The sequence below is a fragment of the Aulonocara sp. 'chitande type north' Nkhata Bay genome, linkage group LG13 (assembly GCF_057382095.1).
Source record: "Aulonocara sp. 'chitande type north' Nkhata Bay isolate Kocher_YH1m ecotype deep benthic linkage group LG13, A_spYH_male_GT1.1, whole genome shotgun sequence".
NCBI classification, from domain to species: Eukaryota; Metazoa; Chordata; class Actinopteri; order Cichliformes; family Cichlidae; genus Aulonocara; species Aulonocara sp. 'chitande type north' Nkhata Bay.
Window position 1 is genome coordinate 17,365,291 of NC_141356.1, and position 144,179 is coordinate 17,509,469.

At 40.3% G+C, this 144,179-nt stretch overlaps 1 protein-coding gene and 3 long non-coding RNA genes across 5 annotated transcripts in view; 1 reads left to right on the plus strand and 3 right to left on the minus strand.

Moving 5' to 3' along the window:
- Positions 1 to 4,325: 4,325 nt before the first annotated feature.
- On the minus strand, positions 4,326 to 12,520 carry LOC147315915 (uncharacterized). The gene is made up of 3 exons (XR_015124409.1): positions 12,317 to 12,520; positions 10,460 to 10,753; positions 4,326 to 7,736 (listed from the first exon to the last, which is right to left on the minus strand). It is a non-coding gene; the product is annotated as an uncharacterized LOC147315915 (long non-coding RNA).
- Positions 12,521 to 12,639: 119 nt separating this feature from the next.
- On the plus strand, positions 12,640 to 90,330 carry meis1b (Meis homeobox 1 b). Of its 2 annotated transcripts, XM_086258916.1 has the most exons (13): positions 12,640 to 13,342; positions 15,068 to 15,288; positions 16,370 to 16,511; positions 16,826 to 16,876; positions 17,442 to 17,492; positions 18,636 to 18,779; positions 27,667 to 27,778; positions 48,089 to 48,234; positions 67,689 to 67,765; positions 81,881 to 81,939; positions 83,720 to 83,809; positions 84,450 to 84,547; positions 89,400 to 90,330. In XM_086258916.1, exons 1-12 carry the CDS (start codon positions 13,331 to 13,333, stop codon positions 84,506 to 84,508), a joined length of 1,164 nt encoding a protein of 387 aa, XP_086115042.1. In that variant the 5' UTR covers positions 12,640 to 13,330; the 3' UTR covers positions 84,509 to 84,547; positions 89,400 to 90,330. The 2 variants fall into 2 exon arrangements, 1 of the variants encoding a protein (XP_086115042.1); XR_015124408.1 differs by lacking the exon at positions 89,400 to 90,330 and having other exon boundaries at positions 81,881 to 83,809.
- Positions 90,331 to 118,449: 28,119 nt separating this feature from the next.
- On the minus strand, positions 118,450 to 119,962 carry LOC147315917 (uncharacterized). Its single transcript, XR_015124326.1, has 3 exons — positions 119,359 to 119,962; positions 118,836 to 118,905; positions 118,450 to 118,739 (listed from the first exon to the last, which is right to left on the minus strand). It is a non-coding gene; the product is annotated as an uncharacterized LOC147315917 (long non-coding RNA).
- Positions 119,963 to 120,104: 142 nt separating this feature from the next.
- LOC147315918 (uncharacterized) overlaps positions 120,105 to 144,179 on the minus strand; it is a 62,950-nt gene continuing 38,875 nt past the window's right edge. The window contains exons 2-3 of the long non-coding RNA XR_015124327.1: positions 135,835 to 135,987; positions 120,105 to 121,166 (exon numbers count right to left, since the gene is read on the minus strand). This is a non-coding gene — a long non-coding RNA (uncharacterized LOC147315918). The remainder of the gene's footprint in view (positions 121,167 to 135,834; positions 135,988 to 144,179) is intronic.

Here is a 144,179-nt window from a genome sequence, read left to right on the forward strand (position 1 = left end):
TCTTGGGCATAGTCAGCACTGAAATAAAGAGGAGAATGATGATGGCAGGGGGAGAGGCTCTGCTGGAATGTGTGGGAATGTGATGCCCCACCACCCCCCACCCCTCACACCCACCCGCAGTACACACACACACACACACACATACAGGTCTCTTCTCCACCAAGTAGTTCATCACAAACCATGTAAAGTATGGGTGGAAGTGTACTTTTTAGAGGTAAATGATTGATTTTGTGTTATGCGTGTGTGTGTGTGTGTGTGTGTGTGTGTGTGTGTGTGTGTGTGTGTGTGAGAGAGAGAGAGAGAGAGAGAGAGAGAGGCAGAGAGAGGTGGGGAGAGTGATTTTACTTAAACAACTATCTTTGTGAGAACTACTTTAAGTTTTAGAGCACTGTCGCACAGTTCCCATCTCTTTCTCACAGTCCATCAGAGGGCTGTTTGATGAAGAATACTTGGCCTTAGCATTAGTGTTGGGGTCAGCCACTTAAAGTTACAGTATTCTGTTACAGTATTATGTCCTCACAAATATATCTACACAAGCGTGCATGTGTACGTGCCCAAACATCTACATTTCTGTTAGTGTTTTGAACACGAGTGTGTACTTGTCCAAGCATGTCTGTGTTTGTGTGCCTTTAACATTTATGTGTGTACTTGTGCGCGTGTGTGTTGGCCTGTGGAGCTGAGGGGGCTGAACCCTCTGCCCTCAGATTAGCCCCTGGTTGATAGGATTAGGCTCTAATGACTGGGACTTGGAAGACAAAGGGAGTTTCTGCAAAGAGGCTTAGATATGGAAGAATTAACAGCAACCTTGCATTGCTCTTTCTTTCTCTTTAGCTTTTCTCCTGCCTTGTTCCCTCCTTCTCTCTTCTTCTGTCTTTATGACCTTTCTCATTGTCTCTTGCATAGTCTTTGTCTCTGGATGTCTTATAACACACTGATGCTTTCCATAACTGCTTTCAGACAAGTGCATCCACTCATGCACCTTTGTGCGTTTAGAATACACAAATGCTCACCATTGTTTCAAATTGCATAAACTTTCCCTTTAGACTGGGGACACTTTGTCTTTATATTTTAGCTTAAATGATTGTTTAGATGTCAGCAGATATCTGACCCTTTTGGGTTTATTGGTATTGTATCTATATAAACTTCAACGTATACATTAAAGGTTCGCATAAGTTTTACATTTTCAGACTTCACCATTCAAGCTCATGATGTGATATATCAGGCTATCATTATAACTTTCATTGTGATGCTAAATTCTTCAATTTCTATGTGTGACTTTTCTAAAAAACAATCTTCTGTATCTTCTAGTTTGAGATCTGAACATTTTATTTTCACAAATAATAATAATACAAACAGAAAATGACTCTGTTTTAAGTCCTCGGAGACAGAATTCTTCACATTTACTCCAGAAAAACGACCAAGAAATTGAGCTCTCACTGGGAAAATCAAACATCTTGAAACTCTTTGATACGATTCAGTGCCGTCAAATCACCGTCAATACCAAACAGTGCTACAGTGTCAATGGGTCTGGGTTTTTCTATAGTCAGCCTTATTAGTGCTAAATGGTCTGATGCGCCAAGACCCTGCTCAGGTTCTAATTGCCCCGGTCTCAGATGCTCTTTTAGAGGGAGCGCCAGCCGAAACGCAACACAACAACAGCAAAAGAGAGGGATTTAGGAGATTTTCTGCCAGCTTACGTAAGAAGAGAGGAGAGCAGCTTCTTTTGGTCGGAGCAGAGTTTATGTGAGCAAAGATAAACCCATTGGTGGATGAAACCATTAGAAGAGTATTGCTCAATAAGCCTTGGTATTTTAATTTGGAGCAGAGCGTGTGTTGTGTTTGAAAAAGTATTGTGTGGGATGCAGTGCAAGGCCATGCTAGCAGTGTCTGCGAAAAGGAAAAACAATGAGGGGAGAATGATGAAGAACCTCAGAATAAAGCAGGGCGGGGTGGATGTCAAGGTCTGTTTGGGAAGTCATGTATGGCGGTATGAGTGCGAAGGCTGAGTGTTGGTTTACTGAGCCCCAGCTGGGCTCTAATCCGACTGACTTTCATAAACCTGACTGGGCAGAGCAGCCACAAGCATTGGCATTAGCACGAAAGAATCACTGTGAGGCTGTGTACAAGCCAATCTTCTGTCATTACTAATCCTGTTACTCAGCTGTTTATTTAGTATCCTTAGTTTCTTGCCAAAGTCATCATCTCAACTTCATCAGTGAGAAAATAAAGAAAGCTCCATCTGAACACGTGGTAAAGTTTTATCAGGATATAAGTGACCTACTAGCATTTAAAAATAATGTGAAGATGATTAATTTTGCCATTTTAATTACTCTGCAGTAGCTTTTTCTTATCTCATTTAAAGTAAAACTGTCCCAAATATTCCTGGAAAGTAATAAAATGGACACAGTTAGTGAGTAATTAGCAGAGAGACTTGGCCTGATATGTTAATACGTCACAATGATTCTCAGTTCAAAGTCTGGATGTGGAGGTAGGATCAGCGAGGCAGCCTCGGCGCACATGTCAGAACTCCACCTCAAAGCCAAATCAACTGCATTTACAGTATAATAACAGTGACATCATGCAGTTTTCCTAACTATCCCCTGAGTTATGGTGAGTCCAATTTGCCCTAAAATGCTTGCATACGTATGTACACACAGTCACATATATGAAGTTGTGCGAGCGCATGCACACACACACACACACACACACACACACACACACACACACACACACACACACACACACTTACTTCTCTACTGCGCTGTACACCCACAGTCTGTTAGCTTTTATCTTGTGCTGGGCAGTAGATGAGGACCATATGCAGCCTCAGTGCAATTATAGTGTGGTGAATTGGTAGGACAACAAGAGGGCGTTTTAACGGAGCAGTAAATGCAGGTAAGGGCCTGTATTAAGCCAGATCAGGTTCCACTGATGTTGTCAGCTGGAGACAGGCTCTCAGACAGCCTGTGAGTGTGTTTGTAGGTGTGTCCAAGCGTATGTGTTTGCATGCAGGCATGTTTTATGTGCATGTTTTGATTGAAATGTAGGTAATATTATATCAGAGGAAACAGTTACCTGTGTTTCTTTGAGGAGCAGTTTTGGTTACCGGCAATGTGACTTTCTTCATAAGTATGTGACACACGCATATGTAATTTACCTGTCTAAATGGCTGAAGGAAATTGCATGTGATCCATAATGGTTATGGGGATATGACCCCACCAGGCTTTTTTTATTTTCTAGTGTCTGATAGGTGAAAGGTCAATCTCTAAATTGTTTGTCTGCAGCCCTATAATGCTGACTCCCAAGGGAGGCTCGGCTTAACCCACACCGATCCTAAATCACCATTGTATTTAGTTTTTTTCTAAAGTTGAGAAAAATAAAAGTATTACAGTAAAAAGTAAATAAAATCAATAATTAATATTAATGTTTGCTAATTAGGTTTGTGTAACAAATGTCCAGTGGTAGAGGTATTTCATGGAAAGCAGAGATACCACAGTGCAAGTAAAAGTTCTGTATTCAAAAATTGTTATCATTAAACATTAGGAATAAAAATCTAAATATACTGACAAATATTAATTGAAAATATTAATTGTGATGAATGCATAATTTCATAAAAAGGTAATCTAGTAAAATTTGCTTGTGTATTGAAGGATTATTGCTATTAAAAACTAACCTTAAATAGTAATTTGAAGTGCACTACTTTGATCAAATGTATTACCTACGACATAAACCCTTTGAAAGAATCCAAAGCTGCTTGATTAATGTAAAGAAAAATGTATAAAGTACAACAAAGGAGTAATTATGTCCAAATCTGCTTACTTTTTCATCACTGTAGACTACTTTTTTTGCCACGTCTTCCTGATACTTGAGCATGCTCATCTGATATTTAAAATGAGCTGCAATCAACTGCCAAGAGCATTTTGTCAATATTGTACGGAAGCAACAGATGTATGCACCATTACCTGCAAATGCTGTATCAGTCTATTGATTCTGGACTATTTAGGAGTTTAATCCACATTTATGTTCATACGTTGGTTATTTTTCAGAATTTGGTGAAAATAAAAGGAACACAATAGCCAGCTGCAGGGGAAGTTCTGGTGGTTTGGTGGTGAGGAGGGAATCCAGGCACAGTGTAATCATTGCTCACATGTCAATCCAGACTGATCAGTTCTGTCACTGCTTTTGGATGGAAACAGTTTTTTCTTCCCTGTGCGGAAAGCAGAAGCAGTCAGCCACAGCTGCCCTTTTCCTGTCTTTGTTGTTAAATGACAGAAATATTTAGAATCTGTTTTCCATTTTAGTTATGTTTATTTGAAAATGGGTCATCCGAAATGAAATTTCTTCTGCTGAATGAAAACTCGATCACAGCTTTTTTTTTGTTTTGTTTTTTTAGGCTCAAACTGATTTCAAAACATTTTAAAATGTAGGAGTTGTGGTATTTTAAAATTATGCATGTCAGAGAAAACAGACATAAATGTTCAGTGACTAAAACATGTATTCCCAGCCGTAACTTCAGAAGATTTTTTTATTTGAGTTTGCTGAGGAGAAACCACATTTGTTTTTTCATTTGTTTAACCAATGTATCCACATGGTACTCATGTACATTTCCATAGAAGTTATAAAACCAAGATGCTTTTTTCAGAGATTGACACTTAAACTACACTAAAATATGTCTGTACACAGCTATAGATATTTATCTTGTCTAATGTGTCTTCTTTTGTACCCATATGTGATCACTAATAGTAAATAAAAGTACAGGAAAAATGAGCTGCAGTGAGTGCAAATGAGTCTTTATATTAGCATATAAGTGTCAATGGACACTTGCAGATAAGTGTTTCAGTAGAAATCACTGTAACCCATTACATTCCTGGGAACAGTTTAACTGTCATAAAAAATAGTTTTAAAGAAAACCAAACATTGCACAGTAAAGATTAATGATTAATTCTCACCCGAGAGGTGATGCTATATGAGGCTTTTTAGAACGGAGGCTTCGTAATTCACAGGTTCTGTCTGCATTTAGAAACTCAAGGACAAAGCAAGAAAAGTGCGAGGGAAGACTAATTATTGGAGGCAGGTGTGGTATAATGTGTCATAAACAAATGAGGAAAAAGAGAGTGACGGAACAAAGGGTACAAAGATAGAAATGTCAAACATTAGCGTGTGCCAAGTCATCTGTTGTTGTCTTTTGATGGTTATGACACATGTGATAATTAACAAAAGCTTAGTGGAAGGCATTTACAACAAATCATGCTACCTTGATTCTTTGACAGTTTTCATGTGGGTTTAGAAAAACTTTTCCCAGAAAACAAGTTTGTCTCATTCTTTGAAAAACCTTGGTGGATTTTCTCTTTTTAAATTGCCTCCATTTACTATGAAGCCACAGTTAGTGCACAGTAGAGCAAGCTTTCACCATATCGCTGACATTTGTTGTTATGAGATGAATTTATGCTTTGAAAGCTTCTTTATTAGGATCCTTAGGGTCATACAGTATACAAAGGATCTTAGATGAGAGCTGACCGCTGACCTCCTCTTGAACTTCAGTAGAGATAACTTTGTTTAGAAGAGATGGCAGTAGGTTCACTAGAAACCGCTGCAGTCAATCAGTATGTTTAGTAATCTGATTCGCTGCTGCAGGGATGAACGAGTGCCCTGCTGCTGAACTGGAGTGCACACGTCTGACCTGTTATGCCAAATATTTGCTCTACATTTCATCTCAACATTTTCCTAACAAATGTGAAATTATTTTGAAGTCCAAGTCATAACGATCATTGGCATATTGACAATATGTCTTGTAAGCTAGTAAAGTAAAGTAAAGTAAAGTAAAGTAAACTGTGGGGTGGGCCCTCTTTTGGGGGCAAAGGGCCACTGCAGGGTGCTATTGATGACCTGGGGGAGTTATGGAGTAAAACACAGTTGAATGAATAGAACTTTTGTAAGGAAATTACAATGTATCTATATTTAACTAAAGTTAACAATTATGTTGCGTGGGGCATAAACTTTTTTCACTGTTGGAAAGGTGTTACGCCAGAACCTGAAGGCATCACAGTCTGATGAAATCCACACTTTTTTAAAAAACAAACTTGATATTTATATACAGCCTACTGTAAATTGATGTTGTATCTAGTTGTTGCATATGTCTCTCCATGTTTTATCTTAATTAAACTGTGATAAGGAAAACATCAAATGCTTTAAAATGTAAAGGATGACAAAATAAAATTCAAGATTTATTCATATTTATGTGATGTTGGTTTAAGTATTGTTCTGATTTCACATTTTTACATTATATATGAAAAGTTTTATATTGCCGTATTTTTTATTTTGCAATTGCAATAAAACAAAGTAAAGGGATCTCTCAGAATTAATTCTGAAACACTTTGCAAAACACTTTGTTAAGAAATTAATTGGTTTGCTATTAACTGGGTGGCCATGTCAAAGAGGTAAGTGGAAAGCTGCAGCTTTTATCACCTTCATTGACATACGATATGAGTACTTCACAGTGGTTTTGTGGTGAATGTTACAGCTGCATTTTGTAGTGACCATGTGTTTACTGCTGCCTGGGAGATGAAGAACAGCCACAAGCCAACACTGGCCGTGGTTAGGGTTTTTCTATTCTAGCAGCCACTGTGGCAAGAAACTGGCTATCATCTGGAGGAACGGCTGTACAAGAAAAGATTTTTAAAAAGTACAATTTGGCTGCAAAGCCTGAGAAAAACATCTGTATATTTGCTGTAATCCTGTTCAATACTGAACCCTATTTAGATTAAATTGATTACCCAACTGTTTCCTTTACCGTACACTGCATTTTATGCTATGGACACAATACTGTTTTATACAATTTAAAACAAAATATGTCAAGGGGACTGGAATTTCCCTTGATATGTGTATTATATGAATTAAATATCTCATAAAATGTACAAAAACAAACATGACTTCTAAAATTTCTGAAACGGTCCCTTTTAACCGATTTCCATATAAGAGTAAACTAGCTAGCAATCAACTTTAAAGATATCAAGCTCAGACTGAAGACTATATTTTGATTTTAAAAACACTTTATAGCTTCCTTATAGCTGATGTTGTCTGTTTCTCTACTGGGGTTTCCTGGTTTATTACCACTAGGCTATGCTGTGCTCCCAGGCCTCTCTCTGCTCCGGCCTAAACTCACACCCATCCAGAAAAAGATGAGTCTTCACACCTCTTCTGCAGCCTTGCCTCACTCCTCCCTTCCTATCACTCTGTTTTCCCCCCTCCTGGTTTTATAGCTTAGCTCCAACACCCAGCTTTTTCCACTCGCCCTCTTCTCATCGTCATCCTTCATTTCTCTGCTTTGCCGCTCTCCTTTCTTCTCACTTTCCCTCCCTCCCTCTCTTTCTCCCTCTCTTAGGTGCTGATCAATTCACAGTCTCCCTGGGAGGTGTGAGAAAAGCCCCCGCTCATCCTCACCCATCCACCCGCAGCCACCCTTACCCCTCCAACCCTGAATGGATCACCTTTCAGATCATTCATCCCTGGATTTTTTTTTTTTTTTTTTTTTTTGGGTTACAGGGAGTGGGGAGTTCAAGTGATGATGATGATGCCGATGATACTCTTTTCCTCCTGTTCTTCAGTTTCTCCTGTCCTCCTTTTTCACTTCATCATGTCTCTTCCTCTCTCTGCAAAAGTGTCTGCGACACCATTAGCACACCTGAAATAATAGTGCCGGTGACAAATGCTGCTGGAAGGGCTGGTTGAGAGAGACGCTGAGAGGGAAAGACAGAAAGAGGGAGAGAGTTAAGGAGGTGTGTCTGTGTGTGATAGAGCGGTGAGCTCTCTATCTGCCTGTGGTGTTAATTCAGATTCTGCAGCCCTTCAGAGTAAAAGTGGAGCTGCTGACCTGGTGACCAATGGCACAATGTGAAAATTGACGGGCAGCATTACAGGAACCTGTTCTCTCTGTGTTTGCGCACTTGAACGCACATGTTTAGAGGTTTATATGCCATATGTAACAGTGCATCTATTTTCACACACTTCTCACTGTATAGGAAAACAGCTGTTTATCACATTATGTATCCATAAGTGTTATGCAGTTTGAGTGTGAGATCCAAGGTGCTGTTGTGTCAGTTCTTGATCAGTCATTTGCAGTTGTTTATCATTAATCCACATGCTAATATTAATTATGCATTGCCATCAACGCAATTCATAGAGAAAGCAGTAGCAGTTCCCTTAGTGTTGAAATTTGATGAAGCTTTGAATATCTTTCTACATTTTGAAAATTAGAATCTTACACCTAGTAACATCTTGATGTAGACGGTTTATTAAAAAACACAGCTGAGTGATTTCTGCACAACATTTTATCTAAGGTTTGAATACTGAAAGTGTTGATTTGTTATGTTTAAGACTTTATTTGAAAAGTGTTTCTCTTAAAATGTTACCTGTGACACTTTGACAATAAATGAGCAGATCTGGTTCATGTAATATCAACATTTCTAATCCACCTTAAAATAAAACAACCACTCTATAATCAGTGACAACGCACCAAAATCCTTCTCACACCGTTATATATTTTATTAACATATTAAGTTATTCACATAAATAATGACAAGAAATATGACAAGTCACTTCTTTATAGAGTCAAACAATTTTATTCTGCCTTTAGTCCAACGTTTGGACCATAAAATGCTCACAGTGCAACAGAAGAACGCGTGAAATTTAATAGAGCCTTTACGCTGCGCGACTTTAGTATGTTATTTGAATGATCTGGTCAGGAATCTTCCCGTCCTTCTGCATCACATGTAATTTCCAACAACTCCGGTAGAAGGCGCAAATGATTAAGCATTAATGTGTGTGAGAGGCGAGAGCAGCTGAGATTAACATTTGGGCCAAAGCGCAGGATCCAGCAGGAGTGAATACTCCCTGAGCTGATTTCATGAAATTAATATTGCGAATCGTTTAAATACTGTGATCATACCAAAGTCAAGCTTATATCATTACCTAAGCCAAAGTATTTACCAAGATGTTTGGGCACCTTAATTATACTGCAAACATATTAGTGTCACTCTAGAAAGAAAAGCACCAAGCTTTCACATAAATCACAGCCCAAACACGCTTACAATGATTAAAACGAACTGTAGACCATATAAAAACAAATGCTGCACTTTCATATATGATCAGTATTTTATAAACGATGCTGGATAATGTGTGTATAATAAATTAGCCTTTTTATAATGAGTCATACCTGCATGTTACATCATATTATTTCTTGTTGCACTAACGTTTTAATCAGATATAAGCAAAATAAATGATTTACTTGTATAAAAAAATGAGTGCCCTTTTCTGACTGAATAGTTTCTAACTGGAGCTCACAGAACCTAATTGCGCCCTAATGTATCCTGTTGGGTTTTCTGACAGGCGTTAATAAACTAGTAGTTGCATAAAATTAGATAAACTGTGAAAACTTTGCAGCAGGTCTGTCTGTGTTCTGAAGCAGTGACACAAAGCAGAGAGGCTCAATGGCCTTTTTGCAGATCCCAACATGTTTAGGCGCAAAGCTGCGGAGCTGCAAAAAGTTTGACCTCAGTTTGACTCCGCAGGCTGCCAGTTGCTCCTTGTTTTTTCAAACAGCTACAGACAAGCAGTGATACAAGGGATCACCAAGAGCCAAGCCATGATTCATATCTCTGACCTGGAGGGGTTTCGTTTGTTATTTATTAGGCTACGATTCAAATTAGTCATTTTTCTCTCTTTACATATTTACATAAAAAGCGAAAAATAATCGCGATTAACTTGACATAGTTTGGAATAAACACTTTGGATACTCCTTCTCTGCATTTTGAGTTTTAACCGAATTAAGTATAGCGTGTGTTTGTAGTGCATAAGGTGTGCAGTTTCTCTTTGTGTTCACTCTGCACGAGTCAAGACGCAGAGGCCGTCTAACAACGCTTTCATTTGTTTCCGCAGTCAAACATGCTGTCAATTTGCATTCAGTGGTTTGAAAGTAATACCTGCTGATTTTATTGAAACGACTCAAAGCATTATCGTCATCGCAAAGCGGATTAAACAGAAGTGACGGTATTTGCCCCCCTGCTCTCTTTCAGGATACCAAAATGCGCTGACCCTAACGAAGGAACAGCTCCGAGAGAGAAAGTGGAGCTCCAGTTTGCTTTTATGGATGCTAATTGACGTAGCTTAATTGCTTTATAATGCTATAGTTTTTTTTAAGTGAACAAGTGCTAATGTGACCCCCTTTCATGTTGATTTAACCTTACTTCTTCCCAATGACTCGCGAAAATTCCGTGTAGGTGAGCTGCATTATAATCTTTTGTATTCCAATAAATATAAATTTAGCTGAAAGCTGATTTTAACCGCAACATCCTCTTTAATTAGTAATAACTGAACGTGAATATTCATGTGGCATTCTTACAACTAATTATTTGCTTTGCCGTAAAATGAAGAAGAAAATGCGAAAATGAGAACTTCTACTCACCATTAAATAAATAAATCAGCAAAGTGGACGAAAACAAGTCAGCACAGTTTATTATTTGATCCCGTGTTCTGTGCGTAAAAGTCCGTGCCTTCTGGCTTCCCTGTGTCCGTGCCTCGAAGCCTCAGCGGCCAGACTGCGGGAGCCTTTGATAGTCATTTCATGCCTGTAAAACTGTCCCATCGGATCCTAACGCTCGGGTTTTACCACAGGAATCACCGCTGAATGTGTGAAGCCGCATTATCGTATTATGACACCGTTTCTGGCATCGGGGCAGATGATCGATGACTGGACGCACTGCACGGGGAAAAAAGAAGAGGGGTGAAAAAACTTAAAGCAGGCTGTCACAGACCAGCAACACCTTAACGCCTCATGAGCATAATCAGGAGATAAAATGGATCTTTTAGACACTCTCCATTCACGTGTGATGGGCTGAAAAATAAATGAAAAAGTTGTGTCGGTCATCGTCATGTGACAAAGAGTGACAAAATCTGCAAATATCCTTTTGTAACTTCAGGGGGAAAAAACTAATAGCTTATCTCTTAAAACTAATCATGTCCACCTTAATCCGTTTTTATTATATTTCTTCATATGCCACGGAATATCTCATTAATATTTATGTAGAAATAGGTAATCAAAGTTCATTTTTAATTAAAAAATATCAGCTAAATTAAATAAGATTTGTAGTTCTTCTCCTCCCGGTGAGGAATCATATATAATAAGATAAAATAGAGAATTCAAACAATTTGGTTAATTTATACCCAGACATTATTCAGTGGTATCATTACTTTTCTGAAATTCCTCAAGAATCCAAGTTCCCTTTCATATATTAAAGCTCATAAATATTTGACCAAACTTTTATAATCTCTGTACGGCAAATCGTGAAACTCAAGTGAACGCTTCATTATAAAAAAGACAAAAGTTAAATTAATAAGGATTCCGAGAGGAGAGACGTTATCATATCTTAGGAGTAGTTCTGTTTGGTTAGGGAAAGTTAAGTGAAAGTGTAAGTGCGTTTAGAGGGACGTAATTAAGTTGGAGATGTGAAAATTTGTGTGTGTTTGGTAGGGGGGTAAATGGAAAGGTAGAGAGGAAAGGGGGTGTCTTGGTCAGATATTTTGAGTTTTGGCTAAATTGCGCACTGTATAAGCTGACAGAAGCGTAAAGTGTGTGTTATGTATCCGCGGCCGACTTTTTGTTTTGCACCTCCTCGCCAATGTGGCCTAAAACCGATCAATCAGCTCGGGATCGATCATGTGGGGAGCCAATAGGGGGCTCCCATCTCTTTGCCTCCCTGCCATTGGACAGCCCGGGCTGACTGGAGCGACCCATTCGGCACTACTGTGGGGGAGAAAAGTGGATAACGTTTACTGTTATTTAGACATAAAAGATGCTTTGACGACGACTTTAATGTTTTATATACTTATTTCAGTATCCCCTTTTCTCATGACGACTCTCATCAACATCCGGAGTAATTAAGCTGCTTTCGTTTGAAAAGCAACCAACTTTTAAAATAAGTATAAATGTTCCAAATGACGTGTTTAAAGTTGCTTTGTTGTTCTTTCTATTTAGACTGGACAATTTCTCCAAGGTTTTTATATGTTGTTTGCTTCTAGTCTTTCAGTTATAAAATCAAACACGGGAAGCAAATCGACTGCACAGAAGTCGAGCTGCAAGGCCGAAAACCTGCAAAACTGGATGTTTGGCTGCAGTGGATTTCATGCATAAAGAATGATGACAGCCTCTCAGAGGCTTCGGTTGACTGCAACATTACTGGAATGAGCTCGACTTATTTTATTCTACAGCTCATTTTCTTTCATTATAAAAATATTATTAACTTACAGGCTCTTAATAACGTACCTGAGAACAGCTCACTTCAGAGTAGAAAGTTGGTTCAGTAACTCGTTTACAAACTATAAGAAGAGAAGTGGGTGCTGGACGTGTCAGTCCCGAATTCACGTGTTTTCCAGACTGCAGAATAAAGTCAGTTTGTGAGGATGAGACATGAAGTCGAAGTCATAGATGAATATTCTGTGTTTAGTGTTGTTCCAGCTCGCAGTGCGGCTGGCTGGCTGGGCTCACAGGGTCCTCCCACCCCCCCTCCTCTCCGCACGACTTGCTGCAGCCCGGTGCGTTGTGTAAGAGACTCGACCTGTTATGGCCACCACTACTTCCGGGTTTCGGCAGTCTGGTCCAGATCCTCCGCTCCTCCTCAGCTCAACACACACATCCATTGTACACAAACGGGCAGGCGGCTCACGCATACACACGCACTCACACACATGCAGACGCATACACGCGCACAGCATCGATCGTGGCTCCTTTAAGAAAGCCTAAGCCAGAATTATCACCCCACCTCCTCTTGATCTCCTCTAGACGCTTTTGCATAAGAAAATCAAGCCGGGAGCCGAGAGTGATCAAAGAAAACGAGGGGAGAGCTGCTTCATTTTTTAACTGTGATTGTGACCATTAACATTTAGGTGGTGCCGATCCCGTGGAGACGCACGTCGGACCATCATTCATCCGGTACTTTTGACAAGCCCTCGCGTTTTGACTGACAGGCGGAGTGGCAAAAAGCCATGAGAGTCGCCAGTTTTGTTTGAGGGGCTTTTTTATTTTCATCCTGGTTTTGGAAAAGGAGCCCGGTGCTGCTGCCCCGAGGATAGCCGAGGACCTATTTGCCGCGCCTGGGCTAAACTTGCACAGAAAGCGGGAGCTGGCTTCATCGTTCCGTGGAAAAAAAGAAAAGGCAAACGGGATTTTGGCTGAAACATCTTCTCATTTATTTGGATTTTCTTTCTTTATTTCGTCTCCACCCTGGCCGCAGAGGGGATTTACCTAAAGTGAAAGGACGATCAGGGAGTGAGGAGGGTTATGGCGCAACGGGTACGTAGGGCAATCCCCCCTAAAAAGTTTCTCCAAGTCTGCTGCGCTTGAATGCTATGCTGCGTTGTAACGTGGCTTAATGACACACATACCCACACGGACACACATTCGCGGCGAAAGTTTCTGTCGTCTTTCTGACACACGGAGGGACGGTTTCATGTTTGGCGTGTTTTTGGCCCGGTATTACGCACGGTCGCTCTCGTTTGTCCCACAAACCGGCCCAGTGAGAGACACTGGGAGCATGATCATATCTCACATTGGCTGTGTTTTTTAGATTAGTTATGACAGGCCAGTTACTGGAAGCAAAATGGGGGAGGGCATGGAGGCAAAACAAATCTCTACTTTTCTCTGTTGACTGCTCCATCAAGCTTACTTATCGAGTATTTACGATCAAAATAAAAATTCCGTCGGTTGTTCGTCAATCGACGGCACGTCGTAGAATGTGTTTAAATATGCAAAAAATAAGCCTCGAGCAAGTAAGGCACTTTTTCCCTAATAACGAGGTGATGACAAACGCTCTGATTCGCACAATCCAGGGACTTCTTTTCTTTAGAGCAGCAGCTGAATCTTCACACGGATAATAAACAGCGTAAAAGCGGGGATGTTAGGGACACTGGACACATTTAGCTGCAGAATTTGGCACTGGGGCTACACCACGCTGGGGTTTGCACCTCTTTGCCTTTAGGCTCGACATGCTCAGCCTTAAGTGATAATGCATTTTACTCTTCCACCGGCACTTGTTTGTCACGTCTAAAAGAACGTCATTAATATTTCAAGCATATTTTCTTGTATATGAAAAAGCAAACCTCAAATAAGTTGCTTAATTTGACCTTTCTCAGACCAGAAGCAACATTTCTGAGTAGTTACAAACCAAAACGTAAAGGCTGGGTGGTAAATTCACTCAAAAGCGACGCATGAAAAAAGTTTGAATATTCACCTTCGGTTAACAACATGAAAAACAGCACGCGACTTGTGTTGTTTAGTTTTGTTTGCACTAATCATAGCGTGCTTGATAAGTAAGAACATGCTGCACAGTTACGAGCCTTTAAAATGAGAAACGCCGCAATTAACAACTTTAAGACTTTTGTTGTTGTACACTGTGACAACACAGGACTCCGGGTTTATGGTGTTAAAGCCCAACAACCGCCTGGTTAATGGCGATAATAATAACCGAGCCGTGTTGCTACAGTTTTTGTACTCCCAGTAATTTCGAACATATTGAATAATTCATATGTGTTTTTCCTCCGGGCTTCAAGGGTCACTGGGAATGAGACGAGAACAAAAACTAGCTTGCACTTCAGAATTATCAGTGCAGTTTTCTTACTGGAGACAACTCAGTTTTAGACTCAAGTCTTTAAAACTTTCTCTGATTATAAAATCAAAAACACAGACGTGAATTTGTCTCTCTTTTGCTTTACATTTGTTTGTTTTTCTCCCCTCCTCAATTTTTAAGAACATTTATTTTTAAAAGGGCAGCTAAGCGTATGTGTACCTGAAAATTTTGGATTTTTTTTAAAAACACGTTCTTAATTTTGTAAAATTAATTAAATTATTTCTTCAGTTTGACCGAACTTTTTCTTAGAAGAAAAAACAACAACACTACAAGTGTTACTTCGCCTGCTACTCACTTTTACACTTCGCTGTTTTTACACTAAAGTTTTAATCAGTCTAATATAGTCTTGTACGTCTATATTCACTGTTGACCCGGGTGTTTGTTGTGTGCAGTACGAAGACTTGCCCCACTACGGGATGGACGGTGTGGGCATCCCGACCACCATGTACGGAGACCCGCACGGCGCCCGGTCCATGCAGGCGGTTCACCTCAACCACGGTCCCCAGATGCACACTCACCAGTACCCGCACACCGCCCACACCAACACCATGCCTCCTAGTATGGGCTCCTCCGTTAACGACGCTCTCAAGAGAGATAAAGACGCTATATACGGGTAGGTGCACGCCTTCGTTCCGTGGGGAAACTCACTCTGTCGGGCAGGCGTGTATCCAGGCCTGGAGGGGCCAGCTGGGGTGGGCAAGTGGGTGCAAAATCAGCCTCGTACAAAAGAAAACACAGGCTCGATGCCAGGGACAGCAATCTGTCCCGGTGAAGAGTTTAAGACACACTGGAACCCAAACTGATGCAGAGGCGCTGGGGAGGAGAGAGGCTAAGCGGGCTTCTCCTGCTCTTTTATTTTTTGGCATAATTTGGAGTGTTGTACTTTTCAGTCCAGTCATGTCTGTTGCGTGTTTCTATTGGGTGAAAGATATAGCAATATCTTTTGTACTTGGAAGACTCGCCAATCTCCCGTTGTTCCAATTATTTTTTGACTTGAATATTTCTGAAACAAGCTCACCTATACGCAGAGCCTTTTCCACCCCCAAGTTTTCCCGCTTATATTCCATTTAAAGCTCTGCCGTTTATTATAAGTAAAAAAAGTGCAAATAAAAATAGATTCTGCTTTTTAACATTTTGAATTAATTGTATTAATTTGCAAAGCTTCAGCAAATAAAAAAAAACTGTTCAAAGAAAATCATTTATTAATTTACGTGAGTTTATTAAAATCTAAGAAGAGCGTTTTCAGGCCAGTTGCAGTTTTACCACCTTTTGCCACAGTGGCACAACTTCAGGTAGCGCGTTCACCTCCGCATTACCAGGCTGCACATATTTATTCTAAGGACTTGAGCAATAAATAATAAATGTGTGCACATTTAACCGTCGAGTTTTTTTTCTTTCTTTTTCTTTGCCAAACAAACACACGCCTGTGATGCAAACGGAGACCTGTGCAAGAAATTGTTTGACAGACTCTAAAGCTTTTATGCTATTAGACGCGCCTAGATTTAATCACAAAAGTCTGTCCGCTGTTTGAAGCCTTTCTCCGAGCCTCTGCATAATATAATAGCATGGGCTGCAGCAGCAGTCCCCATGGGTGAGTTGTTGAAGAGTACCATGGCTGGCTAAATCTAGCCTGGAGTAGTCTTGACCCCGGCGCTGTTCTCTCTGGTGACATTTGCTATTGTGTGTGTTCCCAGGCACCCCCTGTTCCCCTTGCTTGCACTGATTTTTGAGAAATGTGAATTAGCGACTTGCACCCCCAGAGAGCCCGGGGTGGCGGGAGGAGACGTTTGTTCATCGGAATCTTTCAATGAAGACATAGCAGTGTTTGCAAAACAGGTCAGGAAACTTTGACTCTTCTTAATCTGCATGCTCGAGCAGCGTGAGCTCTCACCTGACAGTCCGAAATGTGCAATTCTGGCTTTTGTGCTTACACTTAATTCTGCACTGAAATGAATTAAAGAGACATCTACCATTCAAATTAACGCGATTTTTACAATGTTCTAATTTCATATTGTGCACTGTCTTTGCGAAGAAGTAACTAGTGTTCCGTTTAATGCGTGTATGTGAATTTAATATTACATTATATGTTAAAAATATCAGTGTGACGTTTTCTATTCATATATTTTATAAAGAAATGTTTTGGGTTTTAGATTCGGGCAGAAAAACCTTTATTTTCATCGAATCCAGAATTGGATAATCTGGTAAGCTCTATATTTTATTATTGCACAAATGACATTTTCTGCATTTTCGTACTGCATTTTTGAATATGCCAGCTGTTGTTTGGATGTGGCGGGCTTTTCATCTGTGTCAGGCAGCCACGTGGTGCTGAAAAGTTAAAGCAGGATTGCAGCTGATATCCCTTTTTTTGGGCTGTTTGATATCATGATGGCCCCCGGTTGTATCTGCAGATGAAGGGCTGCTGTCAGACAGCTGTCACACACCTTTGAACCCTGCCTGGAAACTTATTCTATTCAGTCTTTCCACTTTGTTCAGTTTGATACTTTAAATGTAATGTTAGAGTAACGCTTCCCCTCGACTAGTTGGTGACTAATAGATCTCTGACTCTGAGGCTTATTGCAGCTTCAGTCTGTACTGTACGCCTGCTCTCCATATTGCAATAACATCCAAGTTTAATATCAGTTCCACATAAAATCCATTCACATGAATATTTTCCTCATCTACAGTTACTTGTATTGAGAAAAACGCGTCTGTTTAATATCAAGAGATGTGAACAGCTCATTTTTTATTGTTATTTTAATTTTTCAGATGATTCAAGCCATTCAAGTTTTACGATTTCATCTTCTGGAGCTGGAGAAGGTAATATTCTCTCGCCATTTCTGTCCACTGTGCCACTTCAGACCTATGGGCTGTATTTGCATAAATGTATTTTTGCTAGTCGGTTATAATTAGCGTCAAAATCAATCATGGGGCCATTTCTCTTCCGCGTTTAATCACGACGCAAGCTGTTACAACTGGAACAGATATCTCTGTGCCCAGTCTCTCCCATGTTTTAATGAAGTTTAATGCTGGCAGAAATTGCGTGCAAGGTGAAACATATAGGCGAATTTTGCGGGTTTAAAAAAATGATTCTTTGTGGAGGGCAAAAGGCCCCAGGCAACCATCTGTGGATAGAGGCAGTAGTGGGTGTAAAACTCTGATTTGTCTTCGTTTCAGATGGACTGCGATAGCCTCTAAAGCCAACTTTAGCCTAAACGTTGACATTCTCAAACATAATCAAAACTGTTAAAAAGTTTTCGTTTTTAAACTTCTCTCCGTGCATGCACTTCTTTCCCTACAGATCTTGCTTCTCTACGGAAAGCTATATATTCTGTACATATAAACTCAGTAGCCTAAATAAAGTTTGAAGTAGCATTTTTTGCGCATGCGTTTATCCTTTTTCTGTTTGTTTCTCAAGCAGTCGGATGCGTCACATTGGCAGTGATAATATAATAAGTTGATGAAATTAAACAGTTTACCTTAAATGTCAGTCAAGCGGGTCACCCTCCTCTAATGGCCACAACCCAGGGCACTGATGATGAATTTAACACGGGTGTTGAGTGCGTTGTAGCCTCAGAGCCCTCTTGTCACTGTCAATTTTCGACGATATCTCTATTTTGAGAGGAGAAAAAAAATGAAGTTGACTATTCCATGCAGGACAGTCCACTGCCACAAAAGGCGCGGGAACCTTACCCTGAATCCAAAGTGATCTTTCAGTTTTTACAGACGAAAGAAAATTAACAATAAGTTAATATAAACCCGTAAACATAAGTTTAAAAGAAAGTTTATATATACGTCTATAACGTTTAAATACAGATTCACAAATGTAATTTTTAGCTGTGTCAAAATGCACAAAAAGTCTTCGGGGCACTTTTGCGCTTCGAATCGGTGTCGTGGTTGCGCATGGCACTGTCGTGTAGTTTGGGTGAGTGTGTAACACCTCTGCCTTCTTTCTCCCTTTAGGTGCACGAGCTGTGTGATAATTTCTGTCACCGGTACATCAGCTGCTTGAAAGGCAAGATGCCCATCGACTTGGTCATAGACGACAGGGAGGGCGGTTCCAAATCAGACAGCGAGGAAATCACGAGATCGGTGGCCCTTGATCAGGTACATCTCTCCATCTGCGCGTGTGTGTGTGCGTGTGTGTGCGCACGCGCGCGTTCTCCCTGCTGGCCATTTAGCTATTCTGGGTCACTACTGTGCTGCGCTGCTATTTGCATATGATTAAAGACGGTTTCCATTCCATCCTTCGGAATGAAAAAAGAAAAGAAAAATCGGAATAATGTTGCTATTATTGGCCCATTAAGACTTGAACCCGGAACCGACCTGGGAAGATTAGCTTGAAAAAGCATCGCCATAAACTTGACCTGTTCCATGTCGATTTTAATTTAGTTCCTCTCTCCATTTCTCCCGCTCTTCTCTCTTTCTCTTTTTGAACCTAAAGCCTTATCAGCTCCTCTCTGTTTTGCAGCCCAGAAGAGAGCAGCAGCAGCATGGGCTGCACACTGTGGTTTAGATGCCTTGGTTTCTCCACTGTAGCTAGAGTTCACGGTTCATTTCGCGTCTTGTCAGTATTTTTCCTTAGACATGAGTGCACACTGCTTATCGAGACCCCTCCTCTCCCCCTCTTTTGTTTCGCTCAGAGCGCACAGATTCAGCGCCAATAAGACCGTTTATTTTCGAAAGCTATAGAAGCAGGGGGCATTAAAGGTAGATTAAGAAGTGTTTCCTTTTGTGCAGATATCAGAGATAACCACAGCCTTCATTATGTGCTTCACTGACTGTTTGCACTCCGGGGACATTGTAGTGTGCGCACAGGCATGACCCTAATGGTCCTTACACTGCCGTTAAATAATGATAACAGCAACCGATCATTATAACTATGCAAATCTGGACTTGCGGCCATTAATAGCTCACGCCCTGTATGCAGGAAAGCGGGCTGCATGCACGTTTCGCTAAGTTATACCAGAGTTTTAAGAAATTACTTCGGAGTGTGGCGGCAATAACCTATAGACAGCGCGGGGGAGGGGGAATCAAGTGTCCAAATTAAAGGGATTAGTTGGATAGTCCGACATAAAAAGTAATGAAGCGATTAGGCTAAATAATTTAAATCCGCGGACTTCCATATGGTTGAGTGGCTGGTCTCAGAAGAGAGAGACAGCCAGCGGCTTTTATGTTCTGTGCTGAATTGGAGGACTGGGAGCCGATTGGGGCCCAACTGGGAAGAGCCTCACTCTGCTGCGCATGCACTACTCCATCCCTGGCCCTTATGTCTGATTATGGAAATGAGAAAGATCACCCAGAAGATAATACTTCATTTAATCCAGGAACAGAATTAAATAACACAGACACCACTTGTGCTTTTAAGTGTCTCTTTAAACAGCCTGTTGTATTCTCTCAGGGATTCAGTTGTCAAATTTTTTATAGATAGGTCAGAACATGGAATGAAGCCTTATGGTATATAGATATTGAAATAGTGTGTTAAAACCCTTGGGATTCTAGGTATATGAAGAAAATGATGTTGTGCTTGCGGCACTGATGCAGATCTTTAATTGACTGTAAGATGAAGACGTGGCCTATTTTAATATAATGACGGTTGCCTACATATAGCCAATTCAGGCCAAAACCATACAAGCTTATGTTTACACTGAAAGAATCGTAAAAAATGACCTACAGGCACAGTTTGTATTAAAACACAGAGCAAACTTTTTTGACAGATTTGTAATACTGAGGGATGGGCTGATGTTCTGGTAGGATGGCCTAATGTGGAGACTGTCCACAAGAGCAGTCTGTGTGTAAATGAGCATATCCAAACAGGCAGAGGGTGCATGCCTCTCACCGCTGAATACTTACATTGTCAATCCAATGGCACTGCACTTCATGACTTACTTGTGGCAGAATATATATTTTTTTAAATTTTTTATGGGCTATTTTTGTGTGGCATCTTATCTGCAGTTGTTAGGTGGTGACATCCTTAACGGATTTGCATTGTGTGTGCATTATCTCTTTCCATATGTATTTTTAATATATGCCCTCGGGCATAAAGTTGAAGTGGACTGGAAAAAAATGCTGAGAATTTGCACAAAAGAACAATGTTAACAAGATGGAGAAAGCAGGCTCATTTATTCATAAACCAATTTATTCCAGTGAGGCGACTGTAGCAGAGGAAAAAAATGTCAGAGGAAAAAACTACTTTGAATTTATTAAACTCAACAATTCAACAACGCTGACTTTCTTGCTGCATTATGTACCCTTGCGTCATAACAGTGATTTTTCTGAATATTCTTTACATGTCTTTACATTTTTTTTTCCTTTTTTTGTTTTCCTGCCTATGTGAGGAAATATGAAAGGACACCGAGCGCCTCTTTCAAAAGAAAGCAGAGCATAGCTGAGAGGTGAAAAAGTCAGAGGCTCTGCACTGGCTTGTGAATGCAGCCCAGCCAGTTTGGGCATACCCTCCTATGTTTGTGTGTGTCTTTCGGTGTGGGTGTGTGTGCGCAGGCACACGCTCTGTGCGTGTATATATATATGTGTGTATTTGTGCGTGTGCTGCTGTGTGCGCACGCGTGTGTGTGTGTTCAGACTGGCTTGATAAATGCAGCACCCCCCTCAGGTGCTATGTGAGTGGAGTGACTGGTTAGCACCAGTTGGACTTTCTTAACTCTTTCCTTGCTGGTCTCTGGAGAGCTTTCCACCACATTCACGTTGATTTCCTCCCTTTGAGCTGAATGTTTTTGCCCCATTAGATCTACTTTGAGCTAATCAGTATGCAGACATAAAAAACACAAGAAGTTAATTTCGTGCAGGCCTTTAATGTGATCGCGAATATTGCCGCGTCTGTCTCAATCTTCTTCTTGCTGTGAAAATATGGCAAGAGTTACTCTGCTGATTGTGTCCCTATTTGCCTGGCACACACATTCACCTCAGTCTAAAGAAGTGGGGAGGTATTTCTGCGCTGCTGTACGTCATTTACACATTTGCCTTTAATTGCACAGAGCGTATGGGGAGGGGTGTAGCAATTTGCTAATGAACTCTGAGGGCCCAGGCTTTCTGCTGTAGAGGACAACAGTACTAATAGTGATGAGGACTCACTACAAATCTCAAGAGCTCCTCTACTTGATTGAGCTATGCAGGCTGAAGTGGGACTGGAAATAATTGAAATTTCCTTTTAAAAATATTTACTGCCTGACTTTTTCTTTGATTATGAATGCTGAGTCTTTTCCTGAGAAGTTGAAATAATGTGAAAATAAGGTGAAATTGGCTGCAATCTGAAATAACATCTACAGTATACATTAGGGATCCGTTGCTGTTGTGCTTCTAACCTGCACAATCTTTTCTAAACAAACCCGGCTTGTTTGAGCTTTGTGTTGTGGTCACTGTGTAAGAATTTGCTCCTGATAGCACTATCGCGGTATCTTTTTCCCAACAATTGGCACTGTTATGCCATACAAGTACGGGTTTCCAGGTCAGTGAGACCCAGCAGTGTTGGTTTAGGTAACTCTGGCGGTCAAAGAGTGACCCCTGCTCCCTCCCCACTCCTAGCTCAATGGAAACCATGACTGCCAGGGTCAGCCACTATTTTCCTAATCAGTACACCGCTATCGCTAATCTATCCGCTTCTCGTTGAAGTATGGATCGAGTTTCACCCGACTTAACAGGCGCACACACTCGCTCTGTTTTTTTCATCCCCCTCTCTCTCCTACAGTGGCACACTGCTGTTCTTAATACAAACTTTTGAATCATTGTAGTGATTGTTGGTAATAGCAGCTTTTGTAGTTGAATAGAAGAGAGGTTTGACCCCCACTCACCCCTTCTCTCCTCTACTCCCCCTTTGCCTAAACTCCCCCTTTTCTTCCATTCGGTAGTGAATGCAGGGCGGCTGTTGGGGATTCAACAAGTGATACAAAGAGGTGACCACGTGACTTGTGTGTTTCTTAGCCTCTTTATAATTGTGGTGGAATAGCAAGTAGGGGTGATTATGATTGAGCAACTCAAGACTGAAGTAACTTCAAAGAACTAGAATGTCAGGAGCCTCTCTCATGCCTTCATAATTTTTTTCACACATCTAAAGTGCATATGTTTTTTTTTTGGTGTTATGGCCTTTTTTTGTTAAAGTTGATTTATGAGTTGTTTTTAAAACTAGTGCTTAGTGCGGCCTCACTGTGTCACAGACACACTATGATAGTCAGAATTTCCCAGTTACAAATAAAGTTTTTGGTTTGTGTCTGCTGTTACTTATGATGGGCGGCCATGTCTGTCCCTGAGGCCTGCTGTGGTTTCTTTGGCTAAGTAAACAATAACCTGGCTTAACACATGTGTACTTAGCTAATGGAAAGTTCCTCTCCCCCTTAACCCCCTGCAAGCCTCTGACAATGGCCACCATCACAAACAACCCGTCTCCAAGGAATCCACCGAGAACATCCCAGCGCAGTGGCTCCAAGTCAGGCTAGGCTAACGAAGAAACCACAGCAAAACGTGTCGTTAACTAATAATGCCCACCTTTCCATTGCTTTGTTTGGGGTTCGATGGCGTGGAGAGGGGAAAGCACTTGAGCTAATGTTTTTGTTTGGATTTCAGCTCATAGAGGGTAACCAAGGAGTCTATAGTAAGAGCTGCAGTAGAAGAGGCCACAGAGGAAGGGAAATCAGTTTGTCAGTTTCCACGAGTGTCATCTAAATGGACTTTGAAAGCTCTGGTAATTATCTTAAACATGTAATTATCTTTGGTTGTCTCTATGAGGTTAACCCACCGGTTTTAAAAAGCCGTTTGAAGAGTACCTGACGGCTATTGAGTGTAGCATACTTTACTTACTCAAGAGACCAAATCCAGTTTTCTCCCTCACCCCCTTTAGCAATTATAAGGTTATTTCTTCTTTCTTTGTCTATTGTGAAGAGTTAGGGAGGAAGGGGGAGTGTTGAACAGAATGGGAGGGAGTGAGGGGTCTTTTCTCTCTACACCCCCCCCTTTTTTTTTTCCACACGCATACCATTATCAGCCCCTCTTTTCATTTTGGAAGCAGTAATATTGCAACAAGGGGAGGAGAGGGGTGGAGAGAGCACAGAAAACCGAAGTAGTCGGGCAAGCACTTGCCTGGCAGGTTATCAGAGAGGCAGGTCCTGCTTTATCTAGTTACAGTGAAAAGCAAAGTAAACAAGAGTTTACAATAGCTGGCCTTTCAGCCCCTTTCACTTACAGCTTTCCCACCAGCATTCAGCTGAGTGGCAGAATGTGTCTGGAGTTATTGCATGCCATCTTGCTGCTGCAACACATGGCATTCTCGCCGGTTTCAACTTGAGAAAGCAGTGCTGTTGCAAAGGTCAAAAATGGTGTTAAAGAAAACTACCACAGAGAGTAGATGCACCAAAGAATTCTGGGGGATGGAGTAGCTCAACTGTCATCTTTGATTCAGATGTACCACCAGTGAAGAGTGTATGTGTGGGGGGTTATTTGGATATTTATGTCTGTGCCTGTAAGTATGCACATGTGATTATTTCCGCACGCTCACTGGCACAGAGTGAAAAGTAAATATCCATATCATCACAAAAGATATTTCAGAGTGAAGAAAGGGAGAAGCGTAGGTGGGGGGGCAAAGCACAACAACCTTAACCGTTTTCTTTATTATTGCAAATGAATTGGCAAGGCAACATTTCTTGCATGAGTGCTTGTATGATATGGGGCCTGGCACAGCCAGAAAGGGAAGCCCCTCTTGCATCTAAGACGCGGCACAATGAGAATGCATTGGATTGGAATGCCTCACCGATCATAGTGGAATCAGAATTTCCAGCAAGGAAAATCTTTTCATGGCGAATTAGGGTGGTGTAGGGAAGAAAAATGGTAATGAAAAAAAAGGTATGCATGGCTCAAAAACAGGGTTCCCACAGCTTGGCGGCACCGATTTAAGAACTTTACCTAAAGATAGGCAGAATAGAATGTGGAAAATTGAATTTACTAAACAATTAAGCATTGAATTAATGTGCATCCTGCACAGGAGACGGTGGGTAAAGGGAAGAGTTAAAGAGAGGGGAACGGAGAGGTAGTGAGAGACTATGGCGGCTCATTAAGGGACAGAATAAATCAAGCGTGCTGCTATGTGTGCAGAAGGACAAGTTTCTCCTTCTTTCCACTACCTCAAGCTTTCTATTTGTGCATCTATTCATCTTGAAAATTTACATACCCCATATTTTGAAGGTGAAGATCTTTATTGTGTGCCGTAGTCTTGCTGGCACAGGGTGTGTATTGTTTTGTTTCCGTGTCTTGCGGTCAAGGTGTGTGCTTTTGTTAAATAGAGGCTGTGGGTATGGCAGCGATGTGATGTGTTTGTATAAGGTAAATGAAAAGCGTGTTTGTGAGTGTGTGTGTGTGTGTGTGTGTGTGTGTGTGCACACAAACCAAGTGATCAAAAAAAATTTACTTGTGACTGGGTGTGTGTGCAAATGCACTGCATGACCTGTGCGCACTGCTACGAGTGTTTGTTGGTTGTGTGTTTTCAGCCGTGTGTGCAATAATTGTGTGTTAGATCAGTGCTAAGCCCTTTCCATCCAAGCGCGGCCTGCGATTATAAATAAACTCCTCATCCCCGCGGAGATGCCACCAGGTCCTGTCTCAGCCCCGCCCCGTTTCCCGTGGGGCCTCAGTGGCCACCTCCCAGCAGGCAAAGCGCTCTTTTGTTCAATTACAGCTAATGCAGTAGTTTGCCATTTCCGCCTCCACTTTCTAATTATATTTTCAAATGGAATTTGTTATAGAATTAACAAAAAAAGAACATGGGGGGGAAATATCCTTTTTGCAAGCTGAGGCTCTTGGGTTTTTAATACTTGCTGTTCGACATCCCTGGGGTACTGTACTATTCTTTTTCATTGCGCTCTGAATAAACAAGTTCTGCTCATATTTTAAATGCTTCACTTTTGAAAAAAAATGGCAAAAGCCGGAGTTAAGTTTTTTCTCGCTGAGCATGTGGTCTGGATTACCTCACTTCTGATGTTCTCTGGAGTTAACACTGGTCATGCACGGGTGTTTCATTTTTCAATGTTCTACGGTCGGCAAAAAAGAATTTGTAAGAGGTGGAGAAGGGATCTTTTTGGTATCTTATCCCTGTTAAAATCAGCGTTTATCTAACCAGTCGCCATCCTAGTCATGCCTTTGTGCAGTGACTCCCCTCTTTATTGCAAAGCCTCAAAGCCTAATTTGGAAAACAACAATTATATTGTCCATGTAAGCACTGGAATATAATTTCATAGCCGAGGAACATCAAAAGAGCTCTAACAGACCCCAAATGTGTTGAATTTGCTGACTTTTCTTTTCTTTTCTGTTATTCTATTCCTTCTATATTTTGTTTAAAACAAACCTGAGTCATGAATTAGTGTCTGCCTTTTTATAATGCTAAACTCAACTTGAAACCCTCTTGCTGCGGCAGAGCCAATTGTAGTGTCCCAATTGAAACCAGTTGTTCCCCAGTGTGCTCCTCTCGTCTCCTTCCTTGCTTCCTCCGTGTGGGTTTCTATCAGTCATTTCGTCGCAAAGCCCTAAAAGCGTGATGCAAACACCACATTGCCCCTTGATATCTCCTTCATTTGATTTCACCGAGCAAAGATAGGCTCATGCAGGCGGTAGAGGAGGCTCGATAAGTGTTTGTTTGCGTGTGTTTTGTTTGTTGCGTTGTTTTTTTGTGATAGCAAACTGTGTGTGATAACACATTAGATTCCATTTCCTTCTATTCTGAAGTCTCTTTCTCTCCTGTCCTCAGCGCTAATGTTGCTTTTCAGAGGCACTCAGAGATAAGAAGTAACATCTGGTTTAGTTTCAATAGTATGCAGCAGCTTTGTATGGGGCAGGGTGAGATTTCTGTGTTTTCTTTGCAGGCTGTATGCAGAGTGTATGTCTGTTTGTAAGCATCGGACCTGTATATATGGGAGAAAACTTGACTCCTCTATTTTTTGTCTGCCTGCATCTGTGGACAATATTGTGTGTGTGTGTGTGTGTGTGTGTGTGTGTGTGTGTGTGTGTGTGTGTGTGTGTGTGTGTGTGTGTGTGTGTGACTTCGGTTTTTACTTCTTTCTGGGCCATTAGCTCTCTACCATCCAGTGTGCAGCTGACATTCATCTGGCCTAAGACACACGCACAAATAACTATATATAAATAAAACCCTGTCTCCTGAGTCTCTCTGTCTAGTCAGCTGCTTGTGTTTTGATGACACAAACTAGTAAGAGTAAAATGAATCTTAGTCTGCTGTCAGTCAAGTTTATCTATTTAAAAAAAAAAACTTATAGAAAAAGGAATGCGTTTTTATACTTTTCGTTGCTTAGACTTTTTCATTTCTTTAAAATCAGCCTTAGTTTGGTTTGTCATGCAATACTTTTGTTTCTATTTTTTTTTTTTTTTGCTCAACTGTGGGAAACTTTAGCTTATTTGATTATGTCCCAGTCTTGGCTCTGCTGCCTCAGATGAAGTTTAATTCAACATTAGTGGGACTGGTCATCCATTTTTCCCCCCTTTCCCTTTTGGACAAAAGGGAGGAATTATACTTATGTAGCAATACTTTGAGTTATTTACCTCGCGCTCTCTCTCTCCCTCTTTCTCCACTCTGCTCGGATGACATCACTCCCTGGCGCTTGCTGAAGCCTATCTTAAGTTGTAGCTGTTTTGTATTTTCATCTGCTAGTGGTTTGAGCCAAATGGAGGCAGCCGCAGATTGCATGCCTCAGAAAGCTGGGAACTAATACAACATGTTCACTTTCTATTTGTCTGAGCTTTTCTCTTTATCAAGCCCCAATAATCCTTATTCCATAAGACTGTTGCAGGGCCTCACACACACTGGATGACTGGGCTGAGAGTTGGCAGAGATTGATTTCATTTGAGTTTGACTGGCTCTCTTGAATGTAATGGACATTACATCTAGACCAGAGCTTTCAAAAGATGATAATGAAATTTTAAATCAGTGAAAGTTGAGTATTCGATTAGCTGATTAACCTTTCGATTTTGTCTCTCCTTTTCTCAGACGTCCTGGAACAGAGATCACGATGACACGGCGTCCACGCGCTCTGGAGGCACGCCGGGACCATCCAGCGGGGGACACACATCGCACAGTGGTGACAACAGCAGCGAACAAGGTAAGAGATCATGTGACAGAGGACAGGGGCACCGTTTATGTGTTGACCAAGATGCAGAGTATATTATACGACATCCGTCAGAGAAAACTTTATTATGTGTGAGGACGAAGTGAGAGAGGCTGATTCAGAGTATTTGGAAAGGGGATTGGTTTTTGCAACAGAACTCACAGAGGGGTCAGAGGTCACGGTCAAGTATGTGAAAGCTCCTCTGGGATCTAGTAGGGACTTTTCATTTTGCATAGGAACACATAAACAGTGTAGACATATTTTGGTAGATAGTCTTTACCTGAGTGCAGCAACTTTTTTGTTTTTGCTTTACGCTCCTCTCTTTGGGAATTCATGCACTTGAAAGTGTTTAGAGAGTGTAAAATCCCCCACATTAATAACTTGTTAAAATAACTTATGCTGTGAAGCTTGAGACCTTTATTAGAGGTTACTTATATTTACAACAGTCTTTGGATTCATGCCGCTTCTATTCTGAACTAATCTGGAAGAATATTGCATGTAAAACATCATAATTTAATCCTATTTTTTTATTGTTATTGTGCATACACTTCCAATACATACTCTCCCTTCCACTGGACAAATCTGCCAGAGTTGGATATCTACATGCAATCAGAAAATATGTGTGTGCCTCTGAGTGTGTTAAAGAGGCTGTGAGAGAGAGGCAGCAGTGGGAAAATGGTGGCGGTGGGAAGGCGCTGCAAACAAACTGTAGTCAAAAAAGCAACTTCATATATTATTGAAGGCGATGTCAAGGCGAGCAGTTTGCAGGGTTGCCAGTGCCAGGAGGCAGAGCCTGGGTGGGAGCAGAGAGCGCCGCCATGCCTTCCACTCCAACGAGCAGCCATTTATATAGTCAACACACACACACACACACACACATACTCTGTCTCTCTTTGTCTCAGTCTGTCTCACACTTGGTCTTGTTGTCTCTCCTTTTTTTATTTTTTTTTAATTCGGGCACATTTTCTGTCTTGTATATGTATGCGCTTGACTCTCCCTCTTCAGTAATGCTCAGGACTGAGAGGTCAGACACGAGTTGAGACAAAATTGAAATAATATGGAGGAGGAGACCAAATTGATACAATAAGAGTGAAATTACAGTAAAACGGGGGAAGACAAAGAGATATTGTGGAAATGTGTGTGCACTCCTCTGCCTGTGATGAGTAATGGTCTGGGGCAACCAGGCAAGATCTGATTGGTCGCTCTAATGAGTGTGCTCTGTGCAGAGTTTGGGCTCCTGCTTCTGTGACCTTTGCCCTCTATTGACCAAACTGACACTTCATTTTTCACATCTTTCCAATTATAGACCCGCTCCTTATGTCTGCCCACCTTCTCCGACTCTCTCGCATCACCCTCTATCTCTTCATATCTGTTTCCCCAACTCCTTTTCCAGGCTGTTGCAGATTTTTGTTTGTTATTAAAGTAATTACAGAGTATAATGCAGGGTGTGTTGTGTGTGTGAGAATGTGTATGTGCTTCAGCAAAATGAATGATGTGCTTTGATTCGTCCAAGTGTTGCACAATGGCAGCTAAACATCATGCATGTATATGTGTATGAGGCCGTCAAACATGATTGCTAGCATTTTATTTATTCTATTTAACCAGGAGGTGCAATAAGACACATCAAACTGTATAAAACTCCATCAAGGTTTGGTGGAGAGGCTCTTGGAAAAAGTGGAGGCTGTTACAGCATGTGATTCTAGTTTTAGCCCATTGGCATTTCAAGAATGGAAACTTCTTTCCTCAGAAAAAACCTCCAGAGGTTGATGGTGCAAAGTGCTATTATGATATATAGTTTTTAAAGCAGAGTGATGTCACACATCCATGTGAATAAATACATATAAAATTGCACAATAGCTAAGTATGACTGTGCCAGCCTTTTTAATGTGTTTAGTTGTTGTTGTTTTTTTCCTTGTTACAACTTGTCAGTCTTGTTTTTGCTTGTTTGAAGTGAAAGCACTCCTATATGTCCTTTCAGGAATACTTATAATCAATTGTTTGAGATTCGAGGCACAATCAAGTTCTACTGTTTAGTTGGAGAACTCGTAGGGAGGATAACATGTCTGCATTCATTTGGACATGTTGTGCATTTTTACTTAATTTGTATTTTTTATCCAGGTAACGTTTAACCAGCTCTAATAATGTCTTTTCAAAGCTGACAACTCTCCTGCTATGTGCCCGTATATGTAAGTCCACATGTATGTAGCACACACACAGTGGTGAGCATTAGAATGCAGTGACAACAGTAAATACTGGAGGACATCTTGGACCAGTTTCAGGTTTATATGGGTTAAGAGCTATCAGTGCCACGTCATATTGGCTCTGGCAAATTCTGTGTTGGTAATCCCAGTAAGCTGGTTATTTATCTGTTTGGCACTTTACTCACCCTCTCTCCCCAACAGCTTCACCCCCCCCCCCCCCCTCTCTCTTTCATCTCAACATCCTCCCTCTCTTCTCCAGTTTTCCCTTGTCTCCCACCTACTCTCCTGTCTCTCTTTCATTTTACTGTCAGTCGGTTTCTCTCTCCCTCCTTGTGTATCCTTATGTTTTTCTCTCTCTCCTCCCTCTTTTTTTCTTCCTTGCCTCCCACTCGCTCTAAAACACCACCTACCTTTGTTTATCCTTCTTCTTTCCCGTTCTCTCACCCCTCTTTGTTCCTTTGGCGCTCTAATTCTTCCCCATCATTCCCTCTTACATTTTTCACAGCTCTGTTTTCCCTCTGTGTTGTACATTTTGCAATGCTTTTTGCTTATCTTTTCTTCTGTTGCTATTTCTTTCTCCGTGAATAATACAATTTTTCAGATTTTTACACTCATTTATTCAATCTGCCCCATTTCTCAATTTTCACTTTATTTCCACTTCCTTTTGCACCTTTCTTTAACCTTTTTTCTTCCTTTTCTCTTTGATCACTTCTTTGTTTCTCTGTTATTTCTGATCCCTTTCCTTTACCTTTTCCTCCTTTCTACCTTTTACAGATTGCTTTCTCACTGACCTTTCTCTCTCATGTCTCTTTCTTCCCCACTGCCTGTAGAGCTGCACAGCTAATGGCCATCTTTCTCTTCTTTGCTCATTCCCTCCATTTTCATTTCATCTATCCTTCAACTCACCTCCTTTACTCCATTTCTTTCAAGTACATCAGTCCATGTCCTCACACTTTCTATACCTCCTTTAGCACTCAATCTTTGTATAATTCCTTGTATCTGGTCTTCTTATCGTCTACCCCACGTTCATCTCTTCTTAATCCTCCTCCTATAGTGGAGCAAAAGAGCGATGCTGTCTGTTTGAGAGCCTTTAACTAGTGAACTCTCCTCTCTCTCTTTTTTTCTGAGGCTATTCCTGTGACAAACACATGCTTCACTCTTTCCTCTTTTCTTAAGGGTTCACTGGCCACTGGTATAAAAATTTCTCTCTATCCGGAAGTGTAATCGTTCCCAGATTCAACAGTGTAAGACTCATGAGAAGGGATTTGCATTATATAAAGTTGGTGTTCACCATGTGAATCTTGTTGAATTCATTTGTGGGAAAAATATTTTTCACAAAGCAAATTAAATGATAATTATATAATGTACTTTTAATAATAAGCTAGTTAATAATAACTCTTAAACCAGCAGATGTTTTGCAGTGCTCTCAGTGCCACAGTGACAATGTGAAAAAAACAACCCTTTTTTATTTTTGCGTGTGGTGACAATGCTCACATGCTGCGTTCTTAGTTATGGTGTTTGTGCTTTGACCACAATGCCGATGGTATTTTTTAGCACTAAATTCCATTGGCAGTTTAAAAAAAAAATGGAGGGAGGATCACATTTGCTTCACATATGTCATTAAAATCAGTCCTGGGTGTCTCCTTTCTCCCTAAAGAGCAGACAAAGAAGAAAGCCTCTTATTTTTCTCCTCCCTTTCTCTGGGATGTCTTTGTAAACATCCAGCAAGCATCGACAAGTAGAGTCGGAGAGCGACCCTGTAGTTAATTAGTCCCGCTCTATTAGCCCAGCTGTTTGCTCGCTAGTTCCTACCAACAGGCTCCTTTGTTTAATACCCAGAAGCCCTCTGGAGAAGCTTTTCTGCAGCCTTGGATCTTGCTTTTCTGTGAAAAGTATAATGCTCGAAGGGCAGAGGAAAACCTAGCAGATCATATATGCCTGCGATGGAGGGGTGTCCCTCATGGACATGAGCGGGCCTTCTCATTTTCTCCCAGTATAAAATACTCCTCTTTGCCTGTGTGAATTTGTGAGGACACCCCTTGGCTTCTCTGAGGGTCTGGCGTGCAAAGGAAACAGAATAACATTCAGGCACTGAATTGGGCAGCTGCAGCGATGTGGTATGTGAGTTCAGCAGAGGAGCGGAGCAAAGTGTTTGCTCTGTTTTTGAAAGCTACAGGGTTTCCTTCTCTGCTTGTCAGAAACATCCAGGGAGTGAGGCGATGACTGGTGATATTAGATATGTATCACCAATTACCCAGACCGTTTGTAAAGAGTACAGTGTGCCGCGCCAAGACAAATAGCTCCCTGTAAGGCTATGTGTTGGTGTCTGCATGCATTTTATGTGTCTGAGTAGTAGTCTGAGATTTAGGGATGTTGTGTGATGCCTAGCTCTTTTTTTTTTTTTTTTAATTGGCTTGTATATTTGGAATAATTTAATTTATGCTCATATTATTCTGTGTAACCAACCGAAAGTCTGTAAAACCAAGTCTAAAATGTTTTCATAGTCCAATAAACCAGTTCATCTATTTTGCACACGCTGATGTTTAAACTAATGTTTCTAGTTTTCACTTTAAAATTCCTGTATGCTTATTGTACATTATGATTAGATAGATGTCATCTTTGTGAAGACTGCGAGTACTGACGAAGGCAACATTTGCCCAGTCCCAGCTGGGATTAGCCTGGTGAAGGATGTGGCATTTGGCCTACCACTTCTTGAGGATGTGGCTCTAAAAACATTTGGATAGTCAACTTCGCTGGTTTGATATGTATTTGAATGAATAGATCATCCTTGCATTCGCTGTTAATCACTGCGTATAACCTCCAGTGGCCGCAAATTCCCATTGATCAATGTGGAATATTCCTGTTGTTGTGATCCATTCATTTATCCATTTATTCACTCTCCAATCTCTGTGCCCTCCAACAAGGTCAGGCCACACAGGAGCTGCTGCTTTCTGTTGTCTCATTGGGCAGTCTTCAGTCCTGGGGTGGGCAAACAGGGACATAGACAGAGGTGCCAGGCAATCAGCAGCCTGCTCTCCTCGTCCAATCATTCAGCTTCACGTGGTGCCCTCAGAGTCACTGATTAATTGGTCCGATTGTCCAGTAGACTGGAAGAGAGAACTCTGTGTGTCTGTGTGAAATAATCCCCTCCCCGACTTTCTTTTTTCTTCCAGGAGTTCATAAATGCACTTTGCTTTTCAATTTTTTGTTGCAATAATGAGCTAAAGACTAATAACTGAGGGAATCAGATGCACTTTAATAAATAAGTCCTGGAAGGCAGTTACAGTGTATTTACAACACAGGCCCACAGTGATTTTATTCATTCATGCAAAATTTGTAGATTATTCATAACAATATTAAAGAACTTATAGACATACCTTAAAAAAAACTGTATTTCATTTTGTGAATGCATATATTGTCTAGACATTGTCTAGACGTTATCGAGGAAGATCCTAGGTCCGGTAATTGTCTTACTGGTGTCCAGCTTTACCGGTAATCTGTTTAAATGTGAGGCTCTGTGGGTAGATAAAAGGTTTGTGGCTCCCTTGATTAGACTGTAGTCCGTATTACTGGAGGTGTGTAAGTACAGTAGCTGGCAGACATAAACAGGATTCAGTCTTTGATATCTTCAGAGCGTGAACACAGGGAAAAGAGGAGAAGATGAAAGTGGAAGAAAAAGACAGCGAGGAACAGAAACGAAGCAAAACGAGAGAGTGCGATGAGGAGGAAGGGAGAGATTCTCAGGGTGAATGCTGGGAAACCATCTCGATGCTTTGTTGTGTGAAAAAGAGGGGCAGAACAGTTACCCCTGATTAGTGTGTTAAATGATGCAGAGTGCTGTTTGGGAGTCTATTGAGGAAAATATGCCACTGCTAGCAAATAAAATCTTCAGTCAGTCCAGAGGTGAAAAAGTTTTGGCCGTGCCACCTTAAGCTTGTCCCATAGGAGGTTAAAGGAAAGTGTGCAAGCATGTGCTAACGCGTCAAAAAGAGTTTCATATCTACAGGGTCACATGAGCTTAAAGTTTCTGTTTAATAAAATTAATGCATGGAAGACTTATATAAAGGGTAATTGCATCACAGAACACCTTGGGGAAACATCCTTCAACAACTGAGTGTTGCTGGTCGCTATGTTTATTCAGTCTAAACTGGATTACTGCATTATAAACATTATTATCTGTGGTTACCTGGGAAAAGAGATGTTTGGCCTCTTGGTGTTCAATCACAACCTTCCTCTCTCGGATTCACAGAGATCTTTACAGCCTCGCTATATCTCAGTGGCTGATGCGTCGGCCAACATGTTAGGACTCGCCTTGCAGAAAATGATAGCCCTTGATGGCTTTTTATTGCCTCATAGGCAATAAGAAAACTCAGAGTGGCCGGAGTTTTCCCCCCCTCAAAAAGAGGAAATTGTGTCAGGTTCCCACAGTGAGAGGCCAGTTTGCTTTTAGGATTAGGGCTGGTGTCACACAGCCGCTGAGTTTGTGAGGAAGCAAGGGTCTGAGGTATAGGTAAACAAAGTCGTCTCCTCCCCTCTGCATCGTTTCACACGTGAAATGATCGTCTACTTTGTCAGTCAGCTTCGCTATCTTTGTTTTATTGGCACAAATGTGTCTCGTGTGTAATAAAGTAATTGTTATAAAACCTTTTCTGATAAGATGTCAGAACCTTTTTGACTCCTTGACTCTGGGAATTGTGTGCTGTGTGTTTCTGAGTGTTGGTTTCATATTTGTACATACTGATTTTTTTTCTACCACTGCTTCTGTCTTATTTAATGGAGACTTAACTTAAAGAAACAGAAGAGAAGAAATATTTCTCTTTGTCTGAATCTCAGCCTGTCTGTTGGTTACATATGACCATGTTTGCATGACCAAAGAAATGCAAAGTCTAGAGACCATCACAATATGTCTTTCACAATTTACATGAAATACATATTCATAAGTGCATAAGTGCACTTGCATGCACACCAACTAGCTTCTCTTTCCCTTCACTCCATTGGCTGTTATGTGCCTTCACTCAGTCTTTGTGCTAGTTCAGGATGTGGTCTGCTTAAGTCTTTAAAATGACATGAGACAAAAAGTGCTCACTTAATGCGTTGCTTTTATTTATTTTAAAGTTGCCTGTGTTGCATTTTATCTCTCTCATTTCACAGACAAATGCACTTAGGTCAGATCATGTAGTTTGCTGTCGTTTCAAGAGAGAAAAGGGTTCTACTTCATTTGTTCCACAGAGGGAGTGCAAGCAGGAGGGAAATGTATCTTTAGCTCCCATGTTATAATTGTGGCACACTAATGATGTAGACACATTCTCACTGTCTGTTTACAGGAAAGGCTCTTCTTTAATTTGTGACTGGCGTGAATGCCAAATGCTTATATCTAATTACTGGTATTTGCTAAAAGATACTATTTACTCACCCCTCTTTGCCTTGTATGTGTCTCTTGTGTGTCAGGGTGGGGAGATTATGATAAGAAAAGTTAAATATATAAAAGAGGAAGACTGGAATATTTTTTCTGTGGGTAGGAAATTAAATTCATATAAGAGAGAGATTTTTCACACATGCCTCAAGTTTTCAGACTTAAATCGTTTTGAATCAGCACCCATAAATTCAAGATTTTGTTTGAAAAGTGTCAATTGAGAACTCCTTTTGGGTTTATTTTTTGCAAAGCACCATAATTTGCACAATTGTAGTATCACTGTTCCTTAAAGATGCCACTTTGGTTAAATTGATATCTTTCTTTCTTTTCTCTCGCTATCTGTCTATATATAGAAAATGTGTGTATATATCCCCTTTCATGTTTGATTTGCAAACCTAAACTGGTGGAAATGTGGCAATGCACTTGTCATGCAAATGAATGGGGAAAAAGTTAAAGCACGCTCATGCACGTGTGTCTGTGTGTTTCTGTGCATGTGTAGGGGAAACTAGTGAATCTAAATGGTGACAAAATAAATTTCTTTACGTTGTGCATTCCTTACAGTTTTCTGTTTTCAGTTCAGATCAAAATTGCATTAAATCATACAGAGACCCACAAACACAGCAGATTCAGGACCAAACGCACACCAACAAGCTCTTAGGAGCAAGAGCATGCCTCGGTTCTTAATCGTGGTTCACAGAGAGTCTGACAGTAAAATCACAGCAACTCATCGCTTATGTGTCACAACACATTATATCTGGCCCAGAAAACGACCTTAAACTCTCTCTGCTTCAGTCTTCCTCTCCCTGCTAACTCTTTCTCCCTCCTCTTCCTACTCCTCCCACACCTCCTCTTCACTTGAAAAAGAGCTGAGCTCAGGGCCCAGGAGGCCTCTGATCAGATAGATGTTAACTTTTCAGGGAAAACCCTGATAGCAGACTGGAAGACCACAGAATTTAGTCATCTCTGCCAGTAGACGCCAGGAGTCAATGGCCAACTGAGTTTTTGTGAGCATTTTATTTTTGTAAGCATTGGAGGAAAAGCTACAAGTAACATCTCCTTTTTATTTGTTTTGTTTTTTTTGTATGTCAGAGACGTAGTTTGAGCATTCACTTGGGCAGAATTATAGAATGGGAGTGAAGGAAAAAAGCAAGGAGAGGCAACGCAAAGCAAAAGGTTATCAACACTTTGTTCAAAGGAGAATCATTGTTTAACTCCTTGGCACACACAAAAACACAGTAATGGGCAACACTCACATGAACAGAGCACATTATTTATTTAAGCTTTTGATAAAGAGATTAGCCCCATCATCCCATGCTCTTAAGCTAGCCAAGGGGTCCATGTTCAGGAAATCCTGGCTTTCCTGACACACAGGCTTACGGGGGAATCTTGATCAAGTAACGTTTATATGATAACAATGCATTTCATGTGGGTATGTTTAGTATGATTTAGTCTTTGAATTTGGAGTGATTAGTCGAAATAGTATTAGGAGCTAAAAGGGAGTGGTGAAAGACAGGGCAGAGAGAGGGAACAGGAGGTTGGCTAGAGAGCGAAAAAGAAGGCAGAGGATGCGAAGTACTTGTGCCAACTGAGCATTTTGTTTTCCTTTATTATTAGCCCCATCACAGTGGTTAGAGTCCAGCTTAAAGCTACAAACAGTGAAGTGCTAATTTTAGCCTCCAAAGAGGATAAGGATAACTAGCTTGCTGCCAGTATGCCATATGTTCCCCTGCCGAATACATTGTGTCAGGAATATTTTCACCCCACACCCGCACACCATTTCCCTAAAACACATTTCTAAACAAACACAAGTGCATATTCGATGTTTCAGCATTCATGAAGTTTGGAGCTTCGCTTTTAAAAGACTTAACAAACGATCAAAACACTTTAACATAAACAAGTTGTTTTAATTACAGTTGATATCTTTGTAAGACTAGAAATATATGACAAACTGTAATATTCACAAGGGAAACGGTTATTTTGGCATCAGTCAGCTTTCTCCCCCCCCCCCCCCCCCATTAGCATAGCTTCCTGCTGCAAGGTAACATGTGGCCTCCACTGTAATCTTCTGCAACTTGGCTTGTATACTCACTTGCCAATATGAGGCCTGTAGAAGAATAAAAATGAGCCTCTCTCCTTCAACACACATGCATATGTTCACATGTAAATGCAACTCTCTATTATTCCCTCGCTCTCTGCCTCAAATTGAAATAATTCAATTTATGGACAGTTCCAGACCTCCCTGGCTAAGACCATTATGCATGAAGCTCACCCCCCCCCCCCCCCCCCCCCCTTTCTAACAAAAGAAGGGGAGAATTTACCAGCCGGCTCTCCCAACAACACCCACACAAAGCCAATTTCATGCCAGGGAAACACCAGTGAAGCGCCATTTGTGGTCACAACCTGCTTCCCTGTGGAGGTTCTTTATTATTAGATATAGGTCGATGCTACCTTAATTTCTGTTGAGGCTCATTTTGTAACCTTCATATGACACATGCAATGCTTCTATCAAACCTGTATCCACACAAACATTCACTCATTTGGAAGTGGAAAAGTGACTAAAATCACCATATTGTATGGTCACAGATTTGATTACTGTGTCTTTTTGCCACAGTATTTCCTGCTGTAGTTATATTGAACACCTACAATTTAAATTATTTGTTCAACTTTTGGCGATAATTGTGTTTAAGAGCATAAAGGTGTGAAATGCCATGGCTGAGGTGGCACGCTGTGAGTCCAGGTAATCTGGCATGTGGGAAGCTGGAAGTATAGAACGAGAGAGCTAGGCCAAAGCTTGACCCAAGGCTGACCTAGACCAAACATGCTGCCCCCAGAGACCTCCTCCCCTTGGTCCCTTTGACATGTATACCTGCTGTAGGGATTTGAGTGAGAGATAAAGACCTCAGCAAGCTTTTCTAAGAGTTTAGAGACAGAAGGAGGAAAGAGAAGGCTAGATAACAAATAGTTGTAGAGCAGCACAAGAGCAGCAGGGTGGGCTGAAGGGAAACTCGGGGGTTTACTTAGTGTGTTTGCAAAGCAACACAAAGCATCCCACTTGTGGTACACACACTTGTGAACACATACATTTAGACGTAACCCAATCGTCCCTTCCTACTCCAAACTGGTGAAACTCAAAGAGATGAGCAGGAGTTGGGGCAAAGATTCTTAGTAGTGATAACCTTTAGAGCAAAAGCATGAATGGTGGTGTTAAACACACAAACTGCCAATATATTGTACACATTAGCTCCCAAGGGCTCTCCCAGGTCTTTGTTCCTCTGAGATACTCTTAAGCAACAAAGAGGTCATACTTTTACAGGAAGTCACCCCCAGAGAGAGCTGCCTCTTTCAGGAAATGACTTGGTGGGACTGTGCGGCGAGAGTGCCAGCATCCACGGGGGGCATATCACTCCTGTCCACATGGGCCCATGCTCCACAGGAAGTAGGCTGCTGTAAACCCACTCACTTCCTCTTCCTCTGTCCCTGTCCCAGAAGTCTTATCAGGGCTGTGTATGGGTCGCCTGATAGGACTACAAATCCCCCACATCCCCATAGCACCACATCCTTTCCCTATCAAGGACATGACAAGAAGTAGGAAGTGAGGATGTAACATTCCTTTATAGAAAGAATCTGCAATGCATTTTTTTAAAATTTATTATTATTATTTTTTATGTAGGAGTGATTAAGAGGGCATCCTATCATTAAAAAAAGTCATACACTCAATCTCTCCTACTCCTTTTGCCCTGTTTACTCATAAAAAATAAGCTAAAATCCTAAATAGATCCTAAATAATTTAAATAGAGTAGGTTGTAGCTCGGATAATAAGTTATCCTGTTTTCAAAACCACCCCTTCAGTAACCTGAGCTTGTGGGCGAAGAGCATATTATACTCCCTCATAATACTGAAACCGTCTGTTATTCCAAAAAAAAAAAAAAAACCCTCCCTGGAAGCTAATGCGCTATTATTAGCACTTACCACCGCAGGGTTAGCGTGCCTGTATTATCTAACTACATGCAGTTTGGCTGGTGCTGATAGGTTAGCATGAGTGGGAAAATCCATGTGTATTAAAAGCGTTTATCAGAGGCTGTGTCATTCAGATAGTTACCATGTGGAAAAATGCAGACGCAAACAAGTGCTAAACACGGAAGTCTGAATAAATAAACTGAGAAGCTTCAGTTTGGTTAGTTGAACTGTACCCTGATCATAAAGACAAGATTAAAGACAGAACACGCTAGTTGTTGGTGCTGAAATTATATATTTCCAGACTGATGGCTTGAAGTTAAACAAGTTAGCCCTGCAGTAAGATATAATTTTGCAAAATGTAGCTTTTTTTATAAAATATAATTTGAAAGGATGTATTTTCTGGAAAGTCATGTTGGCTAAAAATTACACCTTGATACTACAGCTTAGTAAAGAAATCTTGAAAGAAAGATGCAGTTACTGTCACTTTGAGTTTATTGAAAGGATATTTTGATGGTTTAATAGCAGACTTTAGTGAGTACAGGTTTTCTCCTGCAGAATATATATACATTTACTGAGTTTAAGTCCACAACAAAGTCCAATGGGATGTTTTTCCTTGAGATTAGCTAAAGGTTCCTTCTCTTTGTCCCGCACATACATTGAAGGACTTTTGAACGCCCTTCAGCACATCAGCTGACTTTTGGAAAGGACTGCCGTGCCATTGTGCTGTTAAGTGCTCTTCGCTTTTGTTATAGTCCTTGTCCTCTCTACAATCCCTTCCCCCCTTCCCCTCCTCTCTCATAGTCCATTTGACTCTCCCCTTTTCTCTCTAGCTGTTCACTGTGAGCTGAGTTTGACTGAAGCTCGGTGAGTCGAAGGTGTCAAAAGCCACGTGAGAGGCAGTGAAACAATTGGAAGTGAGTGTTAAGAGTGAGAAAGAAGAAAAAGAGGCAAAATTTCAGGAATGTTACCCTTTTGTGTGTTTGTGTGTGGGTTTTTGAGGACTTCTCTTCCCCGACTTGAATGCGGACCCCCCTTACAAGTGCCCCCATTTGAACCGAGTCTGGCCTTCTATCTCTAGGTTAGGGGGGAAAAAAGAGAAAACTTCAGCACAAAGGCAAGAAGGGAAAAATCAATAGTTACACAGCAAAAGTGCTCGACATGAAAGGGTGAATTCATCGCCCTACACTTTCATTTTAGCTTGTACCGTCTGTCTCTTTCTCACTCATTCTTTCTTCCTCAACTGATCTGGAAGTGGGAATAAAAAGCAGTCGGTGTGTGCGTAGACGTGTGTTCCTGTGCGTGGAGGCATACTGCAGTTTAATGTCGTGTCGCTGCCCTGTGCTTGAGGCAGTTTCCAGCGTGTCGGGCAGCCTGTGGTGATGACCCTGTACGGGAAAATGGCACAGAGAGAGCAGTCACATTTACACTGACATTTTTGCCATCACCTATGGCTATGTCAACAGGCCTGATCCCTCCTTCCCCCCCAATAGCCAACAGTGGGTGGGTCTCAGCTATAACACAGAAGCACAGGAACACTTTCACAGAGAGTATGACCATTAACAAAGGTCTAATATTCAGTATATTAGAAAAGGTTTATCATTTGGCCTATAAAACGCCATAAAACTGCGAGAAATACCCAACACAGTTGCCTAATTTGAAATAAACATTGTTTTTGTGCACCGACCAAACCTTGTCTTTCTGTCTAACTTTACATTTTCAATTCCATCAGTAGACATGCTAACATGAAACACGTGAGAAGGCGAGCATGAATGGAAACTTACATTCCGTATGATTACCAATAATGCAACACTCCAGTAAAAAGCCACATGAACCTCCACAGACTTGAGGTTTAAACAGTTTTAATTAACTGATTACTCTGATAACTGCTCTGTGCTGCTTTATTCGTTGTTGTTAAACACATTCCCTGTCTCTGACTTACTGATACCCTCCTCATTGGATCACCGCAGTCGAAATAATTGCAGCAAACTTGGCTCGGAATCTCACAACAATAAGTCTTTAGTGTGTTTTAATTACAAATCACCCTTGTGAATGAATCACTAGTTACTGTCATTATTGAATCTGTCAGTGCTGATCCACAAAACTGTCATCATTCAAAGTAACTGGCTTTGTAATTGCAAAGCACTCATTATTTACTGTAATTACTTCAATGGAAATGTCTTTAATTGCAGGAAGCAATTACTTAGCCCACTCCCTTTTATTTACCTGGAAAGCCTGATTTTTTTTTTATAGTTTGTAATAATGGCAACTTTTTTTGTCTGCCTAATCTAATAAGGCCTTATATTAAGCTGGTGAATGTTCTGTACAGATTAATACATGCTTCAGAGTGCTATGATCGAGATTCAATTACTGGACTTTAAAGCAAAGACCCCAAAACAGTAGTCTCTCTGGCAAAAGCAGAAGGGAAGTCTAGACTAGCCATATTGTTTTGTCGACAGCGCATGTCATTATCCGCAGAATAGTCATGGGGATTTCTCTCCGTCTCTCCTCCTCCTCGGGAATAAAAGGGAGGCGAAGCAGCATTGGTCACAGAGAGTGTTTTGTACTGAAGTGTGTGTGTGTGTGTGTTAGTTTAGAATACTTCAGTGGTCATTATTGGAAAGATGCCTCATGATAGATCATAGGAAATGGGTGCATGTGAGTATGTTCAAGTATGTGTGCGGTAAAGGGAGAGATGCTTTTGAAAATGTGCCCCTAATTGCGTCGCGAGGAATTCCTGCATGTTCAGAATATCTGGAGGTGGGAGGGGCCCTTCAGAGCCATGCAAAGGGAACCCCCCACTGCCTGCAAGCCCCCCTGTACTCCCCCTTCCTCACGTCTAGAGCTTATGAATGGCCTGAATACAATAAACGCTGCTTTTTTTCTTTTTCTCCCTCCCTCTTGCAAGCCCTTTTTTACCCCTCTGAGGATTTCTGGGAATGTAACGTATGTGTATTTGTGTGAGTGTCTTGTGTGTGAGTGCTAGAGAGAAAACGAGTGAGGGCACTATTGTGAATGTACATCAAGAGTGTCTGCACTTTGTGTGTGTGTGTTTCATGTTTGGAGTTTGTGTATGTATGTATGAATTTCTCATCTGCCAGTACGAAATGTGTGGATCCCATGTGGAACAGGATATCAGGTCCCTGAGGCCTGGGCCTTGCCTGGGTAACCAACCCAGGGTCATGTGAGCTTTCTGGGGTGTGAAACTCTAGGACTGGTCTATGAGAGATCAGCTTCAGGTCATTCACACTTTCAGCAAAAGACACTCTCTCCTGCAAGCAATAGCCCTTAGACTAAATGCAGTGTCATAAACTCAAAAACCTGTCTCCACTCCTTTTCTTCTCAGTCCATCCACAGCCTATAAAACCTAGCAAAAACATCACACAGTATGTTCCAAAAACGTTTCGCCATCTGTGAATCATTCCTCGCACAGGATCCCACTCATGACATCTGGCACAAAGCTAATATTCATAACCCTTCTCATCTCAACGGTGCTTCTACGAAGAAAAAATAAATTATTAGAAAGCTAAATGTCATAATTATCTTGCAATGCGCTAGAAGCGACACGTCTGACAGTACTGCTATTCGCAGATGAATGACTGGTGAGTCTGTGGCTGTTAATTTGCCAGGCAGCAGAAAAGTGGCTGACACCTCTGAATGGCACGTGTGCCCGTGCACAGGGGGCAGCTAGTACCAGTGTCTGTCCTATGCTGAGAGATGGTTTATAATCAGATCATAACAGATTAGCCTAGATACTGTTTGATAATGTCACGGTATGCCTTGAGACAGATGTAGAGGAGCGATAAAGACACAAAAGAGGGAAGTAAAGAAACTGAGAAGTGGAAGCTTAATTTCTACCCAGAATTTGAAGCGGTACACTTTTGATTTGCATAGGAAGACAAAAAAAGCAAAAAATGAAGGAAAAATAACAACGCCTCAGTCTTGCATCGAGCAAATACTGTGCAGATATCCCCCATCCAAACTCCACAGTCCAGCAGACAGAGAGAAAGAAGGGTAATGAAGTAGGAGGGGAGGGCATGCAATAATGAAACACAGAGTGGCAGAAAGACTTAAATAAAAACCATCGAAGCTGAATAAAACAGACTTTAAGTCAGTTTAGCTAGCGCTAACAAAGCTAGTGAAAATGCACAAAGAAAGCTAACCTAATTTTTACGTCATTATCTGTTTGCTTGCAGTGTGTGTGTGAGTCTGTGCATGCTCGTGTGCAAGTGTGTATTTGTGTATACAGCGTGTGAGGGGACTGATAAAATATTCCTTCCCTCGGTTGGCCCCGGGGCATTTCAACTGCCCCTGGCTCCTTCCAGTCAGTGGCCTGCTCCTAATTGCCACACACACACACACACACACACACACACACACACACACCAGGAAACGCACATGAATAAAGAAAGGCAAAGATAGACACACACATACAGACAAATGCACATCCATGCATGCAAACATTCTTAACACACAAACATGCACCCCCACTGTCCTGCATTGATTCACCCTTCTCCATCTTCCCAGCACCCCCACCTCACCAATAGTTACAAAGATGTTGTCATGGCCGATCAGTAGGCCCTGAGTTGTGCCTGTGGGGAGACTGGAGCTTGCTAGCCTAGCATCCACATGCTGTATGCATGCAGCGCAGGGTTAGAGCCTGCTGATGCTCTTAATAAGGCTCACAGCCCATGTATGTAGAATGACTGGCTTGTTCATTGGTTGAGTGGTTAGCTAGTTGCATGGCTAGAATTCTAAATAACTGATTGACAGACTGACAAAGCACACGACAAGCAGGGCTGCTTTATGACTGACTGTTATACTTGCTCACTGGCTTTATAGGCTGACTAGTTGACTGGATAGTTTAGTGGGTGACTGAAAAGCGGTGTGAACAACCATCTGACTGACCACCAAAAGGGCTATTGGCTAAGTGGTGGACGGATTATGATGTCACTGTGGCCACTTCTATACTAATGAAGATGAATTTGAAATCAGTGCTTGCATAGCCCATGTTTTCTGCCCATTCAAGCATACCAGTGATCCATACTGACACCACAAAAGACTACAGAAATGTTTGCATTTGGTCTATTGAGTATGCCCAAGATGCTTGAGTCATCTGCTTTGAGGGCGACATGCACCAGTGTGTAACCACATGTCATAACAAACAGACCCGTGTTTTTGTTAGCCTCCACACCAGCCACATCTCGACATGTATCGGGATATGGCAATGCAATACCATATTTCCCAGCAAGAAAAATGGCAGTTTTATAGTATTCACTTCTCGCATCTGTGTGGTATGTTCAGCTTGGGCTACAAACATCAGTTGACGAGCATCAAATGATACACTGTACTCTGCTGATGTTTGTTTCACTGTAAGCCAAATTTTTATCTATTTTAAATCACACATCTCTTTATAGTGAAATGGATGGTACAGAATGTCTCTGGAGGACCTTTTTCTGAAAATTTCACCTCAAAGACCCAATAAACGAAAAATATAGATCTGCATTATGAAAGCTGACAATTCTGTCTGTGTATTATTATCATTATTATTATTTTCCAGCTGATTAACTCCAGTGCACCACTGCATCTTTTCCCTTTCTTACCAATTATTTTCTCGCTCTGTACTGCTCCAGTCAGTGGCTTGAGTTTGGTCTTCCACTTTTTCATTCTCTCTTTCTCTCTCACTTCATTTCCCCTAACACTGTCTCCTTCTATTTTCTTATGGTCCTTCACTATCTCTCCCTCACTGTCTCTCCCTGTTTTTGCCTCTCTTTCTCCGACGGGCTCTGGTAACACAGTTGACATTTCCCCAACATGGCTGCCAGACACAGCTTCAGCACCTTTCCAGTTTCACCCTTCCTTTCTCCCTTTTTCTCTCTTCCCACCTCCCACTCTTTCCTCACTTGCTGGGGTTAAAGAAAAGCAGAAATTAGCCCCAGACCATGTAGAGGTGATTGGTATCAAATTGCACTGAAAATGGAAATGCCAATAAAATTGACAGCCCTTCTCCAGCTCTCTTTCCTTTCCCCCTTCTAGGTAAAAATAAGCGTGTATAGGTCAGACTCAGAGGTATAAGCAACGAGAGATAAGGGGGGGAGGATTAATATTGGTAAGTGTTAAGGTTTCCCTGGCTTAGGGTGATGGGTGACAAAAAAATTGCAGCAAGAACACACAGAGAATCATGCAGTTTTTCTGAGCATACACTCTTTTAGTACTTTTGTACTTCATTTGCTCCCCTTTTTGTATCCTCCCTTGTTTTCCCTGTTCTCTATGCTTCTCATGATTCTCACCTCTTCCCTGAGATTCCATGCACACCAACTCTTTCCCACTTGCTCACCTGCATGAATACTCACTCGCTCACCCACACTGAGCTGGTACTCTGGCCGTTTGCTTCTGTTTTCCCAACTCGCATGGGACAAGCCCCTGGGTTTGTTATTGTAGGCTTTGCTGAACATGAGCCGGTCTTTACAACGGATTGAAAGCATTTGCTTCCAATGAAAATCTGGTCTTAGATTACAGGGCCACGGCTCGGCTCACCCCTCTTTTCCACCAGGCAGAGAGATGTAGACAGAAGGGTGGGTGTATTTTAGTCCTGAAACAGTAGGAAGAAAAAAACTCACTTGTTAAGCTCCGGCTGCATTTGTCCCAGACTAATGATGTAACCAAAGCCCACATTTTAAAAAAAACAAAACAAAGCATTTTTTAAGGACAGAGAGGAAGAGAAGCTACGTTTAATGGCGCTTGCGTGGTTAATCTGTTAATCAATTAATGGATTGGCCATAAGTGATTAATTGGGTAAAGATTATTTAGTTCTGGTTTGATGTGTGTTTGTTTTACATCATTGTAAATTAAATATATATGGATTTTGTGCTGTGGAAACACACAAATGTAATATTATTTAAGCTCTGGAACATTTGTGAGCATTTTTACTAATTCTTTCTTTATAGCAGATTTTCATCCTTTTATCCTGTCCATAACATCATCCAGTGACTAGTAGCTCAACCATTACATTTTGGTGATGTGACAGTACAGTTCAACCAGCTGGTTTACCTGCCTCACAATGGCAGGTGTTTGCATCACTGTCAGGCCATCTATAATAAGCTGTCTCTTGTTTTATCCCTTCTTCACCCTCGATAGCATCCCCTCCACTTTCACATGAGGTTCATTAAAAACCCTTCAATATGTGTGCATATGTATCTCCTTCTGCTAGAACAGAGCGAGTGAGAGCTAGCTGAGAGCGTTGTTTCGTATGGATCGTTGAGGCTCTCTCTCTCTCCTAATGGTGTATATAATTCAGGTGCCCTCCAGGCATGCTTTCAGGAATTCTTTTGCCTGAGGTAATGGGGAGCAAAGGCCTGGGTTTTAGGCCCTTGATTATTCCATTGATGTGGCAGGCTGGAAAAAAGTCATCTCCAACCGGATTAGCGCCAACATGCCTATTAATTATCGATGAATCGGGGCTTAGGGTTTAGCTAGGTGCTGGGTGTCGCCCTCTGCAAGTTAGTGGAACGCAGGCCCATTTCATTGCAGTTATCTATCCCTGCCACAGTGAATAGACCTAGAAGCTTTAGAAGTGCTTTGTGTGTAATCAATAAATAACTGGATCCAATTGTGTGCACTGCTTTAGTGGGGTTTTAGGGTTTTTTGTTTTGCTTTTTTCTCACATTTTTATTTCCCCTCACTTCCAGTCGAGAGAGGCGATACAGGACAAAAGTCAGTTATTTGCCTCTGAAATGTTTAGCAGTGAAGGTGCCACTTGTTTACCTCGCCTCATGTTTCTTTTATGATTATCATCTTCGTTGAGGGTGGCTCACATTTTTGAATAATGATAATAACAATTAGGCTTTTCACAGCCACGGATGGGAAGAGGCCCTTTCTCTCCACTGGAGCTGTATAGAAAACGTACCATAATTGGATGGTTTTGAATATGTGCTGCGTGTGTGTGAGTGTGAGTATGGGTTCATGTTGTTGAGTCTGAATGCAGAGAAAAGGCCCGTGGAGCGCCTTCCTTTCTCTCTTTCTCTCAGTGCTCAAATACGCTGAGCTTTCTCAGTGTTCCCCTTAGGTGAGGTTAACTGGCCTTAATAGAGTCTTATCGAAGCCCTACAGGTTGCTGTAAGCAGCCATGACGCCATTGTTATGAAAAGCAGTTAGCTTTGTTAGCTCTGTATGTGCCTCTGACTTCCTTTTTTCTACCTATTTTCCTTTTATTTTCTGCCTTCCCCCTCCTTGCAACCTTGCCTTTTGTAGTGCCGTGTTACTCTTTCCACCTCAGGTAAAATGGCAGAATGCGCTGGGGCAACGCTTCAATAACTATTTTCCCCTCAGGATAATAAAGACTAAATCTCTCTGTCATTTTCAATTCTGCGTGGGCTTGGATGGGAGAGTGGGGAAATGCGACCTTACAAGTCCTTTGTGCTCCCCTTCTCCCTGTCTTTCTCCCAGGAAGATGCAAGCGCTTGCTCTGTTTTCAAGTGACGGGGGGAGCAAAATGAAAGGGAGGGTTATTTATAAATGTATTAAAAATGAATGCATTTATGAGGTGCTGTTTTCCAGCCATTCTCTTCTTGCCATTGTTGTGTCTCTATATCCATCCTTCTGTGCATACAAAGCCCTCCAGAATTCCCTCGAAATCGTATTTATTCCCTTTGAACACAGAGGCGCAGCAAATGCAGGAAGTAAACAAACTGTGTGTCTGATCTCCACTGTCTCTTCCTGTTTCTTGTCATGTGACAGGTGATGGTCTGGACAACAGTGTGGCTTCGCCGAGCACAGGGGATGACGATGACCCGGATAAAGAAAAGAAACACAACAAGAAGAGAGGGATTTTCCCTAAGGTGGCCACCAACATCATGAGAGCATGGCTCTTCCAGCACCTAACGGTGAGTTGAGCCAAACACTATTCGTTCACTCTCAGTTTCATATCACGAGTGCACACTCAACTTCATTTTACAGCCACGGGCTGTCTGTACTGTTATACTTGCACATAAACACACAGATACGCTCTGTCTTTCTGCACTACTCAAAAGAACACACTGAGCCACTCTTTCTCTCTCTCTCTCACACACTCACACACACACACACCACAGCCCCTCTTCTTCATAGTGTATCCTTGTTCGTACGGTGCACACTTCAAAGACGGAGGCCTGTGTAATCTGCTGGCGATCTCTGCAGCCTGCGTTCTCACTTCTCATCTGCTGAAACTGAATAAGGTTGAAGCCAAGGAGAGATGCCCCTGGCCATAACTGCAGATACATAGATGAACCTTATTAAAAACAAATCTGTCATTATTTAACAGATGCCGGGGATGCTGCAAAGGCCTGTGGTTTGGCTCCATTTTTCCTCAATTATAGCAGAGAATACAAATGCCGTTAACACCATCTGACTGCATCACAGATACTTTGTGGGGAAAAATGTATTTAGGCAATGGAGGGTGCCAATGTGACTGCTGGGATGGAACCAACAGTGAGCTGAATGCTCCCTTGGCCAACACAATTTTGATTCCGTTCAAGCCGAATCATTCGACTTATTAAAGATGTCTAGTTAAAGAACAGTGTACGATAGTTTACATGGTCTGTCATGAAATGAAATTCTTCAGTGTTTTATTTATTTATTTATTTTTTTTACCCCATAAAGAGTCACTTATGCCCTGCTTGAGCTTCAGTGTTGGTACAGCTTACTAACTCAGAGTGATTATAGTCTCCTTAGTCCCTATGAGTGCATATTACACAGCTAGTATCTGCAATAATCATTGCCAAGAATGAGAAGCTTTGCTGTTTTTATTATAGTTTTAAATGGTATTTTTTTAAAAAGATCTGATATGTTTTCAGTCAACAAATAGTTAATACATTTTCCTTAACGTTGGTTTGAGACCTCACCTCTCACATCTGTTTTTGTATTGATTCAGATAAAGTATGAACAGGGCACAATATGGCCACCCGGAATTAATATTAAGATAGTCCTACACTGTACCGCTAACCTTTTAAAAATATAAAAAATACAGTAAGTGAAACTGCTTTTTTGTGTGACAGATGAAGTCTTTCGTTACATTTTTCATTTCAGCATACACAGCTACGCTAGGGAAAAACCTTGCGTCACACAAATTCTGCCTATGTCAGGAGTTTGTGGAGAACTTGATACGCTCTGGCTTTGTGGGTGTTGGTTTGAATTGCACAACAGTGATGATGTTAACGAAAGCAATTTGGTTGTTGGATGATGGCTATTGCATGGGCTCAACTTTTTATTTATTTGTAGCTTGTCTTTGATGTCGATGGTATTCATCGCTCAGTGCATTTGTTGGTTTTCAACAGTTACCGGAAAATCAGAGGAACTTTTTTACCGTGTCCAATTGTCTGCAGGTATGTAGGCAACATTGTGTGTGCGTACACAGACTCTATATACTCTCAAGACTTTTTTCCTTTGTACTCCCTGCTTCCCATCTGACTATCACCATCTTTCATATACCACCAGTTCTCCATCACCCTGCAAACACACATCATACACACATACTCCAACTCCCTGACCTCAACCCATACACTCCCAAAACCTTCGGGGCCACAGAGGAAAGGTGTTTGAAACATACACACATCCTGTCTGTGGAAATACAGTTCAACACACAAATGCCTAGTGAAAACACACACCCGGCAACACACCTCCTGTGTCATATTATACTGTGAGCACGACTTATGGGAAGCTCCTACTCTGTTAGATCTCAAACAGTGAGAAGGATATAAGTGAGTGCCATGGGAGCAAAGGAAAGGAGAAGAAGGTGAGGAGGTGAAGACAGGGATAAGGAGGATTCATCAGTCTTTTTCTTTTCCAGAACAAAATGGAAAGAAGAGCAAAAACATGCAGGCATACAATGGGACATGTGGCCATTTTACCTTATTACACAAAAGAAGCTCCTTCAGTTCAGCCTGAAACTGAAGTAAACTGAAAGGTTGATGGAAAAATCACTTCCAATTTGTTTATTCTCTTCAATGAAGCCAAACAGAAATGAAACCCAGGCAGAGAGGAGCCAACATTTTCTTTGTTTATGGGAAATGTGGTCTTAATTTTGGGAAACACTGGCATTAACAATACCGCTGGTGTCAGATAAATGCTTGCTGTGGTTTCATCTGCTTACTCTTCAGTGTCACCATTAATTTATTCACCATATGTCAATGTTTACGAATGCTACACATAGCACCTATAATGCAAAAACATTTACAGTTTTTCTCACACTGGTAGTATGCTTCCCTGCCTCTGCTGATAGCAATATAAGCATGGATAGCTGATCCACATTTCATCACGGCTTGACTCTTTGTTTCAAAGAAAGAGGATGAAAGATGTGCCTGACCCCCTCAGAGATGAACACATAGACATATACACAATATATGAAGGGCTGCTGTAGCGCTACACAGTCTTTAAAAAGCCAATCAGGGCTTGCTTTTCTTAAGAATAATACATCTAAAAGTATTTGACACAGGTGCAGACAGACCACAAAACAGAATATGGTGAATTAAGAATGAATTATAGTAGAAGACACCCAACCTTAGTGTTTTGTAATCCCTTCTGTTATTCGCCCTCACACTTAGACCCTTGGGAGTTCTCATTGTACTGAAGCGGAAAGGAAGGTGGGTGGCGCAGTGAGGCTGTGAGTACACCAGCAGGGTAGCTGGTAGGTGGCATTGATACAGCTGTTCTTACAGGGTTTTTTTGAAGACTTTTATGCATGTCTGCTTCCTTATCCATCAAGGATGCTAATTTCTTATGTCTTGTTCCATGTGGAAAGGGTAACATTTGGAAAACTTCTAATTCCCAAGTTTGCTGGTGTTGTTAGATGGGTCTAAGCCACAGTGTTTTGGGTATATGCATGGTGACAAGAGGTATGTACAGTGTGAGGTGTAGAGTAAGGGATAGAGAGTGGGCATTGAATTTGTGATGATGACAACAGTTGCAGCTCACCGAGTTCTCTCCAACACACCCAATGAGCTCATATGTTGTTGACGATGCTTGTGAGACAAGTTCATCGGAAGAATTTGGCTGTGCTGACTTGGAGCGACTACAAAACATTAGCGTTTACCGCCTGTCACCAATGACCAAAGTCGCTGCCAGCTTGACATGCAGCTGTAAACTTGGTAGGGAACCAAAATAAAGGAGAGGGGAGGGATTTTCCACTTGTGTCCTCATCTCATTTTGATGTTTGTTTGCATTTGACATCCTTAATTAAACATATGTTGCGGCTACTAGCTCTCTGTTGGTTTTACTGACTAAACTAAACGGGATATTTGTAAGCGTAACCTGCTTTCTCTCTTTCTAGATGTGTTTGACATCAATAAGGATGTGTTTAAAGATGTAGATATAACTCTGAAGTGTGCTAATGACTTTTCCCTGGAAATAACTATAAACTGTGTTTAAGAAAATAATTGCAGAATCAATTCTAAACTCATAACCGGCTGAGCTGCCTGATTGCTTTATGTAAGAGACAAATCTTGAAATAAAGAAAAAGCTTCTCTCCAATCTCTCTTTCTTCCAACCCTCCCATTGTGTGGTTGGAATACACCCACATCCCGCCCGTACCCTCCCCTCCACACAAATGGTATTTTCTTGTTTAATTTAACAAGAAATGAGTAGTAAATGAAAGCTCAAGCCTCAAATCCCCAACGCGCCCTGTGCTCTGCTCTCCACTCCCTTATGAAAAGGCAATTTGTGAAATTATGTGATAGAGTAATTAGATGGAATTCACCCCCGCCTCCCCACTATACACACTACCCATATTCCCATTTAGACTGCTGCTGTGCTAAACTGAAGTAGGTGTGTGTGTGTGTGTGTGTGTGTGTGTGTGTGTGTGTGTGTGTGTGTGTGTGTGTGTGTGTGTGTGTGTGTGTGTGTGTAAAAAGAAAGGGCAGAGGGTTTTGGTATTTTTAGTGTTCATATTGGTATATTCACAGAGTGGGACACACACTCTCACACACATTATCGCTAACGCCCTCTCATTCTGGCTCTCCTCCCCTCCTATTTGTACACAGATGCAGTGTAACGAGGGGCAGCCATGATCGCAGCTCATAAAAGCTCAATGAGCTGCCTTTCTCCCCCTCCTCCTTTCTCCTCTTAAAATGTGTAAAATGCAGAGAGAGAGCGCGTATAAAAAAATCCAACTTGAAGGCATAATCCGCCGTTAATACAATTAGAGTCCAATTTAACCACTTGCGTACGCAGATGTAGCTTAGCTTGGGGAGCGCTGCCCCCCCACCTCCTTGGAAATGCTTTTTTACCCTCAACACAGCAGCATGCAGTGGGGGTTTGAGCAGAAACAGGTGTGAAAAGCGATATAATTCATTTCTGTGCTGGCAGAGGAGGCCAGGAGCCTTGCTGTCGTGGGCCCTGGGTGGTGGAGTAATCTAGACTGGGTGTGCAGAATGGGAGGCGAGTGAGAGGAGTGGATGGATACATGGATGGCTAGCTACACTACTCATTAGAAGCAAGATAATTTCCTCCTCGTCTCAATCGCAACTCCTCGTTCGGGTTGCGATTGAACCAAACAACAGGGCAGAGTTGTGCATAACCAACATTTAGAATTAATATTTAAATTCACAGCGCTCTGTAAACTAAACACTTTGCAGTTCCTGAACTTCTCACCTAAGAGAACACAAACCAGATACTCAAAGCCTCATCTAAACAACAGAAGGCAAGGGAGGGAAAAGCGTTTGAGGTCAGAGTTCGCCCTTGCCTCAGATGCCATTATTCTTCGTCTGTTTATTGCTGGAGCCTGAATATGTCAGCACCCTGGTCACCCGCTGCAGCCCTGACCCACCGCAGCAGCCCATTGCTGGGATGGTATTTTTTTCCTTCTAGTTCAGTCATACTTCATACTTTTTATACCGTTATAGTGATAAGAAAATGCAGAATAGCAAGAAATACAGTATGACGAAGGTACACCTTTGAATTAAATTCAGGAAACCGACACTGACATGGACTTTTTCATATTTATGGTTATGGGGGTCTCATGATTATCATTACACTTGTTTGTCTTAGTTATATCTTGCACAACTTAAGCTTCTCATGAAAAATAATTTCAATTAACCATTGAAGCCACCAAGACGCCTTGTTAATGGTTTTGAAAAGACATCAGGAAGCAAGCTAAAAAGGAAGACATCAGCTGACTTTTTATGTGTTTTCATTCATTTATTCATAAACTACAACAAAGGCATGATGTCCATCTTGATACTATAAAGTAATATAGTGGCCTATGTGGCCTGGTGTCTCCGATTAGGTCTTAATTCAATCTTAGCGGCAGTCAGAATCTTAGGCGCCACTGCATTGGGATTTCAAAGAGGTCCTAAGAGACGACAGACAGATGGACAGATCTGCCAAAGGCCTGGCGTGACACTGTGACGAGACAGGGTAGCAGAGGAAAACAAGAGAACAAGTTAGGCTTATTCTCAGCGGTTTTATTCAGTTTCAGATACTCTATCTCTGGGAATGGAATTGGCTTTGGGCTGTGTGTTTGTGTGTGCATTTGTCTGCGAGGACCTATGTTTGTGTAAATGTGGGTGTGTGATTGCGCTGGTGTGTGTTTGTACGAGGGCATTTGGAAGCAATGACTTGTCCGTACCAATCCAAGAGTGGTTGGTGTCAAAGAGGGAGGCAGCTGAGTCAACCTGCCTACCCCCACTACACATTCACACACACATGCACACACATACTGTGCCCCAACCCCCACATTACCCCACACCTTGTAATGAAAACATCATCAATTATCCCTCTTGACAGGCCCCAGGGACCAAAGGCAGACAGCTCTCTTTTGGGGCTTCTCTTTGTGGACTGACCCTTACAGACAAATAGATTTGTTGCACACAACACTTACACTTTGCGACCATTTCAGGAAGGACACGTCAGAATTTTAGATGTTTATTTATTTATCTGTTTATCTGTTTTATTAGAAGGTGATAGGCTAATGATATGACCCATCTTTGCCAAGTAGATAGTGGGTTTTGGGAGCTGGAAATAGCGAGACCAGTCCATCTGGTGGAGGTGCAGGGGGGCAGGAGGTGGGCAGGGGGGCAGGAGGTGTGAGTATGTGTGTTATGTGGGAGGCTAGGGAGGGTGTTGTGTGGGAGCGAGGTGGGGGTAGTGGTATGGCTAGGGCAAAGGAAAGGCATCAGTCCTGACATGGACTCCTGAAAGGCCATCTGTGTCATGATTGATGGATGGATGAGCAGATGAACAGATGGATACAGTATCTATCAAAAAGACTGACACATGGTTCATCTTGGCAGCTTGAAACATATATATACTAAAATATCATCCATTTCCACATGAATTTTACCATCACTAATAGCAATAATCCTATGCTGGGATGCATTCTTTGAAGGTTCAGAAAATCAGATCTCCACATAGGTTCAATCTTGGCAGCATATCTTTCATTCTTTACATTTGAGTGGGTCAGGTTTTCTCACATATAATGTCATAAACCTGTTACAAATCAAAATACAGTTTGCATTTATATCACAGAAGCGTGACCCTTTTGCTGAGAAGTGATATAGGAATATAGGAAAGAATCCAGTTAGACAATCCTTCTTTTTAAAAATTGTCATCTAAGGATATTCACATTATTCCCATACTCTAAGCAGGCTGAAGAATTTTTTTGGAAATACTTATATGAACTAGGACCTGCCTTGGGTCAAAGTCCATTTACATTTCTGACAATACTTTAGGTGTACCTTTCCTCCCATTTTCTCCCAACTGCTTCTTGTATCGTTTTACTCCTCTATTTAAAAGCCCTCAAGGGCAGTTAACTTTTAATTCATGTCACCTTTGATCTTTTCTAAAATGTCTGCCATAGATCTAGACCAAAACCACGCTTATGTGTGTGCGTGTGTTGATCTGGCTTCAGTCAAGGGGCGGGTCAGTGTGTTTCCTTGAGAACGTGAGAACTTTACAGACCCTCAAGGTCGGTCAGTAGCAGTGAAGGAGATCACGAGCCTCAGAGCCCCAGCGTGGCTGCAGGACTAAATGCACACACATGCACGCAAACACGCACAGAATCATCTGCTTAAACTGTTCCAGCTTCTTTTTTAGTTTAGCATTAGATTAGATTTTTTTGGAGGGGAAATTCAAAAATGTTTATAAGTTGCAATTAAAGCTTTTTATCCTATATATAGAAACTCATTCTCACTGAACAACATATCAGTGGGTGTTTTTCAGTGTATTAAAATGCAATATTTATGTCAATGACATTAACCCTTTAAGACCTACCATAGAACCAAGTTCGCCAGAGCTTATATTATATTTTTACATGCTGTGGAGCCATTTTTGGGAGCATTTCAAGTTGCTATACATCAATACAACCATTATAGCCCAAACTTTAATAATATGTCTGCATTAGGTGCATAGTAATTACATAAATTGCAAAAAAGTGCAATAAACTACAAAAAAATTGAAAATCGTTTTTGTTTTTTTAACATATATTTCTAGTTAGAGAAATTTAAGAGGCTTATCCCTCAAAACTGTAAATACAAAAAAGTTACACAAACTAGTTTCCCACCACAGGAAATTTATTTTGAGTGTCTTCATAGTTTTATTTTTGAAATACACCAATTTTTATATACTGCAGGAAAAACGAAAATAAATATTATAGTGCAAATTTGCAAAATAACAGCATCCATCCATCCATCCATTTTCATCCGCTTTGTCCGGGGCCGGGTCGCGGGGGCAGCAAAATAACAGCATATGCATCAAAATAAACTATTTTCAGCAGTGCAATATGAGTCTTAAGCATCCCAGAAACGACACAGAAAGTCATAAAGTCAAACATAACTTTTTAAAACACATAACAAGTAAAACACAAGCTCATAAGGCCCCGATCGTAAAAAACTACATTTCCGCAAAATTACGTCACTTCCGGTTTCGGGCAGGTCATGTGGTCATGTGATAGTTCGCGCTGATGGACGTAGGAAGTGTTACAAACAGCTGATGGATCGGCGAAGCGTGTTTCTGGAATATCATGTTTTTGTTGCTGCAAGTGATTTTTATGCAGTTTTTGCAAAGCTATATGTGGAAGGAAACTGTGACCTAGGACAAGCTGATGGCATAAGATGTAAGTACAACTCCTCCAGTTTCATATGCAAAAAAAAATTATTGCGCTAGCTTACTTGGTTGCAGAGCTACCGGGATTTAAAAATAGTTACGCAAAACAGAGCGTGCCCGCTCCGATCGGCTGTAAAGGGTTAAATATCAAGTTTAATTGAATATTTAATTTGAGCCTTTATACATCATTACTGTTATTACTATCTACCATCTGTTCTTTTCTTTTGGCTAAACCTTCTGCTTTTTTTTTCTCCTCCCTCCAACTCTCATATAATTTCATAGTTGGGAAACTATGAAACAGTTCAGTGTGTGGTTTCATTGTTGCATGTCACGATGATTGATGGCTTCATACTGAACCTGTGCTTCACGCTAGTTCTTTTTTTCATTATCACCTGCATGTGAAGAGTGTTTGTGTGTGTGCTGGGTGGATACAGGCCCAGTAACTCAGATATGTGAAACCATTCTTGGTTTGGTACCCACTAATCAGTTTACAGTGATCTGTAAATCCAGAGAAGAGGTTCGCTCTCAGCTCTAAGTCGCACACAGACACACTCAAGTTGCACACTCTTTTACATAGGACCACATCCATGACGTCAGTAGCTGGGTAGGGTGTGGAGTTCCCCACCATCACTGTGGTATTTATTGGAGAGTGAGTGGCAAGTTGACATATGGAAGAGTCAGGGAAAAATATTGTCATAAATCTGTGGTTAACTTGATGAAATGCTTCTATCCATTGCTTTGCAAGAGATTAGCAAAGCTATCCTCTCATGCACTCTCTAAGCAAATGCATAACCTCCGAGTGGCTTTTTTGTTTAAAACTCCTCAAATGAGACTTTTGGCAGAAAAATGTTCACCGCCCTTCAAGTAACTGAGTTTAGCATAGGCTCTGTGTAGCATGATTTTGTCTAGCCAGTGATATATTAACTCTGCTAAGTGTGAAATCACATTAGCGCTAGCTGTTAGCCATTATCCATTAGGCTGTGTTTGGTGATCCAGAGGATTGTGGGATATTTTCTGGCTGGAGTCAGCAGCTCAATACCTTTTACTTACAGCAACTGCTGCAGCTTGCCCTAGATACATTTGGTGTGGATGTGCGTGTGTGTGTGCGCGCGCACGCCTGTGTGTGATTGCATATGCAGTTGTGCAATTATTTGTATCTGTCAGCCTCATGTCTCTTTTGTAAATGCCGAGTGAATGTGTGCATGCCTTTGTGTCTCATTCCATGCGTGTGCTCGATAGACGTTGTGGCTTTGCCATTGTGGTAATCAGTTTGCGCGTTGGCTGAACTAATTTATCAATTCAGTTCCTCCCACTTGTATTCTCTCCCATGCGTGAACCCTCTCTCTTTCCCCCACACTCTGTGTCCCTTTCTGACAAAACACTTCTTTCTGAAAAACCATAAGGGTTTCCTATCTTTTATGCATGCCTTCTGCCTCCCTGACTTCTCCCTCCTTCTCCTCCTTTCTTCACTCCCTTTTTACTTCCTTTTTTTTCTATAATGTACAGCTGTGTTTCCTTACATTTTAATGGTCTTGAACCCCGATGTCATGGAAATATTGGTGCTCTTGTGCTGTTTCAAAGGGGAAATGGCACAAGAGCACAGGGGAGAGAACCATGATTTATAGATGAGATCTGGTGATATCCTAATCACTTGTCTCATAATCCTGTGATAAAGGTTTTTTTTTTTTCATATTTTTACATTGGGGAGAAAAATAACCCCTGTCAGGATTATGATCCATTAGCGGCAGGTGGCATGGATAGTATGGCTATAGGTTGGTAGTGTACTATTGACCAGCTGATCCAGGGTGCCTCAATCAGGTGTGTGTTGTACGCTCATCTGTGACGCACACACCCACACAAACAAGCATGCATGTGTACGTTTATGTGTATTTGTGTGTCCATTGGAGTGAGGGAAATCATAGCTAGTGAACCAGGTGGTGAATGCAGACAGGCAATAACTCATGGTAGAGGAGTCGAGCAGAGCTGAGGGCTGGCAGAGAAGATGTGTTGGGAAAACCTATACCAATGCACATACCCTGTCATTTTTCTCACTTTTCCACTGACTTGTCTTTCTTTTACGTCTTCTCCAAACATATTTGTAACACAGAGTAAGATCCTCATGTATTTCTGTACTCTTGTCTTTAAAGTCATCCTTTTATTTATAGGCAGCATATTTCACACTATATTTGCCGGCTTTCTTCTCTAATTGCTCATTTCACTCTTTCCGAGGCTGTCTATATTGTTAGCAGAACGTGGACAGGACTGAGGATGCTGCTCACTTGTTTGTTACGACAGATTAAGTCATTGATTTGCAAAAGCGGTGCACTGATGGTGAAGGCCCTCTGCTGCTGAAGATGTGGAGGTAGAGAGAGATGAATGAAGCAGAAGGAGGAAATTGGGGAGGGGGGAGGAGGCATTTCACAAAGGAGAAAGAGAAGACAGAAAAGATGGGAGCTAATTGTAAAGGGAAAAGTTAAATGAAGGTGGGAGAAAAGAAGGTAGAAACAGAGGCAGCCCCAGATAGTTAAGGAAAAAGCTAAATATAGAACAGAGGGATGGAGGGGGCGGTGACGGGTGAAAAGGATAGGAAACTAGAGGGACTCGGAGAGGAAGGAGAGAGGGGTGTAGGTGCACTCTGAATGACAGAGATGTCAGAGGGAGAAAGAGGAGGTGAATGTGAAAGCTTCATCTTATAATAACAGTGGCTGTAACCTTCCTCTATCTGCTACCTGCTTTAAAGAGCATAAGGGAGCAATTGTGAAATACCTTTACCTAGTTTCAGTATTCCCCCCAATCCAGGTTCTTTTCACCCCCCTAGGGGCCAGTGGTGAGTTTCTAATTAAAACGTTGGGGGCAAAAGGGTAATTATGATAATAACATAATAATATCGCCGGGGTTATTAGAATGTGCCGTGGTCCCCAAATTGCTTCCTCTGAGAGATCAGATTTCAGTTGCATTACGTAAAGTCAAATTTCCTTGAAAGTCAGGTGAAATGAAATGTATTCCCCCATGGTCGAAGTGCAATCTGAGAATCTGATTCCCTCTTGTATGTCATGGACATGAGTCTAAAAAAAGCTTTACAGTTTCTCACCACAATGACATGTCTCTGTTCTCCTCTTACCTTCATCCTTAGTCTATACTTCACTACTGGAACTTTAACATTATGCACTCCATACTGTATATAAATGCCACTTGTTTTGCACATATTCAACTCTGTATATTTTATATATTTTATTATTATTATTATTATTATTATTATTATTATTTTTTTTTTATTTTTTTTTATTTTTTTTTTACTATTTAATTTGTAAAAATGTGTATACACACACACACACACACACACACACACACACACACACACACACACACACGTAGGAAAATATTTAGTATACACATCCAGAAATGCATACACTATTATATATTGTACATATATTTATTAATTTCAGGTTGGCCATTCTTGTATTTTGCTCGTTTGTGTTGTTGTGTTTGCACATCTCTGTTGCTTGTGGGGCTCGCACACAAGAATTTCACTCGCATGTGCTGTGCCAGTGTGCCTGCACATGTGATGGTGACAATAAAAAGTGATTTGATTTGAGTGATTTGATATACTGAGGGTTTATGTGTTTAGAAAGTCTACGTTTTAGTGCAGTAGTTTTTGTTTTCTTTCTTTGAACTCACCAGTAATAGCTCATAGTTTCTTACAGCCCTGTGTAAAAACTTCCATGTATTGTAGTTGCGTATAACAAGAGAACATTTGTTTGCAAGCTTAGAGATCAGTGCTAGAATGGTAGCTCCGAGCACTGTAGCTTGGAGCTAGCATGTTTGTGCTCCAAGGGGCATCCCACTGGTTTCTCTCAGCTTTCTATGGTACCTTACTAGGATGATGCTTTTTTGGATCCCTGTTACTCCCTATTTACACACCCCCTCATTCCCAGGCAGCCCTGAGGCAGCCCACCTCCAGCTGTGGCTGCCGTTCTCTGCACTGCTTGGTGCAAGTGCCGATTGCTTTGGAGTGCCTCCCCTCGCTCAAATAGGCGGTAATTACGGGCTTAAAGAGGTTTAGTGGTCCAGCAAACTACATAATCACCCCTTGAATTAGCCTCAGCTCATCAGCCTCAGTCCAACGAGCAGTGCTTACCACTAGCATTAGCTAGCATGCTGCACTCCCTTCTCTTTATTGCACAGAGGGAAGCACAGCAGCAGGTGTTGTGCAACATCCGGCCCCCTTAATAAATTTAGCCTTCCCTGTGCTGGAATAGGGAGGACTAATGAAGCACGCCTTCATAGTGAAAACAACCAGAAAGTGTACACACACACACACACACACACACACACACACACACACACACACACACACACACACACACACACACACACACACGATTCTTTCCATCAGCACCAACAGACCTCACCCTTTATATTATACGTATATATGGCACTTTCTAAAGACTTGTCATGTACCTACATGCTATAAGCTTAAGTCTACACATACATTAGAGACACACCCTACTGTACACAGCACACAGTTGTTGTAGGTTTTTAACATCCAGTTATATTGCAACACAGTGGCTGCTGTCCTGCATTGTGCCCTGAGAGTGATGGATGATTCTAATCATCAATTATCATTCTGTGGAAGCTGGCAATGCTGTACATTGTCTAATCCACTTTGTACCGGAGCTTTAATGACATACTTTTCACCCTTTGCATCACCAGCTAACTAGATTTATCTCATTCCCATAGGCAAGAGCGCTGTGAGATTTCCCTAAATCAACAAAAGCTGTTTTTTGAGAGGGCAATGCTCATTAATGAATAAAAAACCCAAGAACATCTGCTTTTCCACATTTCTTTTTCATCCCGAAAAGAGATGGAGAGATTTGATGACAAAAACAGTTTGAAAGGGGGTTTCTTTGCAATTTATGGTGCATATATCGAGACCCCCCCCCCCCCCCCCCCCCAAAAAAAAAAAAACAGAAAAAAAGGTTTATGAATTATTCATACAAGCTTTGAGCTAGTTTACTGAAGACCAGTATGATAAAAAAGGCTGTTCCTGCTTTTTTTGGGTAGCGCTAAGAAGGGGACATTTAATTTTGCACAGGCTTTTCAGACAGAAGAGACTCTGCATCTCTCATCTCGTAGTTGGTTCATTTTGAGTTTCTCAAAAGATCTGTTTTTGCACTGTTTAGTTATTTTGCGTCGGAGCAGCCTGAATCAGAGGAAATTAGGTTAGGGGTGCTTTGTTTTTCTTCTGTTGTTGTTTTGTTCACTCTCACTCCCTTTTCTTTTTTTCTTTAATCCCCCCTTTCTCCCAGAGCCAGCTTTGTTGCTGGGTCCCTGCTCCCTAATGAAGTCAAAGGGATGTCAGTCGATGCCACCTACACAGAAAGGAATTTGAAATGGCGTAGCTCTCACAGCACAGCATGAACACACACACACACACACACACACACACACACACACACACACACACACACACACACACACACACACACACACACACACACACAAACAGTGTAGATGAAACTTTGACTCTATGAGCAAAAAAAAAATTATAAAATAAAATAAAACTGAGAAATTGGAAGCTTGCTGTATGAGATAGAACAGGCTTACAGTTTGGAACGCTTGTTTTAAAGTCTGCTCGTGCGCAGGGTTCAGGGTATTTGTTGTTAGCATAACAATGTGCTCGGCTCTCCAAATATTTAAGGTAATCTCATGCTCGTCTGTCAGGAGCAAGGCCACACTTCCAGTAAACCCTATGTTTTAGAGTGTGCATGTGTGCATACATGTTTGTGGAAGACAGTTTGGTTTGATACAGTGATGCCCTTCTAGCCAAAAAGGCCTCCGGATTAGCCGTCAGGCATTCCTGATAGGCAGCTCGGTTTCCACAGAGATTTGACCTGGGAACAGTGAGGGGAAGAGATCTGGCCAAGTCAAGGCTGTTTACTTTTTACCTTAAGTGGTACATGCAAGTCGGTTACCGTCCATTATTTTGTTGGTGTTTAACCTGCTTGGTTTCAGGTCAGGAGAGTTATGCTACTTTCACAAGCCTGCTTACAAATATTTCCAAGGGTATCTTGTTGGTTACAGTGGTACACTAGGGGAAAGTGTTGCATATTACCAATTTGTTTACTGTTATCATTGCATTTTCTAACATCTTTGTGCCTTGTGGCCTTCTGCAACCATCTGGTGTTAAAATAAGCTAACTGAAAATACCACTGACCCATGTCTGTTATCCACAGATTGTGCAGTGTCATGGCCTCTTTTTTGAGGGGACGTCACATGGCTGTGACAACATATGATTTTCCTCTCTCCTCTTCCTCTCTCCATCCTGTTTCATGGTTGCAGTTTTATAAAGCTAATGTGGCGTGTCAAGCCTTTTTAATGGGAAGCGCAGAGGCTTGGGAAGTGTAGCTTTAAATAGAAATATATGCAATGATAACACCCTAATGCAAATGGCTAAAGAAGAAACACAGAGAAGTGTGGCTACAGTGAAACTGGTTATAAAAGTGTAATCACACATGTTTAGTAAAGATGCTGATTTTAAGCTATATATAGAAAATGGAAACAATTGTAGACAAATTTCCATCAAAAGTAAAACAAGGAAAGAAAATGTTTTTATACAGAAGAGGAAAAGGCAGCGAGACAGAGATAATAACAAAGAATTGTTTTTGTTGAGGAGGCAAGATAAAGAGAGAAGAACAACAGCACGATAAAGACATTTTTAAAATGTTCCACCTTTCATGGTCATATAGTGCTTCCCCAGCAAAAGAGACTACTTTTTCCTTTTGCCCATTTATTACTACCAACACATTCAGGTGAGACTTGCACGGCACAAAACAAGAATTGGGGAGCTGTGACCTTTTAGGAATTCTGTTCTTTTTTTTTGTGTCAAAGTTTATCAGAATTTTTACTCCAGCAGATGAGATCAAGAGACACTTTGTGCTGTAAAGGTCAAAAGTTCAGTCATCATGAAGGGAACTAGGGAATGACACCAAGCAAATGCTTGTTCCCATATACTAAGCTACCATAACTTAATGTTTCTTATAACTAAATAAACATGCGGGACATGAAATCAGACTTTTACCAGGGTAGCTAGTGTGAAGCTTAGGTCGGGTAACTTTAAAAATGTTAGTCTTTAACAGAACAACTTTTCATCCCTTTCATAATATCTTAAGTAATTTATTATGGCTACTTTAAGTCACTTTTAGATCCGTGGAGTTTTTCTATTCGAGTCCTCACGAAATTAAAATTTTACTTCAGTGGTATGTGTTCAGAGCCTTATTACCAGCTCAAACTGATGATACTTTATTTCAAGTGTTTTTTTAAAAATTATTTAATATATTTTTACAAATCTGGAAAAAGTAATATAATTCCTATTTTGTTGTATGTTTAATTGTTAACTGTAGCAGTTCACTTTTTTTTTCTACCGTCATGCCTAGAATAGTTTTCTCTTGGGTTATGGTTGGAACGGGGGAGTAAAAAGGGGGCCTACAGAATATTCATGCTCTTATCTCTTTTTTAAACCCTGGGGCTCCAGATATCCATTTCCATGTCTCCTCTCCTGCCTCCCCCTTCCCTCTTCCTCTTTCTTTCTTCTATCTAACCCGCTCTTGTTCTTGTCTGAGGAGGTCAGAGAGGAAGACGGTCAGACAGGGAGGGGATGTTACTGATGCTCTGTTACTCACCCCCACACACAGATCTGCACGCAAAGATACATACACACACCATATTCAGACCATGCACAGCTAAACTTACTTGTAAACCATGCAAGCTCAGTGGCTCAAATAAGAACAAGGAAACATATTCAATTCTGTGCACATATTAACTTGCAGGGCAAAGCAAAGTAAAATCTTTGACTCTATCGGACAAACAAAATGTACAACGGAAATGTACACCCATACTCTTACATACTCAGATTGATAAGACATGAAGAAGAGAAGGAAGCAAAAACGCACACCCCTCCTGGCACCCACATGCTCAGAGCCCAGTGGAGAGCAGGGTGGAAATTCTCATGAAAGGAGCTGTATATTTGGAGAAGACATATCATTAAGATAGGCGGAGGAAAGAGGGAAGGGAGGGAAGGATGCGCAGAAACTTTCCATCTGCTCTTTTAAAGAACATGTTATTGCTTTTCTCACTAAAGGCCTCTCTCTCTCTTTCTCTCTCTCTCTCAACCCGCTGAACCTGAGCCAAAGGCCGTTAAGACACCAGAATCGCTCACAGACAATATTAAAACTGGCCGACTTGTTGCTCAGCAAGAAACTAAATCACAGTGTTTTGACAGATAGGAGCTAATTTGGAGGTTTAGGGAAAAAAGGAGGAGAAAAACAGTTTTAATGTTCTGGCTTCATGGCTATCTCTTCCTCTAAACTCTTAAATTAAGTGAGGACTTTTTTGTATGTGAAAACTTGTAAAGGAGTTTGCTTATGTAAAGTAGAAGTCTCAGTGCTCACATACTGAAGTTCTAGTGATTGTCCTGGAAGTTGTGTTATCAGCATAATATGCGTTTAACTGTAAACAATAAAAATACTCTTTTTTTTTTTTCTTTTTTTTTAATTGACACTGAATAAATGAATAAATTACGTTATTTCTGACTGATTTCTTTTAACCATTTCTTTATATATTTAATTTAATTATTGTATAAAAATTAAAAGAACCTCAACCTTATACTTATGTTTATTCTTAAGTAAATGTACTTATTACATTCTACCACTAGCAGGATTTGTGTCAAATGAAATGCTGTAAGAACATTTTTCTTCCAGTACTGTAGGCTGAGACCGAGATAGTCACACACACTGTCTGTTTGTGTATTTTATTTATGCATCTGTCTGTGTAAGTGCGTATCTGTGCTGGTAAGCTAGAAGGAAGGGAAACATTGAAACAGGGTGTATTTGTGCTGTATTGTGGCCTCTGGCATGGCTGCATCCCCCTGATATCACGAGGCAGACACTCCACAGATCTGTGACAAGCAGAATAGACACATTGATCTTTTCATGTTCAATCATCTTTTTTGTTGCAAAGAGAGACATGTTTTTCACATGATTAGCTGAGATTAAAATGTCAGAAGTGTATGTGTAGATATGATATATAAAGCAATGCATCAGGGCATCGGATGACACAAGCCGTAAGAATAATGTTTTCTCACTTTCACCCACAGAGGAAGGCAAGTGCTGCCTCAGATTTTCTGCAGTTATTTTCCTTTGGTTTTTATCTGATTGGGCAAAAATTTGAAGTCAACTTGCACGCACACTGAAACAGCACTGTGTGTATATGTGTGTGCATATGTATGGGCAGTTCACATGCATATATGCACACTAACACACACACGTACAGGCGAACAAAAATGGTTGTAAAAAAAAGAACTGGACACAAATTTGGCCAGAGGCGACAAGCAATTATAACTTTGTGCATGAAATTAGCCTCCTTGTGTTCCCATTCCCTGCAACCAATCACATGGACAAGGGAAGACTGGGAAAAAATCTGTCTCCCCTCGCTGTGCTGGGTGGTTCCAGCATTAAACACAATCCTGTTCATTATGCACTGAAAAAGCTTTAATGAAAAAATGAAAAAGCTGGCGCCGCACTAATTTTGCACATCTGATTGACTAACAAGGAGACATACCCTTGATAGATGTACTGCAAATATCATACAGCAGCCATATGTGTGGTGCCTGTTTTTGAACACAATAACTTGGGATTTTTATCGAAGCACATGTTAGCGCTGCGAGTAACTCTAAGCTCGACTCGGCCTATTTTTAAGAGAGCAAATTAACCTAAAAATATTTGAATTTGTTCTTTAAAGTCAGTAGCATAAGATTTTCTAAGTTTTTAGACAGTCATTGTTAAATACTACTACTTAATCATTGAAAAGCAGTGCTCTAAAATAGTGCTGACTGGATCATTAAGCCAGATTATCCTTATGCTGTTTAGTTTTTGATGTATCCCTTCTGTAAATGTATACACAGCTTTTGGATTATAGATAGTCCTCCAGTTTGTGCTAGCCTTTCAACAATCTATTCTCTCCATCGCTCCCTTTCCCCTCCCTCCTCTTCTCCTCTGTTACGGCCTGCCTATGCCGTACTGCACAGTCCATGTCTTGTCTGAGTCATGAACAGCACATTGTACTCCATGAACAAGGCTCCGTGCAACTGTGATACCCCCTACTCCAATATAAATCAACACACTCCCCAAGTTCGCATTTATCCCATTTATTCATTCTATATATTTAAACAGGTGGCTCAAATTTAACTGTTCTCAGCTGGCTTCTTGATAGGAGGGGTCACAGTCACTGGTTTATATTTAAACATTGACTTTAGAAGTCACTTCGGGCTTTTCGTGTCCATGATGCATTCGTTAGTCTTCAGATGAATAAAAAATCATTCAGATTCCAATTTGGATCCTCGAATAAGGAGGAAGGATCTTTTATCTTTTACCTGTTAATATTATTGTTGCACAAATGAGTGAAAAAGGGATGTCTTCTAAAATCAAGGTGATGCAGTTTGATTAAAACATATTAAGAGTTACGAAAAATGAAAGTTTATTGGGTGTATGCGTATAACTTCTTCGCCCTCCACCCGATATAAGACTCGACACAGCATTGAATGATATGTTTTGGTGGCATTCTTTAATTTTGGGGATAGGGATCATATTGTGCAGTTAAGCCATAGAAATAATTGCAACAAAAAGACAAACTTAACAGAGTCATGTTATTGTACACACTGTAATAAGGATAAAAGAAACCAGCAGCAATAAAGACGCGAGTTTTACATCCTCTTGTCTCTATTCCATCGGCTTAATGTTACATATTCCCCACTCTCTGATTACATATGCAGCGGGGTGAAAGGGGGGCCATTGACGCGAATATATTTGTGTAAGAGGCTGCCTAATTACTAGAGCTGGTTCTCCACTTCACTTAACTTTCTAATTGGCTTGCCTTTTTGGCTGCCATTAATTACAAGATTTCATATTCCATTAATGATCGGAGGGGGTGGCACATTAATGTGCACACACTCAGATGTACTTACAGTATACATAGACATACACACAGGCACATACTGACACCTATGCACCAATGAGCATGAGCACACATCTCATTTTCTAGGTCTCATTACAGCGCATGGTTTTGTATGTGCGACTGTGTATGTGCAACCTGTGCCCTGCAACATCTCTTTCCCTGCTAAAAGACACATCAAAGCCCTTTTAAAAACACAAGAAGCTTCATTAAACAATTTGTGGTCAGCCTTTTCTCAAAGTGTCTCTGTCTCCTGCAGCATCCCTACCCATCGGAAGAACAGAAGAAACAGCTGGCGCAGGACACAGGACTCACGATCCTACAAGTGAACAACTGGTAAGTCATTTCAGAGTTTACATGCAGTCGATTTCAGGAGTTTGACCCCCCAGGCTATCCCAGTTCTTGATGATTAGAATTAATGCCTCCACTCCACCTCTATTTTCATCACGCACACGCACACACCATTTACTGAATCATCCTCACCTAGATCAATCCATCTAAAGAGATATGGCCTGGAGTGATTTTCCAAACCAACAGCCTAACTCGGCCCAAACATGAGAATCCATGTTAATTAAGAATCAAACTACTATCTGAAAACATCCAATAAAATCATCCAAGATGCACAACTTATAAAAGAATGATTACTGCTCTGAGACTAATTATAGGGTTTTACTTTGGTTGTCTTATTTTGGGGTTTGCGGCTTTTTGTAGGCTTACCTTTAACTGTGATTAGCATTTGTTTTAAACACTTGGAGAACATCATTTAACATTCATCTGCTCTTTGTAAATTTTTAAAACATACATTTATTCAGTTTATACACTCTGTTATCCTGAATTTTCCTCTTTTTTTCTTTTGCAAATTATCCTGAAGTCTGTAGTACTGCATATTATTTGAAAAGTAAAATATGAACAGGAAACACTGTATATTCTGATTTGGATTAAAAAAAATCCTCTAAGAAGCTTAGTTACCTTTGTCTTAACAACTCAGTTCAGTCCAATACAAATGTATCTGTGTAGCTCCAAATCCCAACAATGGTCACCTTAAGGTGCTTTATATACTAAGGTATGGATCCAACAATATTAGACAGAAAATACCAGAGACCAGACAAACTCTCTTTTAACATGAAGGTGAGGAGTAAAAGAAAAGGGGGAAAAGAGTCCAAAGAGACAAAGATAAAGCACAAACTATGGAAGAGAGTAGATAAAGGTTAATGATCCAATAGTGGCATATAAATGCATCAAGAGTGAAAATAAGGGAGTGGAGAAGATGGGAAGTCCCCAGCAGCCCAAACCCGCATCAGCATACTAAGGCATGGGCAGGGTCACCTGCTCCAGCCCTGTGATTAAAAAGGGAAAATTTTAAGGCCTGTCTTCTGAATTTAAACTGGGAGCTGATTCTATGGGAGAACAGCGTGATAGCCAAAGGAACTGCATCCAATTACTTTTGCAAACTCTGGGAACCAAAAGCCTGCAGTCAGAGTACAAAGTGAACGAAAGTCAGTCAGAGAACAAAATGACCATATATTATTGTTATTATTTAGTACTTATTTTTTAACAAGGCATTTGAAGATGTCCTTGTTAGCAAGGAGCCTAGCATATTAGCGGACAGGCTGATTGCTAACTAGCCTCTGCAAATTACTGCTCTGTAAGTGCCAACTGGCCTGTTAATTGGGCATGGACTGAGCCATAAAATAAGGTTGCTAAGTATCCATTTTAACCTTAGGTAATACTGTAAAAGGTAAAAGGAGGCCCTGTGTCCTTTTGCGGCTAGTCTTATCAGAGAGATGGCTATCAGCACATGCTTAGTGTTATTAGCCATGTCTAATTAAAGGGGCTCAAGTCTGGGTAACCAAGGCAGGGCCCTTGCAGAGGGTTTTTGATCTAAGCAGCCCTTAAAATAATCCTTGAAAGTATCAGTGAGTTTGCTTGGTAGGAGCATGAAAGTGGAGACTGCAGAAAAAGCAAAGAGGAGGAGTGAGAGTTGAAGAGGCAGACAGTGAAAAATAGATGAAGAGAAGGAGAAAGGGAGAAGGGAAGAAAAGGAGATGAGACATGATAACTCCCCATTACCAGTGGCCTAATGATGTTAACATTATTCCCAGCCATTGTTTAATCTGAGACCTCAGAGACAGACAGACGTTAGATTAGGGTATGATGTATCAGTCTTTGGAGAATTCATTTTATACCAGGCCAAAAACAATACACACACATACTGGTGAAAAAAGGTCTCCGGACCAGGGGGAATCCTAGAGGTTATCAGATCACGTGACCCCTCTGAAATCCATGGGGATCAATCCTTACAGCTGAGATAAAGCCAAACTCTGTCTGCACACACACCTGTGTCTGTGTGTGAGTCACAGACAGTCACATGAACAGTAGCTTGGTCACTTAATACTGACTGTGTGTTCTCAATCTGTTTGTTATATTTATTGGTAGGGGAATAGCAACACACCCCGAAGGTGTGTATGCATGTGTATTTGTGCAATACCAACACACACTGTGTAAATCGTAGGAGGTTAATCTTGGTTTGTAGAAGATGTGTGTGTCTGTGTGTGTGTTTAAAAGAGAGGGACCGGGGGTGGTTAATCTAAGGGGTATTAGCTGTTAAACCCTCCATGCTGGGATCCCGCTGCCCCCTCACATTTTGTTGTATACGTGCGTGTGTATGTGTGTACACGCTTGTCCACAGGCATATTTCCATGCATGGTTCGGTTGTTTGAGCAAGCGAGCAGTACAGTGTGGCATGGAAGGGCGATCAAGGAAAACAATAAAGTGAAAACATGGAGTGACAAAGAGATAAAGACAAAGAAACTGACCAAAAAAAGAGAGAAGAGAAAAGGAGGATAAGCAGAAATGGAAGAGGGGGAAAAAGATGATAGAAACAAACGAAAGAAAGACAATGACAGAGTAATAGAGAGCGAGGGGTTACGTTAGGGGAACTGCCATTTCACAGTCATGTTGTTGTGCTGGTTGGGAAGCCCCGTCATTGGGTGTCTCCATAGCAACCCCCAGTGATGTTACCTCCTGACCTACTGATTTAGTGAAGTCAATTTTCCTAGATGTGATTCTGTTTGTCAGTGCTTTGGAAAACCGTACTCACAGACATATATACAAATGAGTACACAAACGCGCTTCACATCTCGTGTGTTCGCTTGCAAAATGGGTGCAAAAGAAGACTTCCGAAAGTATAAAACACCTAGTGGGAGTGTGTTTCACAGTCACATGCAGGCCATGGGCAATGAATTCATGTTAAACAGCTCAGGATGTACCGGGGTCATCCATGATCCGTGCTTATTGTCCCAACAGGGGATGACTTAACAACTGACAAAGAAAAACTCTTGTCAGAACATTAAGAACACACACTCTTCCTTTCTTCCCCTGCATCAACATAGACACATACAATCTCTTTATTGTACTGTACAATGTGTGTTACCTCACATATATTGCATAATCGCACACTGCAATATAACCATATACTCTCCCTCTGTCTCCCGCACCATAGATGTGTTAACACACATGTTGGTGTGCATTATTGATGAGTGAGCACGCGGTAGGGCTCAGCAGATTAAATAAAAATGCTAAAGGCCGGCAAGGGGCGCAGATCACTCATGAATTATTGGCAGAAATACGCTGCACCAGGGAATCTCAATTTGAATGGCAAAAGTGTGCGTGTGTGTGTGTGGCAATACATGTTCACATTTACAAAGCAGAATCATATACAGAGAATTTAAGAATATTCTATAGCAAACGGAAATTTCTCACGCCCTCTGGCATAAACGAGTAACAGAATGATGTACATTAAAACATAAGTGCAAAGTCTCCCATAGACTTTATAGAGCAGTATAGTATGTCACAAAGAGTACTCACCCATGTGAATGCTTATGACGTTAAAAGTTCATTAACAAACCTGTACTGTAAATTCTAAAGAATAAATCAACCACAAAGAAAGTATTTTTTTTTATAGTTTTTAGTAGTTTATAGTATGCATTATGTTGTGTTGTTTAAAAAAACAAAGTAAATTTAATCTGTTTTTTGTTCCTGTATTATTTTAGTCTTCTAATAATTTTGGGCTACAAAAAGTTTTTGCTTTTTATCTCATCTTATTTCACTGAGCTGTAAAACTGACACACAAACTGCTGCCACCTCACAGGCCTGGTGTTGCATGACAAAAGCAAACAGTGTGACAGAAAAGATACAATCTGTGTGCAAAATCAAACAAATCTTGCAGGCTTTTATTTGCATTGCAATTATGATACTGAAAAAAAATTCAAAAGGATCTCCAAAAGGAGAAGTTCTTTTGTTCCTTCGAGTGCATGTACTTTAGGAACACAAGCGCATATGTTCCACTAAGTGAGAGCTGGATTACACTGTCCAAACTGTTTGGTTATGTTTTTCAGAGGCATGTCAACAAAACAAAAGCAATCCTGGGATGGAGCAATAGGGGGAAAGAATTCTCATGTCTCAAGGAGACGAATTCATAACTGACCTCTCCTCAGCATGCGATATAAAAATAGCTGTATCAGTTGATTGGTAAAGAAAGAAGTCGAGGAATAATTCGATTTAGATCTGCCGATAGACCCGTGTTTATATCTGTCGGCAACCATAGTATGGACATGTTCTTTCACAATACAACCTTTTACCTGCTCGAACAATTACATCATTCTGGACTGAGCCAGGAGCTAAAAGCTCCATGCGTAACATATAAAATGTCTTTTTTTTTCTCTCTCTCTCAATCTCTCTACTCTCTGTTTCTCTGGATACAGTCAGTATCTCTGTGCTAAGTTCTCCTAACGCTCCAGTGATGTAAAAATCGATGGCGAGGTCATCAGGTTTCCCTTGTTGGCTGCCCCTCCCCTTCCTGCCTGCAATTTAATAATACCCCTTTAAAGGCAGTGTTTAAGCCCCGCCGAGCAATTGTTTTGTCAATAAGACCTCCTTTTACGAACGTCTTAAAAGCATGCACAGAGTGAGAGTGAGGGAGAGAGAATGAGAAAGAGAGGTAGTATTTAAAAGGGCAGAGTGGACGGACGTTCGGGCTACTTAGGAAAGGGGGGCATGGCACATACATATGCTGCTTATCGGGTTTCTGAAAGCACAGGCAGGGGGAACATAGAGGAAGAGGTGAAAGAAGGGAAGGGGAGCAAGTAAGGGAGGACAGATAAGTGGAGCAAGGTGAGAGGAAAAACATGCAAAGAAGAATGACAAGAAGCACTTGCTGTTTATAATTTTTACCTAATAAATTGGTTAATTCAACTTAGGTTGAAGCTCTAATTTTGTTTTTGGTTTGTTTTCGAGTTACAGTAATGTTGCTCTGGAACTGAGATGTGGTTAGACCACAAAAAACGTTATTGGAAGAACAAGAATGTCAGGTTAGGTGGTGTGAAGGCCTCTGAAGCATATGAAGGAAAATCTAGGTTTAAATCTTACCTCCTCTATTTGCCATGCATATTTCCTGCTCAATATGGCATTCATATTGTGTGTCCAGTCTGTTTTGTCACTACTTAAAGTAGTTAAAAATGTCATTAATGCATCTGGCAAACGTTGTCATCAAATACACAAATACATACACAAACACACACGAAAGGACTCACTTTGAAGGAAATGTTTTAATATCTGGAAGAGTTGATTACTAAAAAAGATCCACCTATTGCAAGAATAATAAACTGTGTTAAACAGTTGAAATAATGAGAGCAGATGACAACATGTTTCAGTGTTCTGCAAGCTGACAGGCTAAAGAGAGAGATGCTAGAACTTGTTCACAGAAAGTCTTCTGAGGTGTGTGTTTGTGTGTTTTGGAATTAGCAGGCCAAGTTTCAGTCTATGCCCCGAAGCTCGTTTCGTACACTGCAGCTGTGTCAAGTTGCTTCAGCCTGAAACTCCTTGACATTACAGGAACCCCCCCCCCCCCAAAAGACACACACGCACTTGCACACTTTTCACTAGATGTGACCTCAGCCTAAGTTTTCAACACTGAGGAAAAATGTGAAAATAATTTCAAGAACAATATTTTCTTCCCTTGGTTTGAAGTCTGTTGCTAACAATAGTTCCATACAGGAAACTTTAGCCTGTGCAGACACAACCCTGTCTTTACTGTATTATGTCAACAAAAGTGTGTGCAGACACACGCGCGTGTGTGTGTCTGCACACTCAAATAGGTGTCCATGTGCAATGACTGACTACAAATAACACCATTTCTCCTCACCCCTACTGCCCTCTTTCTTCCCCTCACTTTCTCTATTTCTCTTACATCACAGCACGCTGCCCTAGGCCAAACCTGCATTTCCCTTCATTCGCCCCTCTCCCTTTCTTTTTTTTACTCTCTTCCTCTTTTTATCCCCACTCCTCTCTCTTGCTTTTTAAACCTCCTTTTGTTGTAGAGGAGGGGGTAGTCCAAAACATGAAAGGCGGCGCAATGTGAATGCCCGGGATCTGTGTTGAAGCACACATGGTCGCTGTCGTACTCGCCACCATTAGTCAGTTGTTGTTGTTCTCACGCTAATGTTTTCTCATGTTGATCAAACACTACTGTGAAGTGAACCAGCAGGACGGCGATCAAGTGCTGCGTGCCAAAGTTAAATATCGAGGAAAATAGGACAGCTTCTCCCACAATTAACAGACAGAGGACTGACAGTGATTTTATGCAATTAAAATATGTGACGGTTCCATGTAGGGGATTTGTTGACAAAGCATAAAATGAGAATGTTTCTGCCGGCACTGACACACGTGGCAGTTGCCAGCCAGTGTTGGTGAGATGAACTGGATCGGACACCCGTGTTTAATGATTATTACAGTAGTGGTAAAATGTTCTAGCAACTGGATTTTTTTTTAAATTAAATCCTGAAATTGTATATGCATTTACTAAAGTAGGTAAGCTGACATTAAAAAGGTAAATTGAAATGTCAATATGTAAATTTTTAAAATGCATTAGAAGCTGTCATGTCAAAATATTGCTCCTTTTCTTTACTTTCACTCCTTCTTTTGTATTTGCTGACTGTAGATGTCTGCTGCTTCTGCTAGTTTCTGGGCACTCAGAGGGATCCCCATAGCGATAGCCGCTGTGAGCCAGCGGGTGGAAGTGACACGCGCAGAGACAGGATATGACACGGGCAGTATGGGGGGATTTAGGTCAACCACTGTGTGTTTGCAACAGTCCCCACTGCAAGCCCTGTCAGCAATACTGTCTCTGTGTGACACGGTGGTCATCTCTCTCTGACTGAGATTTTTGTGTGTTTGTGTACACGGGGAAGAAAAACACACACTGTATTTGTTTTTTTTTTAAAGCAAATACATATGCAACCTTGCCCATGAAACCTTCATAAACACAGAAAAGTGGAGTGCTGCTAACAGAGAGTTGCACATTCACAAAGAGCAACACGCAGAGACACACACACACACACACACACACACACACACACACACACACACACACACACACACACACACACACACACACACATTTCGATCTAAGCCCAAAGGCTAAAGGACACATGCTCTGTCCACTGGTGTTTGCGGAGTGGGCAGTGTGCAGGACAGCCATGTTGTTTCTGGGTAAAGCCAGGCTTCAAGCCATACCCTCTCTTTGGCATTGATGGATGACTGGCTCACTGAGTCCAAGACTGTCTGAATGTGTGTGAAGGGAAGCAGGAACAGAGATAAAGAGAGGGACTGGGGTCACGTGTGACAGCTGCAGACTCCCTTTTAATTTCTTTTCTCTGTCTTTGTCTTGTTTTTTTGTCTTCTGGTATTGTGAGCACTTTTTTTCTTTATCCTGTTTCTCCCACCCTCTGTTTAGATTTTGCTTTTTGGCAAGTCCTATATAGAAGTCGACAGGAATTGCAAAGCCAGCAAAGTCAGAGCCAGTGAGTTCATGTATGTTTTTCAAGTGGCCAACATTTCCTCCATATACGTCTGAGAGGCACCTGGTTGTCATGGACACACACACACATAACACACTAAACACACACAGCGCTCCTCTCCAGTTTGTGTGTGAATGGTTACCCGTCCTGTTGCTCCACTCTGTAAAACCAGCTTTAGTGCTAGATTCATGGCTCTCTTAATGGACACTGGGCTCTTGGGGAGGAGAGCAACAGGGAGTGTGTGTATGTGTGCGTGTATCCTTACATGCTTGTATTTTATGTGTGTGCCGTAATGGGGATTAAGTGACCCCGTGGTTGTTCTCAGTCTAAAGCTCCTTTTAAATTTCACACTGTTTTCTTAAGTTTTCCTCCATATGTGGCGCTGGATCCTGCTAATCCACCTCGTGTTATTAGGGGCTATATTTGCAGACCTGCATTTACTTAATGTGTATGTTTTTCAGTGGGTGTGTCTGTAAATAGCTGTGCATGCATTTGGAGACTGGCTCCTGGTAAATACTTATGTTAAGCTAAATTGAAATACAGGCTTCATAATTAATAACAAGAAAGCTACAGACAAACAATCTGATCACATTACTCCTGCATGACCTTACTTCAACCCTACTTGTAGGCTGTTTTCTATATTGTTTTTATATCTCCATGTTCATCGTAGTGTCACAGCTAACCCCAAGGTTAACACATCTTCTCTACAGACCCAGTGCGTAGGGCCTTTAGAGACAGTGTAATATAATCATTACACTGTCTCTAAAGAAGAAAACATTGGCCCCCACAACAAGCAACGCAGGTCTCGAAACTCAAAAAACACCTTTTGCTTTCCAAATGTAAGGAACATTAGAAAGCTAATATTAGCTATTTGTTTGCAAACTGCTGTAGTTAGGTGGTTGCAATGTTTTAGCTTTTCAGAGTTCTCTGAATGATGCACAATCCACTACAATACCAGACGCATGCTGTTTTAGCTTAACTTAAAGAAATAGAGTAGCCTAATAGTGACCTATGGATATTTGAATAATCAGTGACAAAATGCTTGCTGCACATGTAGCATACTGAGTGACAGCATCCCAGAGTTTTGCCCCTCTGCTTGGCTCACATTGTCTTAGCAGCATTATTCAGTTTGGACACCTGTGCATTTTTGTTTGTGGGTCTCTCATCTTGTTAGTAGTTCATGCCACCACACGGAGGTGCTTTGACTGTGTTTTCTGAAGGGTCTGCATTAACATTTCTGCTCGCCAGCAGTGATGTGCCTCTGTTGTTTTCCTCTTCAGTTTGGACATTTAAATGAAATACACATGTCATCATCTGGCTGCAGGTTGTCATAGGTATATTTTGCTGGTTGATCTGTCTGAGCAGCATTAGGAAAAATGGTGCAAATAAGACAACGGTGCTTTGAACTGGCAAGTGGGCACATGCAGGGCAAGTATTGCTATGCATTAACTGTTTGTACTCATGTGAGTGTTTGTACTTGCTGAAAGCTGCGTAGACAATTAAGACAAATCCAGTCATTTTGCACAATATAAGGCTTACACATAGATAGTTGCAGTAGCCTTTTTTCCTTTTGGCACAGTCTAGAGCTTAGCTCAAAACCATACTTCCCAAGATAAACTGCACCAGTCCTGGTTCCCTGCAAGTGGTCTCAGATGCAGCTGAGATGACTGCAAGACTGATGGGATAAGAGAGAAAACAACATGATGATCCTAAATGCATCACTGCTTTGTGAATATGTCTCTATTCCTACAAGGAAACATTATTTTAAGGCATCACAAGTACAAAAATAATATAATTGTAATTATTAAATAGTTTTGGGTTTTTTTACCTTTTTTTTTCTGCAAATTTTTAATAAGACAATTTTTCTCAATGAACTTTAATATTTACCCAAACTTAACCTGTGCCACTACTCTGGGGATTAATGAAATTCACCCTTCATTAAGTACCGTCTGTGCTTATTTAGGGGCATTAGTCCATAAAAAAGTCATGTAAACACAACAAATAAAGCTGAGTCATATTTGAATTAGTCTTGTTTAAAACTGTTCCCATGCTGTAACTGTTTGTGTTGCAACTAGGCATTTTGCAAGCAGCTCCGATAGTTTATTTAAACTAATCTGAAGCATCTAATCCAAGCATCTGACCCGAAAACGACACAGAGGAGGAGAGAAAGAGAAGGCGGGATGGAGATAGAGTATGGGGAAATGAGAAGGAGGTGATTTATGAGTTAAGTCATCAACCGAGGAGAACAAAAGGAAAAACTCATAACTGCAATTCCATTTCACACCCACATGCAGTATACTCACACACATACACACATACAGTGCAGGTACAAGCACGGGAATGCCCTGCCACCCCCGGCTGTGCATAAGAGAATATGTGAGCTGTATAATAAAATAACTAATTACTTAAGAAGATGGTGATGTTCTGGGACATAGGACGGGATAATAAAGTTCTGCAGAAATAAATGTGTGGCTTGGCTTAGGCTGGGATAACTGTTACTGAATTTATGTGTGTGAAAATGTGCAATTATTATTTTGGATAATATTAAGCAAGAGTAATGTGTTAAAGTCACTTTTTTAAAAACAGCAAGTTTTGAGTAAACAAATAAAGAGTTAAAAAAGAGAGATTATTTTTTTACATTACATGGGTGAATGAGAGAGAGAAAGAGCGCGCGGGCACACCATCAGTGTGTATCTGAAGGATATATGGGCCATGCGTTAATTGTGGTGGAGCAGGAGACAATCAATGGTATCCATGCAGTGACAGCCTGATGATAAGCTACATGATTCTACCCGTCAAAGCTTGCTTTCTTTTACTGCGTCTAAATCACATTGATTGGCAGCTAAGAGGAATGTGTGGTTGCAGAGTTATTTTAAGTGGCTGTCAGATTTGAATATGCATGTAAACCTCTGTCGGCGTGCGCAGAAATACACCGCTGGATCCTGATGAATGTATGTGATGCTGAAATATCCAGCGGTGTAAAAATATGAGATGTGTGCAGGCCGCGTGTGCAAAATTCTCTCAGATTACTAATGTAATAGTATGTAAGTGAGTGTTGAGAACGCGGGGTGGATGTGTGCGCTGTATGTGCGTATTTGTGTGTTTCTGTGCGTCTCATATTACTAATATAATATCGGTAGTTGGCTCAGGAGATATGCATGTGTGAGTATGTGTGCCACAGATATTGAGAACTCCACATGAATTTAAATCAATGAGCTTGTGGAGTAACCTTTTGTATATCCAATCTGCATCTTTCCACTGCTCGTTATTAAATTATCCCCTAATTGGTCACGCAACAAAGGCAGCTGATGAAAAAGACAATTTCTTGCTTTTAATTGGGCATTTCACGTGTGCTTCGTGTACACCTGTGTGCAGCTGACTCGGCTCAGTATGTCTGTGTATGTGTGTGTGTGTCGCACGTAATGAGAATAGGACATTAGCAAGGGCTTGGCAGACGCCGTCGCAATCAGTTCCACTCTTTCTAGAGGAGAAGGGAGAGGGGTAGGAGGATTAATCCAGACATGAGCAATCTCAGAAGGAGAAATGGATCCGACAAAAAAGAAAGAAACAAAAAAAAAACCAATAAAACTCTGTCTCCTTAAATGACTTTAGTGCCTTCAACTCTGGCATAACACGTGGCCGACATGCGTCTTGATCCACTGTGTCATGGGTGCATGCATATGTCAAACATGTGTGCTCTTGGTGTGAATCCAGCTCACATCCTGACGGTGTTCATGTTGGATTCCAACAAATTTTATTTCAAGTCGTGTTCTTTCCTTTGCCCAACTTTAGGCGTACCACCAGTGGTGTGTCACGCCAAAATAGCCCAGCTATTGTTGTACTGAGTGGAGCTGAATAGTGCAGCTCATTGTGTTGTGATGGGAGCCAGGGGAATGAACAGGCCATAACACACAGGCCCTATAGCACCCAGGGGTCGTGAAAAGGTGAAGCCCCGCTCCATTTTTTCTCTTCTCTGTTTCTCTTTTTCTTTTCTCTCTCTCCATCATTCCATCTCTCTCCGAGTTGTGTCTCTCTCTCTTATTTCATCCATCTTCCTTTCCCTCCTTTCTCTCCATCTCCCTCACCCTAACCCCACCAACCACCCCCCCAGTCTTTCTCTCTGTCTGCTTATTAACGGTCACAGCAAGAGTGTCTGGTTTGCAGACCAGATCCCCTTGCTTTTTTTTTTTCTGATTCTCTCACTCCTCCTTCCCTTCCATTCTCCCGCTCTCCATCGCTCCGTTCCCCTGGCTGCTATTATGAGAAGCATTTTATCCTTTGTTCCAGCCCCCATGGTGCATCTGGCCTCAGATATAGGGACGACAGGGACAGGAAACCGGCAAGAGTTTTTGAAAGGAGGAGGGGATTTGGTGGGTTAGACTGTAGATTTGTTGCTGTGAGGTGGGCTGCCAGTTTCCACCATACAGGGAAGGAGTGATAAGAAGGGAGCAAGCTGGAGAAGGAAACAGATACAAGAAAGAGAGGCATGGACACTGTTGTTTTTTTAGGAGTCACAATAATAACATCACCTGTAGGTCTAGTAGCAGCAGTAGGAGTAGGATTATTATTTCATTAATACATTGCCTGTTTAATCCTTAGAGTAAATAAATTCTTTTTGCCATATTTCACATCAAGTTTGAAGTCCACATATGCCTTAAGCCCTATTGCGCAAGGAATGAATACCTGACTTTCTAAGAAGTGTACACCTATTGCTGAAAAATCCTCCTTTGTTGCATCAGTGTATGTTTAAAAGAGGTAGAAGCCATGTTGGAAAAGGAAAACAAAGAGACAGAAAAGAGTCAAAGAATAAAAATGGTGACAATAAGACAGCTATGGATGACAAGAGGAGGGAGAGATCAACAGTGAGCTTGCACTGGCCTCCAGTTAACCTTGTAAAGGGTTTGGAGAGCAGAGGAGAGGAGAGCAAAGTTAAAGGAATGCTCAGGCCTCCTCAACCCTCCTCGCCCTCTCCCTTGCTCCTCCTCTCATATCTCCCCCAACAAAACAGGGCAGTGGGGGAGGAAGAGAGAGGGGGGGTGGTGGTGGTGATAAAACTCCAGACGTTCCCTCATTTGATGGTTCTCTGCCATGTCAGTGCATTCTTGCATTCCTCCCTACCTCCTTCTATTTCTTTCTACCCCTTGAAATTCCAAGGTTGTATACTTTATTGTAACAAATACAGAAAAAATGCCCCAAAGCTTCAAGTTCAAAGGTTGACAGAATCACTGCAACTTTTTTTTTCCCAATGTAAAAAAAATTTCACTTCACAGGAAGCTCTGCCTGCATCCCTGCCAAAGCGAACAGTTTTTCTAAAGCAGCTTGCAAAATATAATGGAGCAATTAGGCTGTTAATCATTTCATTTTTCTCTTGGTATCTGCCTTTGCCACCTTCTGTTTGTTTATTTCCCTACAGCGCTGTCCTTACAAGATAATGCAGGATACATATAAGGCGAGAGGCTTCCATTCACTAATTAACAGACGCAGCATCCTAGTGTCGTTTTGCTTCTGTTCCCCTGCTGTCCCTTCCCAAAGCTCTTAACTGCACTGTGTTCCAGCTTTAGAAGTGTAGCAGGACTATTGTTTCCTTAAAGTTCAGTGAATGCTCCCCTTTCAGAGATGAAATGGAAGAGTCCAGTGGGGTAACAGCAGGAACACATAAATCAAGTCAGAAGCCCCAAGAGTCCTCTGTCCTTTGGGTCACCGAGGGTCAAAGGTTCATTTCACAAGAGTTTAAGATGACCAAGGCCGGAGCGCCACCTATAAGTGTGTGTGTGGGTGCGAATGTATGTGAATAAATGTTAGGAGTGAGAGCGGGATTAAGAGTGTGTGAGTAAGTAACAGTGCTTGTGTGTACACAATAAATGGCCTACTTGCTTTTGTAGGATGTAATGAAGTATAAAAGATTTTAGTCTAAGACTACACACACACACACACACACACACACACACACACACACACACACACCTCCTGCTGTCACAGAGTAACAAATGGTCACCTGTCTTAACACAGTATCACCCAAAACAGTGCTTCTCACTGGTGGCAACATGACATGTTTCTGTCAGCAATACTTCCCACACTGCTACACGCGAAGCCAAGTGTGTTAAACAGTCAGCAATCTCAGCTCGTTGTGAGGTGGAACATCTCCAACAAGGCAAGATGGGTTAAAATGTTTCAGAGGCAGGGAAAAAAATCGTGGCCAAGCCTCGCCCCACAAAGACCCCAGTGTTCAGGCTGATGTCTGCGTATATGCCAAGGCTGTGCAAGTTTGTACAAGTTGTAGAGTTCTGCATTTTCAAAGACAGCTGCCTTGATTATTAAGGTTGTTAAGATGTGACTTTCGCTGTGCCTCTAGTGGGGCTTTACCAGGGATCAGAGATGCTTATGGGAGAGTAATTACTCCATATCATTATTATGGTTAGCTAAGAAAGAGAGGCTGATTTGGCAATATGTTTGTTTTTGTGCTGTGTGCCATGATTTCTAGGTATTAGTCAGCATTTTTGCCTGATCTTGTCTTGAAAAATACACTAACTTTGTTTCTGTCTTTGTCCCTTCTTCCTTTATTGCCCTTTTCCTCCCTACTCTTCATCTACTTCAGGTTCATTAATGCGAGGAGGAGAATAGTGCAGCCCATGATCGACCAGTCAAACCGTGCAGGCAAGTCTTCTATAGTTACTGTATTCAAGTCGCGCAGGCAAAAACCATCCACACTCCATGCACCCGGAGGCCCCTCATCTGGTAAATACAGGACTGATGCCCCGACCCTGGAATGTCCAAAAGATCCAGGGGCTCCCCCCCCCCCCTCACTGTTGTGACTGAGCACTAAAATCAAAACCAAAATGTTACAACATTAACAGCAATCATTAATCAACTATGACATGGCATTTGGAGTGAAAGCTATTTGTTAATTATAAAATATAATTTGGCTGAAAGCAAGTTAATGATGAGTGGATTTATTTTTCCTTTTATCGTCCAAACAAAACTAGCTGTGTTCTTGGTAAGCCTTGCTCTTAACCAGTCCCCCCCACCCATCCCACCGCCAACTTTTTGTTTTTTTCCAGTGAGCCGAAGGAGTTGAGGAAGGGGAAAAAAACACTCGGCCCTTCGTCCCTGGCTCAAACCGAGAGACAACTACACCCCTTTCTTTTTTTGGGTGACCGTTGTTTGGCTTTTTGGCTCCAGACCTGTTTTTACCCACGCACACACACCCCTCTCGCTCCTCTCAACACCCTCCCTCTACCCTATTTGTGGCTGGTCCAGGCAGCGAGGGGAGTGAGTGAGCGGTTCCTCTGGTGCATGGCTTGGTTTGGGCTGCCGTAAACTTTATTACCTGTAATAGGGGTCAAAGGTCAGGGTGGCAGTAGGGGCGCAGTAAAGTTCAAAGACATTCAGCGGGGCCGAGGTCTTGCTTTTGCTTGACTGACCCCCTAACAGGCTAAATCGAAGGTAAGTGGATTTCTATGAAACTGGGACAATAGAAGTGAGCAAAAAGTAGGAACCCTATCAGGTTTCACTTGTCATTCCTCCCTAGGCAGAGGCAATGTTTGGGCATTATTCAGCAAGAATGACTTTCTATTGTTCCAAAGGAAAACTGATTAGAGCGCTTTTTCGTTCTTTAAATGTATGTGCACAGTAACAATGCGCTGCAAACATTGCAGTGTTAAGTGTCAAAATTACTTAGAGAAGCATACAATTAGTTTGAGACCTTTGAGTCTAAACTGTTCAGTACTTTAGTATTAAAAATCACCGGCAGTATTTTTATGTCTTTTCTGGATTCCACAGTTCCTAACCACAAATGTTCTACCCCTTAAAACTTAGCCATTGGTTTGAGCTCAAAACTTTGACTTCTAAAATTCCAGTGAAGATACCAGTTTCCAAACACGCCAAATATATCAGTCTGAATTTTCCATAAATATATAACATAACATACTAGAAATTAAAGTTATTCCCATGTTATGAATGTAAACATCAAATGCACAAAAACAAACCTTTAGACGATCCCCAGAGAGCAAAGCGCGGTAAAAAGACGAAACAACCGTATGTTATGGCCTAAAATTTAAGAGTAATTTTTATTTGCACTAGCCCAGTTGAGTCATGCTAATATGTTACACTGGTTCATAATTAGTCAGTCTATAAAAGCAGCTCCTCAACTCTTCCAGATGGTCTAAATCTAGTCTTGAAACAACAGTCCTTGCATATGTGCGCTAAACACCCAGTCCAATCCCTTTTAGAACATTTAGACGTATTAAAGTCTACCAGGGGCTTACAGTGGAGACTCAGTTGCAGAGACATGGAGTAGAATGACGTTGAAAGACAACAGCGGCTTCCCGTGCGTGCACCAGTCAACAGATGATCCCGCCTCGGCCACTGAGCCTTAATTAAAAGCACTAATTGACCACTCTGTTCCCTTCCTCCCTGTCTTCTCTTCCATCCACAGTAAGTCAAGGAGCTCCCTACAATCCAGATGGCCAGCCGATGGGGGGTTTCGTCATGGACGGCCAGCAGCACATGGGAATCAGACCACCTGGTAAGGCTTGCGCAGCGTGTCTGTCCCTTTCTTTCCTCTCTTGCTCTTCCCATCTTTCCTTTCTCAGCTCATCTTCTTGCCTTTGTCTTCTCGATTCTTATGTTACCAGCGTCATTCTTGACTTTTTTTGTCTCTGTTTGCTGTTTAGTATTTTAAGTTTATGCTGTGCAATGCTCCTACACCAGAATGAGGATACACGCACTACATACACAAACACACTGTTATCTAGCCCTCCCCGAATACACCAGAACAGGTGTGGTCAATCACATTACACAACCATCTCCTTCCTCACTCCTACTCCTTCTCACACAGTCCCTCTCCCTCACGCCATCAGGTTTAATCCCAGAGTTTGTCCTTAAGCTCCTCTCCTCCTCCTCTATCCCCTGTTTTCTGGGATTCTCCCAAGTCCCTAACCCTATCGCACCCTCCACTCAAAGTCAGCAGGTTTGGATAAACTGCCAGGCTACTTAACCACCCCTCACTCCTCCCCATCACCTTCACACACCTCACCACGGCAGATCCAGCATGTTGTCTGTCACAGTTAAACCATCATATTATTTCGCTCGGTGTCTGCAAACCATTTCCTAGTTACACTTGGATTAAATAAATAAAAAATTAACAACTTATCTCTGTTTCTTAGGACCAATGGGTGGAATGGGCATGAACATGGGCATGGAAGGTCAGTGGCACTACATGTAGCCCTACTCCAGTGCGACCAATCACAACACACAGGGGGATGTAAGTAATATGCTCACTTTGTCACACACACACAAACACACAGGCTTTCTTGCCCAAGACTTTTTTGGACTTGGAGTATATTATTAAAATACAGTTCACCACGAGGAAGTATGGAGGGTGCAATTTACAGTAAGATGTTCATCTTGTAGAAATATTCTCCCACAAGATAATTACAAAAATATAAGTACAATGGGAGTGTCTGTGAGATGTCAAAGGTCACTGTTTGGAAAATGGCTATTTTCCAAACTGATATATTTAGGCTTTTTTTTTTTTTAAGCAAATGGGTTTTTGTTACAAACAGACTCCTTTTCTTCCCAGGCTGATTTTTCTCTGTTACTCCCTGTCTAACTCTCCCACCCCTTGGTCTGGTGATAAGAGCCTTTGATCACAACCTTGTAACTCTTTGTGTATGTAATGCCTGTGCATGTGCGTGTAGCTGCTTCACTTTCTCACATATCCAAAACCTACAAGACCTTTTTTTTTTAATGTCAGGCAGGGGAGATAAGAGAAGAAGGTTTAAGGGGGGGAAAAAAAGAATGAGAGAAAGGAAGGCAGGTGAAAAGCTGTCATGCAATATTCACTGATTACAAAAAATTCTATTCTATATGAACTGTTTTGTCCACATTTTTTTTTATTAAACATGGGGCAGAGAGGAGGAGAGAGGGGTGATGAGGAGGAAGGAAGGCGGGGTTGGGTTGGGACAGGGAGTTGGTGGTGCGATAGGGTGGGGGAAATTGGGGGGCAGGTACGACGTTGCTATGGCAACAGACTGATTGGCAAAAATGTAAGCAGTTGTGGTGCAAGGAGAGGGAGAGAGAAAGAGAGCGAGAAGTGAGCGCCCCTTAAGTGTCATAAATCTGCCGGGTTGCTGTTGATGCATGAGCCACATTAATACACACACTAACCAGCTAGAGGAGCCCCCCCCCCACACCCCCCGTGCCACCCCCACCCCCAACCCAACCCTTCCATTCCCTCTGTCTTTCTAATGCTTGCTCTGTTTCACTCCCTCTTTGTGGTTTTTCTCACTGTCAATTTTGCTCCTCCATCTCTTTCACACAACACCTTTTTCTCTGTTTCTCTCTTTCTCTCTAATTCTCTTGCCCTCTCTCTCTCTTTCTTTCTCTTTCTCTCACCCCCCTCCCCCCCAATCCCCCTTCTCTTTCCTTCCTTCTCTTTCCTTCCTTCTCTCTTTCGCCCCAGGGCCAAACAGACTCCCACATAATTCTGGATGTATACAGGCTTGGTGTTGTCACAGTGCACAGTGTGTATAAAGTGGCTATGGGTCCAATCGTAGTAAACATCATTGTTATATGTGTGTATGTGTACGAATTAGCCCGTTTGTACGCCATATGTGCGCATACCTGTGTGTGCCAGCCTTTCTGGCTACATGGATACTATACACAAACATTGTGAAATACATACATGTGCTGAATGTGGGTGTTTATAACTGTGTGCATGTATGTGCATGTGTGTGTATGGTAATAGGATTACTCCTGGCACAGGGAGGGGACACAAACTAGTGCAAAAATGGAGGAGGTAGCCAGCAGGGTATGGAGCTTAGCTGGGCCTAATTGACTAGATCCAAATTAAATATGCCATCACTAGAGGTGTGACCAATGGATTTGACTTATTCAGTTTACAAAAATAGAGACCATTAACCCTCCACACAACGCGTGTGCTTGTGTGTGCTATAGTGAAAATATATCACCCTTGTTTCTGTCACAAATGTCCACAACTGAAACAATAGCAGACATTCTTGCGTCAAATGGCATATTCCAGGTTTGAAAAGCTGGAAGACACTGTAATAGAAAGAGTATGCCTCAGAATGAGACATGTGTGCCTGTTTATGTGCAAGTGTGTAAACATCAGGGCTGGTTCGCTGTGTCCAAGCAGCCTCTTTCAAGCAGCTGCTAGCCTTCCCAGCAGACCTTGCTTTAAACAGCCTCAATTTGCCTGCTGAATCTCGTAATTGGGCCACCAGAGGAATCCTCCGTGAGACAGGCAAAGCACATAGAAGACGAGTAGACAGAGGAAGGAAAAAAAGAGGGAGAAAGAGGGAGGGGCGAATAAAGAGATGGCGAGAGAGAAAAGAGTAAATGAAAAGAGGGGAGGGGTAAAGGGAGGAAGGAAGGAATGAGGGAGGGAAGAAGAGAGTAGATGGGAGAGGGATGGTGACAGAAATATTTCTACTTTTCTTCACAAACGGAACGTTTCTTTACAGCTTCATCAGCTAGCCATTACTAGCTTCTAGCTTGTCTCTGTCAAATATTGCTATTTTCCTTTCTAGGTCAATTAAATGTAAGTGATGTGTTATATTCTTTCATGACCAATTAAATTAATAGGTTATTACATGGGGGGGGGCGCGGTTATCTTATTTGATTAAGAGAGCACAGGTTCATTATATTTTATAAGCAATTTTCATTAGCAGAGTTGAGATTTGGTTTCCGCGGGGCTAAATTGAGCGGTTATTGTGCTGAGGAGTGCTGAGTGTTGATACAGAAGGTGTGCCTAGCAGTCACATTGCAACATTAGTTAAAACTAAAGCCAATTAGTCCTGCTTAGTGAAGAGCATTATGCTTTCCACCCAATGATGATTACAGAGCTTCTATCCCCTTGCGAAACAATACACCTGTCAGCAGAGATGAAGTCCAGCAACTGAAGCAGAAGTGAACTGAGCCTTTGATAGTGACAAGAGTGACTCTCAGATGACCCTTACCCCCTTTCCCTTCTTCCTCCCCCTTGCTTTTTCTCTTCCACAAAATTAGCCAGGGGTAGCCCCGGAAAACTGTAATTTTTAGTTTCATGACAATTAATTATAGCACAGAGCGTATGGAATTTTTCTGGGCCTGCCCACTTGGAGCTTTTCCCAAAATGTCGGGCAGAATGCTTGAGTGAACGCTGTCTGTAACCCCTTTGCTGCCAGTCTTGGCTGGAGACCCTTTGTCCCAGGATTCATTGCTCCAATCATTAAGCACAAATTTGTTAACCTTCTACGCAGAGGTCAAGATCCCTTCCCTCATCCCATCAACTACCACAAACCTTCCCACTGTCACCCCCTCCACCCCACCCTAAACTTATTTTTCTGCTGGATGAACTTTTACTATAAACGAACACTGGGGGGAAAAAAGAGAAAAAAAACAGGTCCCAATGGGGATTTTGCGCCCCCTTGTATTGTCCATGTGAATGTGTGTCACTGTTGATTTGGCCCTTCTGGAATCCTTCTCAGAGGCTAAGAAATGAGGGTTCCAGCTCAATGTATTGATTGGCTTATTAACTGAAAAACCTTATTAGCAATGTGTGCTCTCTCTCAAGCACGCATACCATTTATTAGACCCTTGACATGTATTTACCGCAGTAATGAGGACAATCTTGTTAACCAGGGGGAGAAACTGTAAGAAAGCCAAACAAACTAAGGGCGAGAATCAACAGATGAATGGATTGTTGTCCTGTGGTTATTAGACATACAGCATGCTTTCTGATTTCTACTACCCTTTTCCAAAAACTGCATCGTAGATATTTAATATTAGGGAAATTTCATAGATCATTTCCTTAACACTGGCCTGTGCTGCTTTTAAAGTCGCATCCATAATAGTTTGATTTATGGTAGTGCCACAGGTTATGTTTCAAAATAGAAAGGTTACAGGCTGGATGCCACTGGCTGAATAACTCCTACCACCCCCTCCCTTGAAAACAAGGTAAATGAATCTAACACAGCTAACATAATAGCTCACCCTTCCCTTACGCAAGTGGCGCCTTTTCTCTTCAGGTGAAAAATGATGTATGAGGGGAATAACAATCGAGGGCCCTTGCGTTCACTTCTCTATTGTCCTACTCCCACTGCACCTCCTTGTCCTGTTCCCTGCCTTCCTTTGTGTCATCTGTAGTGGTCCTCTCATTTGTGTGGTGAACACGTGGACAGGCCCGGGGCATACTCAGGTGACAGGCGACTGCGAGCCTCACCTCTCCTTTGGTTTTTGACTACAATGGCCGTAGATCCTCAATGGTGACTTTCCACTTGCAAAGATAGATTACTGCTTTTGTTGGCTTTAAAGAGAGGAATGCAGTGAGAGGTGCCAGTAAAGATGGTTTTCTTTACATAGTTTTTCTATTGTATGAGCAGGTTTGATGGTGTGCAGCAGGTTGCACCAGTTTAAGTTGTTTTGGTTAATATGTGACACATATTACAGGCATATTACACTTTAAAGCAAGATTAAACTGCATGCCATGTTAGTACTGACCTGAAATAGTCTTATGTAGTCATCATTAATCAAATGTTGACTGGCGAACAATCAAAAGGTAATTTTAAGTTTTCTCAGAGTCCAGTTAAAGAGATTATCCAGGAAATGCTAAGCACAGGCCTTGGTATCACTTCAAGTCGATCATGTGTGTTTGGTTTCTAAGCCCTCTCCTACTGTTAAAGAAGCATTACTGCTGGTGTAGGATTAACTCACTAAACCTTCCAATGCGCTCCCTCTCACTCATACAGCCACACAGTGTCAGTGAAGGCCACAGTTTGGTCTTTTTCTGACCCAGATTAACACTACTTTGAGTTTGCAGTAGTTGCGACATACTATACTGTTTCAGTGTTCACATACTATAAGTGTAACGTGAGAGCAAGTATTATGTGATCCAGTGTTGTATTAAATGAACAGTTAATGTCAATTTCATGTATTTTGTAGTTAAATATTTTCTGCCCATGTGGTGCAGGCAGTATGCTAACTCGCTCCAGTCTTAATATTTTTATGACCTGACTAACATTTCCTAATAAAGTGGAGTTTTTTAAAAAAAACTTCATACAGAAGACATTTTTTAGTGGAAAACCATTAACCATTTTCATCTTCTCTTTCCATAGACGCGCAGGGCAAACCAGGGGATCTTGTGTCTCACAGAGGCCTATAGAGCTATGGAGGGGGACTTCCGGACTTCCTGATGGGGACAACAAATGGCAGTCCCTCTGTTCACCTCCAAGATCCAACACATTTTATTTGGCTGGTATCTGCAGCATGGGAACTTCCATGACTGCCAACAATCCTCGTCTATATATCTAGCAAAGGTGATACACAGAAAACCAAACTTCACTCCAGTCAGATGAACCCCTGTCCTGACAGACTCCTGCTTCTTCTCTGGAGGGCACCAGACCTCGCCCACCCTGCTGCTGCCCACCCAGTTAACATGGATTCCTCCATTAAAGTGATTGTGATTGCAAACGTACATGACCCACAAGACATGCTGGGCTATTTGCCTGTACCCTTGGTGAATGTGGCACCTGTTGATTTAGTCTTGACTCTTTGGCAAACAAAAGAGACTTCCTGTGAGGAGCACTCCACTCTTTGGGACGATGGAATTGGACCAAAGAGAAGCCAATGTCTGTATCTGATAAGACACTAACAAAGCAAAAGAGGTGCCCTTTAAATAATATAGTGGATTGAAACCTGGAAGGAGGGAAAGCAAGAGTAATGAAATTAAAAGTATAACTATATCAACCCCTAGTATGGGAAGCAAGTGGAGAAAGAAAATATACTGTATACTGTTGTAAAATTACGCTGGACTCTCACAAGAACTGGGAATTTAAGTATTGTAAATGCTATTGTATTGTTCTGCATATTATGTTGTTTCTAATAGATTTTTTTAAAAAAGGATGTGAACTTTTTTCTCTTTTTTTTCTCTTTTTTTCTGTTTCTTTTCCACACTGTGTGTGAGCGCCGTCTCTCCATCAAATTTGACCTCCTGTCCCCTCTCCCTACTCAATCACACTGCAGTTTTAAAAGAAAAAAGTAAATAAATGAACAATTCGATCAATCCGTCATTTCTTGAAGGGCCTTTATTTGGATTGCTTGGAGTACAATACTGACAGATCTTTTTTCCTCTGCATAGGACACACAGCCCTTTCATGGAACACACAGCAAAAGCTGGTGCAGCTAATTGTATTTATGTTACATTGTCTACACCTTGTCACTCCATATTTTTTTAAAATTAATATTATTTTCATATCAATTTATTATACCCTCCTCTACTGGTGGACTGTTTCTATTAGTATAAAAAAAATTCTGATGATGTTTGGGGTAATCAAGCTCATTTAATATCCAACCTCAGTGAACTCGAGCTACACAAAATTTCTAGTAGCCAACATTTTGGACAAACAAGATTTTTAATCTGGTTGCCACTATGCTGTGTTTTTTTTTTTTTTTTTTTTTTTTGGTTTGTTTTATAAAGAAACAGTGTAATTGTAAAGATGGGGAACAGACATGATACACAACTCCTGTTTATGCTCACAAACAATCTAAAAAAATCATTGTGGATGGGAAACTACAAGTATGTGTCCCACAAACATGTTGTTTCCTGTTTTTCTCCATGTGTGTCTGTGATTGAGGGCTTCTGGAAGTCTATTTGCAGTGTTTTAGTGATGTTTATGTCACATGGTTGAACACTCGCATGGCCAATGGATTCTCTTCCCCTTTTCATTTGATGCAGCCTGATAACAGGGAGAGGCAAAGGCTATGGGGAAACACCATTTATGCCACAGTCCATTCATTTTGATTTAACCAGATGATGTAATGCTGATCAACAGACAGGAGAGAATGTAAAAGTCACTGTGCGTGTCAGGATGCATGTGAGCGGTACCGTGCATGTATGAGAATGAGTGTGTGTGTGTGCTATCAATGCTTCCATTATCCATTGCTTCATACATGTATTATGCACATCTTTAAGATTCATTTGAAGACATGTTTCGTATGCTTTTCCTTTGAAGGGTGTATATGTACATCTGTGTTGTAAATAAATACTTTGTCAAATAACAGAATTCCTAACTATAGTCTCAAATTATCTTCCGATACACAGGTATGACATATAAAACACATTATTAGTCGTTTAGGAGTTTTAACAAAAAAAAAGCAAATAACCTCAACTGATTTTTGTTAAACTAGATTAGTCACAAACATGTCAAATGCCCACTAAAGAAAGGTAGAGGATCATTTATACTTAAAGAACATGCACTTAAGTCAACCCTCCTCCCATTGCTGCGGATAATGTGCAGCTAATGCATGCGTTATGCTGTAATTTTCTCACACAGAAGAGAAGAGAGGAAAGAGGGTCTCGATAAGAAAGCGAATTATCCTTCATTTAGCATTAAAATTCATTTAGGTAAAATTGCTACAAACGTGTAAATGGGGTGATTAGTTCTCCCTCATGCCTTGTTGCCCGCAGTCAAAGGGCTCCGCATGAAGCCCGGCGCTCTGCAGCCGAGGTTGTCTCCGGGATACTACGCGCTTCAGGAGAAAAAGGCTGAGCCGATTGAGCAGGCGAGCGCGTAAGAGCCGAGCGAGTTCTTTTTCTAATTGATACATTTCAGAGAGCAGCCCTGCATCCCAAAGTCAATGTCTCCCCCCCCCCCCTCCCCCCCTCATACCCGCGAACAAGAGAGAGTCTGTTTTATCCATAACAATATGTGCGTATAAATCAATACGCTACCCTTCTTTCTCTCTATCACTCCTCCGAGCAACTATTGTGTTTTTACTGCCTTTGCCGAAGTGAACGCTATTTACACTAAAGAAGGGAAAAGGGAAAAAAGACACGCTCTTAAAAAACCCGGGCGACGTTTTAATTGCTTCGCCTCTCCACCATGGCTGGAAAATCCGAGGCTGTGAAATGTGAATTCCTAAGCCTGTAGCCGCTGGGAGCTGTGGAGACAAGAGGAGAAAGCCCATGCTTGACTGCCCTCTTTAGGGAGGCCTGGTAACTGTCTGGGGCAGGGACGTTTGGAGATGGCGCACAGTACCACATCTCCTTTTACGCACGGACGCAAAGTGTACCAAAACACTTTTTGGCCACGTGATAAAAGTAGAAAATCAAAGACAGGTTACAGGGAGCGCGTGGCTGCATCAAAAGAGAGCACAGCAAAAGTGCATTCAAAATAAATTTGTTTTGAATGAATCAATACCGTGCCATCCCTATGTTTAATGGGAAAATCAGATGTTTCTTATTATATGAATAAGTATAAGTATAAGTACCAGGTGACAGAAATAACTGTCGCTGACAATCATCCCTGAATTTAATACCAGTATTTATATATAAAGAATACAGCTGTCTTAAAAACAGACAAGTAACGTCTGATTAATCATAAATATTTTTGATCCAATTATTGAAATATTTTTTTAGCTTTTCTTACACCCTGTTGACATTTTAACATTTGTAAATATTTAGAAGACTCGGTGCTTGACGTGATATAAACGTGTTTGCATAAAGGTATCCAGAAATATGTTTCTCCACTGTGCGCACTAATAGCCTAAATTTGTTCCCTTTTTTTAGGAAGTGCAAAACGCCTTTACATTAAAGAGATTCAGGGTCTCTCTGAATAATTTTTTCACACCTGACCTATATATCAAACTCTTGAGATTTTAATGCAAAACGCCTTCTGACTGACCTGCTGTCACTTTTTTTTACTCATGAAACCACGCGAATTTTCGCCTGTGTTAATTTCAAAAACTGTGAGTTTATAACGTAATTGGTAGCTAATGATGATTTTAGGCCTAACCACTCCTCTCTGTCTTACAAACACAGTCTGACCGCGAAGTGAATCGTCAGAGTAATGAATGGAGCAGAAATATGTTCCAGAGCATGAGGTGTCCGGGCAGGCCTGTCTTCCTCCCACAACGCAAACATTTATGTGTCTTTATGTTTGAAGCAGGGAACAAGCAACCCTGTGCCTCTTGTTCCGTGTTACGATACAAGCCATGACAAATCTCGGCGGCAGTGTGTGTTTTTCACCCAAAAACACCTTTTAGTCACTTATTCCTAAACGACGACCTTGTCAAACTGCATTTCTCGATACCTAATGAGATGGAACTAATTTTATTTTTATTTCATTCTAAATTTCTTCATTTAAAGCGTGTACACGAACTGGAAATTACTGGAATGTTTGTGGAAATTTGGTTCTAAAAATAACACAAGTCTTGAGGTTTTCTTTTTAAATAAATGTATCTTTTAAAAATAATAAAACAAATAAAATAACAACTTAGGCCTTGAAGCCATAAGACTAAAAGTACTTGCTTAAAATTAAAACACTGCACGTTATTTTATTTTTCTCTTTCTTTACGCGAACCAGGTTTTTAAATGCTGATTAATTAAGTGCCCTTTATTACCGTCGTCTCTCACAAGCACAGGTCCCAATTCGAAGGGAAAAGCTTAAAGAATAGATATGACATGAGCTCCCAGCAATGCAATACTGCATCAATCAATTTTCTATAGTTTCCAAAGCGAAAATCGTTGCACAGGAAATACATATATAGCTGCGGTGATGTGTCAATATCTAGCTACTTAATGAAATCAATATGAACAAGAACACAAATTGCACCGCAGTTTCCAAACTTTCCAACACCCCCTCCGAAAAAAAAACACAACACCAAACCAAAAAAAAACCAAAAAACCTCCACTTGCAAACGTCGCGTGGCAGCTGGTTTGGAAACAAAAGAAGGAAGAAAAAGGGGGGAGAGAAAAGAAAAATCTGTTGGTTGGTGGGAGAAAGAGAGCGAGACAGGAAAAAGAAGAGAGGATGACTGTTGAGCAGGGGCCATTTTGGATGTCATCTGTCTCCTTGGCGACGGGGCCCCGGCCCTCAAAAGCCCCTTGGGCGCACGGATTGTTTGAGAGGAGCCCGCTATTTTCTGCAGCATCATTTATCACTGTCACCACATAATGATTCCCCTCGCAGCTCCTTATTGATGTTTGTAATTGCATTATCTCATAAGGGGGGATGATCAATGGAGCCGAGAGGAGCATCGAGGGGTCAGGAGATGCCGGATTGCTGTTTGTCCATTTAATGCAACCAGGCTCTCATTATCTGCAGCCTCTCTGCTTTCAGAATAAGTAACGTTCTCGTCTGCTCCCCTCTGAGGTTTTACATAGCAGCGAGGAAGAAGAGGAGGGGAGAAACTGCGCGTTTCATTTGTTTAACCCTAAGCCACAGCAGAAAAAAGAAATAAATAAATATAAATGCAAAGGAGAGAAAGGAGAGGGAAAGTAACGCGATTAAGCCTTTTGTTATCAGTTCCATTACATCTGACAAACGAGACTCTGAATTTAAGCGCACAGCTCTGGGCTTTTGGGCATCAGTCTTTAATAGTCATATAAGTTTTGGTGATTAAACTTATCTATAACAATCTGCTCTCTTGGTTTGAGCGTTCAAATCGACCTAAAGCGCGTGCAAGAAACAAATGAAAAGTTATTTCAGGCTGCATAATGTAGCTGATGATGAAGTGCTGTTTGCTCCGTGGTCAGAAATCATGACTTTGGTATTATAAAGTTTGAGATCTCGCACTAGCTTCGGTTCAGACGATGCCTTTAGCAGAGGTTCTTGTCGGGGGGGTGAAGTCATGAGATCCGGTTTCAGAGCCCGACTGAGGCCCCTGCGTCAAACAAAATGCGATACTAACCTTTTCCAAACAACCTTAAGGAATACCGACATAATTACTATGACGTGAAGAACTGGCGTGGCTCCCACCTTCACGCACATGGCAAGCAAATTTGCTATTACGTGCATCGTAGTTAATAAAGAGCATAGGCAAATTCTGTTAAAAAGCTCATTTTGATTTTCCAAATAAGCCCGATTTAAGACAACTTTTAAAAATGTTTTGATTATATTTGTAGAGAAAACATTTAGAGGTTTTCATCTGAAAAATAAATCACCTGTTCAGAGGGAAAAGTAACTAAAAAATTATGAAAAAAGACGCACTGAAGTACGAAAGTTGTCGAAAGTTTTCTATATCTTCAGCTGTCGCACATATACAGTCACACGTTAAAAGTATCTGGAGAAAATTGGAAATGACTCAAGCATGAATGTAAAGCTTGCTTCGCTTCTTTTGAATATTTCACTGGCTTACAACAGAAATATACATATCATTTTCCAGGCTCGTTGTAAACGTCCTAGTTTGGTTTCTGTGGAAGACGTGACAGCTGCGACTGCTGGATGAAGTTCTGCAATCTTGTAGTGAACGCGCTGCGCGTCATGGCGCACAGGGAGGGCTTGTCAGCAGGTATGAGTGTGGATATGTGAGCCAAGAATTAGAGACATGCGTGCTAGAGTGTGCTAGACACGGGCAGTGACAGAGAGCCTGGCGCAGAGAGATACAAGGTAAATACTTAAGCTACTGGTTTGCGGAGAAACTACACAGCTCATTCAGACCAGGAATCTTAAGTTCTGGATCTCTTGTGGCTGTGTGGTGTGTTTCTCTTCTCTGCAGCTTATTACCAGAGACATCCGGTGCTTTGGATATCATGTTTTTGGCCTCCGTGTGTTCCCCGCTAGGTGCTCCGGCTGCGGGGAAGGAGAGGCCGCTGGCAGCACACCTTTCCAGCGGAACTAGTCGCGGTTTGCTTCCAGGGAAGCAAACCGCGACTAGTTCATAACCAGAGATGTTTCTGTCAGCACCTTTCTCAATACTCACCTCCTCCCCTCGCCCCCCTCTCTCTCCATCTCTGTTTGGAAGGTCACCTTAGCAGCATCCGGCAGGGCAAGTCAGATGAGCCAGAGGAGCACTGGGTTGGCAGGTGGGGGGTGTCGACTCCTCAAAGTTCACCTGGTGCGGTCTGATCTAATAATGCGACCTGCCGCTCCTCAAGCACACGCCCTCCATTGCCCATGCGGTCTCTGACACAGAACAGAGCAAATACTTTGAAACCATCCGTTTACTGCCTGTAAAGTACTGCATTAAACTCAACACGTTCCTTTCTTTCTTCTTATCTTTTCCACCAATTCAATAGTTAATTAAATATTTTCCCAGAATTTTGATCCCCTGAAACACGAAACCGTGAGCCCTTCATCTGGAAGTTCGAGTCACCGAAAGAAGAGACTTGGACACAGTAAATGGTACGCGGTGTCAGGATAAAACACTGTTTTTGGATGGGTGTCAAAAAGCACCCCACCACTGGCCTAATTTGAAAAATCTAAAGAAAATTATTATCGAATTATTATTAATATTCTTATCAATAACGGTAGCAGTATTGCACAACTGTGCATCGTTGCATTTTTGTTGCGAAGTCGCCCTCATTAATAAGCCCGCGCATGACTGCATGGATGAGTTTTAATTCTGTTGTTTTTCAACGTGCTGCTCTGCCTCTCTGCACAGGACTGAGTGGCTGCAGGCGCTGACTGCTTGGCCTCTAAAGGTAAACAGTGAGGAAGCGAGTCCAGACAGGACAGTGGGGCTGAATTCCAGCTTCAACGCAATACTGATAAAGTACTGGCCCCAAGCCACTTCTCTTATTAGTTTACTTATATATTGAGGCCGCTCCAGCATACATCACACAAACCAATCTGCGCTCTAATCTCAAGATGTGTTTTGGGCGGTTGTTGTGGTAGCAAGTGTTCTTTAAAGGCTTTTGGGGGCTAGATAAAATACTTTTTGAAAAATAGTAGACTTGATTATGTACAAAAATGGATGTTCAGTTCGTCTTTAAGGTTTTCTGCTACTTAAAAGTGCAGCGCAGGAAAATGGTAGAGATGTGGATTCTCTTACTGTCATACTGATAAGAAAAGATACAGTAAAAAATTTTTTAATATTGCTGCCAGACACAGTTGGCATAGATGCTACCGTTTCAAAAGAGGCACAAGAGGTGCTTTTCATTAAAAAAACCAAACATCTCTTATGTTGAGATTGGAGTCATACTATAAACCAGGACATCTGCACGTAATATCTGGTCTAACAAAGCTCTAAAGTGAAATAGTTAAAAAAAACTTGTTCCTCACCATTCTCACTGTAGTAGCTGATGGATGCAAAGCTGTGAATGTGCTAGCCATCTCACATATTCATCAGTCTCACATCAGTGATGGGTAAAGAAAAATGCCAGCTCTGCACGCTCTCACCCTGTCAACCGATTTCCACCCTCCAACTGTGACAATGTGCGTCTTCATCTTCACTGTTATTTTGTCTGTTTCTCTGCCTGCTAGAAATGCAGCCTCAAATGTGTGTGTATTAGTCTGTGAGTGTGTGTGTGCACATATGAGCAGCATTTAGAATGAAAGCTGCCTTAACCTAAACAATTTAGATTTAATATGTCAAGATGGACACATTGCTATAAGTAATCTATACTGCCAGTTAAAAAAAAACAAAAAACCTTCAATCTTCTGCAGCAGGCCATTTTTTTCTCTGTGTCCCTTGTGATTCAGCTTTCTTTAAACTTTTCTCTGTTAAGTAAAACTTTAATTGCTGTAATAGTTTCAGCAAGCTCAAACTCATGTGCTCGAATTTAGACATTCATCACTTTCTTTCTTTGGCCTTGGTTCTTCATAGCTTTAGTCATGATGTTAATCATTGATTTGGTTCAGATTACACACTTCCAGAAAAAAAAGCATGTTGATTTTCAACAAGAAGTCTTTTATAGAGCTTCTTTAAATATATTCTGTCAAAAAAGAAAGAAAGAAAAGAGAAAAGAAATTATTCATATGGCAAACTTTTAAAATATGGGGTTTTAAATGTTGGAACTGCATCTTTCAGTATCATTCAAGTGTGTTTGAATCCATGCAGTTCTAAGAGAAAAATAAAAGCCACACACCTACTCAAAGTTGAAATGTAGCAACAGGTCCTCTAACACTTTGAATACAAAAGTCATGGTTTGGGTTAAAGTGCAACATCTAGTTTCATAGAATGTTCATGTTCAGTTGATGTTTAAAATAATAAGACACACTTAATGTTATGGAACAATAATGGCTAAAAGCCAGCAGTGCTTTATCAACTCGTCCAACCACCACAGCGTCCTCCCCCACCTGTGACTGTACACCTCTCTCCTTGTAATTCCAGATAAATTGGAATTACCGTATGTGTAGGATTATATTGCATGTGTACGCCCACAAGGACAGCTGTGGACATGGACAAGTACAAGACTCCATGGTCACAACAAATGCATTTACAGTCTGATAAAATAAATAAATAAAAAAATGGATGCAATTCCACCAAAGTAAATGCTTGCATACTAGCAGATGAGCAACTATAACAATCGCATAAGGTTTTTCAACATGTCAAGCAGCAGAGTTTATTTAAAATGGAAACAGCTTCACAGAAATATTTACTTGATTCTGACGAGAGGCTGAGCATACTTAAGAGAAATATATTAAAATAAAGTATACATATGTAGTCGAATTAAAGAAAAAAAAGGACTCTTTAGAAGTTGTGGTATTGTGCAAAAATACTTTTCATGGAAATGCGGCTACAAACTATAATGTGGAAAATAATCAAACTACTACTAATGCGTCACAGAACTACCGAACCCTGTTTGTTAATCATGAACTAAAGCTTAGACTCTATTTATCAACAGTAAAGATATACAGTAGATTTTTCACTGAAAACTACAGTCTTACACTTCTCTGCAGAAGTGTAAGACTGTAGACTCATTTATCACTCACTCACAGCGAAATGGCATGTTTACAAAATTTCTCCACACCAAGCTATCCCTGCCTTTTCTCTAAACCTTGAGATCTCATTGCACAATTTACAAAGCAAATCTCACTCAGCCAGCGCATAGAGAGAACGAAGAGGCAGGGGCCCTGAACGTGCATGTCCCGACACAGTGCAGTGTTATGTTCGACGCGGCACAATTTATGGACCATGGACAGTTTATAAGAAGCAATGCAGTCTATCAGAGAGGCAGGCGAACTGAGGACAGGGGGGATCGTTGCCATGCAGGAAGCTGTGTTTTGGAATAATATACTTCATGATAAAGATGTTTCCCTCGTGACGTAAAACAGCAGGAAGCACCAATGGCCACTTACTCTTCCAACCAAATATGAAGTAGTAGCTGTGAGCTGCCATGTTTTTTTTTGTTTTTTTTTTTCCTCCCAGTCTTTTGAGCCTTACATGAGATGTTAAGATTTTCAGACTCTGGAGATTTTGGCTGTTCCCTCAGTTTAGTATCTAAATGAAATCTTCAGCAACATTTAGGCCAAGTAGTAAAATAACTGAAAAGTTAAATAACTGAAAAGATCAGGACATGGATAGTTTATTTATCATACAGCAAAGTTACGGTGTAAGAACACAGGTGCAAGCCCAATTCAAGCATATAAAAACCCCACAGGCACCACCAGTATCTGCTGTCACTATCAAAGACTTTTTCTACCACACGGTATTTATTACCACAACGCTGCAAGTCTTATTTGACCTACAAACAGTGCAATGGGGATGTGATTTTCTAATGCAAAATCAGTTGGATTTGTAAAAAAAAATGTTTGAATCTTGTGCTTGTCTAGCACAGAATCAGAAAAAGGAGTAAAAAAAATCTGTACTTTCCAAGCTATACTGTGAGAGGTGTATATTAGTTGAAGATGCAGCTTTACCTACACATATCATCATAATGACATTTTCATCCCCGTGAGTTGTTTTCTGAACTCAAATTAAAACATTTCTTTTATTCCAGTGAAACATGAAACAAAAAAAAGTCTTGCATATTATTCCGTCATGTGATATCCATGACTGTAAAGTCACCTCTCAAACCCTGACGATTGCAACAAGACCTTGATGAGACAAGGTTCACCTCAAAATAACAGTTGTTGCAAAAACGAAGCTGAAACAAAATTGGCAAAAAGCTTCAAAATGATGGAAAGAGAAACTTTGCTCTCAAGCCTGACATCTGTCGAGGCGTTGGTGTCAGCAGGCTGGCTTGTTATGCAAATGGTTGATGCAGCCCCTTGAGACACTGACCAGCCATACTGCTAGCTATCTTGACATCAATCAAGAAGTCGCTGATCACACGCTCCTCCATTCAACCATTGTGTGGCTTTTAAATAAACCAGCACTGGTGTCAGTGAGAGAGACAAATCTATATATTAGGCCATTTTTCACCAACTGGTTTTATGTTGCCTAAAAGAGGTTTAAGGGGTGAGATGGAACAGAAAAGCAAGAGGACTGAAACAGAACTCCTAAACATTTAAGTGTTTCAGTTCAACCTGCTAGTGGCTGAGGGCTGTTTATGTATATGTAGGAAATTCTTGGTAGCGGAGATATCAAACACATCCATCTGATAAGAGGTATAAAAGAGAGCTGCAGGCCCTATGATACACACACACACACACACACACACACACACTCAGACACAAAAGCAAACATACACTCAAGATTTACCACATGAACACATACACACTAGAGCACACACACAGCAGGTCTGCAGGCTTCACATGAAAAGCTTTTAGCTGTGCAGAAGGAGCTGAAGACATGGCTATTGTTATGCTCCATGATGGATGAAGCAGAGGCATGTTAGCGGTAAAACAGCTGAATTTATTAGGGTATGGATAAAGATCGTCATCAGCTCCAAATGATATTCAGTGATGTACACTTTTAAGGCAAATATGAAATGCTTGTTTGAGGAGGTAACAATATTATTTTCAAGCATATCAAAATGTGAACATTAGTTAAAAAAAATAATATGCCATTTATACAGCTGTGTGTAGGGGAAAGTTTTAACATGGGTGACATACTGTCTTACAATAATTTAAAGCATATGTATATCATAATGATACACCGCCAGCAAGGCCATTTTCCTGTTTTGTAACAATGTATTATCTTTTTAAATATACTGGGTGGTCACATGTGAATCTCAAGTTAATGGTGTCTTACTTTGCCTGTGTTCCACCTCCCAACAGTTTCATGAAAATCAGTTTAAACTCTGCCTCTTTAGCACTAAGTGCACTAAGTAATAATAAGCAAGGCGGGGTTAATTCCTTACAGTTATTATGCATATAATGCACAGATTTAAACTCCTCAGTTGTATTATGTGGCTTTCAGGAAATTCAAAATTAAAGAGAAAAAGGAAATAATTAATATTTACTTTGTATTTGCAGCTAGAAAACCATTAAACGAAAGAGGCTACAAGCTTTCTACAACTGAAAACTATCATTATCATCTTTGCTCAGAAACAAGAAGGAACGTATCAGTGCCAGCGTAATCAGTGTGGAAAAAATGAAATCCCAACTCACATGATTTTGTAAACAAGTTTTTGCACTAAAACGTGATGAATCATGACATTCCATCTCCTATCTCCACAGAATGGGTAATCAAGTGCAGTGAAGACTTCAGTTAAAAACGCTGCATACTCCCATGATTCAATAACACGTCTTCTCATGCCATTTGGGAACATGTAGAATGTAGAAGTGCCCTTCAAAGAATGCAAAGCCCGAACTCTTCAGCATGGGACATTTGATGCTTTCAAAAGCATGTTCGCTGGCGTTACATCTGTGCAAGGATGGCTCTTGTAAAAGTCACCTATGTGACAGATAAACTAAAGGGCATACTTACACCGGTTTGCTCCATTTTCTAATTCCTGCAATATTTTTAAACAATCCCACTGCCTCTGTCAAAATGCCCTGTGATAAGCTTGACAGATCATTTAGTTGGTTTATACAGATTGATAGACTCCACCTTAGGCCCTTATACTTGCTTTATAAGAGAGTCGGGCTTCAGCATCACACTATTTTCATACAATAGCACCATTACATTTATAACTCTATTCTTGTTAAGACACTAAAGAAATGTACTGGGAATCCTTTCATAAAATTACAATTTGGCAGATTGGACAGAAAAATATAAGCGATGCACCTTCACTGTGTCATGTTACACTTATCTGGGGTAATATGTGGCACAAACGAGGGAGAATTTAAGGAAAAACAACGGGGATTCAGAAAATAATGGACCTTTATCAGATGAAGTTTAACTTTTTTTTAACAGTTGCCTCAGAAATATTGATTTAAACTGTTCCACAGTTTTAAAAAACTGCATATCCTCAAAGAATAAACAGAAAATGCACATGCCACCTTTATCAACAAATGAGTCTTTAAAGTTTAGAAAGGAGAGGATGTGTCTACATATTATGGAATATTAGTTAGATATTTTAATTAATCATCACATGATAAGTTAAGTACTTGGAAGAAGATATCACTGACACAGACTGGAATTGTGCCTGTTTTAAAGTATAAACACAGATGGTAAATACAAGATTTCAGATGAGTTAAACTACATCATATGTGTGCTAATATTCCAGATGTGTCTGCTAAGTGCCTGGATGAAAAAAGGTACTTTATTTAATTGTCTGTGGCAATTTCCAAAGAAATAAAAATATTTTGGAAGCACATGAAATGTTTGTCAGAGATGGTTCATATGGAAATCCCTTTATGTGGAATATATTCAAATTACTTCACAGTAACATCAAAACAGACCAAACTATTACTGGACTGTGTTGGGACAGTATATGTGCACCACTGTTGAAAACATGGACATGACAGGTTTCATGTTGTATTGTTCCGGAGAGACTAACTTACATTGTGAAGGAAAAGCAGGACTTAGTCCAGACTTAGTCTTCTATAAACATTTCCAGAAACGGAAATGTAGCTCCTGTCTGGATGTATATGTCTAATGTTTGTAATACCAGCTTTGATGGAACTTTTTCTATAATGATCTGCTATAAGATTATAGCAGAAATGAACTCCCTATGGTTTCCAGAATGTTGCACCAAATCATACTCGAGAAAAATGTTATAGTGTCACTATTAGGTGAAAGCCCTGACCTGCCCTTTAGTTCTTAGTTGGTTTAATTTGCAAAATAAACACAAAATTCACAGGCAAGGCAATAATAGGAGACCTGAGCTGAAAGCCCTCTATGCTTATTTTTCCTTTATCTTTTTCCTAATCTATCAATCAATTAATCTGTTACTCCACCTCAAGAAAGGATGTGCATTTTTTTCTGCATACCTTTCCCACCATTCTCCTCCTTTTTTGTCTTCCTCTGTGCCCTTGATTGTGCAGGGCAGTAGCCGGCCTTGGCTTGCCTCGGTTGTGGCAACAAGGCCGTTAACAGCGTCCGTGAGTTGTGGCTTGGCGTTAAACTGCGCTCCAGCCACAGTCAATGTTTATGTCTACCAATCAAATGCAATGTGTTTATGTTATATGGCATTATGGACAAGGAGACTCTCTAAAACAGAAAAGAAGGAGTTTTGCCCAGGACACGGGGTTTATGGTCCATTAAGCATCAGAGAAAAATGAAGCATCAGTTGAAGGATAAAAATCGAACAGAAAATCTGGCTTGATTTTGTATTTAAATTTACAATGTGGACAAAATTTAAAGCTGGACAAAAAGAAGCAAAAACTGGTGAAAATAAAGGGAAATATGAGAACCCATACTGCTCATTGTGTATATCTCAGCTGTCCTAAATTATTTTTACCAAATGACTGTTGAGTCAGGATCTTTTTTCTGTGAAATAAGCTCAAACCTAGGAAAAGCCCTTGAATTACCCACATTTTCCACTAATGATGAAGAACGAGTTGGAACTTTTATTTCATTTCTACTACAATTTATAAACTCCAAACAAGAAAAACACAAAGCAGAAACCTTGAAACTCATCTCTCTGAGAGAAAAAATAACTCTACAATTCTTCATCTTTTCCAGTTTGACTCTAGTGATTATCAGATCTCAGCATTGTAGTAAACAGCAGCTCTGGCGTTAGTTTATTTATATCTTTAAGAACACTGTGTGTGTGTGTGCAGATTAGCTGAAATGATTTGCCATTTCCTCCCAAGGAAATCTTCAAGCTGTTTTGGCCTAAGCACCTCGTGTGTACGCAGAGTAAACACACACTTAATCCTCCTGGATACAGAGACTTGACATCAATTTGTCCCTGTAGGGGAGATGCCCCAGGCCAAGTTTCCCAATCCTCATGTCTCTCTGCCTCTTGGCCAAAACGTCCTTCTACCCTTGATTCCCCCCCCCAGAACATCTGGATGGAAGGCCCAAAATTGCACTTTTTTCTCTTCTTTCAGAACTACTTAACAACCCAAATTGCTTGTGAGTGCTAAGAAGAAGACTTCGGTTATACTTAGCAGCTTTGAATGAGCCAGTATCCCTCTCCTCTGGGAACATATCTGTCACACTGTGGCTGTAAATGAGACTGTTGTTTTTTCTTTTAATTGTCTAGTCTGGAGACAGCCATAGTAGGAGATAATAGATACAGTTATAAAGAAGTTCATTAATGACAAAACATTTGAATAAGAAGGAGAACCTCACAGCTGTAGGTAGTCTGGACATCAACTGTGCTTACTTAATGCACACAACACATTTTACATTTAAAAAATAGCCTATAACCATGTATGTCCAGTGACGGTAGTTGCAAATATATCCAGAGGTGAACATCATCTTAAAAACTACCATATGGGTGGAAAAAACAGAAAGCCAAACTTTAAGCTTGGTTTATATGAATAGTGTCCCTCATAAAGTTTTAACTACCTTATGGTATTACAGTGAAGCACAAATCAAATAAACATAATATGAAAAGTCACAGGATTGAGACTTTATAAATCAAACCTTTGCTGTTGGGGGGGATAGCAAAAGTATCTATCGTTGCTTTAATATTGCTAAGAGTCAAACTCTTGAATTACATCAGGATTTCTTAGGTAAAGAATAAGAAGCAACAGCTATTTTCCATACAGCAAACATGCAGTCTATGCTCTTGAATTTATTGTGTTGCTCTTGTGTTTTATTTTGTCATCAGTGAAGATTAGGTGAAACTAACTTGCTGGGGATGCATTCTGTACACACCATGTAGGAGAATCCTGTCCCATAATTGACAATCAGAGCATCAAGCCTTTTGGAAACATCACAAAAGTTTTGAGTTGATGATTTATCTTCAGGTAGTGTTTATTTTGTTTTGGGTTGTTTTTTTTTTTTTTGCCTTAGTGGGTCTAACTAAATACACAGCCTTCTTTTATTTTATTCCAAATAATTTAAGGTTGTAGAAATATAAATTGCTCCACTTCCTGTTTGCCAGAAATGCTTTCCTGGAAAAGAAATACCAAGAATCTGGTGGTTGGAGCAACAGATGTAGAAAACCACATGAACCATTTGGCTGAATCGCTGTTGTTTTGTATTAGCTGGTGGTAGAAAGTAGCAAAGTAGACAGATATAAAGGATGACGGGACTTTTTCTGTCTGACTCATTTCTTTTATCATTCTTTGTCTCCACTATCTATAAAATGGAAATGATAAAAGCAATGGGTTTTCCATTTTTCCCTCCTAAAACGCTCCCATTTATAAAAAACATTTAAAGACATCTGTTTCGGAAAAAATCCCAAAGTTCATCGGTCAATATAATTCAGAAAGATGGGGGTTTGATGCTGTTTAAAGTTTCATCATTTTGTCACTCAGAGTGAGTCAGTTATTTTTCATCTTGTGAGATAATACCATTGATTTGTTTTCATTTTTGTATCAATCATTTGGTAATATGTGTCAGCTTCATCAAATTGTGGATGTTTCAATTTCTTCACCACAATCGCGTCTCTGTCCTTCACTGAAATGCTTCCATCTTAACCCAAACCAAATTGGATCAGTTTTCCTGCTTTCCCCTTTTCTCCTCAATTCTCTCCTTCCATCCAAATATTCTTCCATTCATACTTGTATGCCAAAGTAATAAATTCTCACAAGGTGCTTTTAGACAGAACGCTATAACTCATGTCACCACAGGAGCTAAATCTGAGCACAGGGGACAGCAGGATGCAAGCATGCTGGAGATGTACTCAAAGGGATTTATTGTGATATATTTCATCTGAGGCAATGCAAGCCCTGTTGAACTGGGATGTCTTGCAGGGAGGGGGTGGGGGGGGGGGGGGCATGTGTACAGCACTGTCGAGGATAGCGCCTTGCAATCACAATCAGTAAGGGCAAGGGATAGTAAAAGACTACATTTCTGGATTATACTTAATGAACTTGCAGTCATATTGTCACTCAATTTCCCCTCACCACCAAACTGGTCATGGCAAATGGCAGTCCCCAAGCCTGTCCCTCCAGAGGTGTCTTCCTGTTAAAAGGGAGTTCTTCCTTCCCACCATCACCAAGTGCTTGGTGATTTAGAACAGTCTAATTGTTGAGGTTTGCTTTCTAATGTTGAAGGGTATTTACACTTGAGGCATTGGCAAATTCACACCATATAAACAAAATTGAAGTGAAATTTGAGGGTCCTGTGGAATTTGCATGTTCTACCTGTCCCTGTGTGGCCTCTTTCCAGGTTCTCTTGTTTCCTCCTATGGTGCAAAGACAAGCATATTACATTAACTGGTGATTGTAAAATGGCTGTAGGTGTGAATGGTTGTCTGTCTTTTAGCTCTGAAGACATGTCCAGGACATAACTCACTTTTTGCCTCATGACAGATGGGATAGGCTCCAGTCAAACTACAACGCTGACTAGGATGAGCAGAATAAATAGAAATGGATGGAGCGCTATGAACTTTAGGTATATCACAATGAGATATGTGTATCAGGTTATATGACTATGCAACAATCATTGAAAAGAAAAACTGAAATAGAAGATCGCTGATTGAAAAAGGTTAAACAGATTAGGGGCCTTTTGAAAAACACCAATAACATACAGTATATTATAAAGAAGATAACATATAACAGATAAGATAAGATGAGATATAACAGCCTCTATTATATGCATGTAAAAGATGAACTAGTTTATCCACCACAAGATAGACTCGGACACACTCTAAACTTTGGTTTGATATATTGAAAATGAATTCTAATCTTTGATCTGACCAGGACCGTTTTATAACCTCAACCAAGCAGTTTCCATGGCTAACTATAGACAAACTGTGCCAAACTGTCATTATTGTGAAGTGACGTGACCAAATATTTTTGGGGCCAGGGGTTGAAAGCAAAACTTACTTGAACTCCAGTCTCCAAGCTTCCTTAAAAACCGAAATTCCTCCATTATTCCAGGGAGGTTTGTCTAGATTTTTTTAGGCAGTAGGTAAGAACAGTGGATATGATAGTTTGGGATGAGAATACTTCATGAGGACATTTTATAAGAGAAGAATAAAAGATGAAAAACAGTGTTAAATGAAAACAAAATGAACTGAAACAGTTGTTTATTTTTTAAATTGAGTGGATACCCGCTGTAATGATACATGTTTTGGAGATTATCTTCCATATAACTTGCTCTCTGCAACTGTTTCTATGAGACAGAAAACTGTTTTCTTTATGTTATACTTGGAGGTTTTGGTTACATTATATACAGTAACACCAATAAATAAGCCTTTCATTAAACAGTGCATTTTGATTTTGTTATTTTCTCAGATCTCTTTTCAAGTAAAGCACGCTCGAGTGTGTGCCGTTTGGCCACATATGCTGATGAAATCTAAAAATCTCTTCCATGAAAGATGAATCAGAGTTTTATGCTGTAAGTGGTCAGTGAAGCACATGTGGATGATGTTGAGGAGAAGGAGGGGAAAGGAAGAAAGAGAGAAAAAGGTCATGTGGAGGCTAAGAGTAGACACACACACACACACGCAAAATGTTATTGAGCAAGCTCATAATAATAACAGCCACAAATTATGATCCAACAGATTGCATTTTTTTGATAATAGATAAATATAAATGTATATTTTAACTTATTTTTTTACACTTCATTGTCATAAAAAAAGAGCATGTCACCTACTAATATGTCTGCATCTGGACATGATGATATGATAAATGATATGGTACTTAAACACATAATTTATATAGGATTCAGATGAAATAAGTGGATCCTTGGAGGAAAGCCTTCCCTGGCTTACCTTTTTCCCTCATTTATACTTTTTACTTTTCTTCCTTTCTTCTTTTAAAAGACTACAAAAGAAAAAAACCTTTCAATTGTGAACCCGAGGGGTGAGGGAGAGGACATGATGTCTTGTAAAACATATGCACTTAATATTAAGGTCGTAAAACTTGTAAAATTAAAAGCTATTTTGGAAAATAGAAAAAGAAATATTTATGCGCTTGGCTCTGGACTGCAGTCGTTTTATCATGGGGCAGCGAGGGCCTGCCGGGGCACAGGTAACGACTGTCAACAGGCATGGGAGGGAAGGAGGGTCAAAATTCAGTGGGGCTGCATGCTTTCCATGTCCAACCAGATGTCCACATGTGTGACTGGGCTTCCCCTTTTCAGTGGGCCAGAGTGGCCAGTGTCAGGATTTCAAGGGAGCAAGAAAAATGGAGGGAGAGAAAAAACAAAGTCTGCTCCTAATTATAAAAGAAGAAGAAAAAACAAAAGAATCTTGAAGTTTTAGACTTTTGCTTATGTTTAAGCTTGTGTCACAGCTATGCAGGGGAAGCTACTGACACACAGAGCAGTCTCCCTGATGACAAGAGGGGAAAATGAGAGGTGAAAAAAATACAAAAACAATGTCCACCAAGTCAGGTTGATTGAAAAGCTGCAAAAAGCAATTATGATTGTGAGAATGTGCAGACCCCTCATCTTAGCAGCCAGCAAACATCGTAAATCGTGTGGCGGCCTCTGTTTACATTGTGCTGACCTCTCCATGCCCTCTGGTTCTGGCTGGGCTCTCCGTGTCCTCAACTCTGTTGACATACATACACATGGTGCCTAGTTCATACAGTTTATACAGCAAATGTAAGGTTTTTTTAAAAAATTATTATTATTTTCATGACCTGTCTGCATATGGGTTATTCAAATGTTGTGCAACTTCAGTTGACACAGATTCAAATAAAATAGATCAGGAAATTTTGAATTAAGTTAAGAGAAGCAAAAAAATATAAAAATACTAGTTCACATTAATCTCTTCATTTTTTTTGTTTCCAAATGACCTTTTATGAAATATTTTTCCAGGATAAACTTTTAAGAGCAAATCAAGAGAATTTTATTATTATTATCATTATCATTATTATTACTATTATTATTATTATTATTATTACTGCATTTTCAATTAAAATCGATTAAATTGAATTTATATAGCGCAAAATCAAAACACCCAACTCATAGAGCTTTATAATTTAAGGTAAACGCCATACAATAAAATGGAATAAATCCCAATAGTCAGACCGTGTCGTTACTCATACGGCATATTTGGGGACTGTGGGAAGGAAAAACTCCCTTTTAACAGGAAGAAGCCTTCAGCAGAACCAGGCTCAGAGGGGCAGACATGCCATGATAAGTTTGGGGTGAGGGGAGGGAAACAGGTTTAAAAGAAAAAAAAAAACAAGATGTGGAAGAAAGGTAGAGATGAATAATAATTGTAGACTTTGACCAAGGGAATATGTATATATATATATATATATATATATATATATATACATATATCTACAGTATATATAGTATTTGAGCCCAACTAAGGAAGACGCTGGGAAGGAAATCTTACTCAATGCTGACTTTTACGACATGTTTCTGTGAAATGCATTGAATATAAATGTTATGATGTTATGACATTCAGATGTTTAGCTGGCTGTTGGCTTCTGCCTTGTATGCTAATCAAAGGTCTACAGTCTGTTATATCAGTATGGTTTGTGCAACAAGAAAAAAATAAACATAAATCAACCAGTCTCTTGTTCTCGCCCTCTGTATACACACGTGTATGCATGAGGTTTGTCATTAAAATGTTATAAGTAAAGTAGAAACGTGGGGGTATTCTTGTGTTTAGTACAAAATTTAGCCCCACTTGCAGCACTGAGTAACTTAACTAATGGTGATAAGAGCTATAGAGGCCTCTTTACATTTGTGGTCTTGTTTTGATCTGCTCTAGACTGCACAGGGTACTTTCCTAGATCTGAGGACATTGGACATTTCTGTTTCTTTTAATGTTGCCATCTATCCATCCAAGTTCTTCCACTTATCCGGGGCCGGGTCAAAGGGGCAGCAGCCTAAGCAGAGAAGACATCCCAGACATCCCTCTCCCCAGCCACTTCCTCCAGCTTATCCAGGGGAACACCAAAGGGTTCCCAGGCCAGCCGAGGGATATATTCTTTCCAGAGTGTCCTGGGCCTGCCCCAGGAGGCATCATTGTCAGTTGCCCAAACCACCCCAATTGGCTCCTTTCGATGTGGAGGAGTAGTGGCTCTACTCTGAGTCCCTCACGAATGGCCAAACTCCTCACCCTATCTCTAAGGGACAGGCCAGCCACCCTTTGGAGAAATTTCATTTCTGCCAGAAATCTCATTTCTGTATCCGTGATCTCTATCTTGTTCTCGGTCAATAACCAAACATTTAGTATCGTCTTGATTTGCTGGCTGTATTTTGGCATTGTTCCCAGTGGACAAAAGGGTTTGTTCCATGCACCTTCAGATCAGGGAACAGGTCCTGACTGTCATCTCTGCTTATGGGCCGAATGACAGTTTAGAGTACCTGGCCTTCCTGAAGTCCCTGGGTGGAGTGCTTGTAGGTGCACCACCTCCAGACTCTGTCGTATTTCTGGAGACTTCAATGCTCATGTGGGCAATGACAGTGAGACTTGTCGAAGTATGAATGGGAGGAATGGCCTGCCAATCTGAACCCGATTAGTGTTCTGTTTCTGGACTTAATGAAGAAACCACAGTTTCTTCATAACAAACACTATGTTCAGACATAAGGGTGTCCATAAGTACCACATGACACCAGGACACCCTGGGCTGCAGGTTGATGATCGATTTTGTAATTGTATCATCAGATCTGCAGCCGTATGTTCTGGACACTCCTGTGAAGAGAGGTGCCAAGCTGTCAACTGATCACCACCTGGTGTTGAATTAGATCAGGTGGTAGGGGATGATGCTGGGCAGACCTAGGACGCGTAAACGTATAATGAGGGTGTGCTGGGAATGCCTGGCAGAGGCCCCTGTCTGCAGGACCTTCAACGTCCATTTGGACATGTTCAGCACCTGCTGAACACTGAGCTGCTGCTGCAAGGTGGTTGGTGCCTGTTGTAGTGGTAACTCCCGAACCAGATGATGGACATCAGAGGTGAAGGGAACCATCATGCTGAAAAAGGAGTCCTATCAGGCTTTGTTAGCCTAGGACAGAATTTCTAACCAAGTGGTGGAAGGCTTCCACTTAGTTGGTCTCAGAATCTCATCTCTGTTTTTCACAGATGACTTGGTTCTGTTGGCTTCATCAGGCGATGGCCTCCAGCTCACACTAGAGCAGGTTTGCAGCTGAGTGTGAAGTGGCGGGAATGAGGCCATGGTCCTCAGTGGGAAAAGGGTGGAGTGCCCACTCTAGTTCATGGACGAGTTACTGCCCCAAGTGGAGGAGTTTAAGTATCTCTTGAGTTTAATGTTGCATGTTTTGATATGGTGATGATGATGGAATTGGTCGGGTGTGGCGATTATTGTCTTAGGATCAGATTGCCTTTCCCCATTAATTCAAGAGATCAGAGAAGGAAGACTGAATAGCTTGTATAACTCAAAGATACTTGATAAAATATTGTTGGATTGTTAAACAGCATCAGGCAATACTTATACGTTTCTTTTTAATTGAAAATGTGATGAAGCCATTCATTTTACAATGACAGACTGCCGAGACTGCCATGTAATTGCAGATCCTTTACATTGTAACCAAGGTTGCAAAGTCTGTGGTTATTATTGTATTTGTATAACAATCTTCCCCTCTACGATGTACAACAAATAAAGCTAAAACTGCTATAATGAACAATAAATTGAAAATTTTGTGATACACCGTTGTAGTCAGTATACTATTTTGGCCCACTGGCCAATTGGAGTTGTACTTATCCAGGCCAACTCATTTTAAGATATATTATATTATATTATATTATATTATATTATATTATAATATTTTACTAAGTATGGGTTTATGCACCCCGTTCCACATTTCTTTCAAGCTGTATAGCTTGTTGTGATAATAAAGGTATTACATCAAATCCTAAAATAACAACCTGCACTAGCTCCTAAAAATCTTGCTGTAAATTAGGAGTGGGCATCGGTGGCTGCTCCACTCTTTCAGATTTGTGTCACAAAGTTGTGTTTAAAAATTACATATTTATTACTATTTGTCTTTTAGTTATGACTTATGTACAGTTATTATTTTAAATCTGATAATGCTGATAGTAATGTAGAAAAGTCTGAATGGCCAGGACAAAAGAAGCAGACAGTTTAGGAGCAGCATTTGTTGTGGGAGACAAAAACTCTTTGTTGTGGGTTTTGTAAGTACAACATACTTACAAAAAGGCAAAACCCAAAAAGCACAACATGGGCCTTTAAATTTTACCTCATTTACACCTATGCCAGATGTTCAAGAACTAAATCTGAGGAACAGTTACAGACTGTTACGTCATTATTTTCAGTGTTTCAGGGTTAGTTACCTACAGTCTGACATACATTCTGAGAAGTAATTCCAAACAGCTTTGAGAACAGAAGAACACTGAGTGTATAAAAACTTCTGCCAACCACATTTAGATGTGTTGGCGTTACATGTAAGCAACCATAAAGACAGAATCGTGTGAAAGAAGCTCAATACCATTTGCTTGAGACACAAGGACAATGTTTTGAACTGAAACTAGGAACCATTTTATTGTGCAGCACTGTGGTAATGGGCTACTTCTTGCCCCAGTGAAAGAAAAAAAATCTTCTGTCTCTTTCACTCTATAGTCGTTAAGAACCCAGTATTTCCATAAACAAATACCTGATTTACATATAGCAGACAGCTCACTAGGAAAATGATATAGCTTCTATAAAAAATACTGCATCATTGAATTAATTCTCAACTGTGAACAGGATGGCACATGTGGACACTGGGTTCTGATATGTGTCTTGAGTGTCTTCACATTTGAAATTGGACATTTTAAACAGAATATTTAATTCATGAAAGGTATGCACGTACTCCAGTTTTAGATTTTCACTGAGCAGCTCAGCATTTGTCTTTAGTTCTGCTCTTTTGATGTAAAGCATTAAAGATATCGCAGAGAAGCAGACTTTATAGGCTGTCTGGTAGTTGAGGAGAAAATATGTAGCATAATGTCCTTGAAAGCTGATGTACATTTGTCTGTGTACACCTGTCTACATGTGTGCAGCTGTGGGGGAATGCATATATATATGTAAGTACACTAGTATTTGTGTCTTGCCTCCTTGAGAAAACCTCTGGAAGACCATTATGCTTTGAAATAATAACACACACAGATCCTTTCTCTGGCACACAGGCACACCAATGGACATGCTACATACACCTCTGCACATCTCAGCACCGCCAAAATGCACTAAAAATTTATGACCTTAACATTCCTGCAGGGTCAAGCAATTTATCAAATGCTGCACATTCTGGTTTCAATTACACAGCCGATTGTGGAGAGAGGTTATTTTAGCAGGTTCATTTGGCCCAGTAGGGGAGGTCGACTCTTTTTGCTTAACGCACCATCCGCTGAACACAACTGGGCATTACTTTCTGCACAGACACGCCTCTGTCTAACTGCTACACATGGCAACAGAGAAGAAGTCAGGATGCAAGTAAGTGAGCAGATGAGCTGCGGGTGTTATCACACAACTGTCTTTCTCAATTTCTTTTTCCCTCGTCTTCTGGCTTCGTCCTTCTTACAGATCTTTTCCAGTGGCAAACACAGTCTATCATTCTACATGCTTGTTCCTTCATCCATCTGAAGCTTTACAATGATGAAGAGTCTTCCATCCCTCTGTCTATTCATTTGTCTCCCACGTCACCCTTCTCTATCTGACTTTCTTGATCTCTTCGTCCCTTTCTCTGCCTCACACCCTTTCCCTCCACATCTCTCCTCTCTCTCTGTGGTAGAGTGGTGATAAATCCCTATTTTATTGCTCGAGAATTCCTCTCTCCCTGCAGGGCTGACAGCTCCCCACGTTCTAAGACACTGCTAGGACCAAACCCAATCCTCCCTCCCTGCATCACTCCATCTCTGCCTCCATCTGGCCCTGATTACCGAAAGAGTGGAATGGTGGCGAGGCAGAGTGGGGGAGAGACTGGAGGAAGGCATCACAACATTGCACCCTAGGATGAGGAAAGAAAGAGAGGAAGGAGGTATGTTGTGAGTGGATGATGCACAACACGTTGGTATGAAGGAGGAAAACGAGAATGACACGAGAGGTCTTTGCAGTGTGTAGATGAAAAGGAAAACGGAAAAGAGCAATAGAGAATTTCCGAAGGAATGATTACATTTTATTGTTGATTTAAATTTTTTTTTAAAAATATATATTTTTCAGGTTCAAGAAAAATCAAGTGCAAAAGATGAGATGTTGTAGCATTGTGTTGCAAGCAGCTAAATTTAAAGAGGGAGGGGAAAAATACCCACTCTCCAAATAACAAAATGTGACACTGTGGGGTAGGGAAGCTGTTAAGGGAGTAACAATGCATGCAAAATAATGTCATGCTCTTAGTGTTACTATAAAGCTAGAAAGAAATCAGCAAAGTCAAAAGACACATTTAAATGAATGTGAGAAGGAGATGCACAAATCAAAGTAATGGAAATAAAGATTAAGAGAAAACTGCAGAGAACAAAGAACAACAGGTAAGAGTCACAGTCAACAAGTGTCAGGAAAAATTTAGTTAAATCTCCAAGCAGAACAAACACCCTAAGTGTTCATTGGAAATATTGAATACACAACATAAAGCCCCGAGGCGATACAATAAAGAATATTATACTGTGTTGAAATTTGGTGCTTTACCTGCATGAATGCTTTAAACCTAAAGTTGTAAAATCTCACATCAAAGACTGTTAAAAACACACAAAGAGTGCTATATAGTAAAATGCATTTAGATTGAACTTGTGATCCTTTGAGTTTAAATATTGTGTTCACAGTGGCAGGTTGAATATTTTTAAGTTTCCTAAAATAGCAGAGAACACCACTGATAGAGCAGTTGAGTCCTGCAAATGTAATTGAAAAGTGATAATGACCGTCATTTGGTTGGAAAGAGGCTAAATGGAGAGGAGATTTTGGAAGACTGTGTGTGTGTGTGTGTCCTGGCAGGCTGACTCAATGCAGCAGGTGCCAGAGGAGTGTGTAATAAACACAACTGCTTTGGACAAGCTGGCCTCTCACATCAAATAATGTGTTTTGGCGATGTCCACCTCAGCTGTTCACACAATCAACACTCAGCAGGCTCTTAAGACAACACAAGTAATTAATATTACAGTTTTTCACCCAAGCATAAAGGACTAGTATTGGCTCATTTATGAATCTGGGGTTCTGGAAAGTAAAGCGCCTGCTAACTAACGTGTCAATTCTGTAATTCAATATTGTTTAGACTTAAGAAAATTACACAAATACTGGATATATTGTATGTTTATACATTTTTAGGAAGTATCCACTAATATCCACACGTCTGTAAAGACAGTAGGTTCCAGGTTGAGGGTACATGAAGTTTTCTCATTAATTATATTATGAATGTTTATACCACACATCTTAATAATTTCTTTATTTTAGGGTATTATCAGTCTTTATTTACCTTTAATTACACAATCTCAGTATGACAGATATCATGCTTTTTAGCTTTTTTACACAGCACCTTGTTTTCCTCTACAAGTAACTCAGCAAACATTAAAGGAAATCCACTAGACACTCTTGACTAAGCTTTAAGCTTCATGTTAGATTATGACTCACCCCCCAACACACCCCCACCCCACTTGCTCTCAAACCACCTCCACCAAAATAATCAGGATAATTTCTATTCATTATTACACCTCCATTTATCTGCGAGACGAGACGTGGGGAGGACGGGGTATAACTCTGAGGAATAACAATACCATTAAAAAGCCTGTGCGGCAAATATCAATCATTGTTGCCGTTAATGTCCCTCCAGCCTATTCAGATGGCCTCTCTCTTTTCCTAATGTCCACCCATCTGTGTGTGTGTGTGTGTGTGCCTGTGCCTAAGTGAACAAGTGTGTGCGTGTTATATTCAAAGCCCTTTAATCAACAATCGCTGCATCTGGGCCAGATAATGAATGGCATTGTTTATAACCTCACTCCTGTATCTGGTGATAAATGCATACACGCCTAATGCTATCATTTGAATAAGAAATGAGATTGTGCTTTATTTCAATATCGAGAAGAGATTGCGTTAATATAAATTTCTTGGTAAAGTTGTGATGATGGTGTTGATCATGATGTTCCATTGTCAACCAGCCAAAGGATTAAGCTATGGCAATAAAACTGCAAAGATCCAAAATGAAGATATGAAGCAATTGCTTTTGATTTATGGCCTGTGACAACAGGATAGATAAACAGGAAGGGTTAGAAGCAGAGAAAAAAAATCCACTGAAGTGAAAAATAGCCAGACATTTACAAAAAAAAAGAACATGTAAAATGCTCTATGAGCATTACTCAAAGTGGAAAAACAGGATTCTGTAAATCCACTAAAAAAAATCTTCCATCACATGGGCACTAATGTTTGTGCAAAAGTTTTTGTTGTGTTTATTTTTTCACTCTGACACATAGCAAAATTGCATAACTTTGGATACACTGTGGATTTCACACTTGTAAAGTGGTCGAAGGAAAGCAAACCTACCTCAAACGTCATCAAAATTACATACGAGGTGTTATGACGATAACGGTTTGGATGAAATATCACACGTGCTGATGGGTAAATGGACGGCAAAAGTTCAGCATCACTCAATCCAAACTCCTTTAAATCACCACAAAAGTCACGCTGCAAAGAGTTTGACAAAATCATATAATATACTGTATCATTTATTAAAATTACATCCATGAATAGAGATTAAATTAGGTGCAGACAGTAGTTATATACTGTAACTGAATCAGAAACAGTACAATGTTCACACACAAAAAAATAAATTTGAAAAAGTGACACAAATTCACAAAATGTGTTCATTTTCATAAATGTTTGCACGATAAAATTAAAAAATAAAAGAATACTGTATTATAGCAAAAATACTGTGCAGACGTTTTTCTGGCACTATTTCCTCAGTGACATTATCCCACTGGAATAGCAGTGGCGTAGTGTTACAACCCCGCGTGCTGCCACAGTGGAATACAGATAGAGAACAGCTCAGCGTTTGCTACCGGGGGATTTTAGCTGTCCAAATCTTTGACAGTTTCTTAGCAGCTCTCGGCCCTAAACTGTGAAAGATTCCAAAGACAGATAGAACCCCCGCCCCACGCCCTCCACCAACCTCCACACCCCCACCATATCAGCCAGTATCATTGATAAAGACAGCCTTTCAGGGATGACACTGATAGCTGCTCCAAAACCATTCGAAAAGTGATTTGCCTGCCATTTTAGCTGCTGCTGCCCTCTTTATGATGCACACGTGTCCAGGAAGACAACGAGTCTGCTTTTACAGAAGGAATTAGGAAGGAGCTTAAAAGGTTGCAAATAGGTAGTCACATTTTCAACAATTTCTATACATGACATATTGCATGCAATTAACCTTTATATTATTAAGCTTTGAATTTGTTGTAGTGGCTCAATTTAAAAGTAATTTCATTTTCAGCAAAATATACTTATTGTAGCGTCATGTTGATTTAAGATGCACGTGAGCATCTCAAGAATTACTGCATTCGCCTGTTCAGTCCTGGTTGCAGAAATTCTTCACAAAGCTTTTAGATGATATGGCATAAAGGACCTGCTCTATGTTGTTAGCCAATCGGGGTGCAGTGTTGTGAGGACTTACAATGTGCCTTTGCGAAAAAACTGAAACCATTTTTTTATACAAAGAAAATAAGACCTTATGTAAAATACAATTTAAAACATATTTAATACCTCAGTTTTTCACCAAAGCGAGGTTTAAACATTCAATCAGCTGTTAATTTGAAAAAGGCACTTTTAGGAGCAAAATTTAAAAGACATTTTTTTCAAAAACTATAAAAAATGTTTGATGATAATTAAATTACTGCATTCAAAGGCCAACTCTGGCAATCAGATATGTAGACGCTGTCCTTATTTCTCTGCTCCTGCATCCCTTCACCCCTCCTCAGGCCTTCATCCCCATCTTCAGTCCAAATGAATGACGCCAGCTGGGGTCGGCCGGCTGATGCTGGGCCCTGTTAGGTGGCACTGACAGCTGAATTATCCCACAGGCCACGGTGGCTGATTATCAGCGGAGAAGTCATCAGGGCATCCCAGCCTCGCCTCCAACCCCCAATCCCCCCACATCCTCTTCCCCACACCCCTGTCACCCCTTGTCAAGAGAGCAACGCTTTCTCCAAGCTCACTGTCCAGGTCCTCTTGACAGGTAATCTCAACAATAACAATTACCACCATTACTGGTGTCATAAACAAGTGGCCAACCCCAAGCCAGGCAATAACAAAGGCTTTATAATTCACCATGCAAGGCCTTATAAATACATGTCAACAGGTAAGAAGTGTGAAGTAGAGAAAATGAGTATTGGTGCTCTCAGGCACTGAAGTAAAAGTGTGTATTTGAGTATGCTGGTTGAGAGGAGCGTTGTTGGTAAAAGCTGAGGATACAGCAGGAAACTGAAATCAAAGCTGCAGACAGATGTAAATATAATCACATGAGGAAAAGGGATTTGAGATTTTGAATACATTTTATTAGGTGCAAGTCAGATTTATTTATTTACTTACATGTTTAAATGTAGCCAGAAGTGCAGTGAAGCAGTTTTGTCTGATTTTCCTATCGATGAAGCCATTTTATCTGAGAATAGCATTGACTTTATTATTGATTTAGCAATAGAGGCAATATTTCACTGTAAATCTTGGATTATCAGAGAGAAAAGAAGAAAATCTAATTCATCAAATAAAATATCTTCCCGTCTTACATATTGACAACCAAGCAAACAAATCCCAAACAGAGGCATTATATTTTATTTTTAATGAACTCAATTTGATTTAAGAAATAAGTGATGTGAAATTAAGTGAAACATCACTGTGTTTCGATAATTTAAAATGTATACTTCTACCAATAAAGTATATTTCCAGCTTTATTTAATACAGTTGCAAATTCTCTTTAAAATTTTTATTAATTTTTTTTTAAGATATCCTTTTCCCTCTATGCATGCTCTCTTGTTTTCCATATATATATATATATATATATATATATATATATATATAGCATCAGATTATTCTACCCAAGCGATTCGAGCCTTACCATTTGAAGTTTGGGCCAGCTTGCTTCCTTTCCTCAGCAAAGCAAACAAGGCGCTGTGGCCCGGAGCGCTAAAATAATTTGAGACTCCCTGACGAGGAGAGCTGAGCAGCAATTAACACGTGTCAAAGTCGACATCATCAGGTGCCACTCTCATTTTCTTCCCAAGACTCAATGGATGTTTCCCCACTTCTCATCCCGTTTCCTCTTGTTTATTCACCCCCGAAGGCGACGGTGGAAAAAGAGGTTTCCATTTCTGATGCGGCTGGACTCTGGCGCTTTTTACGATCACTAGTTAACGCCGTCGAGATCGTCGCGCTGATGTCTCGCTTCGTCCTTTATTCGTTTTTCTTTTCTTCCTTCCTTTTTTTTTCAAGCGGCAATCAGATCAGACAGGCCAGTAATTCCTGCAGGAGCGATACTCCGAGCAAAGAAACAGAGAAGAGGAGAGGGGAGCAGGGACTGCACCGTAACGTTAATGCTGATGTGAATTCTGCATAGTTTTTTTTTTAAATCAACACTTAAATGTTCATTTAGTTTGGTAACAAGTGAATTAGATAATTTTATATAGCGCTAAAAGACGCTTTAAACGAAGTGATTTTTTTTATTTACTTTCCCGTTAACATAATAATAATTTAAAAAAATTAATGCACAATTGTAAATAAAATCTATGATAAAAGGAAATAACGTTACTGAAAAGTCTCCCCAGAAAACAGATCTGATCATTAAATAAACAGAAATATCAGACATTATTTACTTGCATTCCAAAATATTCATTTATTTAATAAAGGCTACTACAAAATACATGGCTTATTTATTAATTCAAGCATAATTTCAGGATAAATTAAAAGTTTGGCACTAAAATATATAATAAAAACAAAATGCATGTGAATCAGTAACTGAAACATACTTGATAACACTGAAATAAATATAAATTGCATTTAGCAACATTATTTCCAGTAACAAGCATCTTTCCTTAATTAATAACAAATACACTTTATTCCTGAATGAAAACAGGTCATTTCATTTAAATACTGCCCATACACCATTATTAACTAGGGGTGTGGTGAGTTTAAATTTCTAAATGACGTATCAAAACAAATTAATATCAATTTTTCTATTATTAAAGACAACTTTGAGCACAATTAGAGGATACACATTGCATCTCTCTGGAGCACAATTTCATTTTTAACTGTCATTATTTATGACAGTTAAAATTCTGGAAAGTCTGGATGTAAACCACAGATGTGTTTAATCTCCAGCTAATTCAACCCACAATGTCAATGTGCTTGCAAAGATGAAGAAAAGGAAAAAATGAGAAATCCAGAAACTAAAATACATCAACAGCAGCATCATGTGGCAACACAACCTCATTTCTAAGGGTTTAAGTTAACCAGTTTTTCTCTGCCCTTTTGGATGCGGATTGAAGAAAAGGGAAGAAGAAAAGGAGGAGGAGGCGTTTTTGTTGCTATTCTTCTGACCTGAGCTGCTCATCTTCCTCAGAGCTCAGCGGGAGCTCGGCCAGCACTTGCCTTGCCTACCCAGGGTCCTTTTGGTGTGTGCATATCATTAGCATACATTTCTTCCAGGCTGACGAGGCCTCGCTCTCATTAAAGCTTCATCTCACAAATTCCCTCCCAGAATCCTGCTGGTCCTTGCCGCCATGAATCCGTACCTGTGGTGGTGGTGGCTGCTGATGATGGCATGCTGTTGTCCAAAATCAACCAGATGAGGGTGAGAAGATTGGGAGGGAAGGGGAGGGGGGCAGAGGGAAAAAAGACGGGATGTATTGGGAGAAAGGGCAACAGTGTCTGTGGAGTGAAAACAAAAGAGAAAGCAAAGGAGAGGAAGAAAAAACTGAAGTCAAGTGAGAGAGCGGATAAATGAGTCCTCTGTGTGCACTAATGCTCTCTCACCCCCTCTCTCTCTCTGTCTCTCTCTCTCTGTTCCCCACTCTCTCTGTGTTTCTCTCTCTCTTTCTGACTCTTGCACCAGGCTCCATTTTGTGTTAAGCAGCTCCCTCTCTCATGACAGATCTCTGGTAGGGTCATGGGCCAAAGTTGAGGATAGGGTCAGTTGTAACACAGCTTGTAAGGGAACTCTGCAAACTCTTCATCTCTCCCCCCTCACAAATATCTCTTCTATCACTCTGTCCCCCTCGGCCAAAAAGTGCTTTGCAAGCTCCAGGTTGATGAACTACTGCATCTTTAAAGTAAAAATGATAAGCATATGGTGAAGAAAGCCCATGAAAAGATGAGCATTTAGATTTGTTCCTTTTTTTTTAAAAGACTAAACAACAGGAAGGAGCTGGAGGAGTGGGGTATATCACTGCAGGTGAGATCCAAGATGTCCACTTTGACTAATAGAGAAGTTGCTTATTGGATGCCAAAACACTGCACTCTGGTTTATAACTCCACGAGGACAGATTTTACAACTGTAGGAAATTATAGCAGTGACAATTTTTTAAATGAGCGTGAGGTAAGCAGAAATCCAGTGCACACATTAAATAGGAATCTTGCAGGAATGTTTAATTTTAATTTCCTCACCAGACAACTATGCATCCCCCCCCCCACCCCAGGACACCTGGGCTTTGACACCAAAAATGCATCAATAGAGTGGTCACACAAGTTTAAACAATGTGTACTTCTGAGTACATCTACTTATTGTTTCAGTACTTTTTTCCTTTCCTATCCATGTAAGCTCCAACCACATTTATGAGGGTGCAACTTCAGAATGTATACAGATTTCTAGCAAACTTTTTCTCAAGTATTATATATGTTAAAAATGTAAAGCATGGATTAATTTACCTTTGCTTCAAAATGGTTATTGGTAGCCATGCTCACGATCAAGTAATGAAGACATTGCACATCACTAGTGCAACAGTGTGGTTCACTGATGTGCTTTCCTTTCCTTGTTTTTAAAAACTAAACATTCAGTCATACGCCGTAAAAGCTTGCATCCACTCATGAAACAGACGAGTGGAGGGAAGATGTTATGAAGAGGAAACCATGGCACACCAAAGGAATTTATAGACATTCTGCATGTATGCAGAGCCCATGCATGCAAGGACTCGCACTCACACGCAAAATGAACCACACATATAACACAAATACACGGACAAACCGCATCAGTCAAACCTCCATACCGCTAAACACTAGTGGAGAGCGGAAAACAGAGAAAGAGCACGAGAGAGGGAAAAAATGATGAAGTCGGACTTGAACATCAAACAATAAACAGTCCATTAAGTCTGTGGGTGAAAGGGTTGGGGGAGCAGGGGGTGGGAAGGCAGATATTGGGGAGGTGGGGGGAGAGGAATGATGGGAGTTTATTTAAAGCATGGTGACCCCATGGCCGAAGGCTGCCTCGGTACAGGGATGAATAAAACTTTAATGGCTCATAAAACACAGCGACCCCTTCTCTGAGCCCAGCTTCACATCGTTTATTCCTCCTGGAACAACCAATCAGAATCTGTGAATCTCCAAACACAAAAAAGGGCAAGAGAGGAAAACAAGAGTAGAGTTAAATAAATAGTTCTGATACTTCAGTTTAAATTCTTGGAGCGAGAGTCATGACTAATTAAGACAAATCTCACATGTCCTGTACATTTACCGAAGAGAACAAAACACATTTTGAGACTGCAAATCGGGATACAGGGTGGGTTGCCAAAAATAGTCAAAGAGCGTAATGTTAGAGTTGGTGCTTGGACAGTAAATTAAAGACTGTGTTGTGGCTAAACAAATAAGGTATGAGGCTTAAATTAGTGAACTTCAGAGGTGTTGGACTGCCATGCTTTTGAACAACTAGAACAGAGTCAGGCTAGTTGGTTCGGTGTACTTTAAGTCTTCATTACTTTGTGATTGTTATATGGAGCTGGAGCTGCATAACTAAACCATATGCAGGAGATTGACAGCATTCTTCTAATATTACTCTGAGGGAGAATGCTTAAAGACCAGCACTTTCCAAAAAAAACATGGACTCAGATGAGAGGCACAGGAAAGGTAGTTGAGAAAGAAGCAGAAAGAGCAAATTTATAGGTAAAAGAAAGACATTTATCAACAGAATGCTCTGACAATGCAGAAATGAAATGTAAAAAAGAAAGAAATTGAAGGCATTTATTTTGTCAAGTAGAGCTTGACAAAGACATGCAAATCACACAAACACATGGCCACAACCTTTTTATCACCACACTGCAAAGGTACAAACTATCATCAGCAGTTTAATCCAACCCATGTGAACTTCACTTATTGCCAAGGACCATTTGCCTCTTTGGAAATGGGCCCGTGACAATCTGAAGCTGAAGTGTCAATCCTCGCCACCCACACCCCTGGGCTTTGGGTTCTGTAAACATGCAGCTGTCACCTTATTTAACGCTCTGCAATTTCTTACCCTCCACTTCACTCAATCTGCACTAGTCTGACTCCAGGAGTCATTCTGTTGATGTGTTGACGTGCGGTAATTTGCATTTCTTAGTTGCCACTTTTCCCAGGATCACTCCTATTTGTTGCTTTAATTAGCAACAGCCATTGCACTGAATTTTTTGTCTAACTTGACCACTAAATACATTCACTTTACATGCATGTCAAAGCATATAGAATTATTAACATTTGATTTTAGTCAGAATGCAACAAAAGGTTAACTACACTTTAAAATAAATAATCTGTGCTGCAGACACGGGATCCAAAAAGTGCAGGCATGCCCCTATGTGACCATATTGGATAAAAACACATAATGTGTGTCTGTATATATTTGTGTGCACTACGGTCTGTGACCCTCCAAAGCCCTTTCCTCCCCTACTTGTTCAGCCCAGCGGGTGTCATTTTCAGGTCATGAGACTGTAAATATACATAGTTAGACCCCACAGCCATAAATCAGAGTGAACAGCCTGAACTCCTACACGGACAGATAACATGAGCCAGACGTGATTTGCCTGCTTTAATAAATAATAATAGCACATATTCACATCTTACAGTAAGATAGGAGTAAAGAGTATATCAATTAAACTGACTACTATCACACCCACACACATCATCACACAGTGTAATATAATGTACAATACTACTATTTTAACTGCAACTATTCACCATCTTTAAAACCTAATATTACTATATATTACCATACAGTAAATGCTACAAACTATACCATTTATATAGTGATTAAGCAAACTTTTATATATTTAATTAACTACAATTTGCTTGTTTTTATAAAAATATGTTTTTTTATAAATTAATTGGACTTAAACTGGATTCTAGATACACATTTAAGTCCACAAAACAGATAAAGAACGAAAATGTGGAACTGTTAATATCACTGTAATCCCAAGGACTGCATCCATATAAGTGTTTTTGACACATATGGATATACACTCCTACGCTGGATGTGTCCGAATGGATGGAGTTTTAGTGACTTACATGGTCACTATTTTCAACCAGATTTCAACAACAACAAGAATTTGGTGGAGTGATGATCTGGAATATTGTAAAGTGATAAGATGACAGATTTTTAAGGATACTTGCAGGTGAAAAAGGACATGCAGGACAATACACCAACCCATGGACTGCTTTGTAGACATGAGAACAAAACCATAAAACAAATATTCCTAAATTCAAAATTGGAAAATCTATGAAGGTAGAGGTTTTACTGGTGCCAATGCTTGTACATCACCTGCACCACCTGCACTACTGTGCTACAGAGTCTATTAATTAAAATGATATTGTGTCTTCTATTTATAACACTATTAGTGGCATTGTTGCTTGTGTTTTGAACTTGTCTACAGTGCATCACTATAGATCATGCAGCATAGCAGTCACACATGCCAAAACTCATTAGCACAGTGGAACGATGGAGGAAATAAGTTGAATCTTTTTATAAAGTTACTTTTCATGCAGAAAGACAGCTCTGTGACTGAACTTGCTCATTTTAATTACTGCTTTGTTTATAATTATCATTACCCATAGGCTAATGCATATTGACTTATGCTATGGCAATGTATGTTGAGAGTCTCCAAAAGTTGATTCTGTTCATCTGGACGTAGCGTTTTGTGGGAGAAACGTTTCGTTACTCATCCAAGTGACTTCTTCAGTCTCAGCTGACTGCAAGTTTCCCCAATCTTATAAACAGTACATTTGCATAATGACTGAAACCAGCCTGTCAGTCCAAGAAGGCTAACCTGCCACTTTCATATCCTCCCTGGTGTTGGTCCACCAAATTAATGTGATCCGTGAATTGTGGTACATCCTGAGATTTGATTTTCACCCAGGTGTCATCCACATATCTGAACCAATGGCTTGGTGGTGTTCCAGGGTAGGATAGCAAAGCCCTCTTTTCCACTTCTTTCCATGTACAAATTGGCCACGATGGGTGAAACTGGTGAGCCCATGGCACACCCATGTTTCTGCCTGTAGAACTGACCCTTGTATGTGAAGTAGGTGGAATGAAGACAGTTCCAAAAGCAAACACACTTGGTCGATGCTGAGAGTGGTCCTGTTGCTGAGGTTGGTGTCATCCTGTAATCTCTTACGGACTACCTCCAACGCTTCTGTGACTGGATTGCAAGTGAAGAGAGATGTAACGTCGTACGAGACCATGGTTTCATCTGCCTCCATAATGATATCTCTCACCTTCTTCCATATTTACAACTATATCCATAATCACATACTGTGTATGCTACCATTGTATATAGTGTATTATCTTACTTTTTTTCATTGATTGTACTTAATTGTATTTTTGTATTTCCTTCATATATCTGTACCTGAGCTGAGGTGACGCAAAAATTTCCCCGCTGTGGGATCAATAAAGTCTTATCTTATCTTATCTTGTCTCTTCTCAACAAAATCCAGGGTGTTGTGGATGTGGTGTTCAGAGCTACCCACTAGCAGGTTGAGGATCAAAGCCAGAAACTTGGAGATGTAGACAATCGGTCCTAAACGTGCACCCTGTTTATGTATTTTCGGTAAACCATACAGACTTGGTGTAGACTCCCCTGGGTACAGCCTGTGGTACATCTTTCGCCATCTTACAATGCTGTGTTTGCAGGCATTCCCCAACTCTCTGTGAATGGTACTCATGGCCATTGATCAGTGGGTTTTGGTCAGTGGTTGATGATCAATGGTCATGAGAATTTGCATAATTAAGACTAAAGAACTGACCTCCCAGCCCATTGTTCCTTCAGCAGGCTGGTTTCAGTCATTATGCAAATGTACTGTTTATAAGATTGGGGAAACTTGCAGTCAGCTGAGACTGAAGAAGTCACTTGAATGAGTGACGAAACGTTTCTCCCACAAAACGCTACGTCCAGATGAACAGAATCAACTTTTGGAGACTCTCAACATACATTGCCATAGCATAAGTCAATATGCATTAGCCTATGGGTAATGATAATTATAAACAAAGCAGTAATTAAAATGAGCAAGTTCAGTCACAGAGCTGTCTTTCTGCATGAAAAGTAACTTTATAAAAAGATTCAACTTATTTCCTCCATCGTTCCACTGTGCTAATGAGTTTTGGCATGTGTGACTGCTGAGCTGCTGTATATCAAGCAGCTTAGTCTGGAAATTATTTTAATTCATTGTTAGAGCCTTGACAAGTTCAAAACACAAGTTTCTCCCACAAAACACTACATCCAGATGAACAGGATCAACTTTTGGAGATTTCCTTTCCTGGATGATTGAGAATGCATCAAGACGTATGTTGAGAGTATTTTGAAGTCGTTAGAATAAAGTAAAACTGCCTTTACTGGTGCCAAGATAGACTGCCTGTATATTGGACCTGGAGTCAATATAGTTTCCTGGTCATTAAAGGGGGTCAAATAAATTGAGAGGATATTCACCCCAGAAGATACGAAACACACTCGGTGTCTACAATGACGATAATACGCACGGTAGCCACAGTAACTGAATACTGATGATTGTGTGTATGCAAAGTCGTAAAGCAAAAGTTACTTGCCAAAGCTTGTCATTAATGCCAGGTGTCAAGTGAGATAACTGTTAAGTTTTAAACAGAGCTTTAAAATTGCACTTCTTTCAGTCTACCAAATTTCAGAGAGGTTTTATGACCAAGAAGGTATTCAAGCTTCGCTTCGAGGCAACTGGCCTCTTAAAACATACTTCTTGTAAAAAACTGAGCCAACACCTTTTCCTCTCTCAAAGGCTAGAAACATTAAGACGGTAGGCATTCTTTGTCATAATTATCGACAATAAAAGTTTACTGAATAGACTCTAAAACCTGTTTGGTGGTTTTCATTGTAATTAAGAGCAGAACATTCACAGTGTGCAAAACAATATGAAGCTACTGAGATTTCTTCTCTGCACAGGAAGCATGAAAAAAAGTGAATGCTTTATAAAAAAAGAAACAAATACTTTAAAGATATATTTCCCCATAAATACAACTACCGTTGTTCACTGTGATCTACTATTACTGACTAAATTTGGAAAAGACTTGGGTTTTAAATTCCTAGTTAATCTGAAGGTACAAATTTGAATGTAGCTGGTTTTAGCAGAGCAGAACTTTTCATCCCTCAATGAAACCAGCCAGCAATATATGCAACTACAGAAAAATAGCATGTGTTCTCCCACTTCGTTTTAAACCAATAAATAAAAGTTAAGTAAATCTAAGGCTCTAGCATAGCCGGTATTATCTGCTATTACAGTTAAATTAGTGTCAACTCCTATCCAGAAAATCATCGACTCAGTCATCCAGACGTTAATGATAACGAGTGAGTTCTACTTGACCTCATCAGGATCAGTCACTACATGGAGTTCCCATTACTATATTAAACAAAATAAAATCATTCATTATGTCATCTATAATAGTGATGCTGTAGGTCAAAGGTGTAAAAGTAGAGTATGAAATGAACGCATTTTTTGTTCAACACCCTGGCAACAGTTAGGACAAAATATGTCAAAAATCTCAACTTTACATCATCGCATGATATCAGGGGGCAGTTAGCTTGAACTGTGCTACATTTACATCATTCCGTCTGTGATCTCTGAGGCGGTAAATGTTTGTCCAGGCATTAACACATCATCAAAGTGTCTGAAATCCTAGGGGGTTTGATCCTCCGGATCTCTGGAGGGTCCGTGGACACAAAGTCTACAATTATCTCTCTGTTATGTCAAGTATGCTTGAGCCAAAAATTGCTTGCCTTGGATTGTTCAGAGCTATCAGGTTCCCATGTGAAAACACAAGTACATGACATCACTGAGTCACTTAGTTAGCTATAGCTACCTCACACACACACAACTCACACGCACACACTAATCCCTAGTCTTAAGCATTTGACCTACAAAGACCATATGGCTGACTGTTTCTCCACTGACTTCCATTATTGAACAAAGCAAGGGAAGTATGGTAAAGGGAATGCCCTTGTCACCATATTGGTGTTATGGCAATCTGAACATGTCTTTAAACTATTTTGGAGGTTTTTAAGAGGAAAACATTTGATATTCATTAAAGAAACCAGAGGTAAACTTTCTTTTCTCTGAGCGAATTTCATAAAAAATAAAAAAAATAAAAAAAACAATATAATACGCAATATGCCAAAATCTATTAGATCAAAAAGACATTTCATGTATGGAAAGTCTGTATATACTCTATAAAATCCCTCGATTGACTTGTGGTAAACTATATAAAAGAGGGTAGATAACTGCTGATTTTAGCTGGAATGTGACATTTGCATACTCATAGTTTAAAAAAAACTTGCCAGCTGAGACAAAGAGAAAGCAGCTGTTAAAAGCATCTTTTAAGAAAAGTACAGTAAGTAGTAAGTAGTAAAATACTCACAGTAACATATTAGATTAAGAAAGTTAAAGTTTTATTCTTTGGTACGTGAATACATGTTTATTACTTTGAAAATTTATTTTTGTATTGTCCCAACAAAGACAAACTTTGTACAACTATAACATTTTTGTTGGCATCACTAAAACTGGGCTTATTAAACCAGCTTTTTTGTCAACTATTAACTGATTTTAAGTAGAAAGAATTCAAATACTCAAAAAATGCTCCATATAACAATTTTAAGCTTTATCCTGCCTTAATTATCCTAAATCTCAAAAGAATTTAATTTTCAATCAAAACCAAAGCTACACAGAGCAGCTACACATTACATATCAAAAAGCTATACAGCAAGTGAAGTGAAAGTAACAGCGTATAACCCCTTCTGCCCCAGACAAAAGACATTATTGTTTCTAACATTTCTTTCACTCTGCCGACCCCATACATAAATAAATAATTTAAAAAATGTACAGATAATTTAATAAAATAACAATGGCTTTGTGATAATCACAAAGCAGGAGTTCAGTATTCTTTCACCTATTGGTTAAAAGTACCAGGTACATTCACAAGTTTCCACACTACTGATGCAATTAGCAAAACATCTTTTCATAAAGTGAGGACAGGTGAGAACAGGAGAGGAGGCAGAATGAGGCAGGGAGTTCAAGTTAAGTCATTCTATCAGGAACAAACCTGACAGTAAGTGTAAAAGATTAATGACTGCTGTGTTATTTGAAATGAGCTGACAATACTTAATTAAATGAATAATTAGTGTTCATTTGTTGAAACAGTTAAATGCTATTTTGCTCGTGTACTCTTTTTCTTTGCAACAGACTTGTACCATGGTAATAACTGAAAAACTACGATTGCTAATAATAATAAGTATAAAAATAATAAAATTTGATGCACAATGTGTGATGCAGAAGCAAGATAATATGGACCCTGGACACTTGTTAACATGATCGTAATAAATGCAGCATGTATATATATATATTTTTTTTAATCTCCATCAGGACCACAGTGTTACATTTCTAGGACTGCAATATATTTAAAATAATACTGACATGACCTTGTGTAAAAATAAAGAGGAAGTTAAACCAGTGTTGTATCAAACCATAATTCAAATTTTTACAGAGGTCATTATTCATCCCCTCTCCATCTTAACACTGACACTTTCCCTACTCTTTAACTGCCACCATCAACCACAGTGTAATAACATGCACATTCATAAAAAGCACACAGTGTAATAAATTACTAAGCACATGCAAATATCCCATCAAACTATGCAGCAGGGAACTTTACACCACTATCACTGAAAATGTGTCTTGTCACTGCTGGAGAAGCAGAGATTCTACAGAGAATATACAAACCATTTAAATCTCACGGTCTGCCCGGTGGATAGAAACCAGCATGAACTGCCTTAAAAAACAAAAACATATAGCAGCCCAGAATTTTTTTTTTTTTTTTGACAAACAACTTTAACTTTATGACAGACCATAGTCAGTCATAAAGACTGAAAAGCTTTAAAACTTTTGTTTATTTCAGTCATGATCTAAAGCTAAAAGATTAAACTCAGAAATCAGTACTCTCTTGTTATTATTGATGTTATTTTTACAGAGAAATATTCTACTAAAAAGACTTCTCGACCCAATGCAACAGACTCAAATGGGCAAAAAGTAGATTTCTGAAATAAAATTATTTTTGCCATACCGTGTAAGTTCATTTCTATGTTATTACTTTAAGAAGTGCATTGAGGCAAACTTTAAACGATTAGGACTAATTGAATGTTGGCTGTTTTCCATCACAGTGCAGATACTGCTGTAGGCTGAAAGTTAGCTCTTTCTCACTTTATGGTTCAGCAACTTGAAACTCTGAATGTGATCTTTGACAAACCCACTCTCTCTCTCATACACACACAAACTCCTTGTTTTCGTATTGGCTTTGATAAAAGGCCCGGGAGGTGGAGAAGGGAATAGCGGAGTGTGTCGGCTGCTGGTGTAGGCTTACTGTGCTAGGAGATGCACTGGGCCATTACACGTGACCCCTGACCCCAGCAGGCACCTTGAGGTGAAATGACACGGGCCTGCTCTTACTCAGCTGGAACAAGAGAGAGGAGTAAGACACAGGGTGAAGATATATGCAAGGTTAGTGTGTATATATGCACATGTTACGGTGCGTTCATACTGATGTGTGAGTACCATTCATGAATCCCTCCCTTTACGAATGCAGGACACCACCAGCTCGTTCCCAGACGCACAGAGAGTGGCTGGCCTGTTATGGGGCTACGTGATGGGTTGGGGGTGGGGGGTTGCTAAATGTAGATTTTAATTACAAACACCTCTTTCTAGTTACCAGTCAGTGAACCTGAAGAGAATTTTCCTGAATTAAAACACACACACGTATATGTATTTTTTCCAAAAATGCAACTGTAACATAGTTTCTGTATTTGAGGACAGTGATTTGCAGTGAAGTGCACATTTTTTGATGATATTCTCAGTAATAGGAATTTTAATTCAGTCAAAATTAAAATATTTATTGAATTTGGTATTTGAGGGTATTTTCTGTACCCTTTTGGATAGCTCACTAAATTCACACATTTTATACACTGTTGAAATATTTTCGGAAGCTACAAAAGAGTGGATTGTCAAATGTGTCAAGCATTGGCTTTTGCTGTTAGCCTCTTACGATTAACAAAAACTTGGAAGAAAAGTATTACATTTCCAGCATCAACGCTATAGCAGGATAAATGCATCCAGTCAAAAATAAATAAATAAATGAAGGAATAAAAACAGACTTCCACTAACACAAATTTTTTCATTGACTGAATAAAAAAGAAACTCTTCTGTTAATATTGTCAGGAACATCACCTTTCCATCAACAGACTCTGATGTCCCTGCGTGTTGTCAGATATGTCTGATATTTTTATATTTTCATAATCTTGTGCCATTATTAAGAATGAAAAACAAAACAAAAACAAATAACAGATCATTTCAGAATGCACCAATGACAGATATATTTCACAGACAGAGAGCACAGACGCAGACATAAGTATAAACTCAGATATAGCACTTGATATTAGGGATTCTTAATTGGTAAGAAGTCCCTTCATCCTTTGCGTCCCCATTGCAGTCACCCATAGTTGTGACAAGTCTGTCTGCATTAACATGGCCCTCCTCCTAACTGTCCACTCAACTGCTCAACAAACGATCACTCAAGCATGGACATCTTACTAATGATGGATTAATGTGCATGTGTGCTTGTGTGTGAGTGCACGCCAATCAAGGTAAATGACCTAATAGCTAACACCAACAGTCTGCCAAGTACAGTAAAAAAATACGGCCATGTGCAAATATTCTCAGTTGATTATCCTTTTCTGAACAAAGAACAACAGGATCAAAAAGACTCTACTGTCTATTATGTTACATATTCATTTAAGTGAATATGTTTTTTACATTTTATCAAACAGTTGCCTCTATTTAGGTATGCATCCATTATTGCATGTGCAACTCAATGATCATGTGGTGACTGAATTGAAATGTATTATACATGGAATTGTGTTTGGGCCTAATGTTTGTATTAGTTGATTCAATTAATTGTATATGTCAAACTTTAAAACATGCATTCAGAGACATTTTAGTGAATTTCTTTGAATCTCTCCTGCTGCGCTCCAAATGAAGAATCAAAATGAAAACAATATTTGATTAGTAAATACTACTGATTGCTGCAATAACCTGGAGAAATCTATCAGATCTCTACACCAAAGATATCATAAACTTATCATCTTGATTACCTCAATAGTCACATCTATTCTCTTTTAAAGGCATCAGAGTGTCCAGATGACAGGAAGAAAACACAGTAAATGAGGAAAAATGAGCTTCTTAATCACCAATAATTTGCATTTACTGAATCCAAAATTTTTTTACAATAACATATTAATCAGCGCTACTGGCTGAAAAAGAAAAAAATAATAACTTCCCTGCATATTTATGATAACAGAAAGCTCACAAATGTTCATTATGCACTTATCAGCATGCAACACACACACACACACACACACACACACACACACACACACACACACACACACACACACACACACACACACACACACACACACACCATAACTGCACAGACATTTATAAATCTACACACTCATCATATCAGTGATGAAAGTTCCGTATAGGAGACAAGTTACAAAATAGGTGCTGACATTTATATGTAAATACAAACCAGGGCAAGCCTGTGCCTGCAAGCACCCACATGATCCTTTGTTCATCTGCAGTCAGATACACCCTTTGAAAAACAAAGAGGCCGAGGGGAAAGAGAAAAGGGGGCAGTGCCAAAGTACCCTTTTGCCAAGAGAAGGTGGAGGGGGTCACAGTAGGCGGTGGTCAGAAGACAGTGAAGAAGGTGAAAGGTCAGCAGTACAAGAGCGTGTTTGTGCGTACGTCGTTCTAACTATTGTTCATTGTGTGTGTATATGTGTGCGTTTTATTTCCTAGGGCTTAACATCACTCACTAAGTGATCCCATTTGTGCTTAGTTAACCAATAAAATCACTAATAATCAAAAGCAAATTAAATAGTTATTCCCCAACTTAAAGTTTTACTGAGGCAAACACTTAAGGAAATCTAAGGGGAAATGGCGAGAGGATTGCAGATTACAGACTAAATGTACATACAATAGCCTTTCTGTCTAAGTCAATCAGTGTAAAGGTAGGTTTAAGTGAGTAGGAATTTTCTCACATGGTGTAAATGGCCACGTTACCACATGATTATGAAAGTCATTTGGAGCGGCTCTAAACAACTCGGAACAATTTAGAAAATACTCAAGGACACATGAGGTAATCATTGGAGGGTGCCAACTGGCTTCAACATGACAGTTGCGATTAAAAAGATTTCCACACAACACACTTATGCACTCAGAAAATATACACTTCCTGCACATGTACATATATGAATTCATGCAAATAAACACACATGTGCATATGACACATATGTATATACACACATCTTCGAACTTCTCACACATCACACATCTGATTTGGCTGCCCTGTGGCTGCATACACACACACACACACACACACACACACACACACACACACACACACACACACACACACACACACACACACGCACACACAAACACACACTCACACACACGCAGACTTTATCACACACCAACAAAGCCATTATAACCAGCATAAACAAGAATGACAAGTTGAGATTAATGAAGGGCCTGGCAGTGACAGGCCAATTTAACTGTCAACCGTGATGGCTGTTGAACTTCACCAGTGTATTTACACAAGGGTACCTTAGTGCCTTCAAATGTTACTAATTGATCATGACCAATAAGTAATTAGAAAAGCTGATATTGTGTCCTTCTTCCACACGTGTCAAAGGCACACACTGAGGACGCGCGACTAAGAATAATGAATAGAAATGGATAGATTTTAAAATGAAGTGTAGAGGTAGCCAGCTTATTCCTTTTAAAATGTAGCTTCTGTTCAGTGTTTTTTTCTGTTTCAGTGGAAGTACACTGTCTCATAGCCTCTGGCAGTAGACCCATCGCTGTGCTTGTCCTGTTAGACCTCTGTGCAATTGAATTTTAACAGGACGTATCGTTATCAGTACGACTGACCACAATATTTACTACAGTATTTAGAATACCATGTTGATATTCAAGGAAATGTGCTTCAGTGGTTTGAATCACATCTATCTCATAGATTCCAATCTGTGCGTGTAAATAGGGAGTCTTCCTCACACACTTATGTTAGTCATGGAGTTCCACAGGGTTCTGTGCTGGGACCAATAGTTTTTACAGTATACATGCTTCCCTTGGGTAATACTAGTTGAAAAACTGTATATATTTTCATCAGTATCCAAAAAACATCCAGCTGCATTTGTCCATTGAGCCAGACGATACAAATCATCTAGTTAAACTACAGGCATGTCTAAAGACTTAAAGGCCTGGATGACCTCTAACTTCCAATTTCTAAATTCAGACAAAAGCTGTACTTGGTCCTAGAAATCTTACCAATATGGTGTCTAACAAAATATTTACTTTAGATGGCAATACCTTGGATCCAGCCAACACTGCAAGGCATATTGGTGTCAATTATGATCGGTCCTGCAGAACCAACCGATATGTATGACTACACACAATATAATTTAAAGAAAGACTGGTGCTTTGGAACAAAACTAAATGAAAAGGTTTTAATTGTTATCTGTAAAATGTGCCTGTAAAATTTAAAAGGGATGAATGAGCCACTTCCAGTATAAGTGTGTGTGTTTGTACATATATACAAACACAAGGGCTTAGAATCATGGAACTAATGTTTTCATCAGCAACAGTGGTGGCCTTGTGGATGCAATATAATTTGAAATGCTGCAGTTTCTATTTTCAGAAGTTGCCTAAACCCTGAGAGCCTAAAAATAAAGCATGAACCTTAAGGACACTGTCAAAAGAAGAAAAGCGCTGAGTAAAATGCTGATTGACTATTTCTTACATATTACAGACTCATAATAAAGTTAAAAAGTTAATTCTTAGGTAACAGTTTTGCACACAGGTAATAAAGTAGGTTATCTACAAACCAATGACCTTTTTTAACTACATATCAAAATATTAAAACATCTCTGGTTTCATTTTATCTGCTTTTCTTGATATATTTAACTTCACTTGAAAAAAAACAAAACTCCCTTATCTATCATCTTACCTCTCACTGATACTCTTTGCCAGCACTGGTCCAGTCCCAGCCCAGTTCCCTGTAGAATTTATTGGGTTATTCTAACCACTGAGAGAGCTGACAGTGGCCTTGGCTCCCTGGCTTGACTTCACATCCTCCATTGGCAGCTCAAGGCCTGGCTCACTGAAAAGGAATGTGTGAGAGAAATATAGTGTAAATATATGGGGTCTAACAGTGACACCACTCTCAGAGGAGACCCTGGTGTTATAAAGAGAATAAAAAGAATATATCTTGGCAGCTGGAGAGAAAGCTGATGATTTTAGACACCTGTTACATTTGTATGATGGATTTTACCCGTAATTTGTGCCAGATATAAATATTTGAAACAAATTCAATCTACTCCTGCCATTCATTAACACATACTGTCAAGTTATATCAGGTCAACACACCAATTGATCACACAATTTTACATGCAGTTAAATGTTAAATATGCTAGAAATCTGCACATATATGCATGATGTTTTTATAAAATAGTTTTGAAGACAGTCTCAGCATGCAAAAAAGAACACACATTTCCAAATTAGCAACTTTTTTCCAGGTTCCTGATTCAGTGCATTTCCGGAAATAACTGGAATACATAGCAAACAACAAGCTCTTCAGCCTGAATTATTATTTTTGCATGTTTTCTTTGAACACTTAATGACATTCAGGAAAATTGTTTACAGCTTAATCTGCTAAAAGTGATAAAAGGAACCCTGTATAAGTTTACACAAGTAAATACCACACGGCATGGGTCTGTATTTCCACAATGACAGTATAAAAGTATAAAGTATAAAAGTGTGAAAATGCTGTATTGGTCAGTTGTGGAGTTTGCTGTTATTTTGGACATGGTGAATGCCCAGAACTCAAGAGAGGCAAGCGAAAGAAAGGTCTAGGCATCTCTGTCAACGACCAGCCCCCACAACCCAAGATAGGATAAGTGGTAGAAAAATTAAGAATGAGTGGATGTACAAAGAAATACAATCAAGCAAATGTAAATTAAAGGGAAAGAATAACAAATGACAAACATAAACATACTGTTTGCTTGATCTGAGAGAAATAAATCTTTGGTTGCTACTTTAGTTTTTTTTGTTCTCTAGCCAATACGGTGATATATTATTGACAAGAAAATACTTTAGATTTTTGGGTTAGATCTTAAATATGTTAAGAGCTGAGCCATGAATGAAATGTGCTTGGGAAGTTTCCTTTTTTGGCCATTCTCTTGCATGTTTGAGGAGGCTGAAAAAACTCAGGAATTGTTTGATTTAAAAAAAAGAAAAAGACAAAGGATGTAAGATAATGATTCCCTAAAAAGGCACAAAGTAAAATACAAGCCTTTTGTAATCTGGAACAGTACAAGTTAACTTCTCTGCAAAACAGTTTAAAAAGTACAGTGATGATTTTGTGCTTATCTGTTAATAAATGCATTCAGACTTGTGCTAGGATATGTTCAAATGTCATCAGATGAATGGAAAGGAGTGCATTTCTAAAACAGGCAAGAGTGAAAAAACAAAAGTTTTCTACTACACTACACTACACAAACACTCAAGTAGACCCCAAAAAACACACTTAAGTTGCGATGTCACCTCTGGATGCTATCAGAGCAGATTAATTAAAGTGTCAACAAATTTCTTTCTAAACAGCTGATACGCATCACCTAAATATATCACTCGGTAAAAAAATCTTTGCCAATAGGTGCCGTCTCAGTTGGCATCTACAGCTATCCCAGCAGCAAATGCACAGCACTTACTTTGGCATTCACTGCTAAAAATATGTGCCTGCCTTTTTTCCCAAGTTGTCTTGGGGATCGCTGTTAGTGTAAAGGCTAATGACATCTAGCAGGTTGGGTGTGTTCGCCTCTAGATATCAGTGTGTGTGGAGGGGTAAAAGGTGTTCACCCTTTATTTGCTGAGTGGATACGAACCTCTGCAGACACCTAGGCTGAGAAGGGAGGGTGCGACCTCACCCCTGACATAGGAGTTGGCACCTGTCACACACATTGACACTCACACATGCAGTACAAACACACAAAGACATGCATGTGTAAATGTACAAAGGCAACATTCAAAACACACACACAAACAGACACACACGTAACACATCCTCTCAAACACTGTCTGCCACCTCCAGCTCTCCTGTTGGCAGCAGGCTGGTGAGCACAGTGGGCACTGCCAGATAAGAGGATATAGACAGGCTATGTTTCAAGGTAAGGTGTGTAACAACAGAGGAAATCAGGGAGCTGATTAAAGTCTCATAAGGTAAATAAAACATTAGGACATCCATTATGAGATACCACTGTAATTAGTGCATGTCTGTACAGGAATGCACAGTAAAAATAGCTGCAAAGCATTACTGTAAAGAGAAGTGCACAATGGAGGAAGGTCTGAGTTCAGTCACAGAGAGGGATCCAAAATAGCAAAAATGTGAAAAAAAAAAGGAAAATTAACTATCATCTATCAAACCTCTGTAAGTTGCAGTCATCCAAAGTAAACACTGTGGAGAATCTAGAATTTTACAAATCATTCATCAGGGTCAGAGAAGTTAGTACGGGTCCAAGGTTTGCACAATTTAATTTGACTTTAGCGGTAAAAAGAGCAAATCTAGACAGCGAGGACTTGCCCAGAATTACACATTTAATGATTTCTTGCGCTGTGGACACATCTTAATGCATTTAATAATATGTTTCACAATTTTGCTCATTGCTGTTAGTGCTTCCTTTTCCTTTCAGTTGTATCATCAGTCTCATTTAGCTGAGGAAAAGTAGCACAGACTGAGAAGTGAAAAGTGAAAAAGATAGATGAGCCAAAACTCAATTCAGTCTCTGTAGCTCTCTCTTGATGGTCCAAAATAAGCACTTGACCAAAGCTAACATCATAGACTAGGGCGATATTTATGGTGCAGATAAAATATTTATATAGTGACTCATAAAGTCTAGTTCTGGAAAACAGCTGTATGGGTATTAGACACTAAAATTTTGGCAATTAAAATACTGCTGTTGCAGGATATGCTATTATAGATGGTATGCTGTAACTATTTTTAAAAAAAGGGCTTAACTCAACATCTAAACTATACTGTCTATTATTATTATACTATTTTTGTACATTTGTACCTGTATGTTTTTAGCATGAACAGTGTAAATAATAATTACAAACAATTTTTCCCAACACATCATTTGTGTTTCTTTAAGTCATTTTTATTTAAGTAAGTGATTTGATGTCACCTGAGCAGATAATAGAGAATAAGCAATACTGTGCACTGGAGGCAGTGGATAAAGCACATTACAAAGACTATATGAGGACATGTTACACCTAAGATTATTGGCATAATGTTGGGGGAAAATTATCAAACAAATTAAAAAAAAAAGTTCATTCACAGATGTAAATGCCAAACTCCCTTAAATCCTTTCTCAGCCTGGACTGAAACTGAAAGAGCATTAAAAAGCACTGACAAAAAGAATGTGAGAACTAAGAAAGATATCTTTTCTTCCCTAGTTCTCTAATACTGAACAGCATCCCTGCTTTAAAATTTGATCTTTAGTGAATAATGGATCGTGGCACTATCAAATACAGAGAGGTAGATCAACCTTGGTATCCCAGACTAAACATTGGCCTAGATGCAGGAGTCAGTTATGTCTATTCTGGTCTATTGTTTCATGATTTTGAATGAGCAGCTAATTAGAGATAAATAAAACATGGCAAGCTATCTGTGGCTGTAGAGCTCGTGTTTGGTGTCGAATGGTAGATCAAAGACACAGTAAGGTCCAGATTGAAGTAAATAATGGATTAAACTTTAAAAGCATTGCTTCTAGTGGTCATAGATATCCTGCTACATGTCTAGCCTTTGTTAATGCTTGTTAGCATGTCAAAGTTACATGTACCCTGTTCAGACTGTTTAAAAAAAGAAGTTTGCTGACACTGACTTGATCATGATTATAGTAAGGCCCATTACTTCCAGTTAGGTGAAACTGAATGCAATGCAATTATGTGACACTTTGTTTGTGCACTACTCTCTGTGGTTTCAAAATCCAAAAACCAAAGTAAACAAAGATACAAAAAGAAATATCTTGATTAGGGTGTGCAAAAAACTCGATGGCATGATATCGGTGCCATATGACAGCTCTGGGAGTGACTGATATGCCATGTGAGCCAGGCCTCATCATCCAACAGCAATGACCTCAGTAGTGCTATAATGGCTAAATGGAAGAAAATCACTGCAGGCAAATTCTAACAGTGGGTGCCATTAACGTTTGGCCATGTAGCCTATTCAAAGTTAGACACTATAAAAGCTGGCATAGATAACATGAATATTGCCACTGTTATTAACATTATTTTAAATAGCTCAAGATAGGAAAAAAAAAGATCATTTAGACTGGGTTAATATAGCAAATTGCTTTTGGATGGAAGCTTTAGATTTTCAAAAGATCTAAAATGTATTTACATTATTTATGCCTTTTAAATTGGCATGCATTGAGTGCTTGCATTAAAGTCTTCTTTAAAGGATGTCAGTGTATAATATCACCAGTTATCTGTAGCACTGATTCATAGACAGGCCTCATTTTGCCCTCTACTTTCAGATGCAGCACAAAATGAGACAAAATACCACCAAGATCCAGAGGGGCGTTATGGAAATAGAGCAAGAATCAGGTCGTGTTTGATATTATGCACAATATGTACAGAGGGACGGTGACAAAAAAGAGAGCATTAATGCAACCATTAAGACACTTTTCCCTAGTCTTATTCATTAAACATACAACGTTCTGACACTCTCAGTGCTTCCTCCCCTTGAGATGAAATTCTAATGTGATATTAAGAAAACTAGGGCGATAGCAGCTTATTACCATGAAGCTGAAGGAGGCAGGCTGCCATGTCCTCTGTATGTAAACATGAACAGAGGAGAAAACATTAAGTTGGACTTTGTCACAGCAAGTGCTGAGAGTACAGCTCTCAGGAGTGCAGCAGTGTTTTGGATCAGTATTGACACAGCTTGCAAGTGTGTACAAACGGGGGTTGTAATTGCAGCTTTAGTCTTGAGTGAGAATCAACTCTCAAGAAGGCCCCATGGTACATTAAGCAAAGAGAGTGAGGCAAGGGCATCCATCTGGTTAACATGTATAATGTCAGCTCTAGAAATAAAAACTGCACATAGACTATTTTTGTTTTTATACACCTGAAACTATTCAACTAGCATTTAGTCTAGCAGGATAAAAGATTTTTCAAAAAATTCTCATTTAGGGCTAATTTAAAATTTTGTGTCTAATTATGCATTAAAATTCCAAAGACATTTGCATAACTACTTTTACCTCAAAACACATCTACAAGTAACATGTCTATCACCTAGCCTGTGTCTCAACTCTTAAAAAAGTCGAATAGGATAAAAAGAAATACAGTTTTGCATTATAGGGTCACACAACTTTCAATATATCCACTTTATCAAGCTCTTATAGGGCAAGCACTTAATTCACCAAACATCTATTATCATTGTGATATTTATTGAAGTACAGCTAATCATTATCCTAATTTAAGCGATGGTCAAATGTTTAGAAGAACTCCACAAAATTGTTAGGTGTGGTGACACTACCGAACACCAGATGTATTTGTCAGTGTTAGAACAGTTTCCTCTGAGATGATGAGAAAAAAGATCAGTTGAAATGGAAGAGAAACGCTGTTATATGTGTTACACGGACTGTGGATGAAATAATTCTAACCTCAACAAACTCTCTGATTGCATAAAATGTTACCAACTAACTGGCCTTTTAACTCATTGGTTTGACAACACTTTGTTCTGATGAACTTACTGTATCTGCAGATCATTGGTGTAAATCTAATAGAGCTGAGAATATAAAGAATATGAAAAACAGCTCTAGAGGACAGAAAATGTCAGTATCTGAGCCCAGCTAATTACTTTTGTCTGTCCCTGAAGAAGGACTCCATATGTGATTTTGTGTCATCCAAGCTGACGCTGCTCCTGACTTGTGATGGATGCTTTCCTGAAATCCAGACTTTCTCTTCCAACGACGGTGTCTGTGTCTTCCCCTCTTTCCTGTTTTACCAATCTCCTGTTGTGCTCCCTGGTAAAGACTGTAGTTTCAAAGCCACGAAGGCTTACAACAATATGTTTAACAGCAGTTAAACACGTCATATACATGGTTGATATCAAATTATCAAACATTAAAGCCTGTGGTGTGCAGCACTAGTTTGTCTCAGCACTGTAGCCCAATCTCACCCTTCCATGCTTCGACAAAACACTGACCCAGATACAGAGATAAGAGCCAGACATCACCTTCTCTCCTTGTCTTTCTGCCCACCATCTGCATTTTGAAGGGTTAAGGTAAGGACGTGGAATCAGTGACCATCTCCAAGTGTGATAGTGACAGCCAAATGTCAGCCTGCTCTGCTGCAAACTCTTCTTCCACTTCTTAATTTATTACATTTAGATTAAATCCACTGAAATTCAATATTTTAATTGAATGTTTAGAGCCTGGGTGTTCAGTTATAAATTTCCATTGGCGCCCTGTGCTTCACTCTCATGTTTCTCGCACTAATTACATTTGCATAAATGATGTTCGTCATTATTACCGCAGGTTGGTTAGGCACTAGAGGGGTGAAAAAAGGAGCTGTGCAGTGTGAAGGGGCAAGGACGCACTGAAAGGAAACTGGCATCGATGACAGTTTTTTCTTGTGATGACCCACAAAAGTGCTTAGGATACAAGTCTCTTCTGTGCCATGAGAATTAGAGTGGTAGGTTTCCAAGAAGTGAGCACTGGCATTATCAAGTGTCAGCCCTTGAACAACCAAACAATATGGTGAAACTGTGTTCCTCGGACAAAGCTGAACCTGCTGAGGCAAACTGTCTCTCTGTGACCTATTGTTTAAGATCAATGAAAAATAAATTTATCTAAATTTGATGTCAGGAAAATCTAATGTAAAGGCAGTTCAGTTTATTATGTGTTGACCTTTACTAGCTGTTCATTAATCATAGCAAAAGACTGGGTGGCTTGAGAGACGCTACACACTGTTTCTCAAAGAGTTAATGCTGCAAAATCTGAAGCAGCATTAACCTGTGCCTTTTTAACTCCGATATGAAAAGCTTGATTGCATGCCAAATTAGCAGGAAATACCACACATCTCTGCAACTCTACAAAGACTTTTAGACTCTTTTAGCTTATTAATTTAGTGTTACAGTCTGCAATTTTACTGTGTGTTTTAACCTCATCTATTAATCCTGCAGGAAGCAGTTCCAGTGGGGAATGAGTGTGGGGGGAATACACAGACAGACAAAGCTGCACTGTTGGAAAAAAGCTTGGCATCACTAAAGCATTGGAAAAGAGTGGCTCAGTATTTTTTGGCAAAGTCCAATACAGTACTAAAGTGAGAGTTGTGAACTTACATTCATCAAGTGGGCAGAAACATGTGTTACTGTACTCACGTTACATTTTTCAGTAATTTAGTAATGTAACCAATTACTAAATTCAATCATTACATTGCAGTCACAATTATGTCTTTACATACGTTACATAGTTCCTTCAGTTATTGGCACGTGAAGAACCATAACGAGTAATGTGTAATACATCACTTTTCTTGAGTAACGATCCCAACACTGTATCTTATCAGGGCTCGCAAAATTTCAAAATCCCTGGTAGCCCTTCGGGCAGGCACGCTTCAGTTTTTGGTAGCCCAAAATAAATTTAAGTAGCCCGAATAAAAAAGAGAAGGATTTTTTGATTTGTGTTTTTTTCCTTTACAATATTATACATTAAAGTATAATATTGTGAAGGAAACAGAACATCAAATTACAATCATCAACTCAAATACTTGGTTCTAATTGAACAAAAATTTCTATGACCTTGTCAGAACTGTGTAGAACATGAATCAGTCTGTGTCAGATCCTGAATCTGAAATTTCCACTGAAGTTACAGGTAAGAGGTAAGTGGAACCAAGATCTAGGCCATTTGCTTTTTGAAGTTTGCAAAGACTGCTAAATTTTGCCAGTGGTAGTTCACTCTTTGCAACATATTACGCTGTTCTAAACAGATTTTTCAAGACTTCTTGTTGTGCTTGGTTTATTTTTAGTATGTTTTGTGCAATTGGTGTTTGTCCTGGGAAAGATACTGCAGATTGAGCAATAATGCACTTCTTGCATTTCTCATGCATTCTGATGGGGTCTTTCTTAAAAAGACTGGTCCCAGTAACAAAGGCGCTTGCCAACTCAGAAATCAAGGGAAACTCACGACACACTCGTCAGAACATTGTTATTTAGCTTGTCATATTCCAGCCACAGAAATTCTTTTGTCCATGAAACCAAAACAGCTACTCTTTTTTGCCTCATAGTCTGATTTG

What these genes read in the sequence shown, in the direction of transcription:
- meis1b (XM_086258916.1), top strand. An exon ending in TAGCAGTGTTTGCAAAACAG is followed by an intron (nt 16,512 to 16,825) that starts GTCAGGAAACTT and finishes TTTGGGTTTTAG; the next exon opens with ATTCGGGCAGAAAAACCTTT. An exon ending in CATGGGAATCAGACCACCTG is followed by an intron (nt 83,810 to 84,449) that starts GTAAGGCTTGCG and finishes TCTGTTTCTTAG; the next exon opens with GACCAATGGGTGGAATGGGC.